At 38.6% G+C, this 115,555-nt stretch overlaps 1 protein-coding gene and 1 long non-coding RNA gene across 3 annotated transcripts; both read right to left on the reverse strand.

The window, feature by feature from the left end:
- Nucleotides 1-222: 222 nt before the first annotated feature.
- On the reverse strand, nt 223-90,826 carry ROCK1 (Rho associated coiled-coil containing protein kinase 1). 2 transcript variants are annotated; one of them, XM_075084790.1, is made up of 34 exons: nt 90,665-90,826; nt 89,575-90,165; nt 59,563-59,644; nt 55,900-56,000; nt 54,931-55,068; nt 53,571-53,746; nt 50,633-50,717; nt 48,645-48,789; nt 48,221-48,359; nt 47,280-47,371; nt 46,897-47,056; nt 44,198-44,264; nt 40,125-40,213; nt 38,501-38,549; nt 37,814-37,949; nt 37,277-37,368; nt 36,902-37,148; nt 34,130-34,236; nt 32,837-32,987; nt 31,771-31,931; nt 30,728-30,912; nt 29,973-30,042; nt 28,466-28,560; nt 26,522-26,687; nt 24,746-24,839; nt 23,160-23,248; nt 22,628-22,816; nt 21,940-22,105; nt 14,982-15,052; nt 10,466-10,554; nt 9,044-9,122; nt 8,661-8,922; nt 7,697-7,904; nt 223-1,743 (listed from the first exon to the last, which is right to left on the reverse strand). In XM_075084790.1, exons 2-34 carry the CDS (start codon nt 89,665-89,667, stop codon nt 1,740-1,742), a joined length of 4,077 nt encoding a protein of 1,358 aa, XP_074940891.1. In that variant the 5' UTR covers nt 89,668-90,165; nt 90,665-90,826; the 3' UTR covers nt 223-1,739. The 2 variants fall into 2 exon arrangements, with proteins under 2 accessions (XP_074940891.1, XP_074940892.1); XM_075084791.1 differs by lacking the exons at nt 59,563-59,644; nt 90,665-90,826 and having other exon boundaries at nt 89,575-90,452.
- A 19,390-nt stretch (nt 90,827-110,216) lies between these two features.
- LOC142053329 (uncharacterized) lies at nt 110,217-112,846 on the reverse strand. The gene is made up of 3 exons (XR_012659176.1): nt 112,089-112,846; nt 111,027-111,191; nt 110,217-110,352 (listed from the first exon to the last, which is right to left on the reverse strand). It is a non-coding gene; the product is annotated as an uncharacterized LOC142053329 (long non-coding RNA).
- Between the last annotated feature and the right edge of the window lie 2,709 nt (nt 112,847-115,555).

Here is a 115,555-nt window from a genome sequence, read left to right on the forward strand (position 1 = left end):
AATTAGGCTACTATAGCAGGCCATGAGAAAAGGGGAATTAAAAAAATACTTAATACGGTATTTACTTATTCATGTAGAACAGTAAGAAAAGTGTTTCAGAGTGCCCTAGGCGTTACATTGCAAATGCACCTGGTACCAGAAGCTGTTGCAATGTCTGAATGCTTAAAAAGATGTAAAAGCTGCAGTCAGGAGAAAACACCATGCCAGTCGTTTTCAAAAGGGTCTTTCCATAAATTACTTTATTTCTCATTAAATGAGCACAGAGTCATTACCATATTCATAACAGATATGTTTATTATTACATATCCATCAGTGCGGCTTTCAATACCACTTGAAACATGCAAACCGTCCTAAGGACGAATCAGTTTTCCAGTGCTTCTTACTTAATACACAACTGCAAAGCCGTTATAAATTACTGAGGAGGTATTTGGTTAAGAAATAAAATAAAATAAATCCATACTGCCCATACCATGAATGTATTCCTGCTACAAAGCAAGAGTCTGACAGCATTTACGGAAATTCCTGAATTGCCCAGAGCTTTTGTGTTATATGCTTTTTTTTGGCTTTTTGGTTTTTTTAATTGCATTGCCTACACATCTCTCAGCTTAGGAAACAGAATCAGTCTGTCTTTGTAAGAGGAATTCTCATTCAAAGATTGTACTTAATTTCAAAAAGGCATCTAGCATCTACAATACTTCAACCAATTAAAATTCAGTAAAAACCACTGATATGCAACAGTTTTTTAGAGGTTTCCTTTGTTTAGTTTTAGATTTCTACATTTATTGACATGGCAATAACACAATTAACTCAAATTAAGGCACTAAAAAGACAATGTAAAACCCAGTAAAAGTGTTCGAAAATAATTTACATTTCAAACAGTGCATATATTTCTTAAATGTTTGTTAACTTAATGTTTGTTATCACTTAAAATTGTAAGGCAATACATTATACAGTTACAGAAATGATGTACCCCAAAATATGCTTCCAAACTTGGTGGTTCTTTTTGCTGTTAGTTTCTAATGCCTCTAATAATAAAATAATTCAGTATGGCTTGGCAAAAATGCATAGATTAAAGGCAATTACTTGTTTTCCCCTCTTTACAAACCTGCTGAATCAGTATTTTGTAAAGCATAATGCAAAACACTTAACACTTTGATCCATTCCATAGTGGGTGGTTAGCATTAAGGCTGTTAAGAACTCTGCAGTGAAGGCACTGAAGTTCAAGTGATAAGGCTTCATTTTTAAGCTAGTTCTGCAGTCTTCAAGAGCACAACTTTGAGTCTTGAAAGCAATTGCAGTCCTTCTCACTGGGAAACCTTCCTCCCCTACTCCGTTTCATTCGCTCATCTTGATATAAATATCCCCTTCACAGGGTCAACAGTCCTTTTCTGTCACTGATACCAAGAACGTTGGCTGCATTTCATCATGATTGACAGGCTTTTTTTTAATCCAAAAAGGCAGCACCTTTTTTTATACCCCTAGCTAAGCTTTATTTGCTTTAACTTGCATTACATAGTAATAATTAATCTAATCTACCTTTAGGCAAACCCGCAATTAAACACCCTCAGCGTGCTTTTGTGCCAAAGCAAGGAGGAGACAGTAATAGCAATCTTAACCCTGAAGCCTGTGATAGTTACGTTGAAAGGAACAACAGTCCGTCTGCACTGCTCTGTGTGGTTAAAAAAAATCCGTTTCTCAGACCGCATCCCATGAGATTCCATTAAGCACTATACGTGTGGTTAGCTGGAACAAAGAAGAAAACAGACAATTAATAACAAATATAAAAATTAGCGTCAAAATACCAGTGCATGTTTGCCAAGAGCTTCAGTGAAGAAGATACATTAACAAAATATTTTTTCAACTGAGACAGTGTAATACTAAAATCATACCTCCACAATCGTCCACAAACTGTTCTTAATTTCAAGCAAGGTTAAATGAACACAGAGATCAGACAGATGATGATATTACTGCAGCTTTACAAGCAAACAGTTACGAGCCAACAACAATCATGGGTGTATTCATGGCAAATGCAAGGCGACGGACCCTCCTCCACTTGCAGGACAAGAAAAGCCTCTCTACAGAGCTATGAGCACGCACATGCGGTTGCTGGAGCTCATCTGATGCACAGGAGTTTTGGTTGTTCTGGTTTGGTTTTTTTTTTTTTTAAACATGCATTAACTTGATCAAGTGCCCAAGTCCAAATACATTAAAACACCACAACTGTCCTGATACAATGTGTATAAATTAACATACCACGAACTATGAAGTGTAGTTTCAGATCTAGAAGCAGTACTGCAGATCTAGCAAGTTCATCATCAAGTTCTGATTCATATTTACTAGTGATAGGTTATTGAAATGAGGACTAGAACTTAAGATGAAGCTCCTTTTAATGGGTCTGATACACCTCTCTGTGAAGTCAGTGAAGTGCTGCCTACCAACTGCAAAGAAAGGTGGATCGGACCCCAGATAAAATATACTAAAATGTCTTAAAGCATGTGTTAAAGTCTGTGTCCATTCGACAAAACAGTTAATGCCTGCTTACATGGTAGGACTCCGTCACTGAGATCAAGTTCTGCTATACTGTCTGACAAGAGAACAATTTTCAGATACTCAGTAAAAGCTAAACACGTATATCGCATAAAAATCATCACTGCTGCTCTTGCTCCCACGTCTAGGTAAAGAGGTCAGGAAGAAAACTGCTGGGTGCAGTGCCCTGAGCTCAGAGCAGCTGATCCAGCAACTTGCTGCCTCCTGAACGGCAAAGGGCCTGCTGTTCCTCCACCTTGTCTCCGTCCTGACCCCAGGGGAGCACCCTCCTACTTACCTCTCCTCAGCTTTGGCAGTCACCGCACTTCTCAGCGGGTTGATTCTACTCACTAGCTCAGCAAAATAAGTACGTTTTTTTGGCAGTCAGCAAACTGAATTTTAGACCATTCCATCAAGGTCCACAATGGATCATTTCAAGCACTCGCCCAGGATCCAATGACAAGAAGAGCAGGGAAGGAAGACAGGGAAAATCCTCCCCCGTAAGTAGCAACAGGCTGTCAGATTAGCTCAGCTACTGTGCAATCACCAGTAAATTCTTCGGTGCATAAGATCCATTGTCAATTTATTTAATAATCTAAATTTAAACATCTGGTACATCAGAAGTGAGTTTCCCTAAAATAGATCCAATGCCTCTTCTTTTGAAACAGGCAGAACGGAACATGTAGCAATACCAGGGCGCAGGTTGCCCATACTACATCACAGCAGTTATTGCCTAGTTCATAGACACAACTAACATCAAATTTGTCTGAGAAAGTCACAAAGATGTCCACAGTAGAACAGCTTGAAAGAGAAGTTCCTATCTGACCTTTTTCTAAGGCTTATTCGCTCAGTGTAACTCTGAAGCATCTCTCTGTTTGCTCGTGTTGCTCTGCAGGTGTCACGCAAGCCCCGTTACATTCCAGTCAACCCAGTGGCAGCTGTCGGCTGGGGATGGAGCACACCACAAAGCCCCTCAAGCATTGGTGAGGTGTAGGGGCTGCCCGCCTGCCTCCTGCACACACCTCCATGCCACACGACCGGCCGGCAGCACGCACATACCCAGGCACCCTTGCTGGTCAAGTACTGTGCCTTTAAATTGCTCACACTCAATATGCTTTCTCTTCCATACTCAGTGCCTACAATATGCAGCATTAAAACAGAGTTTACTGTAAATTAATTATACTTTCTCAGAAGCTATGTCAGTATTAAACATCACTAAGAAGCAAGATTTCTAAGGTCAGATACCAATTATGTCAAACTCACTGACGGATTTGGGCTTAGTCTATGAGAGTAATATAAATGTTGACTGACATCACAGTCTGTTAGAAAAATTCGAGAAGAGATAAGATACAAGGCATTAACTTCTGAATTGCCAGAAACCTTTAGAGCTTTATTTCTTCCCAAGAACCTGGAAGATCCTGTTGGGTGACAGAGAAAGGTGTGAACAGAGGCTGTACACTAGGGCAGGTGGAGAAGATGCGAGGCCGCAGTATTCTGAGCAGGTGATCCACCTGACACTTCACTAGTGCAAGATGACCATCTTCACCCTTCCTCCTTCCATTCTTGAGACAGATCTGGTGATTTCTGGACTCTTCCATGAACCATTGCAACTTCCTAATCCAACAGAAAGCCACATGCTTTGCTTTTGTGGGGTTAGGATTGGGTTTTTTTGTTGTTATGCTTTTTTGGCTTTTCTTTACTGAAGACATTCCTAGATTAATTCTCTGCTGGAAAACAGATCAGTTTACTGTGGTAACCTGTGAAGCATGAGCTGACACAAGATGAAGCGCAGGAATGTGCGGCTCTCCTCTTTTGGGTGCTGGTGAGATATTAGGCTCATTTTATCTCTAAGATCTTAAGGAAAGAGCTTTAAAGATGGTGTTTTTCATTTTTTTAAAAAAGTTCCCATTCACTTCTTGCATATTTCTATGATTCTCTAACACTCTCACATGACAAATGCCAATAGGATTAATAACAGAAATTGTCTGAATAACTGAGCTCCCCAAACAGACCCATTCCTCTAAGAGCTACTGTAAATTTTCAAATATGTAGATCTGTTTGTTCTGTAAGAGATTAGCTGCAAACGTCTTCTTGCTAAAGGAAACCCCGAACCAGCATGTCTATTAAGACATAGTGAAAAAGAATCAATGAATTGATTTAAGAAAATGGATTCGCTCCCGTAAAAGAGTATGGATGAAGGCTTCTGTGCTTTTCCAATTAGCTATAAAACGCTTGGAAAAGGTTAAGATCTTGAAATGAAAAACCTGAGAAATCACACAGTTATGCTGGAAAAAAAAAATGCATTGAAAAAAATGCATTGAAAAGCTAACAGCTATGAGACAGCTGAATACCAGAGCCGTTTTGCCTATATTAGGTTTTCAACGTCCCCCTGATTTTTTTTTTTTTTTAAATTCCGTGTGTGCATGCGCACGCGAATTCCCCCTTCACATCCAAGCATGAGGTATCGTACGGTAACTGCAGTAGAGCTCATCTGAAGACTCCCAAAAATTGGATACAAATATTGCAACAGAACTTCAGAAAAATCTGGTCATTACAGCTCCGAGGACCTCACAAGGACAAATGGAGAGGAAAACAGAATACAATTCCAACAGTCTTTTAGAAAAGAAAGTCTACAACTCCAAATGTGAAACAAAGAAGCGTGCACTGTCTTTAGAAAGTGAACTCTACATAGGTAGGGTTTGGCAGGGGGGAGGGAAGAATCTGTCTACTCAATAACAGAGGATGATTTATAAAATATACAATCATCATGACTGTGATCTTCCAAGTGTTCTTTTAGATTATTCCAATTAATACAGCTTAAAGATGCATGTAAATGGTGTATTAAAGCAATTCTTTCCCACCCCATTGGCTGGTTGGTTGGTTGGTTTGGGGGCAGTTGGTTGTTTTGGGGTTTTTTTTACTGTCCAAGAATGCTACCTCATCAAAAGATTCTGTTAATTTAACATCTGTTTCAGTAAGCAATATTGATTAGCATTATTTCAGTGTCACATTTTAAAAACTCTTTTAAAACCAAATTAATGAATTTTACATTACCAGTTCTGGGGTTTTTTTCCAGAATTTATGGTGGGATGACCATTCAGGGTCAAAAACATTCCACCTAATCCTTTTAAGTATCAACATAATAGGCTTTTTCTTTCAGTCTTAGGTGGTCCAATGCTCACTGAAAAATCTTACTAATCAGTAACAGAGCTCTTTAACTGGTTCTAGGAAGTTCTATTATCTTTATCTGCCTGTTCAAAAGGTCTACCTTTAGTAAGCTTTGTTCAAATAAGCATATCCTATCATACATAAAAGCACTTCATATTTTTCTCAACCACAGGAGTACATCTTCAACAGTCCTACTGCAAATAAAGATTATGATAAACAACAGCTACTAATGATGCATATTTTAAAATCAGCAGGTGTAATTTATATCCAAAAGTCTTAGAAGATCTGGCCAAAGCCTACAGAGGGGTCTAACATTTTTCAGTACATCTTGGAAAACTGACGACTGAAGGAAAAATAAGTTTATAAAGCTTTATAGTGTTTCCAAAAAGCTTTTGGAAGTTGGGAGAAATGGACATTTTCTAGACAAGACAGTTTAACAAGATTCTGTTATACAAGTACACACCATGTAAGTACATAACAAATATGACTGAAACCCCCTGAAATTAGGAATTACCGATTTGTCTTAATTTGGTACAATACTGAAGATGCCACTACTTAGTAAGCAAACTCTGATTTTACAGTCATTCTTCTTAACTCAGGTTTATCACTGTGTACTTTTCCACCACACTCACCCTTGTTTTCAACAGATTACAGTGAAGACTGTAAGGAAAAACTGCCCACTTCCCAGGAAATCTCCCTACAAATCTGAAGTGTTTCTGTTTCCCAACCTCAGCTTGCTTATGTGCCAGCATTGAAAAAATGTAAAATCGGACCATGATTCAGTTATATTCCTGCCCTTTGAACTGTAACTGGCAAACTGAGGCTTCATTCAGTGGTTGCGAATACAGCTTCTCCCCCAAATATTCTAACACAGCTACATGCTCTTAACTGCTGGTCACAGATTTCTTTTTACATCTTTCTCCTCATGCTGTTGCATTGATTATTATCTCTACCGCAATACTGCCTGCAACACCATTGGTTTTAATATTGACAGCTTTGTACTGAGGCCTAAAGTAATTTTCCTGTATGAGATTATCTCGAGGGCCTTCACTGAATGTATTAGTATCTCAGAACTACGATCACTTACATTTTGATGTTAATTATAGGTACATGAAAATCAGCGCCCTTTGCATCTTTCAGATTTTTTCCCTGCTCTCCTCTGCAAGAGGATATTTCACGATACACCCAATATCTTTTTACATGCAAAAGTTTGCTTTTATTGCACTTTATGCAAGGAATGTTTTCAGGACATTTATTTCAGTTGCATTACCAATCCAGGAAGACTCTTTCCCTGCTGAGACACTAGTTTCCACTTCATACTGTTGACCAAATCGGTTATTTTGGGGGAAAGGAATGTCCATACCACATGAGGACGCTAATGCAGGTTAAAAGTCAGCTTACAGTAACCTAGCATTTAAAAAGTGTGTTTTAACCTTGCCCCGGTTAATGCAGAGGATCACAAACAGCTTACAAAAACAACTGCTGGGACAGAAGAAGACAGGGAACAGGCAAGCAGGGAGAAAGAATGGAACTAATACTGAAGCTGCCTCACACCAAAAGAAATGGCACAACAACAGACTGAGAATCTGTAAGTTTCTTATTTCACCCTCATTTGCAGAAGACTTAGAGCTTCCACAAGCTCTGTGAGTCAATCCACGAATGACTATGTGGATCATCCTCGCAGTTAAATGCCATTGCAGACATATCTACTGAGCCTTGCCTTTAAACAGCAAAACATGCACACAGCTCCCTCACACGCATTGGCAGGCCAGGCACTGCCACCTCTACAGTACCTTCCAAATCCAAAGATCTGACAAATTCACCACAAAGGCAGGAGAATTCTGTCTGTTCGTTCCTTCAGGATTTGGGCAAAGATTTACATCAGCAGTTCAACAGTCATAACTATGGAATTACTTCACAATTTCACATTAAATAAGATTTATAAACTGAGATTTTTTTTTATATTTAGTTAAAAAGATCCATAGCTTTTGTAATTTCTCACCTAGTTTTTCCAGAAGTATTTTTAACAACTTTTCGGAATGACTGATTTGCTGAGGACCTTGTAGACATAGTTCTAGGAGAAGCACGAACAAAAGTAGATGGTGGTGTCTTAGGGATCTTCTTTACTAAATGAGTCACCCACTTCTTCTGTTCATCTTGACAGGATGCCAATAACAACATATCTCTTGCTGAAGTTACATCGTAACTCACTATAAGTAAAAGGAGGAAGATAATCTAGTGAAAACTAGACCTTATCAAAATAAGGATTATGACATACCAGCTGTGCCGCTGGAAAGAGCAATGGCTCCTACATACATACTTGCACTGGAATTGCTTATATATTTTTGGAAGACAACGAACAGCAGGGGAAATGATGAATATAGTTCTTTCAATACTTGTTGCTCTGCTTTAAGATTCTTGATTCTCATATAAGAAATGAGAAGACTTACACTAATTGCAGTCTTAATAAGCCGAAAAGTTGTGTGGGTGCCTTATGTCCAATTTCCATAGTACCTACCCCAAATACTCCACTGCACAGGAGCACAGAGAGGAAACCTTTACTCCAATCTGTGAAGTGGCTAAAGAACTACTCTTCAAGGTCTTAGTGCAGCTTGGTGACACAACCCCTGCATTGTCCCTAACGCGGGCCATGTGTAGGAGAGAGAATGCTCCGGGAACCCAGGAGCTGCCCTGGGCGCAAAGCTCTAGGGACCCTTGTGCTCTCAGGGCCCTCAGCAGAGCCTCATCAGTTACGCTCCCAAAGGCCTCCCAACAGAGGCTTGCTACAGCTGCCTGCTCATAAGTGGTGTTAACAGCCTGTTATTTTAATAGCACCTTTCACATCTAAAATCATAAAACTGAAAGTAGAAAACTTTTAAACTAAAGTGCTTTTACTTGCCTTCGATAGCTTAGCAGGTCTGGCTAAACACGCAGAGAACGCAGAACGCAAAAAGCCACAAGCATACCTTTGCATGGTGCGATTAATTCCTCCTTTTTATCCAAGTGGTCTCTGTGGCACTTCACATGGCATCTTCGGCATTCTAGGGCAGCAGGGGGTTTAAAGACATGCCAAAGAGGTTTGGCACAGGCCTCACAGTTGGCCGGAAAGTGGTATAACGTTGGAATAAATTCATGGCCTTTGTGACTTAGAAAATTCGTCTTGTCTGCTGGCTGTACTGGTTCTACCTCCAAATCCTTCCTGCATTCCCCCTCATTAGCATAGAGAATCTGAAAAAGAATACTGCTGTGTTATTGTTGAAGCACTACGTATTTTTATATACTTTTCAAAGAAGCTGCCCAACTTCTGCAGGAGAGTTAAATACAAACGCGAATACAGGTTTTTTTTTACCTGGAATATTTTAGGAATTTCTTCGGTTTCAGCTCTATATACATCTCCTTGAGTTACAGGCCGGACATGGAACAGCTTACTAGATTGGAAGAAAGATGAATCAGAAAATGCTAAAAGGCTATGTATGTTTTTAAAACAGTTAATCAAAGTGCTTTGAAGATCTTATAAATCACAAACTATATAGATCTTGCTTACCCAAGGAAGACCAAAACATTTCATGGCGTGGAAAGAGGGTTATCTTACAATGGGTTCAAGATCCATCATGGCAAATTTACCCATGGAAAAGGCTTTTGAATTCTTCCTCAGAACACTGACTGGGAAGTCTAACTGATTATTGCTAGAAAAGCTTATTGATAACCCTGGATGGAAGTAACCATATAAAGTATGGTACTACTCACTAATTTTTTTACTAAATTGATAAACAATCAATGCCAGAACATCACAAAAGGCAACCTGAGGCACCAGTTGTGGAAAAAGCTATTAAAATTGGAACAAACATCATCTTATACTGGGTCAAGATGGTAAGTCCATCTATCCCAACATCCTGTTTTCAACAGTTGCTGTAACAGATGTTTATGAAAAGAGAATAAGAAACAGCTCAAAGAGAAAATAACTCTTTTCCTGGTTACTAGCAATTGGCAGCTTAAGCGCTTCCTGAGTTTGAGATTCCTTCCAGACGACTGTATTTGTTAGTCACTGATAGACCTATTAATGAATTTTAAAACCTTTTTTCAGTTACTACTCTATAAGGTCCCATAATGTCGATCAGCTGTTTAAACATCACACTCAGTCATTTATCAGCAATGGGCTTCAGTGATATTTGACACAATTTTCCTCATGTATAACCAATGTAAATGGATCACAATTCATTTACTTTGTCACTCTAAACAGAAACCATCTGGAAAATTTAGAAATGCTTTGGGCTTGATCAACACTGATCCTTTCTCAGACAGCAAGAAAAAGGTATGCAGCAAGGGGATGAGACCTGAAATCAGCCAGCCAGTTCCCTATTTATCCCACAACTATTCATGCCCTGCTTTAGAAAGCAGCTGTTGAAGCAACTGGAAAAAACAGTCTTTACACTGAATCATAAAAAGAGATAGCATAATACATAGGTTCCACTGTCTCTTGACCCTTCTCTGTCATAATGATGACAATTCAGACCAGTGACTACAGACAACACCACACTATTGTGTATTTAACTACTTCTGTAACTTTTAGCAATAGTAGGAGAAAGAAAAAGTAGTAGTTTCTGTTAATAGCACCCTGAAATACAGATAAACAGACATTTTCAAACTAGTATGGGAAATTAAATATCATTCATGGAATTTTGATTCCAACCTTCTAGATTTGTTTCCAGTATTCTCACACACAATGCTCTTTTGCCAATTTGTATCCAAAACTAACAGTAATTTTACTTACTCTATATCTAGTACCATGGATGGATTTGACTGGTCCTTGTCCTTCTCATCGTTGTAGAACAGTATCTTTTTACTGCTCACCACAACGTACTGGGGAAAGAAAGGGTAAAACCAAGTTAAAAATGCACTTTAAAAAGCAAAATTTATCCTACTGTACTCCCATATTCCCATAAAAAGCCTGAGTAAATTATGGTTTTTAAACTAATATCAGGAGATATTTAAATCATCATGCAGACAGCTAAACTAGTGACAGCTGCGCAATGCTACAGAATGGTAGGGGTTGGAAGGGACCTCTGGAGATTATCCATCTCACTACAAGCTGCAGTGACTGTGTATTGTCACTGGAGCACCCTAAAATGCTTGTGATGAGTCTGGAAGCCTATCTGTACACAAACTCACAAATTACAGTAATTTTCATAGTAACACACCAGTAGCAACTGAATCCCTAGGAAACTCCTGGAGTCCAGCATCTATCACTTTCTGATAAAGTTGTTTACAACTTCTCTAGCTCTAGAGATCTTCAGGACTCACTGGTACTTCACACCAAACAACTAGTAGGCTGAAAGAGATTCTCACAGCTCCAGCTATTTCCTACACTTTCAATTTAATGGACTGGTAAAATAAAGAGCCAAAATGAATCAGCAGAAACAGAGGTCCTGTATACATTCCAAATCTAGGAATACACGGAGACAGTAAGGGAAAGGTACGCAAAGGAGGAGAAAAGAAATGGATATTCTTTTGATACGTGTCACTTTAATGGTCAAACCATGCAGTTTTTTCCAGAGTGGAAAAGACAAAGACAGAATCATTTGGTAATGTGTTGATTAGTTCCTGCCCCGCCAAGTTTTTTTTAAAGTTCATGCTCAAAATCTGGATATCCATATATTATACCTATCTCCCATGCTGCTGAAAAAGTGGAATACTCCAGAATGCATCGGATTCTAGGGAATAGGCAAGAGCTACTGGGAAGGCACTGTGAGCTTTAGAGCAGGAGTGGACTGCAGGCCCTATTTCCAAGAAAATTACCAAATACTGAGTATGCCTGCAGTGTCTGCCCCTCCACCCAAAAAGCCAAAGGATGTTGTCCTCAACCTAAAGTACAAAGACACCCTTCCATTGCTGCTCGCAATCACACAGAATTATAAACGTTTGTTGATATGACAGGAAAAACAAAGCAAGCTGCTCAGAAAAAGTTTTGTAACCCACAGGCCAGTTAAGATCAAACACCTCTATCCTAAGCCCTTCCCAGTGAGTTCAAGCCTGTAGAATTCACTGCCTGTTGCTCTTCACTGAGAGCTGCCAGTCCAATGTCTTTGCTAAAACTGTCCATAAGCACAAGCTCAGTGACAGCTGTGGCAGTTCCCTCCCCTGCAGTTTCAAATGTTTTCGAAAAAACTTATAAAAAGGTATGAGGTACTAAAGAGGTAGACTGACAGCTCTGTCTACACTGAGCTCTCGGTTCAGGTATAACATGACACAGAAGCAGGGGAAAGGAAAGAAAAGCAAGAGAGTGGATACATGAACAGTTCATCTTGAATTCCAGTTACTGGTAGGTAATTGAACAGGTTTCTGCATGATGCAGATAGCGACAATTTAAATAAATGGTGTTTACTCCTACTACAAGAGGAGGTTGAACCTCCTCATTACACAGGATATTAAGTCTGACCTCAAAACCTGAACATGAGAGTTGCCTTAACAAGTTTATAGAATAATGTTTTAAAAATGTGTTGCACAAGCTGCATGTTACAGATGTGCATCTCAACTACTGAAATGCATCTAAAAAAGCCACAAAGGATGGTTCTTCCCTAGACTAAAAGGGCTTTCAGCCTCTCAGTCAGGATTCTTTAATAGAAAGCCTGATCAACTTGAATAGGTACTAAGTTGTAATGTTGTGAGCCTCTTGTGATTTTCCCTACTGAAGAAAAAGAGTCTGTGCTTGAATTCTTTTGATCTGCTTCAACAGAAAGCTAATGCCTTTGAAGTATGCTCCTCTGCCTTTCACAGACGAGCAGGGCCTTAAGATGACTGCTATAACAAATGCAAATTCTGACTGCAATATAATTCAGTTTTCACACTGTATATGAGTCTTGGTGAAAGAACAATTTAACCTCACAAAGGAAAGTTACGTACAACAGTCTCAATACCCTGTTGTGAAAATACAAAAAACCAAATCTGACAGCAGTTCTGTTCTACAATGGTTTTTGAAGGATATTTTTATCATCTCCACTTGGGATGAAATGAAGTTCCAGGTATAAATATGGCTAACCCATTTTAGCGTTAGCTTGAGGTACAACTCAACTGTTTTTTCTCAAATGAGTTCTCCACCCTCACCCCTTTCTAACTTAAGCTAAATGACTTGGAGGGCATGGGGCAAAAATATCAGTGCCACTGACATCCGAATCAGAAATGCAGCACCTCAAGTTGTAACAACTCTGGCATCAATCCAATTGCACTGCTAATGCAATTTTGCTTTCCCTTTAATTTTGGTTAATCTGGACATGCCTATATTTGAGGTTGCATACCTCTCCCCAAACCCAAAACTGAAAGTGCATGAGAATTTGGAACAGAAGCACCTGAGGAGGCTGACTACAAGCCAGCTTGTTTCAGATGCAGTACAGTTCAGCCGACAGAACACTCATCTAAGTCAACAGGGCCCTGCACTACTGTGTATCACTGGTTTGAACCTCAGCTAGTTTAAAGAATCTTATCAGCATGGCTCATTTTATGACGAAGGCATCCATCTGTAGATCAAATTCCTTCTAAGTGCAAGAACTATTATTCAAACTTGGAAAGTATGAATGGAGTAACTGCCTAAGATATCTTGAGGGAACTAAGTATGCCTATACTGGGCATGCCTAAAGAAGCTCAGATACAGTCTTTCACTGGAGAAGCTGCATTTATCAGAGGATGCAAGAACAATTTCCATTTCTAGAAGACAACGAGAAAAGGTTGCTGGAGGTATTGTGACAGGAAAATGATGCAGTATTTTAGATAATCCAGAGCAGAATAAAGCTACATGACTACACACAGTCACTTCCATTCATGACCACTGCCAAAAGTCTAACAGCAACCTGGAGAATCAATTCTGGAACAATATTAATTGAGCAGCCTTCGCTATCAAACAGAACAAGTTGTGGAACAGATTTACAAATAGGTGTGTTTCGTGAGGCACCTGAAGAACATTCAAACACTACCGGTGTTTCATTCTTGACCCTGCCCTGTAGCTTTCCTGCAGTTCTGCTAACAGGGAGACAAAGCAAAATGCAAAGAGACCAGAAGCCAACACATTTGAGGTATCTGTAGCAAAGCCCAGGTTCCAAACTGTGGTAAGTAGGCATTTTCAATATGGCACTTGTTCGCATTACTCTAAGCAACAGAGGCGAGCTTAACACTTGCTCTCTGCAAGCTAGAGTAGGTGGCCATTTTACCTTACAGACACGTCACCAAGAAGGTCTCATACTGATGTAAAAATAGGCAAGTCTGGAACTCAAAACACTTTGATTGTATAAAAAAGGTCATGTTAGCCAACTGAAAAATGGCGTAATTCAAAGGAGGAGTTCAGTAGCTGAAGGCCCAATATAAACACTTCAGCGCTTCTTTGGCAGGAATTAAATTCTTCTCCTTTAAATTTTGTAGGAGCCATTTCTAACATTTGTAGAATGTGAACATAAACAGGAGCATCTGAGAAGGATCTTTCAGCAGGGATCAGAAAGTTATGTTGAAGGTGTCATAACCTGAATAATTTCCAATAGTGGTCTTTGAAGGTAAGCAAGGAAGATGCAGGGAAACTATTTCATACAAACTGCTTGCAAAATTTAAAAAATTCTAGCGACCACGTTCACTTTTGCAATTTGGTATGCTGAAGGATGTTCAAAATGGGGAACGGGAAAGCTAGAAAACAGTCAGAACTGGTTCTAAGCTTCTAGGCATCTCAGTTTGAACACCAGAAGTTTCAAAGAACTAGATCATAACCACTGCAGAGGCAAAACAATACTGTTTTGTTTAGAGTGGGAATTCCAGCACAGAGGTCCAGTTTCTGAGAGTAACCAGTTCTTTTCATGAGAGACTGACCATTTTAAAAGTAAGGGAGACTGAAACATACTTGGAAATCATGTGTGGCAAGTTATAGTGTGATACGCTCTTCCACGGCCTCCAGAGCATGGGTGGTGTTCCCTACTCTGTGCTGTCAAGTTGCACAAAGAGCCTATTTTTCAGTAACAGGATTATAAAGAAGCTTACTCAAAGGAGAAATGGGATTTTTAATGGTTCCAAGATGGCCATTGTAAAGCATTTCCACACCCACCTGTCATAAATTTGCACAATGTTATTACTACAGATTTCATACTGAACTTGAATTTTCTTATTGGATTTTTTTCCTCTGCAATAAAGTAATGTATACACACCCAATTACTCTAATTATCTGGTTTGTTTCTTAAATGTGAGATGTAAAACCAATTAACATATATGCCTAAAAAAACTTTCAAAGGGAGTTGTTGGGGGGGGACGGATATTTGTACCTGTTTCTTCCAGCCATACCGCTTTATATTTCCTTTGTTTGGTATTGAAAGCCAACCTTCAAGTCTTGATTCTGGTTTAAAAAAAAAAAAAAGCATATTAAATAATTTTATATATTTATAACAACGAAGCAGAATAGCACAAAAGCAAACTATTACTAGAAAGGAAGATGTACTACATGCAGTAATAGGCAATTACATATTCAGCAAAGCAGAATAAAAAGCACAGCTAAATAAAGTGAAGATATAAGCATTTACTTCATGCTTCGTCACAAGCTAACACTGATGATACAGTTACTGCAAAATAAAGTGAAGCTGTTTTCCTTGATGCTGACATCTAACACTGTATGTAAATAGTTTGCAAAGAGCCAGGCAGGAAAGACACTGCTTTGAAAATGTGTTACAGCTTAAACAGAGGACGATTAAGAGATTTTCAATATAAACATAATTTAACATTCAGAGGGGCTATGTGAAAATACTCAGCAGGAAGATGCAGCAAGTAAAACAAACCAGATCCACATTTTCCAAGGGGGGGGGGGGGGGGAGAGAGCGCGCACAAGAGCAAGCAAAGCTACACAGTGTCCCATTACTCACAGAAGATAAGCATAGGAGATAAATAAATAAGGAATGCAGGAAGAATCAACTAGATATAAAGAATAAGAGACAAGAATTTTATTCAAATTTTCAGGGGACAATTTTCCAAAGAGTAGTGTAATAACGTATTTTCCTACAAAACTACTGAAATAATTTAACAATGATACAAAGAAGCATCACAAGAACATTAGCATTCTGCCTACTGTGATTGAAAACCCCCCTCCAGCTAACTGATACTGGTTTTTGATAGATATTTTTAAAATTATGGATCCAGGTAATAGCAGTGAGAAGATATCATTATTCCATTAATCTGAAATGGTACAGTAAAAAGTCTCAGTTTTGTAAATGTGAGAATGAAGTAATCAGAATCTCACTCAGTAATTATAAATTTATTTCACAACTGAGAAAAGTTTTGTAGATTTTTAAAAAATGATTGTAAAAATGCGATTTGTAAAAAAAGTGTCAGAGTACAGAAATAAAGCCAATAGCTAATGTATGCATTCTTTACAATAAACTTAACTGGTGGCACTGAAAACTCTAAAAACATGAAGTTAAAATTTGCTGAAACATTCTCCACAAATATTTATGTAAGAAGGAGCTACTGGTCCCTTCAGGGATAACTGTCTGTGAGGTTTAGCTCAGCAGCTCTGAAAATTCATCCAAATATATAAAAGATACTGTCAGTACACTTTGTTAAGTAAAATTCCAATGAGACTGACAGCCTAGCCTTCTAAAAGGCATTAACATTAAGCATTAAAAAAACCCTTCCTGCATAAGCCTTATACCGTAAAATGTTTAGAAGTGAACTACACTTAAAAATATAGAATCGTTTCCTAACATTTCTCCACAAAGAATTACATCAAAATACTGGGGGACCACTGAACTATTGAAATTCTAACTGGAAGAAAGGCATGTTAGCAGAAGTCATTCCAGTAAGAAACCTTCATCAAAAAATGAAGGAAATTTTTATTTCCCTGCCTCGCATATTTGGATGAGAATTGCAGGGGGCTTCCCCCCCGGCCCCTCCCCAGTTCTTGATATTCAGTAAGTTTGGAAAAGGAAACCTATTTCCTTCATGCCTGCAGGCATCACAGATAATGCTTACCCTATTTTGAATAATTTTATTAATTTTGACATCAAGAGAAGATTCTTCCATTGTTAGAAATTTTAGAAATATCCTAAAACTCAAGTCCTCCATTGCAAAATAAAGTGATTAACTGCTAATAAAGAACACGGTATGGATGACTGTGATTCGAAAGAAATAAGTATCCATCTGTGGAAATTGTGGCATACAAAAATCTGGAAATATCCAATAATGATAAATTTTAAAAGATGCACCAGGTACTACGCTGCTTATAGGGACAGTGTGAGTAGGAGTTCTCATAAGTTCACTTCTATTTCAGCATGTTCTGAAAAAAAATTCAAAGGAAGTAGAAAGTGGATGAACTATTAAAAATGAATCAGTTGACATTCTTTTCTGTCTACTACAAATCTATTTTAGTGAGCACATTCTGTTTGCATGAGAGATGATTTCTGAGCTGTGAATAATGTCTTGCAGTTGAAAATAACAGTTTCTGACTACACTCCTTTTCAACAAACCTAACATTTGCCTGGAACCAATGCACTCTTGAAAGGGTAGATGAGCCCTTTCATTCCAACCTTGCCACAAAGGTTTGTCTCAAGTAATATTTATAGTGCATTTTAATTTCCCTTGACAGAGTTAGCTAACACAACTGCAATTGCTCAGCTGGCCATTTCACAAATATTTGATCCAGAAGAATAATATTTATGAGTGTTCTGATTAACTAATTAAGAAAACATGGGCTATCTAGATTATGAAACAGAATCTTCCATTCCTGTCTTTAAAAATAGGCTCAGAACTATTGCCTCACAACTGCCCTGTATTTTGGAAAGAATCCTAGAATTGATACTTCATATTTCCAATCCAGAAAATCCAAGATAGGCCTCAAAAATATCTGATGGCTGGCTGGACCTGAATAGAATATGAAGAAAAAATTCCATGAAGGCTACAAATCTTATAATTATCTCTGAATATATATTCAAATGTGGATTTGCATTCCAAACGCCTTCATGGTTAGTATTCATACTGCCAGGATTTGTTGTGATTCAGTATGATAAATGTGAGTTCTACCAGTAAGTCTTCAATAAAATCACACAAGACAACCGTGACTGATTCATGAGACTTCTTGTTGTTTGGGAGCTAAGTAATACAGGTGCCTTCATGAGCAGTAGAGCATCTCTTTCCAGTGTTCAAGAATTTCTGCCCCTCAGACTCTTCCTTACTAAAATGTCATGTGGATCTCACCAAGGATTGCTGGCTGGATCTTGCTTTGAGGTTTATTCAGGTGACAGCTACTTGCAGGTATTTCAGAAAGTTGTACCTGTGTCCCATATTCAAAAAAACAGTTGGCTGAAATGGTCCACGTTTATTATTCCATCCTATCTTTGTGTAAAACACGATTTATAACATATGCTGTAGAATATTATGTGCTGCAGTTAAACCTGTAGCGCAGCTCAACTGCTTACATTATCTTGCCAACCAGATGAAAAGAATTAATTCACAACAGGTTAAGTGCCCTATAACAATTAGGAAAAAAAACCTTAATTTCCTGATTATGTTTTGTCTTGACAAAGAAGGATTCTGCTTACAATCATGTAAGTATTAAGACTTCCTAAGTCCAGGCAGGAGGAAGAGGCATTCCAAAGGCATCATTAAAAAGCAAATGTTTCAGCAAGGACTCTATTAACGCTGGAGACATCAACTAAGCCATGAGCTGCTATCTGAATCAATAATCAGGAGAGTTACAAAAATGTCTAGCACTGAATACAAGGAAAACCTCCCCAAGTAATGATCTTTCCCATCTGGTGAAGCAAAAGCCTGAGAATAGCCTGGATTGTCTAAACAAGCCAGTCCCTACCTTAAGAGCAGCGTAAGTTGCCCTGGGAGCTACCAAAACTTGAGGGATTATTTAGCTCAGTGACAGACAGAAACCACCTCCAAGTAAGATGCAGCTGTAAAGTGTGTTACCATGTGACTTCTCTGTATCTACCTCCAAATACAGAAAATTTTGCCTTAAATTTTTCTAAGTATTTCAGTATTGCCTTGAGTTTACTCGAAAAGTGCAAAGCCTTCTGACCCCAAAATTTTACGAGATGCTCTTCCTGTAAATCATTAATTCTTCTCCTGTAGTCTCTCCGGTGGCTGGTAACCTAAGCTGTCTAATTAGACAAGACACTACAACATAGCCTGAACCTCTCTGCCATGCAGGATGACAGCGGAAACTGCCTGAGATCTAGGGGTCTCTCTAGAATTCCACCAACACTACTATCACACCGTTCCATACCAAGTTTTTTCTCAATTCAACCAGAGACTGCCCATCACCAGAATTGAGACCATGGAATAATTTTTTTATACATGTTTACATTATTTTGTGTTTTCATTTTTTCCCTGGTGGTGTTTTTACTGTGACAGGAAACTGAATAAATCATACTATAATAACTAACTTGGTAATTCTATCATTTATTTGCCTTAAATATTTTTAAGGAATGTCTTTGCCCTAAGAACAGATGCATCAGCTAGAGAATCCTGTTGACTATTAATCAGACCCACCTATTAAACAGATGCTGTTCAAGGTGTTCTAAGGTGGGCTACAGAAGTGATGGGAACTTAGCACACAGCTGAAGACAAACAACTTCATACAACTACTGCCGTGGTATCCCACTGCCTGTTTTGAGGACTAATTATTTGGTTTGCAGAAAAATAACTATGTGCTGGATAATTTCCTCTTTCTGCGGAATGGGGTATTTCTATTTTGAAGACTGGCTTTTTTTTTTCCCCTCCTTATAATGCTAGTGTGCCTCTCCGCTGCCCTCTATTTGGCTCTTTGACAAAATCGTGAAATATGACTACACTAATGTCGCTTAATCTCCTTTAATTACCTATCCTAAATTGCTTCTCATTCAGATCCTGATCAACTAAGAGCCTCACAAAAAGAAAAAAAAAAAGCAGCATGTAGGGACATGATCTAAATCTAGAGAAATCATAAAAATATATCTTAGGGGTCCCACCTGTATGACACAGTAATACCAGCAGCATAACTGCAGAAAATATCAGAGGCATGTGTAGAGAAAAGGACAAAAAAGAAGACAAGAGAAATGAAAGGCTAGTAGAAAAGAAAGAAAGGCCAGTAAAAAAGAAATAGTTAGAGGGGTCATGAGTATAAAAGAGGAAGACCACAAGAACTTCCAATAATTGTGATGTTCTAATTAACAATGAAAAAGTTACAGCTGACTTGGAAAGATCTTGCACACACCAATATTTCTGCCCCAAAATGGGAGTGGCAGGTCATACAGCCAGAAGCCTGACCAAACACATCTCCAGAGGTAAAACTGAAAATAACGTACCTTAATAAGGCAGAAAAAGAAAGAGCTTACTCCTACAGTCTTTCCAAGATCTAAGAGACGACAGGGTCATACTGACATACTCTTGCCCTTAGGAAGAAAAGGGGGAAGGTGCCTATGCCCAGATGGAGGCACTGGGTGTTTTTAGTGTAATACACAACAGCTACTATGCTGAAAATGGCTAACAAGGAACGTGAGGAAGTTCAAAACTACCCTTTTATGTAGAATACATCTAAGCCTGTTTTCTTGCAGAAAAATTTAAGCTCTCAATTTACAGGAGTTCAGAAATTTTCAATAAAAAATGACAAACCTCAGTGTTCTTCACTTCGGAGACACTATCAAACAAATAGTAATTTGAGGGGAAAAAAAACCCCACTTTAATAAGTAAACCCCCTCTGATTTCTTTTTCACCCCAATTAAATGGAATACACTGTGAATTACTATCCAAGAGAAAACTCCTGAGAAGTACCGAGAGTTCAGAAATACCACAGGGAGTTCCTAGGAGGTGACAGCTACGAAAAAAAATGTTCCTGCACCAATCTAATAGCTCTAAGAATCCCCAAAACTGAGTTTTGATGGAAGTTTGGCCAAGAAGATGTTTTTGAAAGAAGGAAAATAGACATTTACTTCACAGGATGGCAACTGGCTGAGGGTTTTACAGATCAACCTTCAGAGTGCAAAAAACTTCTTGGACAGAATGGAAGTTGTGAAGATGAGACTATCATTATCTGAATAAAAATCTATTCTAAAACAGAATTAATTTAAATATTAACTAAAAATTAAATTCTAAAAATATACTCAGAGAAGACAGGACACAAAAATAGACACAGAAAGGAATAACTACATAAAAACATATACTAAGTTGTGTAACCTACCTGACATTTCAATCACTGTAAGACCCCCTAGAAAAACTCTAGAATGTGGCAATCTGAGCAGCATGAAGTGCATTAACAGGAAAAGAGACACCTAAAATTATTCTATTTACTTTTATCTGATTATTCACCCACTGAGGTCTTAAAATACCCAAAATAGTATTCTATTTTCGTATGTTTGACTATATTTCTCTACAATAAAAATCAGACTGTAAATCTGTAAGACAAGCATGTAAGACAAGCATTTATTAAGATTTTCATGATGAATTATAAAAATTACTTAAGTATACAAAAAAAATAGACCTAGCACTAAGATATGGGAATTGTTAAGCGCAGTGTATTACCACTAAACAGGTTTTTTTCCTGTATCTAGAGATACATAAGTGGATCACATGAAAGTACTGATCACACTTTTCAAACATTGGAGAGGAGGGAATCACTAATCAGTGTAACAAAGGGTCTCAAAATATAGTGCCTGGAGCTGACACTACATGGAAATGGCTAACTGCACTGTACTATCCGTTCTTTTTTAATTTGCTAAATCAGAGTACCACACAACCATAAATGCATTGTGGAAGTTCCTACAATTATTTTTCATGACGTCAATCATTGCCACTTGTCACAGAGGTGCTACATGACTGTGAGAAAGAACAGAGAGGACCAAGGTAATTTTGCATTCAGGATACAAAATAAAATCATCATGATGTGGAAGTGCTGGCCCTGTATTCTATTCACTGGACACTACACACTGTATTCACTATATTCAAACAGCGGCAGATGTAAGATACTCTTTCCACAAAAGTGGATAAACATTATGCTAATGCCAAGCCTTACAGTGGGAGGAGTGATATGAGAAGAAATTAAGACTTAAATATAAGCAGCTAAGCTATGAAATTAAAAAAAAATAAAAAAAAGAGAGAAAAAAAAAAGGGGGGGGGGGGGAAGGAAGTGGAGATGTGGTATAGAAAGAGACAGCCGGAAGATTTTCAAAGGTAGTTACTTGTTTGAAACAATATCTTCCAAAACCCGGTGTATGCACAAAATCAAGTAGTTCAAATATGCTTTTCTCTTACCTGAAAGATTTCCATCTGTTTCATCTGGCTGGAGACTAGCAACACTGGTAGAATCCATTCCTTGCTGGAGGTCCAAAATTTTCCTTCGTAGTTGTTCTATGTCACTCTCTTTACTATCCAACTGCATCTGGAGCTCATTCTTGTTCATAGATTCTTCTGCTAGTTGCTATATTTATATACACACACATAGTTAGTGGGATGCCAAAAATATGGCAGCAAAGTATTCTGAAAACAAAACGCATTACTATGTATTTTAATATTTCTAGATACTTTTGATAGCATTAGCATGAATTATTATAGTAGAAGTGTTTGTTCCGCCTTGGCAAGAAGTTAAATATCAAAGATCCAGCAAGACATTGAAGTACAAAACACTGATTAGTCTAATAAATTACCATTTGTTTTGAAAAGGAGACAACCTACCAGTGAAAAAAACCTACATGAATAGTGTGCTATACAGTATTCAGTTTTTCAGTCTGCATAATACATCAATACCTTCCACAGTTAAGAATTTAGAAAGGGGAAATGAATGAAAACAAGCACAGCTGCATACTTGTCGAGTTCTCTGCCTCACTAACATTCTGTGGCCTAGAACATCTGAAACAGAACTTATTTTTTTTTCAAGCAGACTAGGAGCTGCACTATTTTCCTGCAGAGAGAAATCCACAATGTGACAAAAAGATTATTTTACCGCTTGCATTTCATTGAGCTCCTTTTGGTATTTCACTACCATCTGATTGAATTTCTCTTTCTCTTGATTAAGTTCTAGTTGGAGCTTTCTGTTTTCCTTCTCTTTCTTCCTCAAATCTTGCATGTTAGCTTTCTTTCTGTCTATTTTAAAATCTTTTCGATTCATTATCTCAGCCAGTTTGTTGACTGCCTGTTAAGAAAAAGGAAAACCAGTAAGAAAAAATTATATATGTAAGCATGTTTCATACAAAACTTCTAAGTTCCTCTAGTTATAGCATTTGACAAAAAAAACCAACCAAACCAAAAACTTCACTGAAATAAACAGCCCCTACTCACAATAGAAGTAATACTGAAAAGTACACAATATCAAAACTTACTCTTTCAACTGTAAATATCAACAATACATACTATACATCATGGTTAATATAAACTTAATCTCAAAGGAGCTAGGAGTTAGTTGCACAAAAACCAATAAACTGAAAATATATCTGACATGCAAAGTAATTGTTATTAAATTGCATTGAAAGTTATACCTGTGTCTTCAGAGTTCTTTCAGTGCTAATGCTCTTCTCATAATGCATTCTAATATTATTGACTTCTTCCTCTATTTTCATTTTGTATTCTGTTAAAAAAATATTAATCTTTGAGATATTTTAGGGAAAAAGTACATATTTGTAAGTTTAATCACTTCAATTGCATAACTGTTTTTCCTCCATTTCTCCTCCATCTTCCTGTTGTGTCAGTTAATGTGCAAAATACAGTTTGCAACAATAAAGGTCACCGGTTTAATGCTACTGTACTGACAGAAAATTACCAGGAGGATCTATCAGAAGGGCACCAAGATGAAATACTAAATCCAACGTATGTATTTTTGTTTCCTCGTGATGACTAAGTTTGTTGCCCCACTTCCTTTTTGTTTGCATATACCAAAAATGTTTCTGCAGTACCAAAAATTAAGTCAGTACCCGCACAGAATAAGCCTGATATGACTGCACTCACATTCAGTACAGATTCTCAAATAAGGCATAAAGACAACATAGGGAAAAATGCAAAAAACATGGAATGACTGTTATGTTCTCCCCACCTCTTTCACACACCGGTTACTCAATTCTACCAGTCTTACTATCACACCTCCAGTCTGCTGATTTGTTCCCAAAGTTGCTAGAAGTATGCATTTCACTAATAAGGATTTCTCCACCAAAGCTACAGTCAAGAACGATTTTCAAGTACTTGAAAGTAACAAACTCCATAAACTGAAAAATACTGAAAACTGCTTGCTCACCCAATCCCGGCTATTACGGAAATGCAGAACTAAGGGAAAATATTTTTGTATGCCTTCCTGCCTACGCAGTGTTTGCAACAGCACTGGCAACACATACCGATAAGGCTTTTACTCTCACAGTCAAGAGATATTAAAGCATGCATTCCGATTTCATAATCCTTGCTCAAATGTGAAAACATGGGAGTACACTGAATAAGGAAGTAACTTCCTCTATAGTCAGAATGCATGTAAATAGAATGGCAATCCACTGATACACGTGACATCACAACTTGGACTCTGAATCTAAGTGAGATCTTAAGGAAGTTGAAATAGTGATACTGCTTTACTGTAAACACTGGAGATGGAAACAAAAACTTTAATAAATATATTGTGTACAATATGAAATAAGTAAAATACTTTTCCTTAATAACCTTCATGCACACAAGCGCATGGCTGGCAGAAGAGGGTTAGAGAGGCATATTTCGATGAGCTGTACTGGACAGGCATTCCTGACTACACCTGCAGGGACTTATTGCTAACTTTTTTTAAAAAGTGAGGAGGGACTGTGAGCAGATACTCACTTTTTCCTACCTGCTACAGCTGAGGTTTTAATCTTTTTCAACAACACAGGCAGTGCATGGAAATGGAAGCAATGGAAGCGATACAGTAGAAAGAGTGGCAATTTACATGGAACATATATTTCCAAGGTGAAAACAATGGCTTATAGTATTTTTCATCAACCCAAAATAGTAGGGAAGATAAACAGCAATGTCTTCTCCCATTTCCCATTTTTCCACATACACTTCAAATTCAATTCTGCTTCATAACAGATGAATTAAAACTGAAAACATGACATACCTTCCTCCTGTTTCTTAATTTTTTCATTGATCTCTGAATTTTCCTTCGTTATTAAATCAACATCTTTGGTTAACGTGTTATTAGTTTCTTCCAGCTAAATGAAAACAAACATATTTTAAAATAATGAACTTGCCATAATTCTAAAATTATTTATAATACTATTATTTTAAATACACCATAATCTATAAAAGCCATTTATTTGGAACACCTTTCTCAGACTATACACAAAAATATCTGCTTACCTTTCAAGCCTGATTTTTTTTTAAAAAAGGTACTTTTCTTCTAAGCTCTCTTGATTTACCAGGAGGCTCAAAATACACCTGTCCCAGAAATAAATCTTTTTTTTCCTTTCTAAATAATCTTTGCAGAACTGATAGCACAGTAGTATATAATTAAAAACTCAACTTAAGCAAAATTAGGTTGTCAATTATTGAATGTGGCAATTTTCAATTAATTTGTGGTACTTCAGAAGAAGTAGCACCTAAAGGCCTGATCCCCTGAATGCAGATAAAAATGCAGCTGACAGATGATACAACCCCAGCATCCAAGGCTAGAGCAGATTCATGACACCTGCTGCTAAATAATTGTCATATATCATGAAAAACAGGCATAAATCAGCATAAAAATGAAACTACATGTGGTCTAAGTCAAAGCATGTATAGGTAAATACGTACATAGGCTTGCCAAAAAAAAAAAAAAAACAAACCAAAACCCAAAACCACACCATTATACTTTGAATATGTATGCCAGAAGACACAGTCAGGATCACTTTGTTAACCACTTAACAAATACATACTAAAAACAGCCATAATTGCATTCCTGAAAAAAAGGTTTTGTTTGAAGCCTATAGAAATGATTGTGTATCGAGGTCTCTGAAAAAATTACCAGAATATTCGAAACCAACATACATATTGGCAAGAAGGCATTCCTTGGATGCCATAGAGAGACAGTCTTCTAAATGTTTCAGAAATGGTGACATTCTCGAGATTTCAAGCTTATAAAAGAAAATGTGTAACAAGCACTACTTCCGCTATCTTTACACAGAGGTGTAATATCCATGGTAGCACTAACAGAAAGCTTTGAGTTCAATTCAAGTCCAAGTTCAGTTATGCCTAGTTTTCCTGAAGTTTTACACCTCCAGGATTCTTAAGAAAATCTGCATAGCTGACAATAAATGGAAAAACACAATGATGATAAAATAACTACACTATATACAGCTTGCTGTTTGAAACTCCTCAGTTAAGAGATTTATCAACCTGATACTAATACTCAAGAACTATGCTATAAAGTATCTTAAAAAATTACAGTTTGGGGTTTGGATGGGTGGGGGTTTTGTGGTTTTTGGTTTTGTTTTGTTTTTTCCAAATAGTTGAGCAGCGGGAAGAAACTCAAAACTCCAAATTTTTTTGTTGTTGTTGTTTAAAGACTAAGTAATTTTGCAATACGATTCTCTAATACACACCTCCACAAATTTACAAGATTTTAAAAATATATTGCGCAATGAGAAGTAGTAATCACAAAAGGCTTAATAACTGAATTACAGACATTTGCTGGATTTTCAATCTGGTTTCGCCTCAGATTCATTGAGTTACATTTCTTTGGGAGTTCATGTGATGGGAATTAAATATTTAAGGTTCCAACTGAGTCCAAGACTCAGATGCTTCAATAATTACCAGTTATGACCACAACAAGACTTTATAAATTAAAATAAAAAGATAAATTTGTTTCCAGCTGGAGGATATAGATAGGTATTAATTACAGTGTAATAATATTTACCCTTCTTATGATGCTGTCCTTATCAGTCATTTCTTGCCTGTGTCTTGATGCTGCTTTTTTGCTTTCCTGACTTAGTTCAAAATACTGTTCTTCAAGGATTGTTCGTGCCAACCGTTCCGACTCAGCTTTGGTTTCAGCTAAATCCAACTGGGTAGTGAGCGTTTCTCTGTAAAAAGGACATTAAGATTTTGCTCCCCTATGCAAAACATTCCAAATTTTCAGGAAGACTAACAAAGCCATGTTAAACCATTCAGCTAATTGCCATTATCTTAGTTTCTTATGGAAAACAAGATTTACAAAACCACACTCTGTACACTTATATCTTTTGATGGTCCACACAAGCTACAGCAGCAAGCTTACTGTAATTCAGTTAAAATATCAATCACCCATCACCAACCCTTAGGATCCAGGTGTCAAATTCTCCTGCCTTTGAGATATAAAAAATAAAATTGAATTGCATGTATTACATAAAGTTTCTGAAGATATGCAGTTGTTCTATGCCTATGCAACCTTTTGCAGAAAGGCTGGCAAATTCTACCTACAGCTTGAGAGGCAGGGGGCAGTAACTTAGGTGCAGTATCTCATTAACATATACACAACTTCTAATCAGTTCAGCATACAAGCCAAACTTTCTTGCTCTTGCTTGGAGTACAGGTAGAGCTCCTATATATTTGCCTGCAAAGAAACATGCATAAAACACAGTGGCCAGTCTAGCACCCATGAGTCAGATGTACCCAGCAACCTGTGACACAGCCCACAGCATGCTGAGGTAGAGGTGGCAATACATTACTGCAGTATGGGCTCATTGCAGATGCCCTTCCTGCGCTGCAAAATAAAGAGAGATTTATGCAGTGAAATACGTAATGCTATGGCATCCACTGAATCGATACATCTGTAGTAGATACAGGCCTCTACTGTAAAAAAAAGTAACTGTTGAAGTATACTTAAGTTTGTCACAATTCCCAAAGTTGTGTTCAGGTGAAAAATGTTTAGGATGAACACACGACTGTGGAGAACAGAGAGGGAATAGAATACAAGGAATCTATAAGAATAGGCAAGAAAAGAGAAAAGAAAAAAAACCCACAAGAGGACTACAGAAAGTCTATTATTCCTTCCCCTCGCCCTCCTCCCTTTTTTTATTTTTAAGTTGGATACTACTCATGAACAACTTTGCATAAACAGGTATTTTCCTCCTACATCATATTTATTAGCCAACATCTTTTTTTCCTCCCTTTCTTAGCCCACCGAAATGCATCGTGAACACTGTACATAACCCTCCTCCCTTTAGATTGTGTTGCAGTGCTGCTGCTCAAGTAGAACAAGAGACCCAGATTTTAGAAGACAGAAACTCTGCTTCATGTGTAATGCTACAGTCTCCTTCTTCAGAATATATATTAAATAAATAAATAAATTGGAAAAACAAGCTTAAAAAACTTCTTTCCTCATTTGCTAAGTTAGAAAATAGTACATCACAATTAATGGTTGTTGGATTAACTGGTTTTTGCTGTAATCAGAAGCATGCTAAACTTAGAAATAAAAATATTTTCATTATCTTTTTCTCAAATACTTGCTATAGAAATATAACAAATAATTATCACGATAATATAATCAAATAAAAAAAGTTGTTACACAAGCAAGATTATTATCACAAACTGTAATGTTTTTTCATAATTCTGCAACTTCCTAAATTCTCAGAAGCTACCATTTTTCTTCCACATATTACAAATAGAGTCCAAAGCAAATATGAATAACCATATTTGGCTTTGTGAGTCAGCATAGGTAATATCCTATGTATTTGCCATCTTCCAAGGTGTTATGGAACACTTTTGAGACCTGTCTTTTTCTGAAGGAATTAAAACATTTTAAATCAGATTCAAAATCTTCATGAATGAGACAGTATTATAAGAAAAACTTATGTCTATTTGAGAAACACAATGGGCATACTTTTCATTTTGCAATTCCTGTATTTTCCTTTGAGTTTCTTTATTCTTTTCATCAATTTCCTCTTTCAGTTCCTTAACCTGAGTTTTGTAAAGTGTCTGTAAAAGAAAGCATTAAAAAAAAAAAATCATTATTCAAATTCCATTCTTCATTGTTTTGGTACTGGTTGGTCTGAATCTGTCAAACCCCAACACACGCCTGTACTGTCTTTAATGTAATTTACTCTTTCCTCCCTGTCCGAGGCGCCCCTTTCCAGTTTCCCTTGTGTAGTGAACTGATGTGACTGGGTTAGTTTTCAGTTTTCTAGCCTGGTTTCCTACATAGTTGTACAAACACACCTACTGACAAACGGAAAGGAAGGCACTAGGACACAGCTGAGCAGGTCTCTTGGAGGCAGACAGGACAAAACTACCTCCTCTTTAGCATCACTGTCTCAAAAGGTTAACCAAACAAGGCTAATACTTGTCCTATGCTTCCACCTGTTGTATTCTGTTTGTATCCATGTATCTTTTCTCTTAGACTGTAAGTTTTTTGTGTACAGACTCACCTTGTCTTAACTGATTCAGCACAGGTCTGATTTACGTGAATGACTTCTGTTCTTAATTACTACATCATTATTAACACCACCAGTAATTCAGAAAGTTAAAATTTGATCTTCTACAATGAAGTACTTTTGCTAAATATTCAGACTGAATTACAAATGTCTCATTTAAACTACATGCTAGTGAAAAAAGAAAAAACTGAGAATGAACCACAATACTTTGGATCATCTTATTAGCAGTATGTTATGGGGAAATGCACAAAAATCTGTAACACACAATGAAATTACAATCATATGCAGTTTAGTAAACACAAAATTTTTTATTGCCCCTTCAAGGAAGAACCAAATTTAAAAAGTACTTCCCAAAGTGAAATGTCCATATCCACCAATGTATTTTTAGTTCAGCTGTTACAGAGCACCCGATGCTATTGCTTCTTCTCACAGAAATGAAACAGATCAAACTAAATGTAAGAAGTACACATTTTGGCTACATGGAATATCAAATAAGGCTCTTCAGGGACTCAGGTGCATCTTTTTTAGAAGGATGAGGAATATGTGCAGAATGCTACTCAACCTATGATTACTAAATACACTTATGGTAGATCAATAGCATGGAATGTATTCCAGTAAGCATGGAGATTTTGAACTCTATACGAAGTCTGCAAATACGTCAGAAAAATATCTCTTTTCCACCTCAAGATAGGAACTACTCTGAAGAATAATCTATGTAAGAGTCACTCAATGTAATATACATAAGATTTTATAAACAACTACAAAGCAACGTATTAGGTAGAATTACAGAACGTTGGATAGTCTTTGTTCGTTGTTTGTGTTTTAAGCAGGATGCTGTGAATTGCTGATTTATGCCAGGTTGTTATTTATATTTAAAATGTTTTAGTATGTCAAACTATTTACTGTTCAATCATTTCATGTCAAAATGTAGCACTCACAATTCTTTGCAAGTCTTACCGAAAAATACTGCTCAGCTTCAAGCTGATCCTGAAGCTCACGCATCTGACCTTCATTTCCTCTGTACTGTCTTTGAAGGAATAAAAAATGGAAACCATATAAGAAGTCAGCTATTAACAAATTATAAAGACAGACAATTTCTAGCCAGAACAGCATCTAACAAAGATGTTAATCTGCACACATATTATTTCACAAAGACCAACAGTTTGCTGTATCCTAAAGATTCTGATTTAATTATGTTCCTTATTGTACCCTGATGATCACTTCAGAATGTAATTAAGAAGACAAAGAGTACTCTAAATGGAGAAATGTTAAGTCTGCTTTAGTAAGATAGATAGGAGCCCAATTAATGAAGAATGTCTTCAGTCAGCTTAAGAAATGTTAAGAAAAAGAATCAGGTAGTTAAAGGGAGGCGGGCAGGGGAAGCTGTTCACTCCCATGTAGCAAAGCTAGAAGTCCCATATGATTTAATAAGTAGTACCACAGTCAGTCCATAAGTCACACAAATAAAAGTGGCATATATCTATGCCTTGACATAGAATGATGAGCCAAGAACTGTTCTGCATCATAGCTCATAACAAAAATATTCCAATACTGAAGGATACATACAGAAATCATAACACGCAGCTAAAAATATTTTTAGTTTAAGAAAAAATGTCTAGGCACCAGAGAACTGTTTTCACTAATAGGAACAGGCAAAACAGCACACGTATAATTAAGCAACTGTTTCCATTTTACTTCAGATTTTTACTTACTTAGCAAGTTGAGCCAACTCAAATTCCAGTAATCTCTTTGCTTCCAACAACGTATTGATTTCCTGTTTCAGCTGCTTCTCGGAACCCTTCAAGTTATCGGCTTCAAAAGCTTGTGCCTTTAATTCATTCTGTGCCATTATTCGCTTATTTGTCTCTTGTTCTAGCTGAAGTGTTAGATTCTTTACCTAAATGAGAAATATTTCAATTTAGGAACGTTTGCTGAATTGCATGTGGTTGAAACCATTTCACATACGGATCATTTTCTGCCAAATACCACTGTCTAGATGCTACATTGTACAATACATAAAAATATTTCTAAATCTCCAAACACTTCAGTGCAGTGATCTTATAGAAAGCTGCTGCACCTATAGAACGTACTGATATGATGCCGCATGATGATAAAGCTTCCCCATACTTAGCTTATTTCAATGTCCCAAATCTGTTTTATCTTATCTTAGAGGCAACAATGGAAGAAACACAAATTGTCTGCTGAAAGGTCCTGCAAACCTCTCTGCGGATTTCAGATCTTAAAAACTTCTCACCCTAGAAAAAACTGCAGCCTATCAGCTACATAAAAACTAGTTTACACAAGTAGTGACTCCCAAGAAAGGTGTCACAACCTTCATTCCCAGTGTCCTGTAAAGAAAAAGTACGGATGAAACTATTATTCTTAAGCACCTAGTTTTCACACTCAATATTCTAATTGCATTTCCTTGAACATGTGCTTTTCTGGATAATGCAAACTCAGAACTGCCAACCATCCAAACCAATCAGACTACACAGACAAATTCAGAGGCAAGTTTTTCCTTTAAAAAAAGAAACACAAAAAATTGCATTATATTAAATGAAGGGCTCAAATATGTAAGGTATCCAAGAGCTAAGAAACAAGCAGAAATTACCTATTTAGGCCAACAACTGCCTTCAGTTCTACTGAGAGGTGTATTATACAAGGAGCTCAGTGTAAGTGAATTTAGTTTTCTATTTCTCAATGCAACTATAATTTATTTGTCTAGAAAATTGTTAGTGATGAACATTTTTCTTACTTCATCTTCCAGTCTTTCCTTTTGCTCAAGAAGGTGTTCCAGTTTCTGCTGAGATTGCTTCAGGTCAAAGTCCAGCATGGAACACTGTTTTTCAGCTTGAACTATTCGATTTTCTGCCTTTTCTCTTGCTGCCCTTTCTTCCTTTACTTTTTTTTCCATTTCTAAACAAGATTAAGGAAAAACAACAAAAATGAATATGTGGCATCTGCACGAATGCTTTTGTAAACACAACGTGAAATATCCCAATATTTTTCAGACCCTTTTGTGCAGCTATTTAAGCCCTTCTGCTGTTAGATGAACTGATTACTGAGTAAAAACTTCCTGGCATTATTACAAGAAAGACTAAAAAAGAAACATAATTCCAATTTGTTTTCAAAGCACTAGACTATTATCATGACAACTGAAAGATAAATAGTGGAAGAAATAAAAAAATGCAGATTCTTGAAGTAATCATTATGAAATAAAGGCAAAGATCATTTCCATGAATGAATAGTAGAAAAGAAATGCTTTCTTTGTGCTGCATTTGTGTTAGCTTTCTTAAAAGTTGCAAACTACACATGCAGACCTTCACAAAGAAAACCTGGTGGATTCAATTAAGATATCAAGACACATCTTTGATTCACGGATATGTATCTATAAAAGAAACTTCATTGCTTCAGACAAGCCTAATACAACACTGATATTTTTAATGCAGTTACACAGGAATGAATGCTCCAAGACATCTGTCTTGATAATGCATCTTTCAATTCTGTGTAGCATTAGCAAGAATTTTAAGATTCAACAGCATTTTAGAAGCCAAGGAAAGCTCTGAATTGCAAATGCAGTAAGATATTCAAAACATTAAGCAGCAATGCAATTTTTATGGTACAAGTACCATATTAGAGAAAATAATTTAAAACATGTAGTTTTCATTACCTATGTTTTAAGATTTCATATGCATTTTCTTTATAACAGGGATTAAAATACTTTTATAAGAGTACTACATTGTAAGATGATGTGTTTTAGGATATCGTAATCAAAATACCTTTTATTATGTATTTACCTGAAACTTGCAAGAAACACTTACCACACATTGCAACTGATCTTGCCTCCTCTATTGACTGATGTTTGTCAGTTAACCGAGCTTTAGTCACTTTGTGTTCATTTACTTCCTGTTCTAACCGGTCTTGTAATGATTTGAGTTTGTAGTTCAAATCTATCTCTAAATTATTCTTTTCCTAAAGATAAGAAAAAAGTTACCAGATTTCTATAACATTTCTATAATATCTGGGGGAATCACATTTCCTTTCTTCCCTTTTTTAGTGTTAACTTTTTGTTATGAAGAAGTTATCAGTGTTACTTTCCATGCTTAATAAAGAACAGTAACAGACAAGAACTACTCAGTGCTCTGGAGAAAACTTCGTTGACTTTTTTTCAGTAGTCCGTTATCGTAAGATAATGGAAACTGAGAAGTTTGAATAATTAGTAGTCACCTAAATTGAAAACACACAGCTAAGCCACCAATAACACCAGAGCACAGAGGAATGTGAATTATTGTTACCTGGATGCAATTATGTTACTGCATTGTTGGGATTGCCAGCCATTAACAGTAACTCATGAAACAAGCACTGGAGATGAGCTTTGAGAGACAGGGGCTTGCCTTTGGATCACTGCTTCACATAACAGCAAGTGAGAATGGTAACTGCTTGCACCCTCCCTCAGTTAGTCATACCTCTGTGGTTTATTCGGATAGACCACACAGCACAGCAAGTCCCTACCTGTCCTCAAAACACAGAGCTAACTATGTAGCCAATCTGGAAACAAGGTGCAGGATTTCCTTTTACTCTCCTTTACTTGTTTCTCCGTCTTGGGCAGAGATCAGAGATGTTAGGGGGACATGCTGCTACCATTCTTTAGGAAGGAAGGAAAGACGGAAGGAAGGAAAAAAATAAAAATGGTGCAGCTCCAAAGCTGATCAAAAGGTCAGACACTGATCCAGCCATACTAAAATCCAGAAAAAGCAGAAATTTAAATTTCAGGATTTTAAAAGGTTCAATTCATAGATTTTTCAGGAGGCAACTCTCGGCAGTGATAGGCAGGCAGGCAGAACAAAAACTACATGTTACTGGCAGAAGGGTTGGATCGTTGAATCAATGATAGTGAATGACAAACATGAATTTTACACTCAAAGCTACAAGTAAGAACTACCTGAGGGCTTGTGAGACTTACCATCCTAATGAGATTGTAAATTAGCACTATATAGTTCATGATTTTAACCCAAAACTAGACCAAGAACACAGGACTTAGCAACATCAATAAATATTATTTGAAAATATAGGCAAAAGCTGACAACATTAGCCTCAACATCATTATAACATACCTTTTCTGAATGATTAAGCATATCCTGTGCTTGTTTTCTTTCTGCTTCCACTCTTTCGAGACTGTTTTTAATGTTTTTTACTTCTTCTTGTAAAGTTGTAATCCGGACTGCCATAAGAAATGAAAAATCATTCAGTGTTAGTTACTTGACTTAGATCAATTAGCTTTTCAACCTTTATTGATTTCTGGGCCCCTAAAATATTTACATCTTCAAATTTTTCAGATACGCAAAGGCTGTACGTTGTAAAGGAAACTGATCTTCTTGGCCACTCCTTCTGCATGACATTAGTAACAATTCACAAAAGCAATCACACGCAAAACTTGGTCCCTGCCTTCAATCACCCCCAATATCTAATATGCAAAATTTCTTTCATTAATCCAGGTTCTGCTGTGCTATGCAACAAGCACATGTTAACTCCACTAGTATGTACATAAGGCACATTACACAGAAAGTCAGTCTTAAATGAATCTATAGGGTCTAATACAATATGCATTCACCTAACTGCGACGCAAGTGCTCTGCCATGGTTAGGGGAACTACTGCCTGTACCCCACAGCATCTACCACAAGACCCTGCCTGGCATCAGAAGTTCATGCCAAATACTAAGAATCACAGAAAGGTTTGGGTTGGAAGGGACCTTTGAAGACCACCTAGTCCAACCCCCCTGCCATGGGGAGGGACATCTTCCACTAGATCAGGTTGCTCAAAGCCCTGCCCAACCTGCCTCTGAACACTCCCAGGGATTGGGCAACTACAACTTCTCTGGGTGACCTCTTCAAGCGGCTGACCATCCTCATAGTAAAAAATGTCTTCCTTATATCTAATAGAAATTTACTCTCAGTTTAAAACCATTGCCCCTTGTCTTGTCTACATTCCCTGTTAGAGTCTCTCCCTGTCTTTGTTATAAGCTCCCTTTAAGTATTGAAAAACCGCAATAAGGTCTCCCCCAAAGCCATAGTAGTAGTAGTGTTTGCGCACATGTGTGTATATACGTGCACATACCAAAGCAGTACTGTGTGTGTATATATAAGCTGATGTAGTAGTACATATTTCTAGACTGAATAATTTGGATTAGGTCCTTTAAAATAAATATATTAAAATATTTTTGATTACTCTATATTACACTTAATATCTTAAATATAGTATACAAAAATATACCTATCAATTCAAATACAACTGTCTACACTACAGTCCACTTGATTTTTAAGTATAAAGAGACATCTTGGCAATATGTAAGAAACTATGAGATCGAAGAAGAGAAAGTCTTCCTAAATCTTATAATTTTCTCATTAATTTTAAATGTGCTTTTAAAAACAGCTGTATGAGTATTTGAATTACAAAAAGGCTTTTGGGTATATACCAGCAAAACACCTTAACCCTACACCCTTCAGAAAAAAATCCTTTTCCTGTAGGCTGCTGAGCTGGATGTGGTCAAAACCACTGACGTGCACAGAATAGTCTTCTTGTGCCATTGGTACCTCTTGCTTGCAATTAACAACAGGCTGGATCAAACTACACTCAGTATTTTCAGAGGAACTCTACAATTGTTCAACTGAAATTTATTTACTACACTTGAAACACAGTAAATAAGCAACTTGATTCTTGATAGATCTTCCTTTGTGCTGCAAAGTTTACCTTAATAAAACAAAACCAAAACTCCTCAACAATTATTTTCAATACTGTAGACAGATGGTTTAAAATGACAAGTTAAGAGTCAGGATCCATTAACATAGGTACAGTCATGAAGTAATGTATCTGAATAGTTTCTAGTATGAAGCATCAGAAGTACAAATGGTAAAAAGTTCCAAGCATCCTGAAAAAAAGAGATTCCTCTACACCCCTTACTATGCTTTTCATCTTGCTTATAAAGTAATGTAGAAGCATCATCAAAGAAAACATATGCAATTTAACAACAAAATAGCTTTCTCCACAAATGAAAGAAGAGAAAGTGCAGGGTACGTCAACTTGGCTACTGCACCAAGGCAGTGAGACAGAGCATTGTGTCTTCTCACAGAATCACAGAATCTCAGGTTGGAACGGACTTCAGGGACCATCTAGTCCAACCTTTCTAGGAAGAGCGCAGTCTAGACAAGATGGCCCAGCACCCTGTCCAGCCGACTCTTGAAGGTGTCCAACGTGGCCAAGTCAACCACTTCCCTGGGGAGATTATTCCAATGGTGACTGTCCTCACTGTGAAAAATTTCCCTCTCATGTCCAATCGGAATCTCCCCAAGAGCAATTTGTGCCCATTCCCCCTTGTCCTCTCCGTGTGGCTCCTTGTAAAAAGGAAGTCTCCATCTTCTTTGTAGCTACCCCTTAAGTACTGGTACATGGTGATGAGATCCCCTCTGAGCCTCCTTTTCTCAAGGCTGAACAAACCCAGCTCTCCCAGCCTACCCTCGTACGGCAGGCTTCCCAATCTTTGATCATCTTGGTGGCCCTTCTCGGGACCCCTTCCAGCCTGTCCACATCCTTTTTGTATAGAGGGGACCAGAACTTCTCTATCACTTTATCAGTTTTTCATGTTTTCGTACCACTGGACTCAAGACTTTTAGTCAGGGCAGCCCCTCAGGCTTACAATAAGCAGTCTCCCGCTCTTTGATTTTGATATTCTCCCTCCCAAGAGCCGCTCAGACATGATCAGGAAGTAAGATCCACTCTTCAGAAACTGTTCTATTAAGTCACACTCAGTTTGCAGGTTGGCCTTCCTCCCTTTATGTAACTGTACTTATTATCACAACTTTTTTGGTAAAGTATAAATACAGAAAATTACCCTGTAGTTCTCCAATCATTTCAGATCCATGACTCCTGTCCCTTCGTTCCGACTCCAAAGCTGCTTGCAGTTGGTAATAATCTTTCTCCACCTGCAGTTTTGTGCTTTCTAGAACTCTGCACCTTTCCTGCAGTTCTCTATTCAGTGACTCTACCTGACTTAATGACTTGCTCATTTCTGTGTTACCCTTCCTCAGTCTTGCTGCTGTATCCGACTCTGTCCTCAACAAATCGTTTGCTTCTTCTAGCTGTTAAAATAAACCAGACAAGATTATCAAATATAAAAATTCACGGTACCAGTTTTGTTATCTCTGAATGCTCAATACTGTTTCTCAAACCTCAGAAATAATAAAGACAATGAATAGAAGCAACATACTTGTTTTTGTAATTGTGTTATCTTCTCATTTGTAATTTGAGAATGCTGGCTGATTTTTTTCAAGTCTTCCATCTGATCTTTTAGCGTGGACACTAAAGAGAAATTATACCATTAATACACCAGATTAAAAAAAAATCCTTAGGGTTTGGGCTTTTTGGTGTTGTTTGTTTGTTTGTGGGTTTTTTTTGTTTGGTTTGGTTTGGTTTTTTGGTTGGGTTGTGGTTTTTTTTCACAAACACAATCAAATACATTCTTGGCATATAACAGGCCTTTCAATGACTTTTTTGCTTCTTATATACATTTTTAGGTCAAATTCTGTGCTTGCAGAACAACACACACTGAAGAGAACAAAATCTGAAAATAGGACAAAAACAGTGTTCTTGTTAAAACTCAAATAAAAATAAACCCAAAATTTGTGTTCATATTTGAAGAGGTCCCTTTAAAGTTGTGTAGCACTTAAGATGCTAAGGTAGTAAATTATTCCCCAAAACACATCATACACCTCATCAGAGTCAACGTTTGGACAACATGGCATACCTTCATTTTCCACATTCCTCCTTCTTTCATTCTCTTGCTCAATTTTTCTTTGGTAGTCATTTATCTTGTGTTGCAATACCATCTTTTCCTTCTCAATCTGAGACACTGTTAATTCCAAGTTCCTTCTTTGATTTCCCTAAAATTAAAATAATTGGTATTTTCTATACACATTTTAAGGAATGATCCCTAAACCAGTATCTCTGCAACTAATTAATCAAGAAAACTGATGCATCGTTTCCAATGAATGAGTTTCTGGCTTCCTTGAAAAAGTTTTCTGAAAAGATGGCTTTTTTAACTTCTACACAACAAATTTATGAAATTATTAGAGAAGTTATCATTAACGTGATTATATGTAAGTAACTATCAAAATTATTATTAACAGACAACATAAGGACTCAAGAGAAAAATCACTTGTACATTAATTTTTAGAGTAACTGATTTTGATTACCTCCAGAGAAATGGCAATGAGCAAGACTAAGCAAAACACTTAGCAGAGGAAACAGAATGCAGCGTGACTTGCAGAAAGAAAAAGTTTTTGAAGATGTATACAAATAAAAATATAGCTCCCAATGCTATGTATTGAAATGTGTTGGTTTGCTCTCAAATTTAAACTTGGAACAATTCTTCTAGTCACAGAAGAATTATCTTAAATCATTAAAGTACTATCCACATTCTTTACCCAATTACCTCTTCATCCAGTTCTTTAATTATCTTGTCTAGCTTTATGTTTGAAGATCTAAAAATAAAAGAAAATAGTTTAAGTAATATTTGAGAAGGACACATTATACATAGTGTTTTTCTAGGGAAATAATTTGCGTCCGTTACTAAAGTGAACATTTACATTTTGGCTAATGCTATTCTGTAATAAACATTTGAAATTGAAGAAAGCAATCAATCATTGGCAATAATTTGCAAAATATGTTAAGTATTTATCAACTTTGCTGCAGAGTATATATGCAGAACTTTAGGTGACACATTTTCTTCCTTAATCTGCAAATGTAGAAACAGCATATGTACATAACAGGCTGTGATTAAGGTTAGAATACCCTGGTAAACTGTTAAAACTTCCTCTAGTTGTGAACTTTCCAAATATCTAAAATGGTTCATTAATTCAACAGTAGACAGCTTCCTACTATGGATAAATATATTTGAATAATATTATTTAAATGTCTCTCTGTTGAAGCAATGTATTAGAACATAGTACTATGGAGAGGGTGAGGTTAAGTGCATAGTAAAACCTCAGTTAAGTGGCAATAACATTGACACATCCATTGCATTTCTGTAGCTAACTATCCCTCTTCAAAGAGATAACATAAAAGACCCAGACAATGTACCTGGCAGGTACAATAAGGACCAGTTACAGCAATATATCCTATCAACTAACTGCAGTAAACAGTATGACACAGAAGACACACTGTTGGGCTCTGATAACTTCAGTAGTACCGCAGGAAGACAGTTATGGAACCTCTTCCAAGAAATGCACGTCTTGCTTGCGGAAAACAATCGGAATGTGTGGCCAGTGAAGTCGTGTTTAAGTAAGCAACAGTGTCACACAGTCTGAATTCCCACGAGGCCATCTTGGCTACCGGTTCCCACATAAGTAACTTGTGCAGCTACACACTATGATCCTAATTCACAAGCTTAAATTCTTCCTATACCGTATACCTAGCATTGCCTCTTGCCTCTACTTAGGCCTTCAGGACAAGACTTCAAAAGGAGAAGCTAACTGAGGGGGAATTTAGCTTGCATGAATCTGAGTAGAATTTTCTGATTATCAGAAAAGAAGAATCCCAACTCTTTGTTCATAAGAGTAGCTGCAAGAAATAGGCAGATACAAGACTTCAGAAAGCAAATAGTTGTTCTTATCTACCAGTCACAGAAATAAAAAAAAAGGAATGTAATTTTCCAACAGGTACCATGTATCTAGCAACCATACAGTGAATTTTAATAATCCAATATATGCTGTATATTCAATAACTTACATTTTTTTAAAAAAATCAGCATGATCATTGTGAACCTCAGTCCAATAAAACATCTGAATTCAGAGACATCGGGTAAACTCAAACATTCAAGTGTTCAGAAACAATATGTGTTACATGGGTGCCAATGAAAACAAAACATTTTCTTCATACTATATTCAAGAAAACCATTTAAATATTGTTTTAGAATGACTTAAACCTGTGCCTGGAACTCCCTTGGAGACCTACAGTACCATTGTTAGTGTTATTCTGACAAACCCTAAAGCAGTAATACAGAACTGGTGTGTTAGATGTATTTAAATTATGTAAACAATTAAAGTTCAAAGTCTCACCTGCACTTCTGCTCCATTTCATCTTTCAACTGCATTTCATTATGTAGTTGTTCTTCCAACTTATAGATCATCTTCTGCATATTTTCCAGCTTAAATATATATTTGTACATGAAAGAACATGCATTAAATTTAAAAACTTCCAAAAAGTATTTCAGCATATTCAGTGTTGCTTACGTTGTATCACAGCTTACTCATGGCTATATAAACACTAAATTTTTACCTTATTAAAACATGATATATCCCCCCCCCCCAAAAAAAAAAAATCTAAAAAAGTTTATTACAAGAAACAACTTTAATATTACATAGTTTTATCATTTGAACACACATAAAATTTTAGGGTTCTGAACAGTTCCATCAAAATTCTCGAGGCTAAACTAAGTCAAATCTTCCTTGTTTGAAGTATTGTCAGAATCAGACTAAGGATATTACTGCGAAGATATAAGAAAGCATTTTAATTAGTCTCAAAATTTCTTTTTCTAGCATGAACTACCACATGTATTTTGCAACGCATCTTCAAGCTCTTAACAAGTTTAGGAAGCAGAACCAGGCCTGTCAGTTATTAGCAATAGGGGGAAAATGCGCTTAACATCTATTTAGTCAGAGATAATTTTTACAGCTAGTACTATACTAAGGCTTGAAAATACTATCAAACTTCAAATATTAATACAGAACATCACCACATAGCACATACTGTTTGCCAGCAAGATAAACTCAGAAATTAATTCTTTTCAATGTATTCTCAAAACATCTACCTTCTACTACATCTCTGGGCACAATAATCCAACTCCAATATCAGCAAAATCCTCAAGTTAACAAGATGGTGTCAATTTTAAGGAAGCTCGTTAAGTCACACCCATGCTGATTCACTCTTTTAAACATTTGGGCTGATCACGTCAGGATTTCAGCCTTATTTAGCTTTCCACAATTTCCCTCAACACTCTTGGAACTGCACAGAGAAGAGACCTAGACTCTCTTCAAAGCAAAATATTCAAGTGGTTCTGACCCTTTGTTTTCTTGTTCCTTTTTCTAACTTCAAAACTCTGACAATTGCCTGACTCCTTTTGCACAATCATCCCAGAAAAAGAAGCAACAGAACAGTTCCACAGTTCCTCCGATCTCTGTGTCTTCGTTTTTACCTTTTCCCACAAAAAATGTTTAGAAAAACTATGGAGACATATCGTAGCATGCTTTATCCATATTAAATGAGAAAGTTATAGGCGAGATTATTTTTGCCTAATTCCAGGCAGGCATTTTTCTTACTTCCTACTTTCAATCTATTCTCCTTCCCATTGTAGTAGGAAATAAAGCTTGGAGCACTCAAGTGCTCTCAAGAATTGGAGATCCTTTCTCATTTCCTCCTTTTTCTTTCTTCCACGTTCTTAAGCTGCTCTCAAGTCTTCAGAAGAAGAACACAGATGTGGAGACTGGGGACTAAGCAGAAATGAGATATTTATATATTTACCACTCTATTCTATGTATTTACCACAAAGCCTTGAGAGAGTAAGGAAATACTGGAAGAAGCAGACTTCTCAGCACTTACAGAACAGCTCTGGAAAACCAATTAATGGTATGACATACAACATAACACCATGTGGGTAAGACAATGGTTGTAGTCAAACACAACAGAGATGGCCTCTGAATCTAAACTTTGAGAAAAAAGGAAGGAGGACCAGTACACAAGACATTTATCTCCTTGGTATGAACCACTGAGAAATCAAGAAGCAAGACTATTTAAAGGCTAGCACTCTCTTTAGTAAAAAAGGACCACAGCTAATGCACAAAAATAAAGGATAAAGAAGTTTCAACATATTGCTCTTCCATTTCTTGGTTACTCATTTTATAGCCCTTTCAGACAGGATGCATGAAGGAACTAAATGGGACGGATGAGGAACAGGTCCAAAAAGACATCTGGCAGCTGAGGCATTTCTGTACTGACTCCTACTAGTTTGGACCTCTATTGCCTCCTCTTGCTTCTTCCTGTCTCTGAATGCTTTATAGGGCTGTACCCCAAGGGGCCTATCTAAGTTTGCTGAACAGTCTAATTACATTACTACAAGACAACAAGGCTTCCAGAGAAGTTTGCACAATCTGGTATCATCAGACTAAATAATATCTTAAGATAATCCTGAGTTACAATTAACTCAGTATTAAAAGCATTCCTTTGTGTTTTAGTTTGTTCTCAGTTTCCATTTGGAGTAGGAGGTGGGGGAGGAAAGGAATATGGAAACGCCTGCCTACAACAGAGAAGCCAAGAAAAATCCCTCTGGAGCTGCCATACTCTTTTTTTTAATCACCACAGCATAGTGTGTCTGGTTCTGCACCCTGAAACATGAAGAAAACCAAAGACCCAGTGCAAAAGAATCTGTTAATCTCCTCTTTCTTAATATCTGAACCATTGGCAGGTGGTTACGGTAGCACTAAACCAAAGTAAATAATCAGATCTTCAAAGAGGTTTAACATTCAGTTGAAGGACATTGAATTCCATTTCTCTCCAGCTTCATGGCCCAATTCTGTGAAGTTTTACACACTTGCAAATTAATTCCTTGGAAATTTCTGGCACTCAATCCCTCCCAGAAGACGCTCAGTACCATGTCAAAATGCAGATAGCCCAGGTAACATCTTGTGTTATATTTCCAGAACTAATTATTTGCTAACCATGTCTTAACAGTACTGTTTTCATTGCAGCATGTAAAGAAAGAAAAACAGCTGAGAAAGAACTGCAGATAAAAATACTTTGTAGTAAAGACCTAACATTCATTTAAAGCTCTCTATATCACTCATATCCTTCCAGAGCTTCACCTCCCAGAACTGTTAAAATCAAAGACATTCAAATACACCTGACAATATGGGTAGGACTCTTGAGGGTTCTTTAACTACATGCAGGTGCCCATACCCCACTAATTATGTCAAGTCCATCCAGTAACTCTCTTCAGAGTCAACCGAAGGCCAGCACACAGCTTTAAGTATCTGCAAGTATTTGAAAGTCTGGCTCTGTTTTTAATTTTACCATATCAACAGCCAAATGCTTACGAGAAAAAGAAAATTTATGGAACACATCAACATACATAAAGAAATCAAGACACTTCAATGGTTAATAAATACAGTTAGCCCAATAAAGTACATAATCAGTTCCCCTGCCCTTCACAGTTTTTCTCTGGGTAATACAATATATCATTAAAACCTTTATATTGCAAGTTTAAGAGAAAAGGGAACATGCATCAGTATCTGCTTCTCTTTTACTTTAAATGGAAAACAGAACAAAATACTAACAAAGTAAATCATAGCCAAAGCCAAGATGACTTCTTTTAGAGTTAATTTTTTTTGACAGTGTTTACTTCTGAAAAGAATGTAATTTGTAAAATATCAGACCACTCTAAGGGAATAGCTTGAGTTACACAAGAACTTACACAGAACCCAAGCAGGCCTTTTTACCAACACCTCACCGTACCTTCCTGGAAACCTGACTGCCAAGCAGCTTGGGAAGCAGTAACTGAAAGAATTCCTGAACATTTCTTGCCAGGTGAGCTACTCTATAAATACAGATCCTCAGTGCCCCAATTCCCAATAACTTGTGGGACACCCTTGGGAAGGAGCAGAATACCCAAGGTCAGCACATTATCTGTCACCTCCCACTTAGGTCACAGGAAGTCCGGCTCCAGAGTTAAACTGGCGGGCTCCTGGTAAGCCCAAGCATCCCAGCACACTCACATTCAGGCTCCATGATTGCCAAAAAGCCAGGGTACACCTGGGATCGATAAGGCACTCTAAAAATACAGGACAAACACTTCAATATTTCTAAAGACAAAAACTGTGAATCCAGTTCCATAAAAAGAGTAGGCCGTTTCAGCTATTTTATCCCAATTCAGGAAAACCAATGTTACATGAAGAACTAAAATTCTGCTTTTCCAATAATTTTAATAGGCAGGCCATACTAAACACTTAAAATTTATGCACTGATTTCCCCATATTCCAAGCACTAAAATAATTTGGGACATTTAGAACGCAGTTTATTCCCATATATGCAATAGATTCTTTGCTAGGATCCAACAAAGCTGAAAATCTGTGAGACATACCACACTTTTATCCATGCTGGAGCCTGTTCTGTTATCATTGGAATTTTCTGCAGAGACAGCTAAATACCTGTAACAACATTTAAAAAGTTTTATTTTAGGAGTTGTTTAAAAGCAAGTTTATGAAAAAATAGAATACAATAATTGAAAAACATAATTCTCAGATTTTTTTCTCCAAAATGTGGATAAACGAAAAGTAATATAATCAGATTTTTTCATTTCTGTTATTTCATTATATTTTCTACCATTTTATTATACTTTAAGATGTAAGCGCATTTAATTTGAAAACCACATCATTTGTTGTAAAGGGTAAAACAGAAAACTGCAGTATAAGATCTTCAGAAAAAAGGATTTCCACCAAACAGTAATACAAAAACTTTTCTTTTTTTAATAACGATTTAAAAAGATCTTTGCTTTCCATGGTTACAACACTCTCATTGGCTTCCATCCCATAAATATTTATTCATGCACTTACGCAGCAAGTAGCAGCAATGAAGCGAACTCTGCAGAGATTGTGTAACTTCCAACAAAGTTACTAAGAGTTCCACACACAGAAAGTTTGCCCTGAAGCCAATGTTCTTATTTTACGTAAGCGTTTTCTAAAAATACCACAGATTTCTATTTGTTGTGAATCTGAAAAGTCAGGTAAATAAATACAAATTACTACCTTCAAATTCCTTTGGTATTTGATGGGATATTCTTGGCCTGATAACTGATCTAGAGAGATGTAAAGCACCTCTAGCTGCATCAGTAAAACTCTCCAATGTATACAAGGAGGAAGATGGACACATCATCTTTTTTGTTTCACATGCATATTTTTACATATACAAAAACCTCTCTAAAATCTCAAGGGGGTAAAAACAGAGACACCTCCAAAGCCAAATCAAATTAAACATCAAGACTGCTTTCAGATTACCAAATGACAAAGAGAAAATGGAACAGTTCCCTACAGAAAGGGACTTGCTGTCTTGAGTACAAGAAGCCACCATATTTTGCACACCAGGGCTGTTGAGCAGTGACATTGTGATATTTAAACAGGCGCAGCACCAGGTCCCTCAGAATCCACAAGAGAACACAAAAGCCAGATAGAGCCACAAAGTGTTCTCAACTAGTATTCCAAAACCTGTGTTACAGGTGAATATCAGTAATAAATAACCATATTTCCTAGTTTACAATCAATGAGATTACAGATGTAGGAAGTATTCTATACTAAAAGATGGAACTACTTCCTTTAAGGACAGAAGTCACACCATTCTCCTAGATTTCTTTTTCTTTAAACATGAATAAGACGAAATCAGAGGAGGGTGGAGATAAATGTGCAATATTTTTCTAAATATGCAATCTTTTTAATGTTTGAACTATTTTCAGCACAAAAAGGGAATAAATATTAGGATTATGTGTTTAGCAAGTAGGAATGGTCACTTCAGACTTTTCAAGACTATCACACCAGCAGAGTATTACGGGACAAAATTCAATTCTAGGACAGCATTTTAGTTCTAGTAAGCCTACAAAGTTATGATAGTATTAAGTAGCAGAGTTCTCCAATGACAGCAAAACACAGCCACTTAGTTCTCTAAATTCCTGATACTGTCCCCCAAGAAGGAAGAGGGGGAAAGGAGAAATTTTATTATTAGCAAGCTTCTGCATGCCACTTCACCTTCTTGATAATATATTCCAAAATCCTCCTGCAAGGCAAAAATTAAGACTTCTAAATTATAGACTAAAATCAGAACAGTAAGTAAAATTCCTGAACTGCTGAACTCACACAAACTTGTATGCAAAGCTTGCAAGTCCTTCTACACCTTACTATGCAGAAAGCAACAACAAATCCAACTCTTTGCAGAGATGGAAATAATTTCACCACAGGCTTGGAGAAGTGCTTCCTCTTAAATCTGATTTTCATCCTTGGATAGATATCCTTTAAGGCTTTCCTATCCAGAAATGCTATAAAAACTAATAGTCTCTATCTGACATGGTGTACTAGAAGTTTCAGCCCATTTTAAGCCTGACTGACACCCACTACAATTAACAGCAGCTTTTGAAGTAAGAAAAAGTTATCAAGATTTTTGAAGGTAGATATAGCTATATCCATAGTGCCTACAAAAATAATGACTGCTGAAAGTATGAATTAATATAATTTTAACTGATGTAATTTAAAGTCTTCTAAATAACAGTGAAAACTGTAAGACACCACAATCTCACTCTGCAATGGATGAGTTCTTTGGAAAAGAAAAAAAGAAAAATTATGAAACAGATAATAGGCAGGAGAAACTAGTTCTAGTAAGCCAAGGTTTAATTTATCACATGCAAAACACTGATGTAAAGTATGGAATCTTCATATACAGTTCAGAAACAAAGTGACATTCGTATCCCTGATTTATTACTACATATGTAATCCAGACCCAAGCCGGCAGCTCTACCTAGTAGTGGCAACAGTAAATTTTTCTTGCTTAGCTTCTGCAGCACCATACATAATAGACTTCATACAGAATAAGACATTCACAAATTCAGCATGATATTTTAAGATACTGACGATTAGCAGTACTGGTTATCATTATCGAAGTGTCAAAAGAGTATAATTTGTTAGGATTCTGAATCATTGAAAAAAATCTGAAAAGGCACATATCTAAATACTGGTTGGTAAGAGTCAGGAAAAGTGTTGACAAAAGAATACATCATTAGCTTGCTTTCCGCATACATACCGACGGTTGCTGTAGTACGTAAATCCTACAAAAGGAAGTTGGTTGCCCACAAATGCTTTTGGTATGGGAAATGTTTCTTCCTCTCCTTTGTCTTCTTCCAGATCATCAAAATTACTAGTGTCAATGTCACTACTTAAGTCAGGCACAACCGGTGCTACAGCTAGAAAAAAAGCAGAATAGCATGATAGCAATCATTGTATTACTCATGCGACACAACCAAGAATTTTTGGAGACAATTTCTCTTTGGTGTCTAAGAAAACTCTTTCCTTGGTACAGAGTAAATAAAACTTTGAATTCCATTAGTAAGAAATATGGCAGTCCTTTTACTAACATAATACTTAAGTAAGACAGATCACTGCCTCTGAGAAAAGTATTATACTTACTGTCTCTGAGAGTTTCCCAAGCCCATTGATCGTTTTTGAAGAAAAGGTGCCGTTTTATTTCTTCTACGCCATTTCGTCCTAGCCTCACTTCCCTGTTAAAGAGTGTTTTCATTAAGCATGGAAGATTACATAAATTATTCTGCAGCCCCATTCTAAGGCATAATCTAACAACAAAGACAAAAAATTACCTCTCAAACTAAGTAAGAAATAGACATATCTCCAAGTTTTCATATAAAGATATCTATAGGAGCACAGCAGCTACATTTCAGAACACAGTCTGGTTTTAAGTCTGGTCCATAAGTCCTGCTGCTACCGCTTCCACCATCACAGACTGGCTATGCAGCTGCCAAGCAGCAGCTAGGTTCCACTTTTTCTAGGAATTCATGCTACCGTTTCAATCCCAAGCAAGCCCAGTGAACACAGCAGCCCCCCTCCTTCGTAGCAACAGTTCTCAAGCAAAGGTTAATGCTTACATTAGTAAGTAGCACAGGTACAACAGGAATGTAGTCACAAAGTGAAACAGACCTAACACACACATTTCAGATGGGCTTCCTTTGAGCTGACTCCACCCTGATCCTGAATGCCTACTAAGAGCTAGGGGCACTCCTGAAATGCACCTTTTGCTTTAGCTTCACCCAAAAGGAATCTGTTTTGCGTGCCCCTCAGCGCTGTGCAACACAGACCAAGGTAACAGTAGCTGTTACTAAGGAGTAGCACTTCAAATTTATAAGGTAAACATACCCATAGTAGCAGCTACCACCATAAAGAAGAGCAGTAACCAGTAACTCCCAAATGCTCACTTCCATTGAGCAGTTTTTAGAAACCCACACAAAACAAATATATATTAAAAAAATATATATACACACATATGTTTTTTCAACATGAGAACAAGTTCTCTTAATGAAGGCTTACTTTCCTTTTGAGTAAAGTTGAAATCTTACCTATCTGTTAGAAAGGCACAAATAAGATTTTTCGCCTCTTTAGAAATATCATTGTCATCAGGGAAAGTAAGGGAGTTCTTATGGTTCATAATCTTACTGTATGTTCCAACCAAAGAATCTGCATAAAATGGTGTATCACCTGAAAAAGCAATGAAAACATTAAAAAGCAGATCAAAAGTATTGTAGATTTGATTTATAATATTTTAACTACATATGCAACAATGGAAGTAACTAAGTGAACAAGAGGCAAGGACAAATACTTGTGAAATGTGGTAGAATATTTCTAAAACATATTCTATAAATACCATGATCAATAAACCACAGCTTATGTCAGAAGATTAATAAATTAAACAGTTAAAAACAGTGATTTTAACATAGAGACTAGTTAAGTAGTGCAGGCAGTTCTGATTACCCTACTACTCACCTACAAGCATCTCATACAAAAAGACTCCAACTGACCACCAGTCACATTCTCGCCCATAGTAACCATCACCACCCTGGGACTTCAATACTTCAGGAGAGATATAGTCTGGTGTTCCCACAGCTGTATCACATCGTACCATACCTTCCTATAAAGAAGAGGAAAACAGCCAGGCCTAAATATAAGATCCAAAATTGCAAGCCATTTCCAGGAGTTCATGCAACCGAAGCAACATCAACAGGTCAACATGCATTTTTGTCAACAAATGTTCTTTTTTGAATGGGTATTTTAACATTTTTAAATTCTAAGCTACTAAATCCAGAACAAAGCACCAGATTTGTCAAATGCAGTGAAAGCTACTTTTAAAACCTCAGTTAATATCCAAGAAGTAATCAGAATTGCATTTAGACCCTGTAAACACTGCACAGCCTCTCCTGCTACTGCCGGTATAAATTGTGTCATGTACCATAAACAGGGAAAGCTCCTCTATTAGCATAAATGGGTCAACATCAGGGACTTTGTTGAGAGGATCAGCTAAAGTGTATGTTTTCACGTCCTACCCAGTATCCTTAATGCCAGGAAGACTAAATGTAGACAGGGTCTTGAAACTCTAAGTAGACAGACTCCAAAACAGGTAACAGGTGAAAGGAACATTTGACATTCCTCACACTCCTGAGAAAGGGCTGGCAGAACAGAGATGAGTCACACTGAAACTGGCATCTGGAATACTGCAGCTGCAACCACATGCCACTTTCCAGTGCCATTCAGGCACTTCTGAAATAATCCCATGCCATTCCTAAGAAATGGATCAGTAGAAAAACTTGCATAAAAATACATAAGTAAATACAACAAATATAAATCCAGTGTTGCAGATGCAGAACATCCAGAATGCTCCTAAATTAAGCTCCTGTGCAAAGCCGTTTCCCTCCCACAGAGTAACCTTCCTCTTTCAAAACTCCAGACTAGGCTCAAGACTACTCCGCTTGCTTTGTTTAGAACAGCACAAATGTAACGTGTTGTTGACACAAGTTTACTTCTGTAATGCTAATATACAGCAAAGTTGCATAATATTTTTCTTTTCTTTTTTTGGCACTTACAGCTGAAACGCTAGGATAATGTTTTTTTGTATTTCAAAATTCCTCATTGTTAAGAACACAATCAGTCAAGGATAAATCTGTATTAAGACAAAATAAAGCCAAATTTTGTGTAGGCTATTCCACTGAAGTGGACTGTTTGCAACTTGAGGCAAATCCTTGAATTTGCACACATAACCTGCACTTGGTTTTCACTGGTGCCTTTTATTTATGGCAAAGTGGCTAATTACAGTGATTTATTGAAAACTCCTGGAATACAGTGAGAACACAATGTACATATTACACAGACACTATTAAGTACCATGTATTTCAGGTTGTTTTCCTCATATGTATGTGCAAGCTGACACAAACCAGATTTTTGTGTAGGGACCAACAGTGCTTCACAGTATGTGAAATAATGTTGTAAAATATTGTTTTTGTGACCTCAGGATACATTTTTTTAACATGAATAATTCTATTACATTCTTTAACCTATTTCCTTTGGATTTGCCCATTCACTACATCAGCATATGGCTAATAGGTACAACTGGGATTCAGTGACTTGTACGTCAGGTTTGATTCTTTTATTACTGACATGCTACGTAAAAATAATATCACTTCTTTGCATTAAATTTTTATTTAAAAAAGACTTAAATAATCCAGAGGATCTAGAGACAAAGACTTGACTACAGAAAGTTCCTCTAGGAAACCATATATAAGTTGATACTGTCCCTACTTAAAAAACCATTTCTGCATTCTACATTTCCATTGAATAGGATGCATAAAGAATAGTAATGGAAACAGAGTGGAATTTTTTACTTTTCTCATCTAGCTAAAAATCTTTCAGTATATTTTCTTTTCACTTTTAAGTATGTTTTCCTTTCACAAACAGGGAAGTGAATTTAAAAACATGTTTACCTTGTTCATCTTCATACAAGTACCAAAATCTGCTAGTTTTAAATGACCAGCTTTATCTAGCAGCATATTATCAGGCTTCACATCTCTGAAAGGAGAAAAATATATACATTTGAAAGTAAATAAATCAATTTAACTTATGAAAACAATAATAGTCAACTATTTTTCAGATACAACATTGCAAGGAAAACCACCAACATGAAAGCACAACTATTTCCTCTGGTTTTTTTTCTGCTTTTTCTAAGTGTCATGTCCAACACAAACTGCTGAACTACAACATTTCAAAGAATTATAAAGGATGTGGGAATATAGTCTCAAGTCACCAAATTTAACAAATCTGGACATTAACGTTGAACCTCAAGTTCCTAACGAACACTCACTGGTTGAAGTACCTCTCCACTAGGATCTAGCTACAGAAAAAAAAACATTCTGGTTCTGAGTTAGCTACCTCAAACAGACCTTGAAAACATAGCTTCTTCTCTGTACCACTTCTATTTATGGGAACAAACAGATGTCATTTTCAGAATCACATTAATTTGAACAAATATTTTTCCATGGCTCAAAAGCATTGCCTTATGCCCTTTTCCACAAAGTACTTTTGTTATAGAAGTTTTCATAAAGTAACTGGTAATTATTATTAAATATACTGAAGCAGAATAATAGTAGGAAACAATCACGAAGAAAGCATAACATGAATTTCAGAAGAAAGTATATTTCTGGGACCTCAAAGGAAAACTCTGGCCATAAGTGTGAAATGAAGCGCAGTGGAAATATATCAGTATAATCACAGGATAATTTTGGGTGGGAGGGATTTTTGTAAGATCCCTGGTTCAACTGCCTGATCAAATTACAGCTAACAAAGTTAGATTCAACTTCAAAGTTATATTAGGTTCCTCAGGGTCAAATCCAGTCAAGTTTTGATTTTTTTTTTCAAGGATGGAGATTCCACAGCCTCTCTAGGACTCTCTTGCTCTGTTTCATCACCCTCATAGTGAAAAAATAATTCCTAATGAAAGGCTAGATATTCCCTTGCTGCAACTTGTGCCATCCATTGCCTTTCATGTTTCCAGTGTGCAACTTCAAATCTGGTTCCACCTTTTCCACAAAGTCTTGCTGGGCAACTGATGACTGATGCTTTCTGTCTCACCTGAACACTGTTCATGTTTTGAATGAAAATCTAGTGCTAACCCCAGCATCAACCCTCTGAGGAACTGCTGGTAGTTGACTGGACATTGTGGTACTGAGCACAACCCTTTGTTCTACCTATTCAAACCTTATCTTTCCCATCTGGCTACATGAAAAACCTTGCTAAAGTCCAGACAAACACCAGACACTGCTCTCCCCTCATCAGTGGAGCCCATCTCATCATAGAAGGCAATCGGGTTGGTAAAGCATGCTTTACCCTTGGTAAATCCATGCAGGTTGTTCCCAGTCACTTTCCCATCCACGTGTTTGGAAATGGTCTTCTGAGAATTTACTCTGTAAGATTCCCAAAGACTGCCCTGAGGCTGATCAGCCTGCAGTTCCCCTGATCCTCCCCTCCTTTCCCTTCTTAGGGCAAGATGGGTGCACCATTTGCTTCTTTCCAGTCATGAGGAATCTCCCAATTTCTGCAACCTTTTAAAGGTGACAGAGAGCAGTCTTATAAGGATACTGGCCAGCTCCCTCATGACCCTTGGTACATCCCACCTGGTGCCTTGGTTGTGCATATGTCCAGTTTGCATAACTGGGACTCAGCTTGATCACCCTCTGCCACCGTAATGCTTCACTCTCCCAGGCTCTGCCACTAGGCACAGGGACCTGAGGGGCTTTAAAGCAGATCTTATCAACGAAGGCTGAGGCAAAGATGGCAGCCTCAACGGTTTCCATGCCCTTTGTCACTAGGTCCCCGATCCAGTAAGCAGTGAGCCCACATTTTCATCAGTTTCCTTTCATTCTTCAGATTTGATCAGACTCACACCAGTGGAAAACAAATTCCAAAAGATCTGGTGGCTGATGTCAAAATAATCTAAATTTTCAGGAAAAAAACTTGCTGTGCTGCTGGCAACTTCTAATGCCTGCATTCTAAAGCTTCCAATACACACAAACAAATGGTTCGTTCAGCCAGACAATTTAACCATTAGATGTAGCATAGCTACATAATTAATGATGCCCTAGATCTTACTTGAGCAACAGATTAGTAGTTTGGTTTGCTTTGCTTTTGCTTTTTTTGCAAAAGCTTATGTGTTAACACTGATCTTCTGGCCAGATTACAAACTGAGAATATTTATACTATGTCTTCCTCAAAATCTCCCTGTATTGCCTGTTGAAAAAATTATTATTATGCTCCTAGTTAATACAACTGAAAGCTAACAACAGATAAAAGTTCAAATATCAAAAAGGAAACTTCTCAACCTATCCAAGAAGTGACTACATTTTGCTTTAGGGCATGTACATAAAATGAAACGAAGTCAAGTCTCAATTTTCCATCTTGCCCCTTACAAGAAAACATGTGGCTGGGAGATTTTCCTCACAGTGTTCACAGATTCTTGTTTAATGGGTCACTGATGCCAGCTGAGGCTTCAAATGCAGAACAGAGAGTTAATAATTCCTAACAGCAGATACTACTGCTAACAAATTCCCAAAACAGGTTTTTCTAATCACAAGACAAGAACCATTTCAGGGCCAACATGTTCACACCACTTTAGTTCTTGTATCTCTTGGTGAAGTGGGACAATTTTATCAATCCCCAAACTGAGGAACATCAGCCTGCTGAAAACCTTTATTTTGACTGTATCACCTTAGACTAGTAGTTTCTGATGGCAAGAACCTTTGAGGTTGTAAGATGAAATAATAAAGAAGTAACATCATAAATTTTAAAAATGCCTAAACAATTACTGAAGTCATGCTGGCACACCAGCAATAAAACAACACTATGTAACAGCACTTTTCTCTTTTTCACCTGTGTATAAAACCCATTGAGTGAATTGCATCTAATGCAAGTACAACTTCAGCAGTGTAAAATCTTGCCCATTTCTCCGGAACATCGTAGTTGCTCATTAAATTCACAAGGTCCCCACCAGGCATGTATTCCATCACCATGTAAAGGTAACGGTCATCTTGGAATGCATAAAATAACTGTAAAAAGCAAATAAACAAAAAACAAGTCACTCAAAGTTCCAGTTATCTTTAATCTTTTGCATGTCGGAAATCAAAGGAATTTCTGCACAACCTGATTTACAGAGTAACAGAATTACTACAACTACTGCAGCAGCTTTGCAGACCTCCTGAAAAGGAATTAATCTCTAGGTAAATTTCAGCCAGATATCCCATCCCTTTATATGACAATGATAACAAATTAAGATTAGTGAATTTGGTACAATAAACTTTGAGACAATTTCAAAGAATGCTCATTGCGTAAGAGGAGAAAATGCTTCCTTGTTCACTGGGGTGCTAGCTGATAAATACGTAACCATAAATCTACTGTGTTGCAAACATCTGCCTGATTCTTTTTGTGTTATCACTAAATATTTATTATTCTATTGTCAATGTATTTATTGTTTAGCAAGCGAGCCTAAATTTTAAACAATTAAGTACAAATATTTCCCTTACAGTTATCAATGCTCTGCTCAACATGAGTAGTGCAAGTATTTTTAAGTTTCCTAACTTAAAACCTTTTGAAAATCACAAAAGTACTGTTCTGGACAATCACTCCCAGATAGGTAGTAATGTAGTTACTTATTTGATCTAAGTAAATTTAAATGCTTTTGTTTAATTCTAACCTAACAGAAGAATTTACACGCTTAAGGGTAAGAACAGTTTAAATGAACAAGTTAACATGTGCACACATAATGCATGATGATTGCTTCAGGCTTGCTCCTTATAAACTTCAAAGGCAGCAATGCCTCCCAAAAAACTGTCAGTGATAACCTGAAATGAGGAAAAAATAACCCGAGTGGGTGTAATCTGCAGTCAAATATACACACAGAGTTAGAATATACAGAAGTTGTGTCTTAAGCATATCTTTCTGGTATGCTGGATGCCTCAAGAATTACTAGAGCACAGGCTCACCAATACGTATCTGGCAAAGAGTTTTAATAATAAACAGAATAGCTTATCTTGTAAATGTTATGACAAAATACAGTTTTGAAGCAAGTGCAGTATCCGCTGTCCTAATCTTAATAATATATTTGCCTGGCAGACCAACGTAACCAAAACAGGACTTTGAAAAGCTAAAAATGAAAACATGAATATCCAACCCATGCAGTGTTGTAATGAAACTATTCTACAATGACAATATTTTAAAAAGAATACCACTGTACCTGAACAACCCAGGGACTGTTAGCAAAAGCCATAATATCCCTTTCTTCCCAGAAGAATGCAGAATCTGATCTTTTTATCATCTCAAATTTGCTCAAAAGCTTCATAGCATACACTCTCCTTGAGGATTTATGCCTTACCTATGAAGATAAGCGTGACATACAGAACACATTAATTTGCCACATGAACATATGAAGAACACCACTGAATATATTACTTTTCCTGCTTCACTATTTAACAAGTTTTATAAGACTCTTCACATTTTTGTAAAAAATTATATATTGTAGGTATACAGGATAATTACATTCCATATCTGAACAATATATTCATTGGTCTTGAAATACTTGCTAGGACTATTCAACATAGAAGCCCACAGGCAAAACAGTCACTTTGTGATTTGCAGGTATGTGTCTTTGAAAGGACAATTATTGGCACTTTAAATACTATAAAGTTAGAACTATAAGCATTTTCCAGAGTACAGTAGCAGAAATGTATAGTTGCTGCCATATTTCCAGTTTCTCCCACCAGTTCTCACTTCAGTAAAGCAGAATGAACAATCCTGGTTGCTAATCTATCACAAACACACATTATCTGTCATCTGTGAGAACTGTGTCCACAAAAATCTAGTGTAGTCCCTTAACTGGCAGAAATTCTTCTAGTCCTGAAGATTTGTTCAAGTGTCCATGTATACAGTGGCAAAGGCTAATTTTCTTGATTATAAGGAATACATGTTCCATTTTATTTTAATAGAGAAGCATGACTGCAATGCAAAACAAGTACTTGTGCTCTTTGAGAGTACTGAAAGATGAGATTCTCAAAAACATTTCCATGGTATAAAAAGAAAGAAAATTTCACTGAGCTACAAGCTATAATATTACAAGACTGCATCTTCTGAACACTGTATTCAGAAATAGATGCATGAGCAAATACAACAGAATAGATTGAAAAGTACAAATAGAAACAGAACTTACCAGCTGAACCTCCCCAAATGCCCCTCTACCGATCACCTTCACCACTTCATAATCTTCAGCTTTCATGCGCAGATCTCTCATTTTATTTACTGTGTCTTTATCTACATAAAAGAAAATTCACATTTCATATATAATCAATTTAATTAAACCCATTCATCTCACATCAATTTTCATAGTTATTAGAAGATGTGCTGCTTGAAGAGAGGACTTCCTTTTGAACCTACCTTCCGATTGGAAGCCCCTCTGCAGAATGCATGACCTCATTCTCATTACCACAGTAACCAAAAGCTGACATAAACATAATGCAATGACTACTGTACAATCAAATTACTGGAGATCTTAATTTGGGAATTTCTTTTAAAATAATTACCTGCCAAAAAAAGTTATGCAAAAATTTCATATCCAGCATGATCTTGCTTGTAAGCTGATCAGTATAAAAGATTATTTCTGGATAAATATACAACACATCTGAGAAAATATCATAAAATACAGATATGAGACACTTGAAGGAACTCTTTTAAAAAATAAGCTTTCACTTTTATGCACTTTTATTATTCTAATACAAAAAAAAGTAGATTTTAATTTAAAACATGCACTGGGAATCATTGCAATTATTTATATAAACCTGTCATTCTATAAACTACAATAATTTACAAACTCCCAGTGGGCAGATATTCTAATTCCAAATTTGGTCAAAGATTAAAACGGTCTATTTTAATCCATGTGGGTCAACACTAGCATGAGATTACATGGAAAAGCTTCATGCTTCAGCATTTCTAAAAGCAAGGAACATCTACTAAAACAGATATGCATCTAATAAAATAAATTATGCAATGATATTTTGTTTTCAAAAATAATATTCTAAACTTAAAAGCCAAGCTTAGAAATAACGAAGGACAGGGGAAGAGAAAGAAGAAGAAATGTCACTTTTTAAATTCATATTTAAAAAAAAATTAGTAGGCAGACAACACAGAATTACTGTTAGATTTCTACCTACACTGGCCATTGTCTAAAACAAAAGCAGCATATGTACAATTAAAATTCAGTAAGATTTTATTGCTGCAACAAGAACAAACATAGCTTTGTTTGAACAAGTACTCCATGGCATTGCTGTCTAATGTAATGCCATCCCATTACAATGCAGCATACCACTAGCTGATTTCAATAAAATATATTGAAATGGTAAATTCTGACAAATTATTTCACACAAGGATCAAAATATTCAGTAATTTGAAAAAAAATAATGAATTGCCTTATTTGCCCTGGTGAAAACTGACCTATAGTGGAGGATGAGTAAGACTGCAAGGAAGTAAAATGCAGCAATTCTCACAACAACAATTTTCTAGTTATTGTGAACTTACTGCCTAGTAACCTCACAACAGGAAATCTCGCAAAAGAAAGCCTGGCACAGTACAAATCCTTTAAGTGGTTTTCAATCACAAGCCTCACCTATGGCCAAAACTGAACTAAGGAAAATATGTCTGAAGAGCAATCTAAACTAAAGATTTCTAAATAATGTAAACCGGGCTTCTGAGCAGTTGCAAATTGCAATTTACTGCTTGAGAGACATACTAGTGCTTGATTATCTTCAGACAGTATGTTACAGTAACAACAGTGTTGAAAATTCAGCCTCCATATGCTAAAATCTGTTAAACAAGGTTTATCAGGCTGCAGCATATTTAAATAGGCAGTTCCTTATCTCTCACTAACAGCTTACACGGTATGAACAGGTAGGGTAGCTCCCATGGCAAACGACTGCATTCTCCAACTTGCCCTGAAGTTTGATTATAAGCTTAGATGCTGTCTTGAAATAAACTGAGGCCCTGCTGCAAAGTAGGACTCTCAGCCATCTTTAATATTGATTTATTTATTCTTTTAACTCTATATGGTAGAATATTCATCAGGTTCTACATTTGCAAAAACAACCCTCATGACTTTAGGCAGTAGAAGCAGATTTTGGAGGCTCCACAAATATACAATGTAAACAAGAGAAAAATAAAAGGGTATAAGGACTGGCTTATAGGGCAATCACTCTATAAAATAAAGGAAGCAAGCTCCCATTATATTTGCAATCTCAAAATTTATTTTTAAGTTCTAGAACAATGGTGCAAACTGTTTGGATAGCTAATACTGCAAAAAGATATTTTAAACAGTTTTCTATTAGAACTAAAATAAATATGAAAATGTTCCTATATGTCCTTTTTTTTTTTTTTTTTTAATAGAAATACGAGACAAACTAGGCTTCACAGTTCCCTCTAAGGACACTACTCACACATCCACAGCTTGCTTTCATATTTCAGTAAACACAGCAAGATTAGTGTTCTAGAGGCAGTTTGAAGTGAAATAATACGGTCTATTCTCCACCTTCATATTACTTCAGGTCACATCTTGCACAGTATATAATTTACACCTACAAGATATTCATTGTCAGACCATAAAACTAAGTTTTCTCTTCCTTCACTCAGCCCCAATTGCAAAAGGAAGGCTATTCGAGACTCACTAGGATTTCACTATTCATAAAAATTACATTCAAGTTATCTGTTGCAATGAGTATTTCCTTTGCCTAATACAACTTCTCTTTTCTCCAAGAGTTTCACCACGCCTTCTCTGTAAATAACTCAGTACACAATGTACGATATCAAATATAGTTTGAACTGTGAAAAGTTAAACAGAAGATTTGAAACTAGGTCCTTCAGCCACCAGTTTCCGTGCACGTGAGGCATCAAGTAGATCTAGTGGATTCATATATTCCCACAAATGGGGAATAATATAAAATAAAACCCACAAGTTTACTATCATTGCTTACAGTTGCACCAAGTAAACTATTTGAAAACACCTTGGAAACAGAAACAAAAACATAGTTTTCAATGAAGCAAAGACAAAAGTTATTTTAATTAAATTACTTTATATTTGCCACAAAAGCCATTCATTACAACATTTAACTGAGATGCTTAAGCTGGTAAAAACCTAGTAACATTAGTTTAATTTCAAGGCTTGCCTTTTTGGTTTGGGGTTGGTTTTTTTTCTAAGTACAAAAAATTACAGAACTATGACTTCAATTAAAAACAAATCAAAATTATTAATTTAAAATTTTATTACAGGGTAGAACGTGCAGGAAATCTTGTAGTGGAAAAATATAGTGTAAATACAGAGAAGAAGAATGCAGACATATCAGCTGCATGCACAAGTAAATACAGCAGTATATGAAGTTTATGGAGGAATGAAAAGAGACCTTTTACACTAAAAGTCTACAAAACACATGCTCCAGTCTGTCAGTGAACAAATTTTTAATATGATTTCTTGATGCTGTATACATGTTATGTCATTTTACTGTTAATTTCTTATTATATATGAGCATATGAAATTTCAAAGCAAGCTATGGGAATCCAGAAGGTTGCCAATGACAAAGATAACAAGCCTTTCTCTTAAAAGGCTTTGTGCCTCTGAAAACAATGCCATTTACAATGGCAACAAACTTGGACATTCAATTGCTGGTGATTAGATTTCTATAGGGGAAATAAATATTCAGAATCTTGCACCCAAAAACTTCATGCACCCCAAATCCCTAGTTGCCTTTCAAAAAGCTAAAACCACTTTTATTTTTTATTTTTGCTGGCATTTGTAATATTTTGTTATTTAGGAACTGAAACATTAAATACTTACACCTGTTTAAGAAGTTATCAATGTTTTTGTTTTTTCTTAAGGCAGGAAAATCCAAGTCATATACCAAAGCATCTAATCCGTCCTGGGGGAGGGGGGGGAGAAACAAAACAACAAACAACCAGAAACAAATGAGCAAAATTAAGTGTTTGGAAAAATAATTACACATGCTGCTAATTGAAGAAACAAGATAAAAACAGTTGTCCCTATCAATTTTCCATACAAATTAAATAATCCACATTTATGTAATGATTCAGTTAGCAGTTACATGAAACAGCTGTTACTCCTCCACTTCCATTGGACTCTTCAAAACTTAATTTCCATCCATCCCAAACGAAATATACTTCTATGACTTATTAACTACCTTAATTAGCTCCACATTTACATGACAAAATAATTTTTTCCAGATATGAAAAGAACAAACAGCAGCTCTAATAAAGTTCAATAATGTTAAAAAGTCACAGCGTATCACACAGTAGGCACTTAAACATTAAGTGGCAACTGGTAGGACAATGATGGAAATTTATTCATTTTATTCACTGAATTCAGAGGGAATTTTCATTAACAAGGTATTGGCTTTATACGTTCTAACTTAAATCTATGAATGAACAGTCACAGGCCCATCTGGCATTACTACCACAGAATACAACCCCAAAACCAAACCAAACCAAACCCCCACCCACCCCAAAAAAAAACCCAAACACCCAGAAAAATACAACTATAACAAAGAAGAAGATAGTTTTAAGGTCTTGTTAAGTGCCATAAACTTCCTGACTTTTATCTTAAGTCTAAATTTTACAACAGGTATACATGATTCTTTAGTGGATTGCGTCTTCCCAGAGAAAAACTAAACCAGGTATTTTGATTGAAAACCACAGATATCGTATCTAATGAAAAATGGCCAAGTATTCTAGGGAATTATATCATGAAGAATCAAACAGAATTAGGCAGTCTTCTTTCCGAACTAGGTAATGTTTAAGTGACAACTGCAAAAATAGAAAGGAAATACAAATTGACAATGTTAACAAAGCACGCCAGGGAGGTACTTGTTACTTACTTGTCTCATTTGTACCTACATGCCTATGCTGTCTGTTATTGACCTGTTGGAAGTAAGATATTAGGTCAAAGATATCTTTGATCTGATCAGTTCATAACTGATTAGACCTAATTTGACCATTTTCAGCTGTTATAAAATTATGCAATATAGAATTGAAAGCTGATCCATCAGTCTTTGACCATCACATCCATCAAATAACTATGCCTGAAGGAAAGCTAGAGTATAAGCTTTTTGAAAGCTTATTTTCCAGGAATATATATTAGAGAACACACTTGATCTAGATTAAAAGATTAGCCTTTGTTCCCTTGCTTCAAATTCAAACCTATTTTTCCCCCTCAGTCTATAGGAGATTTAAAGCTATAAAAAATAAAATGCTATCAAATGAACATTATTTATAGGCTTGCAGTCCTCACTTTTGAAGTGCCTGAGATAGAAATTATTTACTCCCTATATAATGAGAATAAGCAGTAAAATCATACTAGAATTTGAAGGAAGTAAAACTACAAGGATAATCAGAATTACTTTAAAGGCTGGATGACATTAAATTTGCTAAAAACATTCCTGTTTTAAGTTACCTCTCCATACAGTGGCTTAGTTTGAACTAAGAAACATTACAATGAAAATGATAAAAATCAAGAAAAGCATCACAATATTTTCACAGCACTTAAATAAAGTCAGGTTTTGCATCTTGACTGTATTAAAGGATCATCTTTTTGGACTTACACTGATGATGAAAAAGTAAAGCAAATCACAATTAAAAAAACATACTGGACTACCTACCTAATGGGTCAGTAATATAAATAAGAGAATAAGAGGCCAACAACTTGGACTCAAGACAGATGTAGAAATAAAGCTGTGCAGGCTAAGTACAACTTAGAGATAAATACTTTGTAACCTACTAAAAGACACCTTTTCCAAAGATAATCTATTTAAAATACCTCATTTTATCCTGAAATTAAAAAGAGGCATACTAGGGAGCCATTACAATGTGCAGACAGTTCTTCCATATGAAACCAACGTGTCCATCTATTCTGCTGGTTTCGTTTCATTCATTACTACTCCATGCTTACAAGTTACAAAAAAATAGATATATGGAGTAAAATCAAAGGTCAGTCTGGAAGCATATACTGCCTCTGGAGCTGACAATAAGGGTGTCTAGGAAGGAGGATATGAACAAGTCCAGCATATGGTAGTACCACTCGGGTGTATCTGTGAGCCAGAAATGGCACTGTCATAGTTAACAGCTCTAGCCAGAATTCTCTTCAGTGATTTTGTCTAAACATTTTCTTTATCTGTTTTAGTCTCTTGCATTTACGGCATCACATAGACATGAATTCCACCTCTGAATGAGAACACTGAAAGTGTACCCCACTTCGAGCTTGCCATTCTTCGGTCACAAAAGGAACGATGACTCTTTATCCACCTGCTCCAAGACACTGCTTTACACACTTCCATCAATTCTTCCTTGGTCATCTCTCTTCCAATTATCCTCGTATGAAAGCTATTCCAATTCCCGCTACCACCGCCCTCCAGTTCTTTCTTTATTTCCACTACATACTTTTAAATTGGGGTGGGGGGGGCGGGGGGGAACTGCAGAGAGTATTTAAGTTGTGAGCACACCATAAGTACACAATGCAGTACTGTGTTTCCTGTTCTGTTCTTCATTAAATTTTAAGTTATTAACTGAAACATTTGGTTAATTTTTATAGCCACTGTGTACTAAATTAATTCTTTCACAAAACTAGGTACTATAAATCGAAGCTAGTTCGACATTCAACAACACAAGTACATAAAGATGAGAGGTTTTGCTCCCATGCACTCACTCAACATTCATAAATGCTGAATTTCACCTACCACTTTTAATCACCCAGGCACCAAATATATTTCTTCTATGCTTTGCTATAGCTTTAATTTTTACTACTCTGTCATCATTAATTAATCATTATTCACCATTTTAGATCACTTGTAACTGTGAAGTAACACAGACCTGTTAGACCCCCTTACAGACCTCTGTTTTGAATAAAGCGATCGGCTCTCACTTCATTCATTTATCCATCCACAAACAAGCCTAGCCCACAGCAGTTTAGTTCCGATAAAAAGCTTAAATGAAGAGCCTCATCAAAAGCTTTTTGTTATCCTCATACTCAGCAATTACTTAAAGGAGCTCCACTAGGTTTGCAAACCATGACTTTACTCTGCAATACATGCATTAGCTCTTCCCTATCGTAACACCTGTAGGCTTACCTGTTCTGCTACTGGGCTGGGGGCTCCTGCATTATCCACAAGATTTTTTTCTTCAGCAGAAAAAATAATAAAAAAGCTACAGATTTACATTCTTCCTTACCACGGTTGTACAAACAGTTTTAAGCACAAATGTAGATAAACACTAAGGTTACGCACACACTTACATGCCTTAATGAGACACAATCAATTACTAAAAAGATGGATAAATATCAACTAGTCTCAGCATCTCAGCAATCTTACTGTTTGTGTCATTTTGTCCAAAAAACTTTTCTAGTACCACTTTAGCTTGAAAGATTCTGCAGCATGAACCTATAAAGAAGGATTCCAGTATAGGAACTCCTCTAAGCTTCTGTATTAAGAAATGTGCAAAAAAAATTCCTGCAACAGCCTTTTCCTTTACTTTCCGTTCAGTTTTTCTAAAAATACAGACTGCAGTAACACAAAAGTTATCATTAACATAGACATTAACTACATGTTCTATTAGCATTGCATTTCTCAGGCCATTATGCTAACTTATTTTCATTAGATTCCACTAAAATGTACTGGTTTTCTTCAGTTTGACTTACGCAGTCCAACATTAAGTGGATTTCCCACACACACGTTTTGACTGTACCTATTTCCAAAGTCATAATGCATCAAAAACTGTCAGTCCTACCATGACTATACTGGACTGCTGCACTCCGTAACTACATTCCTTAATCTGAACACTCACTACAATTATGCAATGCCGTTTTTACTCAGATGTATGAATCAATATTAATGTAATTTTAGAGCAAAATTAACTGTTAGGATATTTCAAAATATACTCCATCAAGCAACTTCAATTCAGCAAAACATTATCTCAGGATTCATAAGTGATATAAAGTAAAAAATACAGTATATGATCTACATTATCAGGGTATAGTTATAGCATCTTTATATTTTGAGTTTTTTTACTTCACACATATTTCATTATGACATAGTATCATCCAGGGGAAGCCTATAATAAATAAAAGTGTATTAAATTCAGCTGAAACTCTGTTATTGAGGCATTTGTTTATTTTACTATTTATCTAGCATTCAAAGAACTAAAAAAACAAAACCAAACTTAATGGGTATTACCAACATACCAAATTTGCATTCCTTGGACTAACTGGCAGTTACCCAAATTTAAAGTCTTTGCTACTTTTCCTTTTTTGGAGAGACCAAAGTAAATCTTAACATCTACAACTCTACCCATATTTTACTTTCTGTATTGTAGTCATTTTCTAATTATTTCTGCAGTACTAAAGCTTCCCTCCATACTTTAAATCGACAAACCTGACTGATCTTGATTTTCATGTGTTCATCACAATTTGTCGTAACGCCCTGTCATTATAAGTGGTCTCTGCAGTAAACTACCAAAACTGAGAGAGCCTATTTAAGTGGTGTAAGCAAGAAGCTAGTTTTTATATCCAATTTTCAAACACACATGAAAAGTAATACCTCAACTCAATCATAAAAAAAAAAAGTTTATTTTAATTGTTTGCATATCAAATCTCTGAATTGTCAGATCTTTGAATTGCCAGAGGGACCTGAAGAAGCTGGAAAAACTGGCAAAGAATCTCATGAAGCTCAACAAAAGGAAATGCCAAGTCCTGCACCAGGCACCAGTCATGCTGCAGCGGGGAGCTGACCAGCTGGAAAGCAGCCCTGCCAAGGACCTTGGGTCCTGGTAGACAACAAAGTGACCATTAGCCATCAGCATGACCTCACATCAAAGGTAGCCTTCACTGCATTTGGCAGAGGATTGCACCAGCAGGTCGAAGGACGTGATCCTTTTCCTCTGCTCAGCACTGGTGAGGCCACACCTGCAGTGCTGTGTCCAGTTCTGGGCTCCCCAGTACAAGACAGACATGGGCATACTGGAATGAGTTCAGCAAAGGTCCATAAAGATGGTCAAAGGACAAGAACATTTCTCATACTATGAGGCTGAGGGAGCTAGGACTGTTCAGCCTGGAGAAGAGAAGGCTCAAGGGAGGAGTCTTACCCATGTGTATAATACGGGAGGGAATGAAGAAGATGAAGCCAGGCTTTTCGCAATGGTGTCTGCTGACAGGATGAAAGGCAATGGGCACAAATTAAAAACATGAGATTCCATCTGAACACAAGAAAACACACCTTTTTTTTTCTCTTTCTTTCTTTTTTTTTTTTTTTTTTTTTTTTTTTTTTGTTAAACTGTGAAGGTGGTTAAATACAGGTTGCCCAGAGAGGTTGTGGAGTCTCCAGCTGTGGAGATACTCAAAGCCTACTGGACATAGTCCTGGGCAACCTGTTCTAGCTGACCCTGCTTGAGCAAAGGTATTGGACTAGATGATCTTAAGAGGTCCTTTCCAATCTAAACAATTCCATTTTATCTACAACATCAAGCTATGCTTTTGGTTTGCATAAAGTTAGTTCCTGCAATGAATTATCCTATCAAAATATCTTTTAACTCCCTACCAGTGAGGCAAGTGATGAACAAGACAACCCATTACAAGGCTTAGATTTGCATGATTCAAGTTTTTCAGCCCTCCAAAAAGTCCACAGCAGCCATACCTCCTTTGTGACAAGAACAGACTTTTTCTAATGCCACTGACTGAACCAAGATAAAACCCTGGACCCCTCTTTGATACTTACTGTTTTGGGGAATACCCTACTGCCACTTCATTGGTAAGGAGAAACACACACGCAGGACTTTCCTCTGGTCCCCAACATTAATACTTTTTTTTTTTTTTAGTAATTTAATATTAATTTATTTTTTTTTTAAGTAAGTTTGCCTGAGAAACAAGTACTAAGTAGATCTATACAGCTCACTAGTTTCAGGCAAGAACACTGTTTGAAAGACAACTTTCAGGCCAGTGCCAAGAGTACTACATTTATCTATCTCTAACCGAGTACACAAAATAGCCCTCTGCCTACTTTTAGATTAATCATTCACTCATTTATTTTGCTGTCCAGAGAACAGAAAACTGCAATTTAGTACTTCATCTTTAAAGTGGACAAGCCAACATAGACAGAGTTAAGACACTTCACTTAAGAATCTTCATTACATTATTAGACAAGGCAAAGTATACAAACTGACATATAAGCCTGAGTACAAGGCGCTTGATTCATCGCCCATTCTTGTTGCCAGCATGATACAATTCTACAGAGCTCATTACTTCCTAATATCTTGCAACACGCATAAAAAGCTTTTGCAAATTTAGGTTAAATACATAGCCTTTCACAAAGAAATTTTTTTTTAAACTCAGTTAAGAGCCAAGAGTTTAACTCAGTAAAGATTTCAAATCTCAATAAAGAGATCTTGAAACCTCAAGGCAGGATTATTGAAAGCGGTACAGATTATTGCTTTAATTTCAGCCTTTTTGAAGTTATTTCATGTGTAGTTGCAAGCTTCACCTATAACACATTCTGTGTAGTTACATAGATAAGTACACATACCTGCATTCTGTTCAAACATCAACTGTTCAACATTTTACTGACAAGTTCCTAGAGTATACACTTACTACATGACTCAGTAAATTATGAATTAATATCAGTATCTCAACACAGATTGAAACACACACATATATATGTCAAAATACATGCTGTCACTAACACCAGAGCCCACAGACCTCTCAATATTGCTAACATCCATATTAGCTCTGAAGAAAGCCTCAGGTGCAAGTCTACAGACAAGTATACATACAAGTAGTAATGCTCTTTCACAGGCATATATAGTTTTTCCAGGTGTTGCTGTTTTGACACTGCAGCAATGAATCTTACCACCTGAAACATATCCTAGAATAAACTAAAAATGCAGTGCAAACCTGTGAAACCAACTTATGTACACTAAGCATGCAAGAGTACTGTCAGTATCCAGTACGCATATAATTCAGAGAGCCTACAAGTCTCAGGTTTCCAATAAAACTGAGGGCAAGTCACAGCTCCTTCACACCAGAGCCCCTCTCTGTCCACTGACTAGATGCAGGAACCTTGGATCCATAGATCTGTTCTGAATGCCACCTAGGCAAGGCACTATTTTATGCCTAAAATTATGGAAAATTCACATTGTTTGAAGATGCATTTCAGACAATGTATTTCAGTAAGGGTTTTACTCCCCTCCAAACTCAAATTTCTAACACTATATTACAACACTAATTTCACTACACTAGGGTATTTTATTGTGGTTAATAGTCTTTACAGCCAAAATGTAATTTATGACATTAGTGGTTTATTATTTCAATTAAGCATGAGAATTAATTCCAGGTAATATTACATCTTTAAGAACAACTATCAGATGAGAGCGCAGTTTCTTCAAGGGAGATGAAGAATATAGATCAAAATATCACCAAGAGGTACAATAGATATAGTTTGAAAATAGTTCAGGGAGATGTGTAACAGCAGCAAAAGCTGATTGCTATGAAGTCAAATTATATTCTTTAATTTCACAGCAAGTGAGATCTCTGGATATTTGCAGCTTATTTTCCTTAAAAAAAGGTTTGCTTGCATGGGTTGATATGCTCTGTGGGCAAAATTTTCATGAACTACAAAGCTTCCATACCAAATGCAGAGCATTCTGCCATCAATAGAATACCTTACACAGAAAGATAAAACAGCTGTATATAACTATCTGGAGGGCTACATAGATTCTTGATACTTTAATGTATAGAAAATAAGAAAACAGATGGCATACTTTATGTTTAAATGATTTATCAAGCCATATTTGTCTCATGCTAGGATTAAATAGAGTGTAAGTACAGCTTAAACTGCCCTTTTCAATAAAACTGTATTAAATGTGTTGAACGCAAGCACACTTAAATCATATATATTTAAATAGTGTTAAAAGAAGAGGGACTACAGTGAAAGAACTGACTAATGTTTATTACCATGAAAGCAGCATTCCACAGTGAGGTCAGCACCTGGCATTAGGAAGTGCCTTATAGGTCTAGACATCCCAGCTCCTGTAACAACTGCAACCAGAGATGAGCAGCCAACCTGACACAGAGCAGGGTAATGCTATCCATTAAATACCTCGTGGGGGGAAAAAGTGACCTTACGTCCTTTCCAGTTCTCAAAGTTATCATATTCACAAAAAATATTAAGCAAGCCCTGGTCCACCACATAAAATGTTAAGTAGCTACTAAAGAAAATTAAAGGAAACACAAAAAAAGCGCCAAATCTCACTTGTGAATTACATCAGCAAAAATCCTTTGAAGTCCCCTCAGCTTTCTTGGTTATCCTGAGAGGACAGATTCTTCCACAGGCAGCACATATAGATCTACCACTTCTGGTTTAGAAGCCCTAACATTTTCATTTTAAACACACACACCCCTGTAACTACCAATTTAGACCAATGGGAGCCAACGCTCAAAGGAATGCTCACTAGGAAGCAAAAGTAATATGGATAAAAATTAACAGCATGGATGCAATACCGGTGCGTAACTTCCCTTCAGTAAAATGGTATAGAAGAGAAACAGATCAGAGATCTGAAAGAATAAAGAGAAACTGTTCCAGTCCCAGCTCAAAAGTCTTCGGCTTCTTTGGGCAGCAGCCTGCAAGGTATCAGGTAAAGACTTCGAAGAAGGGAAAGCAACTGCACAACTCCATTAACAAACAGTGGTATTTAGCAAAGGAAACAGAACCCACTCCACATCTGTTGCTTAGAAAATTGCTGTCTGCCTCTCAGATTTTCTCCAGGCAGGTATCCTTGAAGCAAGATTTCGGGAAGTTAGCTTTAGTCAGTTGGATGAGATGGGAATTCACAGGCTACCAACATGTTCATAAGAAGAAACATAACACATTATCGCAAACAACATACATAAAAGCGCATTAGCTCTTGTAAAAGCTGTTTATTACGGAAAGCAACTTTACATATCTTAGCTTAACACATTATGGTGAAAGCAGAGTAAATTGTCCCATCAATAGCTTGAATTCCTCTAGCAGCCCCATTATACCTTTGTCTGGAGTTTTACCTCTGCTATGAAAAAAAAACCCAAAAGCAAAAAAACATTACCAGCAAAGTTTGCAGCATAGTCAGCGGAAATGTAACTCATTTTTCTGTAAAGCAACAATACCTCATCAGCCACATAGCACCTGTTGTCACCTACCTGAACTGTTTGCTGCAAAAAAATGTGTGTTAACTGTAAACTATAAAACAATAAAAAGGCAAGTTCTATCTCTAGCCTTGACGACTCAGTCTCTGAAGATTATTAGTTCAATAACTATGCCTTAGAAAAGACTTTTCAAAAAGCTCTATCAAAGAAAAAAAACCCCAACCCTCTGTTAACTAGTAATACCATATAGCCCACAAAAAAAGAACACAGTGACTGAAGACAGAGGCTTTACAAACTAAAAGACAAAAAGTACTTAATTTTTTAAGCAGAGGTCAGACAATTAATTGAATAACTTTCCAAGAAAGAGCAAGAACATCATAATTTTTCCAGCAGTCTGGAAACACTACACAAAATCTCTCCTGCCTCCCCCCCTCCCCTGAAAATGGAAATTCTTCCCTAACACTTCAGAACAAGTCAAAACACTCTTTCAATTAGAGGTAAATAGCCATGACAGAAGTCCAAAAATGAAGGTTATGAAAGAACTACACTAAAAACACTTTATAGAAACTGAAATAGTAATTTGTAAAGCTATACGCCTTTCTTTACTGTCAGTGCAACCCACAGTCTAAAAAAGAACACACCCAAGGGCACGAGTCAAGCAGGATATCAACTCTGAGAAGCTCTCTGACTGTGCAATCTCCTGTCAGAGCTCTAGCTACATTTCTGCAATAAACATTCCATCACAAGCAATCACACGTCAAACAGATATTTGAAATATGCAACTAATCAAGAACTTAACACTACTTAAGAATTTGTGATTATGCAGTCTCATAATGCAAACCCTAGCAAAACCCACGGACAATTTTTTCATGTATTGATTAAAAAACCCTTCAATTTCAGAAAGCAGAAGATTTGTTTACACAAAACCCCACTGCTTTTCTATATTTATTTTTTTCCCATTATGAGTATAGCCACAAGTATTATTTTAATGTGTTTTTTTAAAAAAGGTAATAAAAATGCCATGAGAATTATTTTAGATACAGACATGTTATACTTCTACCTCCAAGTACTAAGATTGTTCAGAATTGACAGATTTTGTTACTAAGAGGAACAAAACAGCAAGTTTTTCACATTTTTCAGGGATTTGCACTGCTAATATAGAACGAAGCACTTCTTCTAACAAATTGTTTCCAGATTTCAGAATCTAATGCATTAAATATATAAACTGACCTACAACAACACAATTTTACCCACTACTTTTAAGCAACTAAAAAAAAAGGTGTGATAGAGACATGCTCTCTTTTTCAAAATCCACCTGAAGGAAAAATGGTAACATGTACAGACAATGCCATTAGTAACACAATTTTTAATTAATACTGGATGTTTATTTTCAAGCCATTAATAGTGACTACTTTCAGGTAAGAAATCCTTTAAGAGCATTTAAAACCAATCTATTCTAAGCACTACTTCTACCCTTTCTGAGACCATAGTACAGTCATGACTAAAATCTTTAATGCTTTGGACTGCATGTAAAAAAAGAGAGATGTAACCACAAAATCAAAAACCTACATTAAAATGTGGTTCCATATCCCAGTACTGAAATGACAGGACAGAACCAAAGCTGTCCATGGAAACTTAGGGTAGCTTTTTCCAATAGCAAGTTTCCCACATGATAAACAGTAAGGATTTAATCATATGTAAGACTGCAAGAACACAAGTCAGTTCACCTGGGATTTTCAAATACAGTATTTCAAGACTAGAGGAAGAAAGGAACTACTATAAATTAATCAGTAAGATCTAACACTTTTAATTTTGAAAGGGCCAGAAGATGATGTGGCTTATTAGGTTTGCAAGTTTGTTTAGGGACACGCAAATAATTTTTGCTATGTTCCTTTCAAGCCTTGAGACTCAAGCTTGAGCAAGGCTAAAGCCATTGACTTCATATACCAAGAAACAAACTATGCCCCAGCATTTCCAATGCAGTTGCTCAAGCATGAGGCACAGACAGCAGAACTTCATAAAACAGTGGTATTCAACATTTAGAACACACTGTATTTTCACCAAGCTTATATACTGCTATCGTAGGGATGAAAAATAAAAAAATGCTAAGAAATAGCTGAAAAAGAACTCTTCCATTAACTTTTCCAGCTACATTGGTATGAAAAAGTTACTCTTCCCTAATACTATTCTTCCTATATAACACTTCAGAACTTGGGAAAAACATTCCCCCCACCCAAAGAGGATGCAATAGATTGATATAAGTCCTCCAAAGGCATGATTTTCTTTTGGATTTAGCAGAGGGGAGAAAACAAATCTTAGCCCAAGAGGAAAGAGAGCCAGGGCTGTCTGGACCATTGCCACTACCATGGAATCTTGTCAAAGTCTCTCCTGCCTGTCCTTACAAGGGAGCAAGGCTGAGCTTGGGCTGATTAACTTAATCTCTACAGGAAATGAGGACGAGCAATATTTTTGTCACACCATAAAAGCCTACAATGAAACAAATCAGAGCACGCTAACATTACATTTTCTGTTCCTCCATCCCGCTGACCATTCTGGGTCATTTAGTTTCTGATTAAGCAGAGAGCAAAACTGATGAAAACATGTTTTCTAAAAAATAGAACAAAAGCTAATGAAAGGCTACATTTGACTTGCATCCAACTTCTATATGAGTCTTTTTTGCCAGAATTTGTTTTATGAAAGCATTTTTCCAGCATCCAATAAAAAAAAAAAAAAGCCATAAAAACAGCACTGCTTTCTTGGAAATCTAGATGAACTAAGGACTAGTGATACCTGGGGGGGCGGGGGTGGGGGGGTGGGTGTGGATATATATATATATATATATATATATATATATATATATATATATAAAACCAGTGGTTCAAAAGCCACGTCCAGTCAGGTCAGGTAGTATCTGCTACTTCCCATTCATATAAACTCTGTGTTTGTAAAACACCTAGTAAAGCAGGTTCCTAATTTCTAAATACTACAAAATATCAACAAGTGATATTCCAGAACATAATTAAAGAGCAGCAGTATCATCTCAAGAATTCAGAGTTATACTTTTGTCAGACATCCTGCACTTCACTTTCCAGAAGTCCCTGCTGGACCCGCAGAGCCAATTGCTGAAGAACCACATAAATACATGCACGTAAACAGTTTGGAAACAGATGCTTGTAACCAGCCACGGCCATTTTATAAATGAACATACTTACCTAGCTTGGAGAATTAAGAGGAAATTAAGAAAACAGTTACATCTTTTGTGGTATTCAAACAAACCGCACTGGCACTGAAGTAAACTCTGTTATTAAAGATAACTAGACTCTGAATTACAGATAAGCAATTTGATTTAGAAGAGGAAAAAAACAACCACTTGGCACTAGGAAACATCTAACAGCAGGAAAAGTGTGTGTGTCTATATTCCGTATACGCACATTTACACATCCCAAACAGCCAACCCTGAAAAATAATCAAAAAACCCTGACCTATCACTTTCATTCTGATTCACATTTTAAAAATCACTTGCTTGGCAGGAAAAATAAGAAGGGCCAAAAACTGCGACAGAGACATGCACACTTTTGCACCTGAAAAATTAAAATTAGTTTATGACGCAATGCTCTATGCTTAAGACAAAGTCTTCAGAGAAAACAAGCAGTACAGCATTTCATCTAATATTATCATGTAAAACACACTCAAAAACCCCCTTACTTGCTTCAGTCAATATACCTCTTTGTATGAATTGGCGCAAATAAAAAAGAACTGTATTTCCTCTCTTTTAATCACTGTGGATAAACTTTAAGTTCATATCTCATCCAAATGTTTAAACCTTTCTTTCTTGCGCCTTCCAATTTGGATTTAAGGGACAAGCATGTGAACTGGTCCTTTCTCAACAATTTTGTCCCTTTCTCAACCTATCAAACTATGACATGACAAATCTCAACTCTTATATAATCTTACCTCATTGAAAAACATCTTAAACCATTTCTTCTTTAGAAGATAAGATGACACTTAGTCCAGTTTAACAGACTCATTTAAAAGCCAATTTTCATAAATGAGAATGCAGGTTGAAAGAGGACTATGTCACTTATGATATCATTGACTATACCTCTTTTTTGTACATATTGCTGTAAGGAAATAAGAACTCAGCAGAAGATTAACATTGAGTCCAAACACACCCATCTACGAATAAACAAGTTATTCCATCTCAAAACCAACATGAAAATTCATGTCTGTCCAGAAAACAAGAGCAAGAAAATTCAGAAAAAGAGCTGAGTAGAGTAGTTCTGAATTCTCGCACGCTGTTTTGACATAACAGTTAATAGTAAATTAAGTTAAACTTAAAAGCTGACTGGTTCCAAACACTGTTCAATACCGTGAGCATGTCAAAAACACATTTTTGATTTTAATTACCAAAATGCCAAAGCCAGAAATGCAGAGCCAGATGATCTTAAGAATGACAAAGCCAACAATAAGATACTATAGCTTACGTTTCTTTTATCCACCCTCAGAATAAATTTGCTGCTTTTTGTAAAGAGGGAAAGGCATACTTTTTAAGTGTCTTAAAAGATAAACATGGTTGAAGTCTTCAGTTCTGTCAAGATTCAACTATCAACACACTGTATTCTGAAATAGTTGAAATACAAACAGAAAGCTGATAGTAAAAGGATGACTAAAACATATCCTGATTTAATCTCTTTTCCTTGCCACACTACAGCTTCAGTGCTTGAATTTGCCAGTTTGGCCCAGCAGATGCTGGAGCAGCTACTTTCTTCAAACGTGAATGGAGAATGCCAATAGCCTTACAAAACCGCAACCAAGAAAAAACCAGAAGCACTAGCTGGAATTTTATTTGCTCTTTCCATTCAGTTTTTCTGATGCATATTTATTTCGTCTAATACATTTCCTGCTATTAATCATGGTAGTTGCCCCCTCACAGCAAAAAAAACCAAACCAAAACATAAAAGGAAGGTAATTTTAAAAGACAGATATCTAAGTACCACAGTTACTGCATCTAGCACAAGGGCAGTCGACACCAATTTACAAAACAGACGAGATGCTGTCGCAGCAAGACTGTGACCTCACTCTTGATGGACACTGACTCAGGGATTGTTGCTAAAGATCACCCTAACACCTGTCTGATTGTAAAAGTGAAATCCTAAAGTTAATCTCCAGCACTTTTAAGTTTTATTGCAGAACAGTAATCTGTCGACAAAATGAGGGGAAAAAATGCACTTGAAATTAGAGCACAGTCTGGGCTTTATTTATTTTTTTTTTAATTCTTAGGGCTCCATCAGAAAGACACCAGATTCAACCAACTACTTCAGTTATCTTTTGAAAGTGTATTGATATGTGTATTAGAAGTCATGATTTTATGCCCAAATAAAATGTGTATCTTCATACAGTAAAACTTAACTGTTGCTTGGCTACAGTTGACTCTATATGGTAACAATCTTTCACAATCCCAATTACCTGTATTTCTGCCATGCTCATGGAAAAGAATTACATCCCATTTACTGAAAACTTTATTCTATGCTAATTCTTAATTTGGCGAGTTATATGCTAATTGAGCAACTTCTCACCTAAAGCCATCATTAGACAAAACCTACCGAAGGTATAAGAACTCCTACTTGCTCCTGATCATTTTGCAAGTTTCTCTTAGCTTAGTAGAGATCTTCCCCCAAACTAAATGGATAATTTGAACTTGCTAGTTTAAATCTTGGGAATATTTTTTTCCTCCTTCCAGACAGAGTTCATCTTCACTTAAAAGGTATTAAATGTCACAAACAAAAAAATTAATTCCACAGGAGCTGCTTTTCCTATAGTTTTTCTTTTTAAAATTCTAATACAATTGCAATTTATAATTGCCATTCAGGATGAAAAATATTTAAGAAAATATCTAATAGCGGTTTATTTTGTTGTTCATTTAGAAACTCGATTCAGTGTATATGCATTTAGTGGTTGAGTTTCTTTCATATCTTTACACCACTGGATTTAAAGATTTTTTTTCTCCTTAAGTCTGTCTGGGTGTTTGGGGTTTTTTGTTTGTTTTATTCTGACCAGATCTGATGTTATAAGACAAATGGCACTAATATTGTGCTGCTCAGCATAGATATAATATCCTGTATAGTGTTGCCTCTGAAAATGGGACATTGATAGCTATGGCTGAGAAAGTAATTGGTACGTATATGTAATTACCATGCGCTTAACCAGCACTGCTGCAAACACATTGTTGCACTGATTCAAGAACTACACCAATGCTTTGAAACCAAAGCTAGAAAAAGACAAAGGAAAACTAACCAGTGAAACACTATACACACATTTTCTCAAAAGCTTGCAGATCACAGAACCATAGAACAACCCAGGTTGGAAGGGACCTCAAAAGATCATCTGGCCCAACCTTTCACGGGAAAGGCAGCCTACATATTATCTAGCACCCTGACCAGTTGCATCTTGAAAACCTCCAATGATGGGGACTCTACCACATTCCTGGGGAGGTCATTCCAGTGATTGATTTTTCCCACTGTAAAAAGTTTCTTCCTTATATAGATACAAAACTTCTTCCATTGCAACTTGTACTAGCTAGCCCTTGTCTTCTCTATGTGTCTCCTTGTGAAAAGATAGCCTCCATCCTCTTTGTAGCTGCCCTTTAAGTACTGAAATACTATGATGAGGTACCCCCAAGCCTTGTCTTCTCCAAGGGGACTCCTTCAGTCTTCCCCTCACAAGGCAGGTTCCCCAGCCCTTTGATCATCTTTGCAACCCTCCTGTGAACCCTCTCCAGTCTGTCTTGTGTCTTTCTTGACTTGTGGCAACGGGAACTGGACACAGCACTCCAGCCATGGCCTGACCAGCACCATGTGGGGTGATTACGTTGCCATCTCTTCTAGTGACACCCCTGCAGATGAAGCCCAAGCCCCAGTTTGCCTTTGTTGCTGCAGCGGTGCTCTGCTGACTCACGTTCAGCTTGCTGTCCACTAGGACCCCAGGTTAGTGAGGCTGCTGCCCAGCCACACAGACGCAACCCTGTATTGGGCTCTTCGGTTATGTCACCCCAGACTGTGCACTTGTCTTTGTTAAACTTCATACAGTTCTTGCTTGCCCACTCTTCCAGCCTGTTCAGTGTCTCTATAGGTGGCCCTCCTTTCTGAAGTGTCCACCTCACCACCCAGTTTAGTGTCATCAGCTAACTTGGTGAGAGTGCTTTCAATCCCATCATACAGATCATTTATGAAAATGTTGAACAGGAGGGGCCCAGTATCCATCCCTGGAAGACCCCATTTCGGTGTCATCGCACAGGGTATAGAAATATTTTCATCATAGTTTCTTCTAACATAATCTAGAGTAGGAAATTGTAACTTCACAGTATTGAAAACAAAAACTAACAATTTTTCTGAAGTTTAGAGTACTTCAGCTGAATTTGCAGGGGTTTTTATTTTAAAGGAAAAAGCACATCAGGACTTCATATTTTGCATTATATATATGTGTGCATAGATATATATATACACATACACACACATAAAAAGTACCATGAACATAAACTCTTTTCTTTCTAGCCAACTCATTTATTTAACAAGGACCTCAAGTGATTGATGAAGCTTTTCACATAAATGCTTTCCTGGAAACCTGTGAAGCACACCTTCAGAATTAAAAGGCAAGCAATAGTTGCTTGTAAATTTGTTAAGGTAGAAAAACACTACCTACTCAATATATGGAAGTAACAAGAAGGAGAATTATTTCAGAGAACTAATGAACTTTATTACAACCCTCAAATTATTTACGTCAATGGAACATTTTAGTGATCTTTGTGCCTTTCCTCTAGTGATTACACTACTGAGAACTACGGCAAACAGGAACAGCCTCCTGTAATACAACTGAGCACTATCAGCTAAGCATTGGACACTTAGTAGTTTATAAGTTTAGCTGCAGTTTAAAATGCATACATCTTCATTTCAACAGCTTTGTATACACACACAAGAGAGTTCAAACAAACAGTCAGGCCGTGCTGAACTTTTTCCATAAAACACATCAAATTTCATGAAGCTTTTCTTAATTTGTCTCCAATTTCCCCCCCTAGAAAATACAATAAATCCCTACCACATCGTTTATGCGAAGTTTGAGACCAATGAACATTATGAGCAATAAAGTTTCCATGCTACTAAAAAAGTTAAGGCATTATAAAAGTTTACTTATATTGAAGCAAAATAATTTTTAGGCACATGTACTAATACACACTAATACACAGAGAAACTAATCTTCTTTACTTAAGAACAGTATCTTGCAGTCAGAAGTCTATGTTCAGATAAATTAGGTCCCCCTGTCTCTCTGTGGGAACATATGTAACTAAACAAAATACAACCAACTCAAAATACTTCAGAATCTGAAAGGAATGGCTTACATTAAAATAGCACAGTTTAACACCGCATCTTCACTGGTATGCTATAAACAGACTCACACCTTCCTTTTGACTTTGTTTAAAAAGTCATCTTGTGGAGGCTTTTTTGGTCATTGATACTTGCCACATGTGTGCTTGAAGTCTGTCTTTCAACTACACTGTGGTACTACCAATGAAGTATCCCTGCCTCTGAAAAAGAGTAGCAACAGTAGCTTGCCTCCACACCATCAAATCCACAAACTGGGGCTGGGGGGAGGGAAGTACTTCCTTACTTTAGATGCAGGAAATAGAAATTCAAAACAGTCCCATGAAAAGTCTGAAGAAATTAGGAAGCCCTAACGCAAGTCACCATAGGCCAAACAAACAATTTCAACCCCAAAAATCATCTTTAATCATAATGGTCCTCATTTCTCTGCTTGTTTTCCAAACCTTGTATTTGTATTTATATCTTAAGGACAGACAAGGCTTCCTTCTATGCAGAGCTTTTCTTTTTTGGTTCTTGTCCCCTACCACCACCCTGTAAGTGAAATCTGTTTTGTGTTCTACAGTCAAGAATATTCAGAAGCACAGAAGGACAATATCACAGTCTGATATTGCACTGATGCCCCCTATTTGTTGATGTGTCATTACCACGAGGAAGAAAGAATAACATGGCTCACCAACTTTGATTTCAACTTCTCTGTTTTTCAGGCAAGACTTGATTTGTACTCAAACAAGGGAAAATATTTAAATGGAATGATTGACTTTCCACAACCTCAAAGACAAATGGATAAACAGTTATTTTCTAAGACTATTAAGAATGAAGTAATTTATGGTAGGCAAATATCTACTGCACAAGTTTAAGAATTAACTTGAGACCTACAAATAGACAGGACGGGCATTCCTGACAAAATTATTTCTTTTATCTTCTGCCCAACTAGTTGCTCCTCCTCTTCCTATTGGACCTTGAGTACTTCTTCACTTCTGCAGTAGAAGTAAAACAAATTAACTCATCTGAACAGTAAAGAACATGAGATCCTGATAACCGACATCCAGCTCCTGTATTAAAAAATTAAGCTATTCTTGTGTTTGGCAGAGCTGAGGATACAGCTCAACTGTATGTTGCTCAACTTAAAGCATGAGTTCTTTTGGTTAACACCGCTTCTACTTTCTTCCAGATGAAGAAAGGAGGTTTAATTAATAAAACAGCTCATTTCTATAGCTCTAGGATGGATAAGCTGCACTTCATTATACCTGAAAACTATTTATCACGATGCAATTCCAAGGCAAGCAAGATCTACAGGACATTGTCTAATCTTAAATACAAACTTCATCACAAAATCGCAAGTTATTGTTAAAAAAAAAAAGATTGTCTCCTTCCATAGTTAAGAAAAAGGTTATGTTGATTCCAACTCCCCAGAGAAAATAAACACATTTTGTGAAAACATCAGATACTTTTGAAAGTAATTCTTCAAAAACTCACAGCCGTATTTCATTTTTTCCACTTTTGCTAACCCATCACTTCGTAAGACAAGGTTTTTTTAAATTAAATGTAAAGACTTGGCTGATGACTCCTCTTGCAGAAAAAAGCTTACCATTCCATCAAATTGTTTCTAAGAATACACCTTTGTTGGATACTGTTATTTCCTCCCACAAAATGTGGGTAATGTAATACCACTGGAAGGTAAGCTTGCTGGTGTTGAAGCACACAAGACCGAAAATTAAAGACGTCCTGCTTTGGTACAGTTAGTCAACCTCTCACAACACAGCCTGATTTAAAGGAAAATCTTCAGCTGCCTGTTCTGGTTGAATCTTAAATGGAAAATTAAGCTTCTACTCCCAAGGCATCAGAAACCTGGGAAGAAATTTCCCAATCTGCACATACACGATTTTATTCAATCTTTTCTTTTATTCCAGACCATGTCTACAAGTTTGTCAAGCTGCAATGAAAAAGTATAGATGAAAAAATACCTTTTCTCTTTCCTATGGAATCCAGGGTTCTCAGACCCTTCTCTCCCATGAATCTATACAGAGCTATGATAGAAACTATTCTTCACCTGAAGGTGAAGTTGATCTGACTCCCCTCTTTGCAGGGAGCTCAAAGAGGAGGTTGTAATGACCAAAAGAAAAGGTAAGGTCAAGAGCAATACAGCCATCCCAACTCTTCCCTGATGTTAGCCAAAAATCAACTGCACTGTACAGAAGGTTACATAGGAGTCATTTACAGTTGCAGTCCCAGAACCGAAGCAGCTCCAGCACCACCAGCATCATAACATTCCAATTTTTCCTCTAAATGGCATCCTTGATTACATCTCAAGTCCAAACTACTGATGGAAATAGTGTTACGTATACATCGCATAAAGGATAAAAGCTCTGTTATGAGAGCCTGAAGGCATTTTAGGACAAAAAAGAAACAATAGGAGAAAATTTCAAAGACTTCTCTGACCTTACACTCATCAAGAATTAGAAGCAAGAGAAGACTTCAAGTCCTTTCCTGACTCCAATCCAATCTGCCAAGTGGAATCAATGAACAGCTCTGAGTGTGCACATTACTTGATAGAAGACCTCCTTTGTGTTACAACTCTATTCTTTAAATAACCCAGAATTCTCCTGAATATGGTCTTCCTAACAAAAGTCTTCACAACTTGTTCCAGAACCATAGTGTGATAAGTTCTGAAGATTTCTCCAACCATCTGATTTTACAAGCCAAAAGCATCTCCAAACACTTTACAGTCATGCTATGTCCAGAAACCGCATGCACAAAACTGTTTGTGGGGTATGAGAAAGGCTGAGAATAGCCATGAGCATTTTATTAAAATACAGAAGAGATAAGCTCTTCCAGGAAGCACACTCCTCTATTTTCTACAGAGAGAGGTTAGCTTCTTGATGACATCTCCAATCCAAATTCAGTGTACTTTTAGGAAAAAAAAAAACACCCAACAAAACACACAATTACATCAATAGTTCAGCTTTCACTCTGTAGCCCTTAATGGGCATTTTGTTATTTCTGTCACCATCTTTGCTCCGCTAGTGTTGGTAACAATAGCCCCTGTTTCAAAAGCCATGACAATTGTTGCCAATGCTAGCAGAGCAAAACCCTCAAGTCCTAATAAGTCTACCATTTGGCTGGCACTATTTTTGACCTTGTATTCCTACAAGAGAGGGTATAGAGCATGTAACAGAACATTTGAATGGTCCCAAGACCACCTCAAACCATATCATTAGTATGCTGGCAATTGTTTGTTTAATTGCCAGGGAACTCTGTAGTAGCTGGAGTTTAAGGAGAAGGACAGCAGCTCACAGAAGATGTACTAGAGCAATAAATGAACTGCTAGGTAGATTGAAGTGGCAGAAGAACCTTTCCTCTCTGCAAGAGGAGAGTAAATTCTCTCAGCTTAATACTGACAGGATTTTTTCCATGCCTACAGTCACAGCTACTTTCTAAGAGATTAATAAAATAATATATTGGTATAATAAGATTCCATAACAAAGAGGGGCTCATGAGGAAATTCTATGATTCTACGTCTAACACTGACAGCAGCGCATAATATCAAGAGAAAGTTGCGAGGCATCAGTATTACACCTATTTTCAATTACAGCTTCATGTCATGCCTGGTATTCTGTGCAACCTGGCACCTGTGGAAAGGCATGGGACAGTAAAGTATAGCCAGCACAGATTCATTGACATACTTTCAGTCTTGCTCCTCCCTGAAGAGTCTTCCCCATCCGCTCCTGCACTATCATCTCCTGGCTGGAGAGGCTTCCCCCCTACTAAGTACCTCAACACCTGTAGCCAAAGGTGCCCCTAGTTCTCAGTGGTGGAATTAACATGCTGGACTCTCTCATCTACACTCCAGGAAGGTGGTACTTGCTGTACCAACACCTTGCACTTCAGCTTCTGCCACAGGCAGTCTCTCCTCCCTCTTCACTTATCTCCCAGGGACAGGTTCCTGCCCAGCAGTATCAAAAAGTCTTCCATGTTCCATGCCAATAAGAAAGTCCCACCAGCCTCCCTCGCTGCTGGTCAGGAGGAGAATGATATACACACACAGATATAGAAAACAATGCTACCAAGGTTCAGAATCATGAAAAACTGAAGTGGCACTCCTGAAGCATAAACTGGACATCAGAGCAAGCCATTAACACTTTCTTTATTCCTCCAACGGAAAAATTCTGTGTCTAGTCTGTTTCAACTGCAGTCACAAATTAAATTTAATGAATTTACCAATTCACAGCAACTTTCCCCTCAGATACAAACCCTTATGCTTAAAAGCTCCAAATCTCCAATTGCCTCCATGCAGAAACTCCTTTTGGTCTTCTGTGGCAGATGCCTTTAGAAGAAAATTATTTGGGCTACGAAGGTGTTTACTACCAGCCAAGTTAATAAGGCCAAAACACTTAAAGAATTCTGCAAATAAATGCAAAATGAGTTCTGATTACTTTGTTTAGTTTCAGTGAATTTTATTCTCTGCTATGAAGCACCAACCAGTTAAATGTACTGCTGAGAACTGGAAGATCACAGGTTGCCCAGAGAGGTTGTGGGGTCTACCTCCTTTGAGATTTTCAAACACCATCTGGGCAACCTACTCTAAGTGGCCCTACCAGAGCAGGGAGGTTAGACAAGATGATGTCCAGAGTCCCTTCCAGCCTCAATCATTCTGTGAAATAGTGATCGCTTGCACTCAACAAAATACTACTTTCACTGTGCGCATGGTATTAAGTATTAAATATTGAAGAGGCAGACTTCCAAATCATCTTCCAAATAACCTATTTAGAGAAAAGAAACAAATTTTTGAATCTTCTTTAGAAGCTTTTAACCAAAACATGGACACAAAATGAATAGCCTGTTTTTATCTCAAGATCTCAATTTTCTTGGAATAGTAAGCATCGTCTATCAGTGGCCAGTTTTGAGATGAATGCCCTGAACACTCTTCCTTCACATTTTCCCATTTGAAATAACTGCTACAGCTATAATACAAGTCCTACTAACCATCTTCTGAAAAATATAACTTCCCCAACCACAAAACAGGGAAAAATTTCCTAGCCAAAATCTCCAGATGTCAGGAGAAGCTTCTGGCCTCCTCTTCTTTGGAAAGTGCATTCCAGATGACATACTTAATTTTGTGTAGTCAGGGCATTTTTTTGGTCGTTATTTATCTGCTAAAAAAGAAGCCCAGCCTCCATAGAAACAACATTTTCATTGCAGTCAGTGACCACATGAGAAAACAGTCATCTTACATTAATGCATTTTATATGTGGATATCTAACACTAACAGACTTTATCAGGAAGAATCAGCACTATGTCAATACTACGCCACTTTTAAGAGAAGAAAGATGAAGATACAAGTACCCAATATTTGCACAACTATTAGAATTCAAGGATTTCTTAGTCACAGATCTGTAGGAAAACACAAGTTCATACTCCACTTATGCTTCCAGATCAATTATAAGTTCTGTAGCCCAGACACACAGAAGCTAGAAACACGTTTAGGTAGTTCCGACCTACAGTCCAAAATAAAGCTTTAGTTTGCAAAAGAAACAGAAAAACAAATGCATATAAGAAATTCAAAAGGGAAAGCTGAAATAAAGAAATCAGCAGTTGGATTTAAATTAGGACCTATTAATAGGAGATCTTACTCTCCCCATGAGTTTGCATTGTATAAATATTGACAGGGAGGGGCAGTTGTTCAGTTAGTTAAAGCCAATTCTTTACAAGATTTTGAGTATCAGAATAGACTTTGACCTGTGGTCCAGTTAGAAGCTGGTACTGATCCTGTACTGGTTCTACCCTAGCAGCATGGGTAGCTATCTGGACTGAGCAACTGCTGCTTGTCTACATAGTCTGCAGTCCACTGTAACTAGAGAGGCACCACAGCATGTTATACTTTGCTGATATTGTCTGAATATCCATCAACACTGAAAGACCCAAGGAGAAACCTGACTAGAGATTACACTACAGGAGATCCAATTGTCTCAGCAGAGCAAAACACTATGGACAACAAGAGCTCCAAACCACTTTTCTTCACAAAGATCAAGTTTCAGCTCCTGTTCAACCACTGTTAATCCAGGTGTTTGTCTCAGCAGACTACCAAGAAAGGTAAAAGATGGTATTATTTGCATTTGTTTTAAATGAGCTATAACTGGGTGTTGTCTGCATAGTGCTTACAGTTTTACCTATATTGTCTCATCATCCTTCTGGCTTTACTGATGCTTGAATGACTGGACAAATCAAGGCAAAGACGGAATAGCTTTCACTCATTCTCTAATTGTGTTGTCAAAGAAGGAAATTCAGTTTTTCAGTTTCTCCTTTTGGAACTGCAACTTCTTGATGACAAAGGAGTGTCGATAAATAGCATCAAGCAACATCCATAAAAAACCCAGAAGTTTTTAATTACATGTTTTGGGACCTCTCAAATTCAAGATAAACATCCTGTATCAAGACAAACAGTATTCCTTAGTAAGAGACCTAAAAAAGCTTTTTATTTTCATGTAGCACTAAAGTATGCCTTATGGAATTCTGCTAACAGCAACTGTGAGACTACCAATATTGTCTGCTCATAGTGCTTCTAAATATTTATTAAGCTTTCAGTGAGTGGCTCCTGAAGCTATCAGTGCCCTTAAAGTCAAAGATTTACAGACCAACAGGTTGATTTTCAATTTGTCCAACAAACAAATTCCAGGTGTTTCCCTCTTCCTTCCCACCACCATCAAAAAACTAAAACACTCTGCAGTTGCCAGGGAAAACAATGTTGTTTACAAATATTTTTACTTGGTAAGAGCATTTATAATCTACTACACCATTTTGGTTGGGTTTTTTTATTCCTCTTGTTGAAGTGTGTCTTAGCATCAACTTTCTATTACCATTCTTTATTAAAACTTTTTATAGGAGAAGAATAATTATGTTCCTACAGCCTCTAGTTTTATGAGCAGAAGAACTGGCTAAGTTAACTCTTATTCCTGTATAAAACCTACCATACACTGTGAATCAAATGCTAACATTTGACAGTCCCACCATCTCTACTATTAACTTGCAATAGGCTTACATAATATTAAAAATGTCTTCTAAGAGGTGTAACCTGAGAGTCTGCCAAGTTGGTACATTTCCAAAACTAACTTAGAATTGCATTTTACCTTTGATTAACATAGCAAGTTACATATTTTATTGTTAATTTCACATCAACCTGTATCTTTCATAATTCTTAGTGATGAGCAGGTAATATTCACATGCAATTATAATCAGTTTTGCATATAAAGCTTGGATACTGTAACTTGAAGACACAGAATTATATTTCTAGGTCAGACAGAAGTCTTATTTTAGATCTAACTACAGAATCATTTGGGTTGAAAGGGACCTCTAAAGATCATCTAGTTCCAACCCCCCTGCCATGAACAGGGACATCTTTCACTAGATCATGTTGCTAAAAGCCCGAGCCAACCTGGCCCGGAACACTTCCAGGGATGGGGCATCCACCACCTCTCTGGGCAACCTGTTCCAGTGCCTCACCACCATCATAGTAAGGAAAGCTTCCTCCTTACATCCAACCTAAACCTATTCTCTTTCAATTTAAATCCATTGCCCCTTGTCCTGTCTCTACAGGCCCTGGTAAAAACTCTCTGTCAGAAGAGAAAGATTCAGATATTCTCTCAGAATACCCCCAAGTCCTCCTCCACAGGGCTGCTCTCAATCCATTCAACACCCAGGCCGTACTGATAATGGGGATTGCCCCAACCCAAGCACCAGACCTTGCACTTGGATCTAAAGAATGGTAGAAACATATCCAAGGAGATGAACTTTGAACTCCCTCCAGACAACTTCCAGCATTCTGAAGCTGGCAATCTCCAAGTGTTCAAATTCTGCTTTTCTATGCATGAGCTTCATTAGCAAATGAGTAAGCTTCTCAGATACTGAGGGCTAGCATTTTAGCACTCAGATTTCAAAAGCATAGTTAATGTGGCTTCAGTGAAGGTGAGTTTTGACAGCAATTTTAATAGGTAAGAACTTCTGAAGTAAAGGTACTTTGAGTTATATTGGTTTTATTATTTTTATTTACCAAATCCCTAACCACAAGGTCTTCAGAAGTGCTTTCTAACAAGTAAAGCAGAAGGGGAAAAAAAATGTCTAGTGGCAATAATTCATATAGCCGAATATGAAATAGACCTAGGAAAAAACAGGTGAATCACACTCTATACCTGTGTATTTTTGGTGCAACAAAACAAATGGAAACCTCTTGAGACTAGATAAAACAAGTCTGTCATATGCAGTGTTTACTGTTGTCAGTTAATTTGAAGCCAAACTGCTGAACAAGTGAAACATATGACATCTTTGAAGATTAAGACGATCAAAAGTCTGAAGTTTTAAAAAGCAACTACTGAAGTAATTGACTAAGTACCTGGATAATTGAGTTACTCAAGTGTCTACATAAAACATGACAAGACTCATTGTAAGCTAGTGTCAGAGGAGAGAGAGCTCCAAAAACCATTTTCAAGAAAATTTACTAGTTATTTTTGAATCAAAAGCATAGGCAGCTTCAGGTCAGGATGTCCCCCATCCATTCACTCATTACACCCCCCCTTCCCACTCTTCAAAAAAAATGGAGGGTCATGAACCCCAAGGATTGAGTAAGAAACACAGAGGAATAAGAAGCCTGTTTTTATTCCAAAATTGTTGTAGAAGTATGCTCATTGACTGCTTCTTTCCACTGCTTAATTTCATTAATTAGACACTAAGCTCACGTTAATAGCTAGTTACTTACATCGCCTTTGGCTCTACTTAGCACACCTATGATATTCACCAGTATCTGATCTCTGCACACCCTAGAGTGTGACTACCCATCTACCACAGCCTTCACGGTCTTGCTAGGTCTTTTCAGGACTGTAGGACTCCTAGTACTTGGTATTTTGAGAAAAAGCACAATATGCTGTGGCACAGCTTTGCACAGATTTTAGGCTTTGGCACTCTCATGGCTCATCAGAAAAGACGGCCTACCTATGATTTCCCAGCCTAGTACTAAATCAAGTGCATGGAATCCCCAAACAAACAACAAATTTAGTTACAGACACTTGCAACTTCGTCAGTTTTCTTACTCTGTTTTTATCACAGTTGCATAAAAGAAAACGGGAAAAATAAACATCTCTCTCCTGCACCTCAGTTTATGAATTTCCTTCCTGCAGCAAGTAAACTGAAGTTATATAGTCCTCAGTGTGTCTTTTCCGTCCGCTCTTTTGTCAGCACTCTTCTCCCACACCTTCCTGAAACAGTAACATGCCTTCCTCTCTATCATCCCTCCCCCCCATCTTCTTTTTCTGAGTGTTCTCATACTACTTCACATATAAATTCAGAATCTTTCTAGCATACAGAATCCAGCTTATGGCATTTACAAAACCCCAAATGATTTAAAGGTTATTCCATACCTGCCTTTCAGTCTACAGAGGCTACAAACTGAAGGGGAAGAAGAGTAAGAATAGAAGCAAAATGAATTAAAGCTAAAGAAAATAAAAACATAATAAGAGAAGCTAAGGATATTGCTGAAACTTCTCTTCGCACAGCCAAAAAACAAATGTGTTTCTGGAAACTAAAGGAACTCCCAACATTTTAAGCCTACAGGTACAGAACATCACATGCTGAATTTAAAGTCTGTGCATCAGTTATTCATATATTACCACTCAGATACACACTTAGCTAACACCTTTGCTGAGGAAAACTGAAAATTATAAATAACATCAATTCACAACTTTAATCAAAGGGAAAAAAGGTTTTATATTTAAAAGGTTTTACAAAAAAGTTTTGGGTTATTTTGGTATGGAGTCTAACCACAAAAACTGTTTTATTTTCCTTTTAACTGTACCAGGCCTAGAGGTTGTCAAGTTTCCCTCTTTAACCAGGGACTAAGAGTAAGGGAGTGGGGTGTTCATCTTGGAAGATATTTTAAGTGCAGATCAACTACACCGAAGAATTTCTTCCTTAAAAACATATCCACATAGATTACAATGGATTTGATATATCACTAGTACCTTGGGCCAAAAGTGATGCTCAGTGTGAATCATCACACTAAGAACTGGTGTAAAACATTTAAACTCTTTAGAAAGCATTAGGATACTCAAATTCTATACAAAAGAGTCCAAGAACCAACTTAGGTTGAGAGAGATGAAACAAAGTAAAAATCCAGCCAGCAGAAAGATTGATACAGTGACCAAACACATCTGAAGTTAACCTACCAGTTGATTTCTTCAGAAGAAACACTTTCTTTTTTAATTGGTATTAGTTTAAAAGAACAGCATCTGTAACTAGGGCTAGCTTAAGCGGAAAAAAAAAAAAAAGGCACAACATAATTCTGATGACTATACCGTAAGAACCTGCCTTTAAAAGAATACACAAAGGTATGACCAAAAATCTGCAAAAATTTCTAAAAACATTGTCACTTCAAAGGACATTCTTAAGATCAAAGATGCAAACACATGTTCTAAAACTTTAGACAAGCATGACAAGAAGCATCCCAACAAGTTCATTCCCAAATTGACTACGGTTTAGCTCCAAATCACAATTAACTGAAATGGTAAAAATCCTTAAACTGAATAAAAGGCAAAGGAATACAGTTAAAGATACTATCAGCTGCATGTTTGATACCCGCAACCTCCTTACTATTACTGGAAGGTCCCCATGGTATGGCCACCATTTAAGCACACACTAGCAAACTGAGTCACGGTTAATGTAAAACTCTGGACTCTTAATTGGATCTATATTCTTGACAACTATCAATAGAAGCTGGGTGTCAACACGTCAGATTTGACAGCAGTCTTGCGATATGAAAACTGACGCAGTATATCCTAAGCATCAGAACCCTTCTCATTAGCTGTGGTTCTAAGATGACAGATATGTAAGCTAGATCAAAAGATGGAAGTTAACTGGAAGATGCAGTGCTGCCTTCCCTTGTGGCAGAAACATCCACAAGGCTCTGCTTTTATCCAGGGACGTAGGTTTGACTTGACAACAGAATCACAGAATGGTAGGGTTTGGAAGGGACCTCTGGAAATCATTTTGTCCAACCCCCCTGCTTGAGCAGGTACACCTACAGCAGGGGGCTCAGGACCACGTCCAGAAGTTCACAAATCAGGAATACACAATAAACAGAGTACACAATATCATGAACTTGTACAGATTCTTTCATTATATTATTTTCACCTCTCCACTGCCATGCTCAAGTGAGCCTTCTGTCAAGAGCCATGCAGCAGAAGATGAAGAATGAGTATTAAGAACTATCTCCGCCCCCACACCGCCCCTCCCCCCAACCCCAAATGTCAGAGTTCATACTAGGAACAAATTCAATTAACTTTTTCTCCTCTCTGAGAACAGAGAGCCAGAAAAAAAAGACACAAAAAAAACTTATCACTTGCTACAAAGAGTAGAAATTCTTCAGCATAAAAGCACAAATTACAACTTGCTACTATTTAAGGGCATCTCTAGGCATATCCAAGTACCCAGCTACATCCCAAACAAATTGTCTGGACGTGGCATACACTTTGTTGAGGTACTTTCTATACTCAGAACTAAAATACCACCCACTTTTGTCAAGCAACTACCAAATGCTGTTGGTTTTATGTCAGGAAGTGTCGTGGTTTTCTTATCACGCAATAGTAAGACTGATAGCACTGGTGAGATCCATTGAACCATTAGCGATGATCAAGTAGGGAAACAACAAGCACACAGCCCTCTAATTCCAGACCTAGCACACCAACTAGTTTAAAATGCATTTAAACTCCTGCCATGACTACTTCCCCACCTGTAAGGGCGTATCAATTGTAGAGCTGTGTTTTGCACGTCATTAGTTAGCATGTGCAAAACGTCTATGCTGAACAGGCTGAAGTCAGTGCTGCAGTGTTTAACCACAAGGTCAGAGGACCTCAGTCTTAAAATTTAAAGAAAAAAAAAAAGAAAGAAAAAGCTGCTGAAGAGGGAATCGGTGTATTGAAGCCATTTACAGTCTCCTGCTCACACACAGGAGCGGCACTCAGGAATCGCGCCTCTGTACAAAGCGTCCGCTGCCCCCGATGACAGCCGGTGAAGGACAGAGAGGTGCGTGAAGCGTCAGAGGTGACAAGCCCAAGGCAGGGCGGGGCGGGCGCCTCCTCGGCACGAAAGCCGCCCTCCCCGCACGGAGGCATTCCCGCACCCTCCTAAGCTCTACGCCGGGTAAACAAAACACCGGCGCGGAGTTAAGCAGGGTGGTGACTCAGCCGGGAGTGCGAGATTCGGTCCCACAGGGTAAGAAATTCGGGGAGAGGGGACCGAGGGCCCATCGGCGCTCCCTACTCACCAGCAAACAGTCCACGTTCACTTCGGATTTGGGGTCCTTTAAAGTAACGTCGATTTTTTCAAACCGAGATTCAAAACTTTCTCCCGTCGACATGTTTCCAGAGATAAAAAGTTTCCCTTATTCCAGAGCAAAGGAAGGTTAAAAAATATCGAAAAAGTAAAAAAAAAATAAAACCAGGAACAAGCGAGCACAAAAGAGAAACCACACAGCCTATACCAGGCTGAGGAGCGCTTCCTGCAAAATCCCTTCAATCACAGAAGTCTCTGAGGCAAGTCCCCCACGCTGCCCCGCCAAGGGGAGAGAAATCCGAAGGAGCGTGCCTTGGAGTCCGCGGCTGGGGGGGTTTGGGGGGGGGGGGGCAGGAGGCTGCTTCTCCCCCCTCCTCCACGCACGCACGCACTTTCCTGGGCTGCTCAGAGCTCCGCAGCAGCAGGTTTCCTCTCCCTCCCTCCTCTACTCGGGCCCCGGCGTCTCAACAACCGCATTTTCCCAGCCGGGGAAGCCGTCCTGGGAGCCAGCGTAGCGGTTCCTCCTCCTCCTCACCCTGCAGGAGCGGCGACGGGTCGGTGCCAGGTTCCGAAGTGCAGCTTTCTTTCCGGAAAACCAGAAGAAAAAGCAACAACAACAGAAAAACAAACAATAAAAAATGCAGAAGCCTGCCTGCACACCAAAAAGGCAAAAATAATAATAATAGTAAGAAGAAAAACCCTGTAGGAAAATCCTCTCGGCGGCGTGCCTCAGCGCCGCGGGGTTGGTCCTTCCATGGGCACAGAATGAGGGAGCCCGGGGCGGGCCAGGGGCAGAGACGGCCCCTCTCCTCGGAGGTGCCCTGCCTGCTCCGGGAGAGCGGGCAGCGCGGGGCTGCCAGCTGCGAACACAGGCCGCCCCGGCCCCTGCTGCGAGTGCCCCCCGCCGGCAGGGGACGGGTGGCTTCAACGGCGGAGCGACGGCAACAGCATCTTTCTTCCTCTCTTCTCCTCCTCCTCCTCCTCCTCCTCCTCCTCGCTGCCTCCCGCCTCTGCCAACGCCGGCTTCACTCCCCCCCCCCCCCCCCCTCAACACACACACCCCGCTCTTCCGCCTCACGTACGGAACGGCAACCCGGATCGACCCGAGGTTGAAGCGTGAGAGGGAGGAGGGAAGGAGGTGGCTTATAGGGAATGGAGAGCGCACGGTCCGGCCGCGGCGGCTGTGAGGGAACCTGCGAGAGAAGCCAACATGTCCGCCTTCCTGTTTGAACAGTCGGGGTGGGGGGGGGGGGGGGCGGTGGGGAACAGAGACGCCAGGGCGCATGCGCGGAGGGAAGGACTCCGGCATAAGGAAGGAGGCAGAAGGTATGTGCGCGAGGCGGGAGCGCGCGGTCGTTGCTGTTCTCCCTCTCTCCCGCCCCTCCCTTTTACGCGCCGCCGCTCAACGGTCGCAGGGGTTGCGCGCGGGGGCGCGCGCGTGACCTGGGAGAGGAAAGAGCAGGAGGGGCTGAAGCGGCGGCAGGATGCGGGGGGGAAGGGTTTGACAGACCGGCGGCCCCCCTCCTCCCCCTGTCTCTCGGCGCCCTCACGGCGGTGCCGGCGGGCGGAGGCGTGCACCGAGCTGAGGGGCCGGCGGGCCACCACCCCGCCGCCCGGCATGGGAAAACGGCCGTTCCAGTCAGGGGTCGGGCAGCGCGGCGGCGTGCCGGCGGAGGACGTTGCTGCCCCGGCTCCCTGAAGGGCCCCTCAGAGCTGCCCGCTCCATCCTCTGCGGGGTAACTCCGCTGTGCTGTCAGGCGGGCGAGCTGTTGCACAGCACGGGCCTGCACTGGCTGCTGGGAGCGCGCAGGTGCCAGCTCGCCTGTGAGGGTCACCCAGTTGAGGGGTCTTCATGCTCAGAGGTCTTCACAAGCCGGGGCGGCCGGCCCTGGGTGGCCCTGCCCGAGCAGGGGGCCTGGAGAAGTTGACCTCCAGAGGTCCCTTCCAGCCGGAGCCGCTCTACGATCCTGTGTGCTTGTGGAAGGAGAGGCCACCTTCCGCAGCACCAGAAAGTCCAGAGCATTCCAATTTGTGCCCTGACAAGAGCCGTATGCAAGGCAGCATGCCTAACTCCCAACGAGTAGAGAGATACAGCATTAAGCATGTAACCCATGCAGTGTGTCTTGGTGTTTCCAGTTTAAACTCTACTCTCAGACTCCAGCAGGGACCTTTTCTTCGAATAAGGAAACTCCAGTAATGATTTCAAATATTGGACAGAGGCTGCAGTACTGGTTCAGTTCTTTGACTTCCACTGCAGTTCCAGAACTGGCAACGGCATTTTTACAAAGATTGCTAAAAATTTTGTGGAGAACGTCAAGTCATTAATATCTGGTCACTGAACTGTTGCCAGTAGCAAACGCGAATCACTAGCACTATGAGTTATTTTCAAAGTCATGGTTAAGAAACGAATGTTCTATAGCCAAGTGCTAGGTCATTTGAGCTGTTCCATCATGAATATTCACTACTTGCTTTATTCAGAGAAAAAAAGAAACAGCATTCTACATTTTACTTTCTCTAATCTGTGGCTGCCTGCATCTTTTGTTTTTGTTTTCTAGTGAGAAATATGTACAGTTAAAGCAAAAATACATGCTACAACAATGTTGCACTCATGTTTACTTTCATTCGTTTTGTGCTGGCTATTACCACAGCCCTTTGATTCGGAGGGTTTGGTCGCTCTTGGAAATGCAGATGTTCCATTTCAGCAACCACGGTGCAAAGAGAACAGATCGTGTACTCCGCAAGCTACAAGGTGTAGGTTTGGGATCATTTCAGATGTGATGCAGCAAATAATTCCTAAACTACGAAGAAAATGTTTCTTACGGTCATCATGTTAAACAAGATAAAAGCCATCATATTACAGATACCGAGCCTAATTCACAGTGCTCTTGGGCACCTGATTTAGGCATTAAAAAGTAATGCGGGGATGATGCCAGGCCTCAGCAGTGTGATTGGAAGCACCTCGCTGTAAAGAATGCACAATTCATGAGGCCTGTAATAGAGTAAGGAAGAGGAACCCTGAAGTGACAGTCCTGTGGTAAGGGAAGCTGCTGTGTTTGTGTGCAGTGGCCTGCAAACTCTGTGTGTTTCAAACACGCCTGTCAGACTGGGCTTTTCTCACAACTATGGTGGAGTAAGAGTGCTTGTCTGTCTGTCTCAAATAGCACTGAATTTGTGTAGGAGGTACTTCACCCAGCTGTCTAGGAAACTGAGCACTGCTTTGAAAATGTAAAAGGGAGGCTTTGGCTGCAAAGAGCAAAAAGGAAAATAAATTTTAATTTTAAAAGCAAGTACGGGTTAAGTCTCTGGTGTGACAGAGTGCTCACGTTGTAGCTCAAGAGTGTAATGTAATAGCTTTTAACTCAGTGAACGCTCATTCACGTGCTGATCTTGAAGCACATTTTCATGAACTTCAGATTATTCTGTCTCTGTGATTAGGAATTTGTGTATTTCTAGAAATCGTATGAAGTTCCATTTTACGTAGCCAATCATCACGCATTGAACACAATATTTAATTTGTTTTTTCCTCCCTGGTAACAAATAAAAATGGGTAATTTCTTCTTCCTGTATTTGTTGTGTCACATACTTTGGAGTTAGCTAGCTTTTTTTGAGTGAAATGTAAATTAATCCACATATGTATGACCTGGAAACACTGAGCTGATCAATCACGCAAGCCTGAAAGATCGTTTTTTCTCTTCAAAAGCATGTAGTCCCTAATTCTTGAAGGTGACTCTATTGAAGCTCATGTCCATGCTTAGGAAACAAGCTAATTGGTAGTCCTTAATAAAACAGAAACCATAGTCCTCATATCCACATTGTCTGGCTTATTTTATAAGATACTTAAATGCTTTTGCTTTTAGTGTGATACAAATATCATGAATTGACACTGACAAGAACTGATCACAATTTCCTATTAAATGCAGAAAATCAGTAAACTAGAGAAGTACTACATTCACTTCCTCTAAAAGATTATACCGTACTTATAAAAAGTACGAGTGGTAGCATTTCTCACGTAGATAGTATTCTTGTACATGAAAGTAATAAGACTGTGCGTCATAAAAGGTTTCAGCAGTGCCCATTTCAGGAAATGAGCAAACAGCAAGAACGCAAGCGCAGTGGAATACTCCACAAGTATTAGCTGGGCCCTCTCTGAGCAGGTACTGTTACCCTCATCCCCTCATGAAAAAGCTAAGAAAGATTAAGTGAAAATAGCTTGTAATAAAGGCAAAGGCCATCTAGATTTTTTTAGGTCACCGAGTGTGCATCTTTAGAAGGCCCACACTCTCAAAATGAGAGAAAAGCCTAGGATACAAGAGTTTCTGATGTAACAACTAACTTCAGAAGAGTTACACAAGGCAGAAATTAGACTATATCCTGTTCACCATATTAGGCCAAGTTAGTAATGCATGATCTACCTTCACATTCAACTTCCTATTTAGTCAACATGAAACCTTCAGCAGCTAAATCATGTTATGTTAAGCCTGCCTTTAAAGGTCCGCCGCCCTCCCTCCTTGTTTGCTGTACAAAACTGGCTCGGATTTGCCTCCACTCTAGTCCTCTGGATGCTTAATAGCACATGCCAGTGTTGCTCAGAGCTCTGAGATTAAGGCTGTGGTCAACAAATCCAGTCCTCAGGCAGAACATTTATCATTTCTAAAGCTTGTCTGGTGCAAGAGAAAGGCTGTTTGCAGTAGCTCCCTACTTCAGGCAAGGTTAGGTGGTGAATGCTGGTGGCTGTAGATGGCTGATTTAAAGCCACAGTCACACCATTGTGCACCACAGTGCAGCCCCCTCACCTCCCTTGGGGGCTCAGCTATGCACCAAAAAAACTCCTCAAGGACTTACAGACTGTAAGCTTGACGTTCAAGGTGCTCTGAGTAGTGAACACATTAAAATGCTCTACCAATAGGAGAGAGAAAGCAAAGACATGTGACACGTTAGTCATATTTACTACACTGAGAAAAGTCATGTTGGTTCTTCCAGGATGAAACAAAATGTAGGAACACGAATAGAACAGAAATGGAATAGACTAGAAATGACCTAGACAATACATTATTACTAGCGTGATAAGACAAATTTGGATATAATTGATCAAAAGAGAATTTGGCATGTATATACGCAACAGAAGTATTACCTTTCAAACATCTGTAGATGCTGGAACAGTGCAACATGTATATACACATACATAAATGTCTGGTTTTCCTGCTTGTCACTAGCTTAAATAGGGATTCGAGGCCCCTGGCATATGACCTTGCATATTCCAGTGTATCCCAGCTTCCTGACAAAGGGCAGCCCTGGAACCCTGGGGAGAAATTGTTCCTGCTGCCTGCGCATGGGGACCGATGAATACGAAATCGGGCACTCGGGTCATTGTTTAATTTTCTTGAAAGAGCAAGAAATAGGAAAAAAGAGAAAACAACAACAAATAGTAATAATAATTAAAAAAAAAAACAACAAAATCCCCCACCTTTTGGAACTTTTGCAACGGCTCCATTTGATGGAGAGGGTCAGGTCTGAAAACAATCTGTTGCAAGGGAGGAAGTAAACTGGATGGGATTGTCTGTTCCAGTGCAAACGCAGATGCATTTGCTGCCAGCGGACAAGGGCATGGTTGTATAAACAGTAGAGTGTAGGCACTCCCAAAGTAACTTTTGCTGTATCTGGAAAGGAGGGGAGCTGTGAGCCCAGAGGTAGATAGCAATCCACAGGATAAATATCTGGTCACCATATGGCTCAGGCCAACATCAACAACAAAGGCGTATACAGGGCAGGCTCCCTTTGCTTTTATGCTTTAAAAGTGCAGAAAAAGAGCCTGTGACCAATGTGTGGCAAAAGCTCACAAAGTGATTTTAAATAAAACCAAAAAAAATTCCCCTGGAACGCTGAAAGCTCCATACCTCAGTAAGGACAATTTCCATGGCAAATACTGTTTTCCCACTGAAGCCACTTGGTGGGTGCAGAAAATGTTAAGATGCCAGAAATTCTTCTTTTACCCTGGGAAAAGGCTTTTTATTTTCACTATCCTGGAGCTTAAAAATGGCCCAAGTACTTCTTGCTGGAAATCTTCAAAACCCAAACAAACTCAAGTCTAAGTCAAAGAAAAACCATGGAAAAATTTAGCCTGAAAAAATGAAGGCTTCAGAAAGTTAGGGCTACGTTAAAGCAGAAGCTAAAAATTAATCTCCTGTAGAGTATCATCTATCAGGATGTAAAACAGCAGGGAATCATTTGTGTCCTTTTATTTCCATTACGAGTGATTACCATCATTATAGACCTCTGTGTAGATTAAGCTATCGTGAATCTGACTTTCTACTATGTTATTAATTTGTTAGCTATGAATCACCTACAAGAGTAAGAATTTTTCTTATTATTCCACCAGTTCTTAACCCTAAGTGCTCTCTCCTAGAGCAAATTTCTCCCACCCCACCTTACTCCTACTTCCCCCACATACACATACCACATTTCCTGTGGTTGGATTAGTTTTGCAGTCCTTGCTCAAACAGTTATTCTTATGAAGGCAAAAGTAAAAGTAAACTGGGCTGAGTTTAAAAGTAAACTAGTGTTGATTCTCCTGGCTTTGGTTTTATGTATGTTGTCCTGTATCTACACTCCCTGTAAATGCTTTGCTCTGCTAAAGACTGTGTCAAATTCATAAAAAGCCATGTTTTTTCTTGGGCCGGGGAAATATTTAACGGTTTCAGGCTTTAACAGATAATTAACTTCTAAATGGCACATTTCATAACTGGAGTAAACAGAGCGGGCTTCATATGATCCTTCTCAGGGTAGAACCATGCAAGTTGCAGTTCTTGACACTCAGAGCGTAAAGTTTTATAACACAAGTTATAGACAACTTCTTTTATACCGTGAAGCTTGATTGGATTCTATATAGCTTGTGTCTTAAATTCAAGGCGCTCGAATGGCACTAAACAGGCAATTTTTAAAACCCATGAGTTTCGTAGGACTATCTTCCAGGTATTAAAAAAATATTTTTAAATGTTTAGTCACCAACAAAGAATTCAAATTCATTGCAACTGCTGGAATCATAAATGAGTCAACTTAGTAATTTTTGGTGGCTTTTAATAGCTAAATAACAGAAGCGGAATTACTGATTTTGTTCCCACTCAGGATATTTTCAAATTCGATTAATCTCATACCACTAGACAATCGACTAACAGTTATTTTACACCAACTCTACCACTGTTGTTATATTTGTAGAGCTCTGCTACTCTTAGAGCACACTGGTAAGCTTTGAGAAAGTCTAATTTTAGAGGACAGAGAGGATTTAAATTTTATTTTTTATTATAATTCTGTTTTTATTTGGCCATAACAACCCAAAACCCAAAAATGGAAGTTTTATAGGTGTGATCAGAGACAGAAAACTGTGCGTATGTAAGTGTGAGCAAGCTCCTCCTCATGTCTAGAATGAAAGGGTTAATTTCTTTCTTCTTCTCTCCCTTCCCTCCTCAAAGATAAAAGACACTAAACTTCCTACTTCTCGTTGCAAAATGCTGTGTGGGTCTGTTGGGTAATTCAACTCTTAATACTTGGAAGGTGGCAATTTTATATCAGTTTGACCTCTTTATTATGCTGATTACTTCAAGTCAGTGGTGCTGCCTTGAACTGGTTCAAAACCGAAAAGTGGGCCCATAGACTCCTAATTTGATGAGAGCAAAAATAGAATCGTAGAATCATTAAGGTTGGAAAAGAAGATCATCAAACCTGAAGATCAAATAACCTGACAAAGTGATGAACTAAAGGCCAGGAACGGGCTTCTTGCTGAGATCCATTTCAAAAGCGTGTTAGACCCAAAGTAATACCTTCTCAATGGAGAGTCTTTAGGCAGAGGGAAGAAAAGAGCTAACTCATCCTCCTTGTCCACAGAGTCAAATATAGCCCATCCACCAGGACTGGAAAGTGGCAGGATCATCCTGAACTGGCTATGAGGAAGCACTGGTGCCTGGTACAGGTGAGGAGAGCTTCCAGCATAGCCGATGGTGTAAGAAACTCTTTCTACAGCACGGAGCAGCATTTCAGCCCAGCAGAGAATCCAGCCCTGCAAACCCAGCACAGTCCATGCATAATGCAAAATCCACAGCAAACTCCGTTAGGGGTGTCACTAGACCTGATGATGAATTGTGGGATTTCCCTCTAGGTGCGTTGAGCCTGTGAGGTGGATGAGTGTGTGGATAAAAGGCATTATTATGAGCTTGGAAATATGGAGGAAGCAAGTCTAAAGAAAATAAGTTGCTTAGAAACACCCTAAAATATTTGTCTGAGCTTGGTTTTTTGTGTCTTACATTTCACCTGTAATCTCTTCTCCTTTCTGGAGTGACTGTCTCAGAGAGATATTTTTTTTAAAGGGCAGAATTGCATTTAAAATCCTCTGTCCAAACCTTGTGCTGCAATCTCCTGAAAATTCATGTTTGCCCTTTCCTTCACAGCAGATTTGTAATGACACTCCTAACGTCTCATAGCACACCATAAGAATAGGGGAGGCTGCGCTGTAAAGCACTGGATTAAAAAAAGTACAATATGATTGACTCACTCATGGCCTGTGGCCATACGAATGCTTGCAAAATTGCTTCCGGCCAATGTTCTAACACCTTTACCATAGAAACAAGAGGCAGCATGGCAAGCAGGGCTGTCCCTCAAGAGTTTCACAAAATGAAAACATAGCTGTGAAAATACATATGCAAAAGCAGGGTTTGTAAAGAGCTGCATTATTACACCTCTGCAATCACTTCTTTTTGTGTGCCAAACTTGGTGAAACTATGGAATAAAAATAATTCAGAACTAGAGTTCAGTGCTTTTAAACAAATTATTGCAACTACAAGTACTATGTCCAAATTATTATGGAGTTTTGGTTTGCTTTAATGAAAAATCGTTTTGTTTACCTAATTTTATGTAGTTCCCAGCACTCCTTTGCAGTGGCCACACCATTATTTTATAATCCCACAAAGGCAGCAACATTATACTGCCTGCACTGTAAAATGCCCACAGCGACTCGGACCATGTCCGCACCACGCTGGCAGGCGTGATGGCGTAATGCAGCTGGCTGAAGTCACAGCAGTTGCATCCTCTTACCCCAAGCCTGAGTTGCCTGCTAGCCCCAGGCAAAAGCTCGTCCTTTTGCCTGCACATGTGCCTGCAGAAAAGAGACATACAACTCCACACCTCCAGACTTACCCGAGCTAGTTTCTATCCAGCTAGCTGAGGTACCCACAGCAGCAAAATCGGCCTCCGCTAACCATCATGGTACTTGCCCGGGCCCCGAAGCCCATGTTGCCGCAACATCGCGCAGCTGTTCTTCAGCCAGCTGGATTACGCCATCACATCTGCCGAGCGCAGCACGGACGTGGTCTGAATTGCTGTGGGCATTTTACAGTGCAGGCAGCACAGTGTTGCTACCTTCATATGTGTATAAAATGATGGCATGGCCATGCAAAGGAGCGCTGGGAGCTACTTCAAACTGGATAAACAAAGGACTTTTTTTCACTGAAACAAACCCGGACTCTGTAATAGTTTGGATATGGTACTTGTAGTGTCAGTAATCTGAATATAGGAATTGCAAATAGAAATCCATCCGATTATAAAAAATCATGCAATTACAACAGTCAGTGGTCACTGATGTTATCTGCACGGGTAAATATGGCAAGAATGTCTTGTGGCCAATACTTCTACTATTTGATGACCACAAGATTATTTTTGGTTAGCTGTTACTATTTCCTTCTTGACTCATTCCTAAAAGGCACTGAAATATCACAGTCTTATCACTCAGACAGCAGTTACTGCAACTATCTTTAAAACAGTTTTGCAAACCTGCATCCAGAGCATCTCCTACCAGAAGGGTGTGCGCTCTGCATCTTGTCAACTCGAAGTTCCCCCGCTTTTGTTGATGTGAGCCATGCGATCCAGCCTTTCATTTGGGCTCGTTGAGACTGGACCAAGTCCAAGGGAGAGCCATCTGCACTGGAGGTAATGCCACACCATGGGAAAATGAGGAAAGAAACATCGGTCTTGGCAGTGGGGGAGAGGATCAACTATTAGCTGCCATTCTTCTCAGCTGGGTGGAGGTTTTAATCCCCCCACCCCCAGCAGCCAGCAGATCATTTCACAGCAGTCATTTTTATAGGGTCTGTGTGAATGTGGTGGGGTGCCTTGTACTTCTGAGCACATGCTTTGTTACTGTCTTTGTCATGTCCTGATCAGACTATTGCAAAAGCCCGTATGCAGACTCCCCAAAATGAGTCATGTCTGCCGGTATGGATGTCTGCAAGCCGTGTCTCTTTGCACAGAGGTGTGGAGCTGTGTGGGAAGTGTGGGAGAAGACCACTCTGGCACAGCACAACAGCATATTTATTAGAGAGAACACCTTAGTGGAACAGAGAGGGGCTAGCAGGTTGTCGTTTAGCTTCCAGGTGAAATTTAATGAGTGCACTGTGACCCCCAAAGCCCTACATGCCAGCCTGGCTGCCACAGGGGCTGCCCCCCTGTGGAATACATCCCCCCTTGTACCTGCAGAGAGTGCTCTGGAAGGGAATCCCCCAGAGGGTCTCGGGGTGCTGGAATGCAACCTGCTCCAGGTCCCCAGTACTTCTTTGCTTGTGGCATAGTCTGTTTTGTCAGGTTTTAGACCCCATCGCCCGCAAGACTTTTCCTGTATGTTGAATCCTACACCGGGAGAAGCATTACTCATACATTGTTTCAAAACTGTGGGTAAACTGGATGGTTTCTTGCTCCCATAGACATATGACTTCATCCTCTCTATCTTCCCAACTTCATGCACTAGCATGGCTAGATTTATGAGATGATCCTCTTTGCTTCAGAGGCAGATCCACACTGCCTTATCACCAGCTGAACAAGAATTCCTTCCTTATCACCCGTTAAGTGGAAGGATCAGTGTGTGTTGAAGTGGAGCAGCTACACGGTATCTCTTGGTTTCTACCTGTCAGTAAATTAACTGCATTCAGTTTCATTAACTTGCCTTTTCTTAATATGTTATTTCATTTATTGTTATTTAAACAAGAAAAAAAATTAGATGGTATGGCAAAATTCAAACCCTCTAAAGCATAGTAGGCTAATACAGTATTGTCTTGATATTGAACAAGTGAAAATATTTTCCAGTCAAAAACTCCTGAGCTGCCCACACCACAGGTAACACGGCAATTTACTCAGGTTATTCAAGAAGAAGTTGTAATTAGCAGTGCGCTGTTAATTGCAGAAGCTCTCTGGTTTTCTGCTGTTGTCCATAAAGGATAAAAAAAATCTTAGGCAGCCCAGTCCATTTCAACCCTACAATTTACGCTCACTAAATTACTAGGACCGAATCTATATTCAGAAATTGTTCCATCCTACTCCGTGTGCTTCCTCATTCTGTTTCCTAGCATCTCTTTCCAAGCCTGAATTGGACAATTACCTTACACGCAGAAAATAAAATCGGTAAGACTTATCTTGATTTTTAAAATGTTTATTCTCCTGTCATTTGTCAAAACAAATTACAAAGCTATGGACAAACTTATACTGAGAAATGGTAATGCAACTTTACACATCTTTCACACTCAATAGCTGTTTCTAGTACTCTGCCTTTGTCCTTAGGATTTAATTAAATCTCTCACAGAAAACAGAATTTGCTAGTACTTGACCTCTGTTTTCAGAGCCCCAAAACACAAAAGGCATTTAGAATCCATGACAATGCACAAAACACAACTCACTCCACTTAGCGCTCAGGGCAACACAATGCTCAGCCTTTATATGGAGAGACCCTGGGTTAAAAAAGGATTAAAATTAAGCCACTGTATTCTTTTCTAGGTCGTCTCCTGAAGAATCAGGACCTCTGCTTCAAGCTGATTACACATCATGCAGTCCGCCAGCACATGATGCCCAGCACTATCGCTCAAGTAATCTCTTTTTCTCACTACATAAACTATATTACCGTCCACTCTTTATTTGCCTTCACTGGCTTCCTTCCTGTCTCTTAACTCCTCATTTCAAGCTCCTCATCCTCTGCCTAAACACCAAACATAATCTCCCCACTCCCATTTCTGCTCCCACTTCCCCTTCCTCCCAGCACGGCCGCCCACAGCCTGCTTTGCTCCAGCAGCCTCTCTGCTTTTGTTTCTCAGCTGCTGTCTCCTGCATCCTTTTAGCAACCCTTTACAGCACTTACATCCCTTTCCTACGTGGCTTTTCACAGAGATACTTTACACTTTTTCTTTCTTTTCTCACACCAACTTCTTGCTGGTAGTTATTTTCTTCTTCACTTTGGCGTTAATGGCAGAGATTAGGTGGATTTATGATGAATAGTCACCAAAGAAAGAGTGAGTAAAATTTTAATTCTTGCAAAACGCATTGAAACACATCTAAAAATGCTCATCTAAAATGAAAACTGGTGGAAAGCTGATTAAGGGAAAGCATGATGTTTGGTGGCCTTCAACTGTATAGAAAAAGGTCACTGAATGAGAAGCTACAGTGAATAATTTTGCTTCTGGTCATGTTAACAAGGGATAGTAAGCCACACATTAAATGTATTCCTTAAATTAGGAGCAGTTTCAAGTCTGAAACTCTTCTTAGCCCTTGTAGGGAGGGCCGTAGTTGGAGAAAGGTGTGCTCTTCCTATCACGCCTGCCAGCCAGGCCCGTAACATTTCCTCCTTCGTCATTTACCATCCGGTGAGCCACAAGGAGCCCAATCACAGATTCTTTCCCACTCAGTGATGGGCTACACCTCTCCCTGCTCTTCATACAGCTGGGGAAAGCTCGTCTGCTTCCCTGAGCAAAAAAGTGTCTTTCCCGTGTCTTCCAGAGCAGTGTCACTTGGCACAGCTCGCGGCCCCAGGGTTCTCAGCCTGGCTTTTAGCTTAACCAGAACCTGGGCATTATCTTTTCTTTTAATTTGCTGTGGGAGTGGAAAGAGCCTCAAATACAAGCAAAATTATTTGAGGGAAATACTTGAAATAATATAAATTTTATTGTTACTGATGTATCTGTCACCAGTAACCTGCAGAAGGATCGTGAAAAAGGCATTTTCAGAACCCCCCTGTAATACTGCTCACAATTTATACTGCCAAGGGGCCTCCTCTGTTTATGGCTACTGGGATCCCTGGTTCTGGTTCATATGGTACAAGTCACATATTTTGAAGCCTTCCTTAGGAAAAGCAGGTGTACACAAATAATGAAAGCAAGGAAGACTGGGGGAGACACACTCCACAGTCAGGGTGGCACTGGTCCCATTTCTATCCTCCCTGTTGGCTAAATGGGAAAAGACTATTTTTTTTTTCAGATCAGCTTATGCTCGTAGGTCATCTACACAAACGTACATTACATTTGTGTGCATTACACAAATTCCCATAATTTCTGCACTGAGTCCTAACTAAGGACTTGCTGTGGCCTTATGTGTGTGTGTATATTTATAGGGTGGAATCCACCTCTGCCTCTGCTGGGGCCTCTCCAGTGTCTGTGCTGGCAGGAGCTGCTGCGAGGCTGCGTGAATCACTAAGGTGTTCCCAATTTCTGCAGGCTGTTTCAGCAGCTGCCAGGCAAGTTGCAGTGCTACAACCCCCTGCCTCGGGGACTCTCTTTTGCTTGTGGCCCTCTGCCGGGCTCTGCACAAGCAGGGGCCTGATTCCGCAGACAGATGAAGGAGGGAAAGGCAGATGTTCTCCCAAAGGAAAAAAAAAGAAGCGCGAACTTGAGACACATCCTGTACCATGACTGCACATGCCTACAGCAAATGCTCCACGTTACTGTGCTACAGAAGCTGCCTCTCCAGGGCTTGCTTTTCCTTTGATTTTCCTATGATCAGAAATAGCAAATAATAAATTGGGAATCAAAACCTATACCCACCCCTGAAGCCCTCTGTGTTTATCAGAAACCAGTAAAAGGCTGGTTTTCTCCAGCATTTTTACAGTAATCTATTAAGCTATTTCCAGATTGCTTGAACCAAGAATAGCCAGAGAATGTCAAGTCCTCCAGTACATGGCTGTACCCTTCATTTCTCTGTGAGAGACAATTCCAGGCAAGCATACAGGCCTCGACAGCTACATCAAATGTGCAGATCAAGAAATGTTATATCCAAGAGGTAGATAATTTCCCCCCTGCTGTGTCCAGAAACAGGCAATATTCTACAACCCAGCTCCTCTGCTTCTTCCCATCACATACGCCAGCCACCCTTGTTTTCCTTATTCTGTCTTCGTCCAGAGTTTTGACCTCTGATTGACTTTGAAGTTTACATATGAGGAAAAACAGTCAGGCAGCTGCTAAAACAAGCGAGGAGAGATCAAACGGTTCCGAAAGAATTAAAAACAAACAACTTTTATCTTTTTCTTTTGTGTTTACCAATACATTAACAGATTCGGATAGATGGAGAGATACACAAACATGCTTACATATATTTAAATGATAACATTAAAAAAATTACTTTAAAAGAATATTATTTAGATTAGCGCAGCCGAACATTGAAGGATAAGGAAATTAGGAAAATTAGGAAATACCAGATTAAGATTGCTATGCTAATTCATTTCTGCCACTGGGTGTGATTATCCTGTGTTGTACGGAATGAGGCTTGCATCCTGTGGGAAAGTCTAAAATATGACTGTGTCATGGAAGGGTTTGTAAGAAAACATATGTGCATGGGGAGAGACAAAAAAAGATTACCCAGAAAGTCTGAAATCTGCTGTTTTCTAATATATCAGGAACCGGCGCTGTAGCTTAAATGACACTATTTTAATGACTGGGGCATAGGGAATCGGATGTCCTAGCTTGTTTTTCGGGAAGAAAAGAGCCAGAGGAGGGCAGCCCCCTGTGACATGGATGGAGAAAGGCAGATTCTTGCCATTTACTCAGTAACACAAGCTGTCATTGCAGGCATTTATTTCATCAACTTTGGAGTGAAGGTATGATGTCAGGCATAAGTAGGAGTTACTTGGTCCAGATCCTGGAGCTGGAAGACCAATTAGTAGAAATCAGGTTTTGTTTCATCTACTTTACTACACCCTCCTAACCCTCTTCTCTATTAAATCTGGTCCAGAAATTTAATCCTACTTTTGCTGTACAGTTTCTCCTAACGCTTCATTGCCTATTACTGTTTCAGTATCAGTGAGAACTCGGGTCTTTCAAACCTTAACGTTGTCCAATGACTATACTGGCAGACTGCCTTGACCTTTCCTGGAGAAACCAGAGAAAAGCAGTGATAGTTCCCAGCAGTTGCAATTTCAGTGAATCTCACACAGAAATTCGCAAAACACAGGAAAAATTTTGTCTCTGAGGTGAATGACTTTGACTTCCAAAGGCCCACCAAAAATAATAGAGACATTAAAATTCCCCAAAGATGTCAAATTTCCTAAATACCTAACAAAATATTTCTACAGATACTATACAAGTATGAATAATAATCAAAACCAGAATGCTTTTATAGACAGTAAAGCTCTACTTGCTTCCTTAGAAGTTTCCTTTTTTTGATTTAATAAGATTACCGTGGCCTGTATAATCTGAGATCTAAAGTGCTCCGTAACTTGGGACAGAGGCAAACCTGCCTGTGCGCTCTCCTGCCCCTTCATATTGCTTATACAGTTAATTTCCACAGTCAGCTAATTCAAATCTGCTTTCTTAAATGCTTAAATAGTGCTAAACTATAGGATGCAAGTCCGACCAAATGACAACTCTCTGCTTGTCGTTTTGCCTCTCTGCCATAGATAAGACATTGTCTCTCATATAGGCCATAGTAAACTATGAAAAGGGCCAGTTTGGATAAATGGAAATATATTTTCCTGTGGTTTTTTTAATGCTGAATTTCACAGATAGTTAAGATAGACTTTGTAGAGCAGAGTATCAGTATAAACAGAAGTAAAATTATCTTTTCAGTATTAGCGTCACAGCTGAAGCAGTTTGTGTACAGCTATCTTCTCCATCTATCCCTTGGGCATAAAGGCAGTGAAAGAATTCCTAAAGAAGGGAAGGAAATAGCATTGGTCAAGATCAAATTGCAAGCATGCATAATTTGATGTACTAATGACTGTCCGCCAGCTATCGCTGCAGGAGACTTGCCAAGATGTTAATTGTCCCAAGGGCTGGAGTTTGATGCTTAACAAATCCTCAGTTTCGTTGTGGAATGAAAGTTATGACAGCTGCAAAGACTGCTTGTCTTAGTTGAATGTGCAGTAGTGAGTAGTATTGAGACAAATCCTGATTTTAAATTAAAATCTCCTCTGCTTGCAAGTAGTAGCTATTGGCAGGGTTGCTGCAGAGATAGGAAGTGTAACTCCATAGCTCCAAGGTTAACTTCGTGGCTTGAAATGAACTCACACTCTAGAGAAGCACATAATTTTGTGTAGCTCTTTCCACTTTTGAAAAAGTCAGGTTGTATCACAGAGACAGTCTCAGGTAGCACAGTGAACTTCTCCTTGTGTAGGACAACTCCAAGCTGTATTTCATGGTCTTTTCATGGAAGTCTGCAAGATCCAGACCTTGCATCTTGCAAGTTGCAAGATGTCGTTTGTCACCTCTCATCTCCAGACATAAGAGCCAACAAACGGAGAGGTTATTTCATTTACTGTTTTTTGAAGCAAAGAGCTTAGTCTACAGTCCATTAAAAAGACTTACCGTGAATAAAATATTCCTAAGCACAGAAGGCTCTTCTAATCTGACTTCTACTAAGCAAGCCTGCTATTCATCACCCCAGTGCTAAGTGGTGTACATAAAGAGAATAAATATTTCTCCATATAGGAGAGAATATTTTCTCACTTTGATAGCTAGGACTTCATCCCAGATACTAAGAAAACTCTGGCTGCACTAATTGCTATCTGCATAGATCTGCTGCTGCTCATGGAGGGAGCAATAGCCTCATACCAGCCAAGTAATTTTTGTCCAGTTGGTGAATGACATGGCCTTTGTCTCTGATATTTCTCCTTTCCACCAGACTGAGAAGAATCCTCCTAAACATATGTTAAAACATCTGATTTGTTGTAGTTGTTACTGTGGAAATTGTAGACTTGGATTCTGCTTTTGGCTGAAGAAGGTTAGACTGCAGAGGGAATACTCGGAATTACCTGACAGCTATCACACATACGCTGGATTACTGAAGCATGTAGGTGATCGGCATTTCCCATGGGCACCAGTAAAAGGTCAGGTCCTTTTCCTGTGATAATTTTAATTTCCTACCAATATTCTTCTGAAATAAAATTTGGTAGCAAATGTGCATCCACAGCCTATACCCATGATTGCTTCAGTTTCCTCTTTGTATAAAACTACACAGAAAAAAATGATCCAGGATGAGGTATGTGAATTACTTTCTTTGCTGAAGATACTGTTATCTTTGCTATGATATTCCTAGATAGAGTTCTTGGAAACAAATGTAAGATCAAATAACAATAAATAATGTTGAGGAAAATGAGAATATCAAAACAGAAGAATTACTGAGCTGCAGTGGTCAAAAGCTGAATCTTCATCGGGAAAACATCCAGATGCCTAAAAATAGTGTGCGCTTCAAAGCTGTGTACATCTGTGTCGATGATGAGAAGCAACAGTCATGTCATGGCCATTCCATAATTGCTACTGGTTCCTGAAATCCTCGTATATCTCCAAAGGATGCTGTCCAGCAATCTCAGTTGATCAAACTGTTAAGCATTTTTCCCCAAAGCAAGAGAACCTGGCAGCAGCCTGGAGCTCAACCTAGAGTAGGCTGGATGAGTTGTGAGGTGGAGAGAGCAGCTGCTGATCCTGTTTTTCTTTCGACTGCTGCTTGCAAGGAGGTATTTATCCTGCTACACTTCACAGGCCGCTCCAACTTGCCATAAGGCTTTTCTTTCTGCAGCATTCAAAAGAGGCAGGACTGTAAATTGTCTTCTCTAATTACTCTGAATCACGTTAGCCTGCTGTATTTTGTGTAAGTGTACCCCATAGTGACCAAGGAGCTTGGGGTGGCTTTATCAAGCAGGCAAAGTTGCTGTGCCTGCCCTTCCTCGCGTGCATGCATGGTCCTGCATGCAGCACCTCTTGAGGAGCATGTACCAGGAACCAGCTTTACCCCCGGCGCCAGGTCAGCTCTTAGGGCCCCCCTGCTGCAATGCAGGAGAGGAAAACCCCACTCACCTGCCCTCCAGGGGATGTACAGCCAGCAGAAAAGGCAACTGGCGAGGAACCTACACAACAGGGAAGCCATCCTTTAAGGGAAAAGTCTCCCTGGACACTTGGAAACACTTTGTTTCTAAGTGCCAGGGAAAATACTGACATTTATCTTTGGTGCTGGTGCCAAGTTACATTTTGGCTTGCTCATTCTGAGGAACTTTCTGGCTTGGAGAGAGAAGAAAAAGAAAGCAGGTAGGCCACAAGGCTCCTTGCTGCCTTTTATTTTGCCCACCTCTGGGCTGCTGCCTTTTTCCTTACTCTGCAGCAATTCATGTGGGAGGGGGAAGAAGTGACTGCGGCAGCAAAGCATGGCAACACACAACAGAAACTGGAAACAATAACCTGCATATTGGGGCATGGTGACCAGCAACTCTGCCGGGAGCCAGGGATAATAGCCAGGGCACGGTAACCCACACTAACAGCTGGGAAAACTACTTGATGTGCTTCCAGGTTTGCTGGCCTGTCCTCTTACACCTTCCCGGGGTGTAAGACAGCTGCTTGCTGTCAGGCCCACCGTGCACCTCGAAAGAGTTTCTCTGTGCACTGAATACTTGCCTTTGGGAAGTGATGAATTTTGGTTTGCATAAATCGTTCATATTTCATTATTATAACTTACCCAATCATAAATTGCATTCATTATTTATTTTATTATTATAAGGCGTTATGTAGTTTATGTAAATATATTTGTTTCTCTAACTGATTTGGACTGCTGGCTTTGCTTTCCTAGGGAGGAAGGAACCTTGTTTTGGGAAAGGATATATCCACCCTCAGAGGAATCGCCAAAGGCTTGAGGCCCAAATGCTGTCCTCCTGCGCTGTACAAAGTGAGGAAGATACCATTGGTGATTATTCCCTTGGGCTGAACTGAGGATGAGCAACAAAATCTGAGGAACACGTCCTGAAAAGAGGTGAATTTGCCTGCTCTCCCGTCGCAGTCTCCTGTTTGCTTTCTCTTACAGAAGATGTTGGCTTGGGTCAGTTTCTGTGTAGACAATCTTTTTCTGAAGGGAGCTTAGCCTGGGACACTGGGGTGGCTGAGAACAAATGCTGAGCAAGAACATTCACTGCTGTATTTTGAGCAAAATACTGTTTACCCCTTTCTCACTCATTTGCCTCTCCCGTTTCCCTGCTTTGTCACTGGAGGCGATGGCTGCCTGAGGCATGGGAGTACAAGCAGATCCCGCAGCTGCTATGGCTGTCAGACCAGGAAGTGCACGCCGAGCCCCACAGAGTGGCCACCACACACCCAGGACCCTTGGAAATCTGCTGTCTTTGCTAGAGTGCCCTGTTACCATGCCCAGTGTACCCCTGCCCAAAGCCCCTTACACACAGGGAGATGCCACTACAATGTCTGACCTTTTTCATCCACATACCCACCCTGACTAGGGCATTCTCTCATTTACTTCCAGGTGCCACTGCACAGCATGCTTATGCATAGACAGAGCTGATCCCCTTCTTACCACCACCATGTCACTGTTTTGAGATATGAGCAGAGGACCCCTATGGATACCTGCAGAGGGAGGTCTCTAATGGTGGTTTCTGGTCCTAGCTGTGCTGGTGCCAGCACAAGTGCCCTTCATTCACGGGAAAGCAGAGAGGGAAGAGGCTCAGCAACTAGACCTGTAGCTGCCTGTGCTCAGAAATTCTATGGGGCTCAACTTTTGGCACTCAGACTTGCCTTTCTCTAGGAGTCTGGCCCCCTCCTGCTTGCCCACAGCTCCTTTTCAGTCTTGCTTGTCATCTTTGCAGGGGAGACTGAGAGTTTTGGTCCAACTAGTCCTGCTTACGCTGAGTGAAGTGGCTTGGACTCTGGTTCATCAGGACTGGTTTCTGCATATCTGCAAGGTTCCTTACTCATCACAGACACCACCACCCATGGTGAAACCCCAGGTCCTCACAGCAGACCATGAGGGAAACTACAGCTTGCCACTGGCCAGGCCAGATTCCTCAGCAAGACACTTGATGCCAGCAAGAGCAGGAAAGCTCAGGAAGGGGAGCGCAGCTAAGCAGCCCTGGGCACGGCACACACGTGTGAAGGTAACTCTGACCTGCATGCGCAAAGGATCCTGACTCCCCATGCTTGCGTTTTTTTGAGTCCTCCCAGTTTTAAATCTGGCATATAAGATTTGCTGGACCTGTCTATGCCAGCTTCATAGTGTATACACAGTGTATCCAACCCGTGTAGCATCAGACCTGTTGTGCCCTGGCAGCTGCTGTCAGGGCCTGCCTTTCCAATTGGGAGCTGGATGCTCTTGTCTGTGGACTTGTGCCTTAATGTAGCATTGGAGCCAATGCACTGAGGATTGTTTCTACTGCAAGAAGAAATTTGTGGTGGAGCCACTTTTCCCGAGTCAGTTTACAAGACTGTTTCCTCAGACGCAGCAGGAGGCAGTTCCCTTGCTTGTCACCACCAACTCCTGCCACCCAGAGCTCAGCTGAAGAGGCTCTTAATTTCTGTTTTCCTCAGAGACACATTCCCTGGTTTCCTCCCAGACCACAAGACTGAATATTACCTTGTTGCTTCTTCTCACAGATTCTCCCATCTTTTCTGCTTTTCTTTCATGTATTTCCAACATGCACTGAACGTTGGCCATAGTCGCTTCTTCCCTCACACGTGCCTTGTATGTCTGCTCTGCTACGGGCATTGACTTGCTCCTGTGTATGGGATGGAGATTGCTACTGTTTCTATGGTCTAGTACATGGACATCCCTTTTCACAGAACTATCTTAAATGAGGGACAGCAGTTAGTCGATACATAGCTATTTCAAGTATAAAAAGGCCAAGTTCTTTGAAAGTCTGCTCCTAACTGTCCCAGACTGCTCACACAAAGTTAAAAGAAACTTTTTGCTTTGATCCCCATGTTGTGTTTCACATATAGGGATGACAATCCTTCACTTTGCTAGTATATTAGAAAGATAAATATATATATATGTATATGTGAAGCCCCCAGATATTATAATAGTGAGAAGCATAGAAAAGCCTAGGAAGAAGCTGGTATTTTGTCCTTTGAAAATGGGGCTTAGGTCAGGGGCAAATTTGATGCAGAGAAACTCAGTTCTACCACAACCTTTTCTTTCTTTTCCTGCCAAATGTTCAGCCCACCTCCCAGTATTGTGGGATATGGGGGAACAACTAGGGTAAAAGTGATCGCACCACCTCCATGGGATTACAGCAGCAGAGATCCCCTATTCACCGGGGAAAATCTACTGTGGGAATCTCCAGTCAGTTTAAGCTCACACTCTGCTTATGCATGCATAAGCAGAGCAAACTTGGCAGGCTGAACAGTCTGTCCCTTAGGAATATTGACAGATGAATGTAAACTCAATTACCTTGCTTTTTCATTCCAGTCGAGTTACTTGCGCTGTGCACTAAGTACATCAGCATCTGGAGTCACTTTGAACAACAGGAGAAAGCATTTCCCGGTGTCAGAAGTAGAATTTTGTACAGAACTTGCAAAAAGACAGGGGTTTGACTGTGCTTTTTTTTCCACCATCCTGAAACAAACAAACAAACAAACCAAAACCTGTGTAGAAGGTTCATCATCTCCAGAGGTTGGGGATTTTTTTTTGGGTATAGCTAAATGGCTGATAGCCAGTTTGCCTATAAGCCTGTAAAACCAAAAGATGTAAAACCAGCTCCTGAATTTTCCTTACTGTTCTCACCACCACCATCTTCACTATCCATTAACCCGGCTCATTACTGAAAGCTGAAAACACAAAAGAAGTAAACATTAGTTAATGAGGTTTGCACCTGGGGGTGGTAAACAAAGCTGCTCTCCATGCCTGTGAGCTCTGGAGGGGAAACTTGCTGCTGTATGAAAGCAAATCTCAGCACAGAAAGGACAGGTCTGCCTGTGTGTGCAGAGAATGGGAAGAATATTTTCATTTTTCTGATTTCATAATTAGACAGGGAACGATGAGGAACAAAATCTTTCCTAAGTTTGTCCCTCCAATTAGGAAATATGTATTTGCCTTACCTTTGTTTTCATTGTAGTTAGAAGCAGAAATCAATGCTGATTCCTTACTCCTCAGTAGTTTGGGGCATTTCAAAACCATATTTTTCACCCTGGGTTTTTGTCTGAACAGAATAATTGAGACTTTGTCTTGGACTTAAAGAATCAAGACTTTGTCTGAAATGCAATAATATGGCACATGCTAAACAAAACAAGTCTTTGTGTACCACTGTTATCAAAACATTATAGCACCAGGAAATAGTTAGACATGGACTTTCCTTTCCTAGTTAACTGCTACTATACATTTGTTAAAAGTTCAACTCATATTACTTTTAAATCCTATTGCAGTAGCTGAATGCTTTGGCAAAGAAAGAGCCTCTAAGATGGTTCTTTACAAAATAGTAATGCACATATTAAATAAGCACGTTTTTCACCTTACCGTTACGTTCATTCAATCCATGCTTCTCTGAATGTGACTTTCACTCCTGTGCCCAGGCATGACCTCCATTCCACCTGGCTGTTGGAGCATCACCAGTGAGCAGGCAGGAGCCCCCCAGGCAAACCAGCCCCTTTGGGAGCTCCGCATCAGGGCCAGGCTTGCCCCTTCAGGGCACCAGTCACCAGAGCCAGGCTCAGTCCCATTCTTGAAGGTGCTGCTGTGAGTTGTTCAGTAGAAGAACCATGCTGCGTGGTTTAACTTCCATGGCAGAGTCAGCTCTCTCTTTTGGTGCTTTCCCCTGCCCAGGGCTGTGGTCTGAAAGAAAAGCAAGCTCTATAAAGACAGACTTCCCTAGGCATACATTCAGGGATGGATTTTCTTCTTCTCTTCTTCTGGTGCTCAAATCAGGGTGAGGATTAACTCCACTGAAGACAATGGAGCCAAACCAACACAAGTCAAAAGAGAATCAGACTGTAGCTCTAAGAAACATCTATTCCCATTACTTCCCAGACTTTTATTGCTGCAAATATATAAATCTTTGTATTAACTGACTTCAAAGATCATAAAGCCCTAATTGTGTGTGCAGCCTACTAGTAACACAGTGTGCTGCTGATGCATAAAACACGCATAGATAGTACACAAATACACTCAGCCTGGGCTTAAATTTAGCATCAACCACACAAAAGATATCTTTATAACTAAGAATGATGGGAAGAAAGATCTCATTCCAGACCACATGAACAACTCATTTTTTCACTGATCCTGGATTTGGCTGACCCAACTTAAATGTGACCTAAGACATTTCTCAGTGCTTTGGAAATTGCATCAACATACTTGGGTTGGAGATGCCACAGTCAGAAAAAAAAATTGGGATTCTATTTTTAAAATTCTGCTGTTCCTTTTTAAAATAGATCAGTGAAGCATAACTTTTCCTATAGCTGTAATTTTTCAGGCTAAGCAAACTCTAATAATTTCAAAGGCAGTGGGAACAAGGGGTCACTTGGGGCCAGCCAGAAAAAAATTAACTCTTTGTTCTTTTCCAGTAAAAGCTTTCATCATGTTATTATTGTTGAAAAGAGTCAGCTTATAAATGAAGAGGTAAGCTTTTCCTTGCAAGAAAGAACAAACCGAAAAAATACATAGCATTAGCAGTCTCAGAGTTGTACAAGAATATAAACGAGAGAAGAGAAACACCATCAGAAATTCAGCTATGTGTTTGCTCAGTACCTATCACTAGTGCAGGACTGGATTTTGCTAAATGATGACTGTCACTAGGTAGTTGGTGTCAACAGGAGACTGCCAGGAGCTACAAACACCTTTCAGCAGCAGGCGGCTATGAGCCACACAGCATATGAGCTTTTCCTGACATTACTGTTGGTGCTGAGAACTCCAAAGCCTCTCCATAATAGCATATAGCTGAAAGTCTTCAGATTTAGGGGAAAAAAAGCCATGTTCCAGCAGCATGACCCCCTTGAATACTTAACATGAGTAGAACTGATCCTTGTTTCATGATTGGTTTGCAGTGGACAGCTAGACACGCTTCATATAACAAATGTTTTATGAGCTAGTGTGTTAGGTGATGTTTAGATCATACATTTTATACCAATGTTCAAATAACCCCAAAACACTGAAAAACCCAAGCATAGGTAGGTAGGCTGTCCTTGCCATTAGAATGTGTTTCGCTGAAGGACGGATTCCACACCACTGAGCATTGGTCATCCCACAGTTAAAGTCCCTTGCAGTAAAACTCTGCCCTTGCTTGACCTGTCAGCTGTCGCTCAGGTCTGTTGATTTCAACGGGACTCAGTTTGCATTTATCTGAAAGTTATTGGCTGGCCTCTTGGCAAGTCATGGGGTAGATTCATTGTTTTCAGTACTTTTCAAGTATGGGAATGGCATTAAAAAACCCAAACAAATCCCAAGTGGCTTCCAACTGGGTGAAGTAATGATAGTTTGGAACTGGAAAAGCTTGGCCTCTGTAGTTTGAGGGCCAAACTGGGGAAGCTGGAATAGACGTGCAGGCTTTGAAAACACCAGCTATCTTCTGTTTGTTTGTATCTACATTTACGTTGGGATAAACATCTCTCAGCAGAAGAAAATACAATTCATTTAAGTATTTCAGCCAAAGGACAGCAATTATAACAATAAGGCACTCCTTCCCCTACCTTCAAAGCATTTGGTAGTATCAACAGTGGACCTGAGACCAAGTCCTGAGGCTTAAATGTCTTCCAACTAAGCCAGCCTGACACTGGATTAGACACTGTGAAATTTTACAAACATTTTCTAGTAAAAGCATTTTTGTCCTATTGATTACAGAATAGAAGTTACTTTGGTGTACTGCAATGATGTTTCAAAGTCCTTCTTGAGAAACAAGCTTCTTCATGGTGTAATTGCAGAGTGCAATCAGTGGACAGACAGGACGGTAGTAAATCTTTAGTCTCAGGCCTTCCAAATAGTTCAGCAGTGTCCTCTGAAACGTTCACAGTTCCTCAGCTGTCAGGAAATATGTTGCCTTACTAAAGCACGTAAATATTTAATGATATTTTAACTTACAGAGCACTGAGCACACATTTTTTCTAGGAAAACCCCCCAGATATAAGGATTTGAAGTGAAAAAAACTCGGTGGTCTGGAAGCATATACCAGGAAGGAATATCCTGTAGCTACAACTTGCAGTTGCTCCTCACATTGGCGTTGATAAAACCAAAGGGATCCTTCTCCAATGTTCCTGAGATTTCCACGACTTGATCGGAACATGCAGAACCCTTTGAGCAAAAATCTCTCTTACTTTATAAACAAATGTCTGCAGTATATAAATTATTATAAAGAATACTTTTTAAAGGCTCAGTGAAACAAATTTATTACATGGTATAAAAATCTTCAAGATAACTTTCAAAAAAGAATGGTGTGTTTGATTTATGCAGTGCTGTTTGATTAATGAAGTAGGATGTTTTGATCCTCACTAGGGTCTAAAGCACATAGAGAGCATTTTATCACCTTTCCACCTCAGTATAGATAATATAGTTTACAGCAGTGAGAGTCAGTGTGGAGAATTAAAAGACAAGACAGCTAATAGCATTTAATTCTGCTTTTGCCTCTTTGGCAGGGCTGCAGCAAGTGATTCCACTGGATTTGGTTCAGTTTTTCTGCCAATGATACTTGAGCACTTTCATAAAATACCTTAAAGTCTGTGGTTGAAAAGTGCAATATGAAGGTCAATTGTTCATTTTGTGTCTTTTACTGGAAAATCTCTCCTGCTAAAGGAGAAAAAAATAGTACCTTCATCCTTTTTTCTTCCTTTAACATTTCAAGTATTTCTAAATTTTAATTTTTGGATATTGATTCTTAAAAAGCACCTTAAATATTGCGCCATAATTACATTTGCAAATGACCCTAATTGGTGCGATCAAGTATCTTGATGCAGATTGTTTGTCATGTTCAGAGACTGCAGCCAGATCCTACATGAAAC

Source organism: Phalacrocorax aristotelis, chromosome 2 (genome assembly GCF_949628215.1).
Source record: "Phalacrocorax aristotelis chromosome 2, bGulAri2.1, whole genome shotgun sequence".
NCBI classification, from domain to species: Eukaryota; Metazoa; Chordata; class Aves; order Suliformes; family Phalacrocoracidae; genus Phalacrocorax; species Phalacrocorax aristotelis.

What these genes read in the sequence shown, in the direction of transcription:
- ROCK1 (XM_075084790.1), bottom strand. Translation starts at nt 89,667, where the DNA reads ATGTCGACGGGAGAAAGTTTTGAATCTCGGTTTGAAAAAATCGACGTT. An exon ending in AATGATTGGAGAACTACAGG is followed by an intron (nt 34,237 to 36,901) that starts GTAATTTTCTGT and finishes TTCTTATGGCAG; the next exon opens with TCCGGATTACAACTTTACAA. An exon ending in ATTAATCGCACCATGCAAAG is followed by an intron (nt 7,905 to 8,660) that starts GTATGCTTGTGG and finishes TTTTACTTATAG; the next exon opens with TGAGTTACGATGTAACTTCA.